This window comes from Carcharodon carcharias, chromosome 8 (assembly GCF_017639515.1).
Source record: "Carcharodon carcharias isolate sCarCar2 chromosome 8, sCarCar2.pri, whole genome shotgun sequence".
Lineage (NCBI taxonomy): Eukaryota > Metazoa > Chordata > Chondrichthyes > Lamniformes > Lamnidae > Carcharodon > Carcharodon carcharias.
The window spans coordinates 18,821,079-18,965,257 of NC_054474.1; the positions used below are offsets into that span (position 1 = coordinate 18,821,079).

General features: G+C 43.0%; 1 protein-coding gene and 1 long non-coding RNA gene across 2 annotated transcripts in view; both read left to right on the top strand.

Annotated features, from left to right (window-relative positions):
- The window catches only part of LOC121280753, a 16,232-nt gene extending 1,585 nt beyond the window's left edge, over positions 1-14,647 (top strand). Inside the window, exons 2-4 of the long non-coding RNA XR_005943700.1 lie at positions 3,462-3,503; positions 14,261-14,370; positions 14,515-14,647. This is a non-coding gene — a long non-coding RNA (uncharacterized LOC121280753). The remainder of the gene's footprint in view (positions 1-3,461; positions 3,504-14,260; positions 14,371-14,514) is intronic.
- A 24,935-nt stretch (positions 14,648-39,582) lies between these two features.
- Positions 39,583-84,639, top strand: LOC121281409. The gene is made up of 15 exons (XM_041194353.1): positions 39,583-39,742; positions 39,955-40,296; positions 44,718-44,987; positions 46,900-47,244; positions 47,323-47,592; positions 64,464-64,808; positions 67,686-67,958; positions 70,154-70,492; positions 70,571-70,840; positions 73,973-74,077; positions 78,729-78,827; positions 80,142-80,219; positions 81,629-81,685; positions 84,203-84,255; positions 84,388-84,639. The coding sequence occupies exons 1-15, from the start codon at positions 39,583-39,585 to the stop codon at positions 84,457-84,459; spliced, it is 3,078 nt and encodes a 1,025-aa protein (XP_041050287.1). The 3' UTR covers positions 84,460-84,639.
- The last annotated feature ends 59,540 nt before the right edge of the window (positions 84,640-144,179 follow it).

A 144,179-nucleotide genomic window follows, 5' to 3' on the forward strand; every position in this document is an offset into this window, starting at 1 on the left:
CAGGCCATGGTCACAGACAGTAGTGAACCTTGGAAGTTACAGGCAACAGTGAGCATCTAACATGGAGGCTATACCTTTAATTCTGCAGCCTTACACATGGTGATGTCAAAATGCACCTTCTTAAAGGTACATGTCATTGTCTGCATTGGCATGCATACAATATCAAAACATCCCCCTTTTCCTGCTTGACATGCCAGGTGGGAGAGCAATGCAGGTGTGCACTCTGCCCCCCAGCTTCTCGGGCGAGTAAACACCTTCCAGGCAACACTCCCTTATAGATGTTTAGCTATAATAAAGTCCAGTAATATTATCCATGGCAAATTGCTGTAGCTTTAATAGAGGCATACCACATGTCCTCTCAGCTTTCTCCCACTCTGCTGTGAAATCCAAACTTCAGAATAAAGCTGCTTATTGCAGCCAAAGGCTTTTCTGGCTTGACTGGATGGCTGGTTCAAACAGCACCTCCTCCCAGCTCAGAGCTGACAGCTCCCAACTTAGATTCAGCTGCTACTAACTGTTCAAACAGCTACATCTCTAACTGCAGCTCAACAGCTATCCTAAGCTCCCTGCAGTAACTCTAAAATACATTTCCCCTTTCATCTCAGGTTCCATTGTGTTCATACCTCTTTGAAACTCAAATCCTTCCAAATATAAGATCTTTCATGTTTCCATCTTGTCTTTGCTTTTGGGTCAATAAAATGTAATATCCCCCCCACCTTATATTTACCTATGGAACTCCTGAAAGATGCAAACATGTTCCTTTCTAACATCTGTGTCCCCTTTGATATTCACACAAACTCTCAACTAATCTAAAAATGTGAATATTAGGTCTAATGTAACACCTTTATCCTGTTCATGTTTTACGCCCCCCTTGACAACCTGCCTCATATTAATCCCTGCCCAGCTTAATTAAATCATAACACACACATTGGCACATGGAGCCTTTTCCACAGAATAACACAACATTCCCCCAAAAGATTGTTTTAAAAATCCATATCTCACACCTCCCTCCTTGACAAAAAATGAACCATCACAATTCCAGAAAGATAGCTTCTTTTTTCAACCCATTTCTTATTCCTTACTACATTTAACAATGCAACCAAAGCTATTATGCTATAGCGTGCATGCATTAAACAGTAAAATATATACAACTCTTTTGGAAAAATAGAGTTCATTCCAGACCATTCTCTATGTGCCAATATCCAAGTTCTATTGAATTTTAAATTCTTGACAATGCACCTGCTGCAATCAAATTTTCCCATCCAGTCACATGTATAATTTGAATATTGAATTATTGCAATAATAAACTCCACTGAAGCAGTCTTGCATTTTTGGCTTGAAACTTTTCCAGAAACCTCAAAGGATAGTACATATAGTATAGTCTCTGAAGAATAGTTTGCAACATATACTTCAGAACGCTGTAAAGCTAAGACCAACCTTCAAGTCTCTTTCTCTATAGTTGCATATTTCTTCTGGTGTACATTCAAATTTCATGGGAAATATCCTACCGGCTTCTCATTTCCCATTCACCTTCTTGTAGCAACACAGCAACAACACCCACAACACTGGTAAAATCAGGTGCTGATAGAACAAGTGTACTTGTAGTACAACTTCCAAGCTGTCAAATGCATTCGGACACTTCAGTGTCCACTGGAATTTTCTGTTCTTTTTTCAGAATCCAGTCAGTGGAGTAACTGCACCGCTGAGGCTTGGCACTAATTTCCAATAAAATCCACTGATGCCTGGAAATCTCAAAACTTGCTGTAGGCACTGAGAATTCTATAATAGCTTTTACTGTTGCATCAGGTGGGGCCTCTTGACCATGTCCAACAGTATGGCTGAAAGATGTGACTTGCAGTTTTGCAAATTCACTTTTAGCCAAATGTACAACCAAATTGGCTTCCTGCAGTCGATCAAACTGTTCCTTTAAATGTTGTAAATGTTCCTCCCACATTTGATTGAATACTATTAAGTCATCAATATACATAGCACAATTGCTTCACCCTTAGCCACTTTGTTAGTCCCTGAAATGTTGCTGTTGCAATATTCATACCAAGCGACATAACTTTGCTTTGATATAGATTATCCGGTGTCACAAAAGCTGATATCTCTTATGCCTATTCCGATGTGTGCTTGCCAATATCCACACACCAATTCAACCTTTTGTGATAAATGTTGACTGTCCCAATTTCTCATTAAAATCCTCCAATCATGGAATAGGATATGAATTTGCTTTTGTTACTGCATTCACTTTTCAGCAATCAATACATAGTCTTTGTGGTCCACCCAGTTTCGACACCATTACAATGGGTGAACTCTATTTACTGTGACTGGGCCCTATGATGTCATTTTGTAGCATGAATTGAACTTCTTTCGCACTTGAGCTAAATTTCCTGGATATAATGTGTATGGGTATCGCCTTATTAACTCTGACTCTGGCACATCAACATCATGTATAGCTAAATCTGTTTTCCCCGTTTATTTCTACAAATTGCTTTGTGTGACGGCAATAGCTCTTTTAAATCACTCCAACACTTTGCTGGAAGGTAACCCAATGTCACATTTAAATTTTTAAGTATCTTCCCATTGTCCAATTTAATCAGAGGAAGGTCATTTCCACAATCCTTCCTTTCTATCTCTGTTTTCTTACATACAATTATCAGTACCTCCTCCTGTTTATTCTGTCTGTCAAAGTATTTCTTTAAGCATATTTAAAAGGCGTACTTGCTGAGTCTTTCTTCTATCTGGAGTATTTACTACATAGTTTTCCCTCACTCAAACTCTTTTTAATGAGGTCAGGTCTGCTAAACCCCACCTTCAACAGTTCGCCTGACACTGGCACCAATACTAACACTTTTTCCGCAGCCACAAAATGACAAGCCATTGCCCTCTAATCTGCCTTTACCTTCATTACTTGTTGAGGTATCTTTAAATATTTCCTAGCAAGCTCACACCTATTACTGAATCTCTCTCTGAATTTCATCACAAAATCCAGGAGAGTTCTTTCAGAGCTTAGACCCACTAATTTCTCCTGAATCCGTTTGGGAGGTCCCCTTAATTCATGACAATAAATTAACTCAAAAGGACTGAAATAAAAGCAAAATACTGCGGATGCTGGAAATCTGGAACAAAAAGGATTGAACGCTGCTGACTCATTAGGGGCGTCTCTAATAGTAAACAACAAGAATGGAATCCCTCGATCCCAATTATGTGGTAGTCTTGATTATGTGATCTAATGATAGTCTTTAAAGTCTGATGCCACCTTTCTAAGGCACATTGTGATTCAGGGTGATAGGCTGACAACCTACATTTCTTTATTCCTGGGCTGTTCATTACTTCTTTAAAAAGCTGTGACATGAAATTCAAACCCTGATCCGGCTGTATTCCTTTTGGTAATCTATATCTAGTAAAGAATTGGGCTAACTCCTCCACAATCACCTTTGTTGTTATTTTCTTTAAAGGTTTTGCTTCTGGAAATTTCATGGACACATTCATGATTGTCAGTAAGTACTGATTCCTGCTTTTAGTCTAAGGGATATAATCAATGAGGACCTTGTTAAATGTTCCTCAAATGCTAAAATTGGACTTATAATTGCAGGCTTAATGACTGCTTGTGGTTTTCCTATCTGCTAACATGTTTGACAGAATTTGACCACACCTTTGTGTAGTCCAGGTCAATAGAAATGCTTCTGTATCTAAGTTTGAGTTTTCCTAATTCACAAATGTCCAGCCATTGGAATTTCATGAGGCAGCCTCAAAATTTCATTCTGGTACCCACATGTTATCGTTACTTGTTGCACTATCGCCCACTTTTCATCTGCTGGATTATGAGGTCATCTCCATTTCCTCATTAACACATTGTTCTCAATGTAATAACACTCTGGGACGTATTCTGCTCTTGTTTCTGGATAAGCTGTCTCATATAACTGCTTCAAGTCTGAATCCTCCTGCTGTAATTCCATGATCTTCACTAAACTAAACACCTCAACACCTCATTCTCATTAATCTTCTCCTCCTGAGTCATCTTTTCAATGATTGATCCAACCAACTGAATTTCAACATCCTCCCCTGGCTTTTAAATTCTTCCACATCCTGTTTAAACTCATGCATTTGTGATCTCGTCACCATACCATCGGGAAATGATCCAGGATGCTCTTTCTGTAAAATCTCGGATGATTGTGTCTCAACAGGCTGCTCCACTACAGTAGGCATAGTCAATATCCCCTGCAATGGGCAATTTCTCTACTACCCCAACAATCACTCCCTCCTGATTTCAAATCACTTTTTAAATTTACCTCACACATTAAAGTAAGTTTGACTTCACCTTGGATTCCCTTCATTCATATTTTTCCTGCTATAACTCTTCTGGACAACCAATTGCACTAACCTATATCATTAGATTAGTTATCATAGCTCGTCCCAGTATCCCTGAAAATTTTGACATCCTTTCCTGTTCTTCCCTGTATTTTCCCTTCACATATATAATCTTTAAGCAACTCTGCAACCTGCCCTTCAGATCTCCTTTGGCTAAGTTGTGAACACATTCCCACTTCTCTAGCTACCACTGAATCTTCCTGCTCCACGTATACAAGAACCAATTGTTTTTCTTGCCTCTGGATCTCAGAGACCACAGTACTCTTACTTCTAGAACATTTCTGAGTTCCTACCACCACAATAGTTCTCCTATTTAACCTCCAACAACTTGATCCTTTATGTCCAGCCTTATTACAATGGTAACATATCAGTTACCTTCCTTTAACTCTACTTTCCACCTTTCCATCTTTAATAGACTGGCACCCTTCAGCTTGATCCTTATTACTAACACTTAAACCATCACTAGGTTTTCTATATCTCCAATGTCCTTCCTGATTTCCACATGACCCTTTTCCTACACTCAAACGTTTGTGCAAAATATCATCTGTGTCAGCTAAAACAGCAGCTTCCCTGATCCTTTTGCTTTGTTTTTCACCGAAATATGCCTTAATGTTTAGCAGAATGCCATTTCTAAATTCTTCCATAATCATAACCACTCTCACATTTTCAAATGTCTTATCTAATTTTAATGCCCTGAACCATTGACCCCAGGTAATTTATTTTTCTCTTGCAAACTCGACATAAGTCTGATGAGTTATTTTCCTTAAAGTTCTAAACTTCCACTGATAAGCTTCAGGGACAAGCTCACACGCATTTACTGTTGTGTTCTTTACTATCTGGTAACCTGCAGACTGTTCCTCTGATAGGCTTGCATGCACATTCATTGCAGTACCTGACAAAACACTTTGTAACATGATAACCCAAGCACCTCTTGGCCAATTCAATTTCATAGCTATCTTTTCAAATGAGGTGAAATATATTTCAACTCCACCCTCTGTAAACTTAGGCACTAACCAGAGATTTCTGGTTCAATCAAATTCCTCAAAGTAATCAAAGTCACCATCTGAATCAATATCAATCCTTTCTTCCTTTATTCTAAGTTTCACTTTAGGCAATTCATACCGTCTGGCTTCTTTCCCTCTCTGAAGCTCTCTATTCCTTTCCCTCTCTCTTTCCTCAAATGCTAACTTCTCCCTGAAGTTCAAGTTGAAGTTTATTCATTTGCAACTGAAGCGTTAATACCTCTAGCTGTGTCACACTTGTTTCAGGTATCACTTCCTCCAACTTTAAAATATCAACCTTTTGAAATTCCACTTTTATCTCTACCTGCACTTTATCTGCTAATTCTTTCAACTGAGTTTTAGTCAGAGATTTCAAATACTCCACAGTAACATTTTCCATTCCCAGAAAGTTGTAGCAATTGGAAAAGCCATTTTGCAGTCCAACACTTTAAAACCCCTCAACACAAAACCCCTGAGTTCAGCACTCTTCTTGTACTTATATCCTTGGAATCACAAACTCCAACCCAATCAAGGAATTTTAATGATCCCGGACGAGCCCCCAAGTTTAATATGACTACAGCCAGTTAATTGCTGCACAAACAAAATCCCAGAGGGAAACTTGGCATACGGTCCATAGCCTTTTTTCTGTATTCTGAAAACAAGAAGAAGATGTTCTGATCTCAGCAATAAGATGTCCAGTAGCACTGTTGGGATTTTAAAGATTAAAATTAAAAGTTTTATTAACAATAATAGAAGAAAACTGAAACACACAAGATTACAGTTGCACAATTATGGTTAGTCTTACAAAACATTCCCCCAAAAAGACTCTACACTTGGTCAGACACAAATAAACCCTTCCAGGCAACACTCCCTTCAAAATGTTTAACTATAAAAAATCCAGTATTATTACTCAAGGCAAACTGCCGTAGGCTCAATAGAGGCATACCATGTGACCTCGCAACTCTCTCCCACTCTACTCTAGAATCCAAACTTCAGAATAAATTGCCTGCTGCGTTCCAAGACTTTTCTGGCTTGACTCGGCTGGTTGAAATGACACTCCTCCTAATCCAAAGCTAACGGCTTCCAACTCAGCTCCAACTGCTATCAACAACTCAAACAGCTACATCTTCAGCTGCAGCTCAACAGCTATCCCAAGCATTCCACAGTAACTCTAAAATACCTTCTTTCCTCGGTTCATCTCAGGTTGCATTGTGTTCACACCTCTTTAAAACTCAAATCCTTCCAAATATAAGATCTTTCATATTTCCATCTTGTCTTTAATTTTGGGTCAGCAAACTATAATATCCCCGCCCCCTTCTATTTACCCGTGGAACTCCTGCAAGATGTAAACATGTTTCTTTCTCACCTCTGACTCCGCTTTGATATTCAAACAAGCTCTCAACTTATCTAAAATTGCAAATGGGAGGTCTAACGCAACACCTCTATCCTGTCCATGTCTTAAACCCCCCAGACAACCGGTCTCATATTAATCTCTGCCCACACACAAACACACACACACACACACAAACAAACACACACACACTCTCTCGCACACACACACATACACACACACACACACACACACACACACACACACAAAACCTTTTCCACAGAATACACAATCTTTCTCAAAAATATTCTTAAAATATCATCAATTTCTCACGCCTGTATATTGGGAACCATTGTCTGAAATGATGGTTTCAGGCACACAAAACATGTTGAAAATTGCAGTGAGCGTGTCAACAATCATGCTTCTGGTCATGTCCTTGATCTGGTGAATGAAAGGGAATTTGGTAAAAATGATCCGTTATCAAAATGTAATCTTTGCCATTTAGGTGGAATAAACCAGTGGCAATTTTCAAGCATAGGACAGAGGGGATTTCATGTCTTTTTTATTCATTCATGGGATGTGGGCTTCGCTGGCTGGCACAACATTTATTGCCCATCCCTAATTGCCCTTGAGAAGGTGGTGGTGAGCTACCTTCTTGAACCGCTGCAATCCATGTGGTGTAGGTACATCCACATTTCCGCAGTGCTGTTAGGGAGGGAGTTCTGGGATTTTGAGCCAGCAATAGTGAAGGAATGGTGATATATTTCCATTTCAAGATTGTGAGTGACTTGGAGGGGAAATTCCAGTTGGTGGTATTCCCGTCTATTTGCTGCCCTTGTTCTTCTAGATGGTAGTGGTTGTGAGTTTGAAGGTGCTGTCAAAGGAGCCTTGGTGAATTCCTGCAGTGCATCTTGTAGATGGTACACACTGCTGCTACTGTGCGTCGGTGGTGGAGGGAGTGAACGTTTGTGGATGAGGTGCCAATCAAGTGGGCTGCTTTGTCCTGGATGGTGTCAAGCTTCTTGAGTGTTGTGGATGCTACACTCATGAAGGCAATTGGAGAGTATTATATCACACTCCTGTCTTGTGTCTTGTAGATGGTGGACAGGCTTTGGGGAGTCAGGAGGTGAGTTACTCGTCGCAGGATTCCTAGCCTCTGACTTGCTCTTGTAACCACATTATTTATATGGCTAGTCCAGTTCAGTTTCTGGTTAATGGTAACTCCTAGGATGTTGATAGTTGGAGATTCAGTGATGGTAATGCCATTAAACATCAGGGGGCAATGATTGGCTTCTCTCTTTTTGGAGATGGTCATTGCCTGACACTTGAGTGGCATGATCGTTACTTGTCACTTGTCAACCCAAGCCTAGATATTGTCCAGGTCTTGCTGCATTTGGACATGGACTGCTTCAGTATCTGAGGAGTCAGAAATGGTCCTGAACATCATCATTGAACATCCCCACTACTGACCTCATAGTGGAAGGTCATTGATGAAGCAGCTGAAGATGTTTGGGCCTAGGACACTACCCTGAGGAACTCCTGCAGTGATTCCCTGGAGTTGAGATGACTGACCTCCAACAACCACAACCATCTTCCTTTGTGCAGGGCATGACTCCAACCAGTGGAGAGTTTTCCTCCTGATCCCCATTGACTTCAGTTTTGCTAAGAATCCTTGATGCCACACTCAGTCAAATGTGGCCTTGATGTCAAAGGCAGTCACTCTCACCTCACCTTGGGAAATCAGCTCTTTTGTCCATGTTTGAACCCAGGCTGTAGTGATGTCAGGAGCTGAGTGGCCCTGGCGGAACCCAAACTTGGCATCAGTGAGTCGGTTATTGCTAAGCAAGTGCCGCTTGATAGCACTGTCGATGACCTCTTCCATTACTTTACTGATGGTCAAGAGTAGGTTGATGGGGCGGTAATTGGCCAGGTTGGATTTGTCCTGCATCTTGTGTACAGGACATACCTGGGCAATTTTCCACATAGCCAGGTAGATGCCAGTGATGGAACAGCTTGGCTAAGGGTGCAGCAAGCTCTGGAGCACAAGCCTTCAGTACGATTGCTGGAACAGTGGTAACATGTGGTGACAATAGTTCTCTGCCGTGCTGTGGTTGGTGCATATGACAAGTATGGTCTTTCTCTGTCAATTTGTCAATGTCCTTTTTAACACCTGGCTGACAAACTGATTCTCTGGCAAGGTGTGTTGTTCATTCTGCACCCATGTGTTCGATGATCAGGTGACTTACTATGGTTTGGCACATTGCCTGAGGTATGAGGACCAGCTTGAATTTGAATATGATGCTTCTGGAGATGCCCAGTTCATTTCCTGCAGTGCCAAAATTATCAGATACTTTCTTCGATATCCGTGATGTGATCAGGCCAACCTGCGAGAATAACTTTCTTCAGCTGCTGAAGCTGTTGGTCTTCTTGGGTGGCCTGTTGTATCATTTCAGTTTGACCTTGCTCAAAATGGCTCCATGAGCATGTGTAGATTGTTGTCATATTTCCCATTAGTCTTACCAAGGACTGTGATGTCATCAGTGATGCACAGGCACCTGGGCAAGTCTCTGTGATGTGGTCCATGTGTTTCTCGAACATGTCTTGACTCACCGAGAGCCCAAACTGCAAGCGCAAGAAGCAATACTGTCCAAATACAATATGAAAAATGGTGAGCTCTTGTGATGCTAATGCCAGATGGATGGATTCGTGGCATCCAATTTGGGGAAGCATTGGGCTCCCGCAGACTTGGGATTCAGACCCTCAAGTGTGGGGATTTTATATCACATTGAGTGTCTTGGGTCCCGTCATAAACATAGTGAACTCATCCCTCTTTAGACCATCGTGTCCAACTGTGCATTCAACTTGCCTTGGATATGGATGCTGCCCCAAGATGGGTCAATGCTGGTTTGAGCATCATCCTTTAGGTGCAGCACTGTGTCACCTCTGAAGTCTCCGATGATGTGGTAGCGATCTGGGTACATGGTTGTCAGGTCCATTATGCAATCGATTCATCATTTGGTGTTTTCCTGTACGGTGATAGTGTCCTCTGCCGCGATGTGGACAGTAAGCAAGTTCATGTCACTGTACACTGGCAGACCAAGATTTCCGGGCCACTGATTTCCACAACATAAAAAATCTCCGGTGTCCACCTGGGTCTTCGATATTGGCATTGGATTGTGATGGTGAAAAGCAGTGGATGTCAGACCCATTGTAGATGGTAAGTCTGTCAGATGTTGACTGGATTAAGCTGTGCCATTGTCCCACTTATGTGGTGTTGGGAACATGCAATGGTAAGATCTTGGCCTTAGCACCTGTTTTGATTTTTGCTCGAATAGTATACTGTCCACAGTGTTGTGAATATTTAACGTTTTCAGATGCAAATATTTCAACTCATCTGACCCCATTCACATGGTAAGTGAGGTTGACAATGTGTATAGTTTGGCCTGGATCTGTACACTGTGGTGTATTGGGGAAGTCTTGCACTTCATTGACATGTTTACATTTTACAGGACGAGCGCTGGAACTGTGATTGGTGTCGGATTTATGTGGAGTTTTTCTTTGATGTGAGTTTTGTACCTTGGCAAGTCTGTTTTATTGCATTTGTGACAGATTTTTGTCCAACGGCCTCTGGTGAAACAGAGTTTGCACATGTCAGAAAAAGCTGGACATTGCCTGGGTAAGTGTGTAAGACCACACTGCTGTCAGGCTTTGGGTGTCTTTGATGTTTTGGTTATCTTGGCAATGGTAGATTTGTGATTGAAGGCTTGAAGGTTCTGTCCGCCAGCCACTAATGCCTCAAATCTTCTACCTTCATCCAGAAGTGCACCTATTGAGTAACCTCTGGCTTTGTCTATTAGAGTTTTCCTGAAGTTCTTGATGGGTGTTGAAGCGATGACAAGCTCCATCACTCTCTCCACAAGTTCATCGGCATTGAAGTCACGTTCGACTCCTTTGCTCCGGCACCTATTTATGAATTGATTGATGCTTTCACTTGGTTGTTGTTGATACGACATGAACTCTAGCTGGTGAATTCTAAAGTTAACCTCTAGTTGACTTTCGATGATTTTGAAGATTTTATCGGCGTCTTCATCAGATAGACATGATGAGTTTACACACATTGGCCCCATTAACCCCTCGTTGCCAAGAGCAATTAGTAATTTGGCAACTTTTCTCTCTTGTTTCTGTACCTGCTGGTCCAGAAGGTGTAAGCGCATCTTCTGTCTGAAGAGTTGAAATTCTGCAAGAAGACCTCCTGGTTGCCAGTTCAAAATCAAATCTCTATTCACCATTGTGATGCTCTTGGTTATTGGCTGCACTGGATGCTACCCAAATGTAGTTGCTGAGCGCTGTATCTCTTTGGATGCTGCAACAATGTATTCCTGTGGGCTCATAACTGTGTGCTGCTAAGTGAAAAAGCTTGCTTCTTCTTTTGCTGTATGTTTTAAAAGTAGCACTTTAGATGATTGGCTTAGCCTGGCTTGAAATAAGGAGAAAGAATTTTAAGTTGCAGATCTTTAGATTACAAAGATTGTGCCTTGCTTCTTGTTTCTGGTGCAGGATTGAAACTGCCGTTTTATTCTACCCTCCCCGATTGTTGGGGCGGGAAAGCTGGTTTTGGTGCCGAAACAAAATGACGGAACCGACCGACAGTTGTGCTGAGCTCTGCCGAGAGCCATTGGAACCTGCCTCTCTGGCCCCCTCAGCCTGGGACACGTTTGTTTTTTGCTAACAATCCCGACACGCTAGCCTTCACGGTTAAGGTGAGTAACTTACAAATAGCTGATCCTGATGTTCATACAAAGCGAAGGCTGCTGCCCAAACCATTGAGATTGGAGTGAAGTCTTCACTCGCTTTTGAACCCTGGCGTTTGTTGGAACTAGTCTCTGTGCCTAATGTCGGATGCCATGTTCTTGTGGTTGAAGAACTGGACCTTGTTTTTATTTTTGAACCGAGGCACCTGGACTGAGGTTCCCTGTGAGTGACTTCACTGTGAATGCTGCGCTTCCAGACTGTCCTTCCCTCGAGGAGTCTGGATTGGAGCTGGGTAAGTGGAATCACTACCATTGGTGTTGCTGCTTGAGTTGTCTCTGGCCTTGTGTTCTGGTATCTTCAGAAATTATCTTCACTGCTGCAAGATCTTTAAGCGAACACCGCTACCAACCATGTCATGGTCTCTTATGTTCTGCTGCCACCATACATGTTGATAGTCTTGACTTAGACCTCAAGGGATCTGTTTCTATGCTATCAATGCTAAGCAAGATATTGAAACTGTAGAACTTCTAGTTTTGAGCAATGTAGGACAGTAGCTTTAATAATAATTCTGTGTTGTAAGATCACATCATCTGTGTAAACCAATGTGTTAGCAGAGCAGGGAACCTCCACAGGAGAGCTATTCTTTAGTTATGGAGTTTGATGCACATGTGTAGCTGCTGCTGCTGTCTTGTAAATAAAGTTAAATGTTTCCACGAAGAAAAGTTGTCTGAAGATCAACTTTATGACAGGAACTGACAAGGGTTCAGGTCAAACACAATGACATGAAGTTTATTGCTGCCAACAACTATGTACAGCTCTGCACAGGCCTTGATCTATCCTGGGTCCTAACAGTTACATAGGCTGATTATCTGAGTATATGCTTCACTCATGAGGTAAACATAATGCCTTACTGATAGAGAGTCATAGCCTGTATCAAACATCTGCCATAGAGATGACAGGCAATAATCAACATCTAACATGGAGGCTGTACCTTTTACCCTCCAGCCTTCAACAGGTTGATGCCATAGTGATGTCACTATGCAGATCTTAAAGGCACATGTCATTGTCTACATTGGCATGCGCACAATATCACAAAGCCATGGACCGCATCAGAAGGCGGCCTAACTGCGTGAAAATAGGGGATGTCTGAAATGCCCATCCCTGCAACGGAGCTCACAAAGTGGGGAGTGCTGTGTGTGGGCTTGACACCCGCCCCATTTCCCGTGTTGATCAAAGTAGCTGATGATGGGAATGGGACGGGTACGGAGACGTCCCCATGTGGGTCCCACAAGCCTCCATTTCTGCCCACCCATGCAGGGTTTGCCCCATGTCAGTAAGCCAAGCCATTCCTGGCCTTTTCCTGGGATATTTAGTCCCGATTCCATTGGGCAGGAGGTTCAAGATTCAAACACTCACTTCCTGAACAGTGACATTATAGATCACTGAACACAGGAATAAATTGTGGATTGCAAACCAGACATTAGAGAAGAAAAATACATTGACATGGACAGTAAAATAGACAGAAACGGTTAGGGCGTTTCATGGCAGACACATTCATCGTTCTGTTTAATGGATTAAAATATTGACCATGACCAATGTTATGGCAGATAATCTAATTGAGCAGAATTCCACTGGGGGCAGAATTTTGCCATCGGTGAGCAGGGGACCGACCTGTATAATGATGTGGGATAATGTCGGGCAGAACCCCCGATGTCACCCCGCCCCATTTAAATTTTCAGGAAGGCAGGAGCACAGCAAAATCAGCTGATTTGAGGCCATTGACAGGATCGATTAAGCAATTAAAGGACCTGCCCATCCAACATTAAGGTCGGCGCGCAGGCCAGGAGCCCTGGCGGGGAGTAGAGAAAACATGAAACCTCATCCACCGGCGGGATGAGATTTCATGCAGGGTTTTAAAAATTGTAATAAAGTTGTTCTGTAAATTATGAACATGTCCCAACTCAGGTGACATTGTCACATGAGGGGGACATGTTAGGGATTTTTCTTTTCTTTATCTTTAATAAATTTAAAAGTCAAAGCGATCTCCCTGAGGCACATAGCGGGGCCCACTTCGCTGGTGGGGATTGGCTCCATGCCTGCTGGAGATCGGGTTGGGCCCGCCCACCTGACAGGCAGAACATTCTGCCCTGGGAGTCTGCCTGTGCAGGAAATTGTCAAGTTACATCATGCAGTGTAATAATATTTTAGTATCTAAAATTTTGAAATAAAATAATAAATTAAATGTGCCATAGTTAAGTGTTATTTTTAAAATGGAACCTTCAAAAGCATGTATGGTAGCAAAGTTGGATATGAATAATTTCAGTAAAATGGCACTTATCAAAATAGGTGTTTTTTTGAAATAATGAATTGTTTCAGACCTGTGGCTGTTTTGCACCTTGATAGTTAATGTCTTCCTGGGCAGCACAGCCAAGATTGGGAATTTGCCACCCAAGGAATCTCAGGTGTGAATCTGTACTCTAACAGTCTGGTCAAGACAAAAATTTTACATCCGGTTTATTCTAACGTAGATAATGAAAATCTCCCTTTTCATTCACTCAGAGCTGCTCACTTTAGTTCAAAACCATTCCACCCACAACAATCTGTGAAAATATGTGCAGATATATAAACTGTGACTCAAAAAAGAAACACCAGGATAATTTTTCACAAAGATCCGGTGCTCTGGCTCTAATGTTTAAAGCAGAATACTTTCACTTTCCACATCTTTCATAGAATAAAAGGCTGGAGTTTTTAAATTTTAATTGCAATGGAGAGTCAGACTAAATAATAACTTTGTCATTCACAGTGAGAGCGAGAACCCTTCCAGACATTTGGATCATCACAGTTTCCGGTTTCTTGTTGGTTAAACTGGGCTTTGCTGTTGGACTAATTTGCTGCTTGAAGAGGATGAACAGCGTAAGAATTATTTAAAGCTTTCCAATAAGTCAGGAATTAGTGTTGAACTGTCACTTGACATTGAGAAAAGTGATGCCATTGAACAGATATTATGTGGTCACAAACTGAATTTTAAAATACTATTTAAATGTTGTACATTTCCAGGATTTAAAAGAATCATCAAGTGGTACAGATAAACAGAACAATTGCTCCAAATTGGGTGAAATCTTAGAGCTTTGGCATGTTTCCTGATTTAAATGCCAGAAAGTTCCTTGTTTCCACTTTCCACAAGACTCAAGGAAGAAATTGGGAACAACCTAGATCACCATCCCTGTTTATCAATGAATGGACAATGCTCAAACTCGGAGTCAATCTTTTAACATTATTCATTGACTATCACCAATGTTCCTCTTTGGAAGTTATTATTTTGGAAACTGTTAGGAAGCAATACTTTAACAGTTAAAGCATGAGCTGTAAAAATGACGATGAACTGAAAATACTACTATATTTTGTGACAATTTGAGTATATTTTTTGTGTGTGCTGTTATTCTTGTTATTGTAGGTTGGTGTCACTAGAGAGCTTCAGTAGGGTTGGGTTTCAAGATCAATTTGTCACTTTGCAAAACTCTTCCTCTGTGCCAGGTTTGGCTTACCTATTTCCTCATGGTGAAATCTCAATCAATTCAAAATGAAAGATTTTATTTCAGAGAGCCCTGACCAGTTTGTGTTCCAGGGAGGAATGTTTCAAGGCTAAAATAAAAACAAAAAAACTGCGGATGCTGGAAATCCAAAACAAAAACAGAATTACCTGGAAAAACTCAGCAGGTCTGGCAGCATCAGCGGAGAAGAAAAGAGTTGACGTTTCGAGTCCTCATGACCCTTCGACAGAACTATGTTTCAAGGCTGTTTGCTTTTCAGTGAAGCGAGATTTGTAGACAAGAAACCAGTTGGGTAAAAGATTCAACAATGTTGTAACCACTGGGAAGATTGAATTTACATCAAAGGTGTGAGGTAACCTGTATTGTTTAAGATGTTTACATAGAATTATATGGTAGCTACAGCACAGAAGCAGGCCATTCAGCCCAGCTGGCCTACATTGGGAATCATGCACCATATGAGCTCTTCCCACTCTTCTGACATATCCTTTTTCATGTCTCTTTCATGTAAACTCTCGCTTCCCCTGAAATGAATCATCAATGTAATGCTTGCCTCAGCTACACCAGCTGTTTATGAGTTCCAGCAAAGAAAGGATCAGGGAAATCCCTGATGCTCAGAACTGATTATAAATGAATGAAATAAAAACAGAAAATGAACATTGCTCACATTACAGAATCACAGAATCACACAGTGCAGAAGAGGCCCTTCGGTCCATCGAGTCGGCACTGACATGTGAGAAACACCTGACCTACCTATCTTATCCCATTTACCAGAACTTGGCCCATAGCCTTGAATGTTATGACATGCCAAGTGCTCATCCAGGTACTTTTTAAAGGATGTGAGGCAACCCGCCTCCACCACACTCCCAGCAGCGCATTCCAGACAGTCACCACCCTTTGGGTAAAAATGTTTTTCTGCACATCCCCCCTAAACCTTCTGCCCTTCATCTTGAACTTGTGGCCCTCGTGACTGACCCTTCAACTAAGGGGGGCAGCGGCTCCTCACTATCCACCCTGTCCATGCCCCTCATAATCTTAGAAGTCAAAAAATAGGAACCTATTATTCTAGTGTTAACATTTTCAAATAGTTTACAATCACATCTATTCCTCTTGGAAATTAGTAATGTCAAATTGCCAGAAATTAATCTATTTGAACAGTTGTTGGTTAAAATGTGACAAATAAAAATGACAACAGGTTGAATAATGATACTGAATATTGTGAAAATGAATGATTCTGCTAAACCTCACAGCAAATCACAGATCAGGGAGGTAAAGAAAGAGATTTGACCAGCAGCTCTGGGTGGAGAACATTGTTCAGACAGAGGCAGAGTGGTAAGTTCAAGGTTGAAGGAAGTAACTTTACTGGTGAGGTTGGTCAGCCACAAGGAAATCCTGTTGAAATATGGTTACATTGTGGCCAAGAGCTTTGGCTTCAGTGGCGTGAATCTACTTTACATTCAGATTTTCACAGCTGTAAAAACCTTCCACAAAACATTCTGTCAGTAACTGGAGCGAGTTTATAATTCCAGGTTTGTTCCTTCCATTTGCTTCCATTGAAGCCTTTGAGTGGAATTTTGCAATAGCCTGCCATTCCCAATGTTGGGGTGAACTCCAGGTCAGGAATTTGGATGTGGTTGTGGTGGGACATCGGAAGTGATTTTCTTGGAAGTGGCCAATTTAGCAGCTGCCTGCAGGTACCTTGTCCAATTAGGAACAGCAGCCAGGTTCCTGTGTTCCAATCAGTGTGGGCTGTGGATAGGGAATTCAGCCATTCTGATAATGTGGGCAGTGCCAGGGCAAGAAGAGGAGTGGCAGTAGCGCCCTCCAACGGGATAAAATAGTCATTGCAGCAAGGTAAGGATTATTGGAGACATCGGTCCCTATTCAGTGAATGTGAGGGCATGCCCCTGCTATCCTGGGTCAGCCCCACTTTGTGAATTACTGCTGACAAATAATCTGAAACCCTCAACTGAGTCACAGGTCGGGGCTCCAGCTGCGATGCCAACTCCGATCCATTGTCAGACCCCTGACCCAGTGAGAGGCCCATCCATTCCAGGGACAATCTCTTTCCCCATGCAGATAACTGGTTCATGGCCACACTTCATTGGCACCATACTGCTGCCTGGCAGGTTACCATCAAACCAATTAGCCCACCTCCTGGAAAAACTCATGGAGGCAGGAATGCATTGAGGACCCAATCCAATCTAGACCTTTCCTAATTTCCTCCCCACCATGTTCCAAAGCTGCATCTGTAGGTCTGGGAAAACTCAGCCCTTTACCTGTTGCAGTGATCCCATTAACAATGTTTCGGTTTTGTGTGGGTCAAGTTCTGTTCAGTTGCCCATTCTGTAAAAATGTCTTTACTTGATTTGCACTTCATCCATCACTTAAGCCCAGTGTTTGTTCCTTAAGGATTTATTTAAATACATTTTTGCCTTTTGTTAGATATCAAACAATAGGAATCCACCCAAGGCGACTGGAAATAAAGAAACTGTCCAATTACAGACCCTGAACTCTGACACTGATTTGAGATCATGGAATGAATGACACAGCACAGAAGGAGACCATTCAGCCCATCATGTCTGTGACCAGTGATCAATCCAAGCTCAGAAACTGAAGAGTTGATTTTATTTTGGATATCTCCTGTTGTGATATTTTTATATAGCTAGATTAGTTTACATTGCAAATTGTCATTTCATTGGTTCCCAATCTCATTATCTCTTAGTTTACTTCACAAGCACTAACTTTCCAGGTTATTGTATGAAATTGCAATGGGTGGAAATTCATTTGGAAGTTGTTCTGAATTCCTGATCTCCATTCCTGTCTGGTGAGGCTCCACACTGTCATCATGTTTTTATGACCGTAGGGACTGATGTTGACCCTGTCATGCAGCTGTGTGTAATCCTTGAAGAGTTGCAATAAGGGTTTATGACTGTGGGTCCCCAATGCATGATCAGCTGGACTCTCTGCACAGGAGCTGAATGGAGCTGATTTGCTGCAAATGAGAAGGAATGAACCTCGGTTCAGTAAATATGGGTGTCTCTCATTCATTTCCCAACACCTGAGCACACAATGAGGCAGCAGAACCTCAGGAGTAGGTTGTACCATGCTCTCAAACAAGGGATTGTTTATAACCAACCATAGCTAAAAGATTAACAACAAAATACTCATGATAATATGACCATGAATAAATGATGTGGAAAAGCAAATTAGCACTTTCAAGTTGGAGTGAGTAATGTTTTGGGGAAAATGTATTTGTTTATCATCAACAATCATTTAAAAACTCCAATAATCAACTGATTATATTGATAGATTGTGATGATGAGATTGGTTCAGAATGGAATGGGAAATTCCCTGCCGTCTGCCCAATCACAGGCCTTCCCCTTTGACCTTTCCCTATCAGGGAATGTTTGATCTGTTTGTAAAGAGAGCTCCCAACTTTCTTTGCAAGGACTTAAAATTGTAAACTTTGAAAGGAAATTAGCAAAATCATTAACCTGGATTTTCAATTCTTTTAGCTCATAATTTTTGAATTTTGTCATTGAAAATTTGTGACTGTTCATTTACGATATATACAAAGGTTTGTGTGTATCTATTGAGTGTAAATTCAAATAGAGACTGAAAAATTATTAGCAAGTTTGTAAACCTATTATTAAAAGAACCCTTTAAGGATGATATATTTGGACAATTTTTGAAGCTTAATTGATTACTATATGTCATGGTTGACACATTGAACTTTAATTTCTGAAGCTAATAAATGATAAAGGACAAAGTGTACACAGTAAGAGAACAATAATAACGTTTTTAAGAATCTTTAACGATGAATTTAACTTCTGTAGTAAAAAACTTTCAAAGGAATGATTGTACTGAACAAAGGAATGATTCCAATGGTGTAGATATGTTTAATGATGCTTAAATATAATATAAAATTAATACACTCACTTCTTATTGAGGCATTGGGGGCTCGAGTCCCAGTCCAGATACTTGATCACCACATCCAGGCTGCTTCGATGCAACACTGAGTGAATGCCACATTGGCAAAAATGCTGCCTTTGGAATGTGAAGATAAACTGAGGCCCCGCCCAGCCTCTCAGCTTTCTAAGCTTACTATTTTGAAGAAGAACAAGGGAATTCTCCCTGATGGCCTGGCCAGCATTTACACCTCAACTGCCTTCTATAAAAACAGATTGTCTGATCGTTATTCCATTGTTGTTGGTTGGATCTTGCTTTGTGTGAAATGCCTGCTGTGTTTTGCACATCAAAACAGTGACTCCATTTCACTACTAAAGGCACTTTGCTGTAAATCACTTTGGGACATCCAGAGGTCAAGAATGGTATTATATAAATACAAATCTTTATAATCTGAAATTCTTCTGAGACAGGAGTTTGGTGCTCTGATTTTTAATGTGCGCTGTTATTCGTGTTGCTGTGAATTGGTGTGATAGAGAGCTGAAGTAGTGTTGGGGCTAAGAAATGAAGAGGCTGGATTTTATGATCAGCTGTAAGGCAATGCTCTCACTGCTGCCTGAGAAGAAAACTGCCTGGAAAGATCCGGAAATATCTGTGGCACAGACTTCCCCTTTCCTGAAAGCAGTTTCAAGCTGTAGCTGTGCCAAAGGGATTCTCGTGCATCCAGTGGCAGAGATACCCTGGAGTAGCACCGAATCACTGATAACAATGTCTGAAATTCCATGTTCTTTTGCACACGTGCAAACTCCTGATTCAGAGGCTCAGATTCAGTGAAGTACTGGTGGCCAATGCTGACAGTTTTGCTAATGTCACTGCCAAGCTGGGATAATTTGCTACTCTGAGTGGAATCTAATGCTGCTCCTGTGACTTTGGAGGCAGAAACCATATATTCTATGGGGGTGGTGATGTATTGTGGGAACCCTGCTACCTTACTTTAATTCTGGGGTGGGAAGGTTCGTGGACAGATGGCAACTGATGCAATTAATTCCCACTTAAGGACCTCACCCCACTGCCAATGGTATTTAATCAGCAGCGGGTGGTGGAGTTGCCCCATGGGGAGCCTGTTCCTGTTCATCTCAGGTTTCATATTTTTACCCAGCTCCTCTAGTTTTATATCCATAACTCAACTTAAACAACTTGCTCACACGTAAATTTTCAGTCACTCCCATCAGTGTAAACACTTGGATCAAGCCACATGTCCGCCTCAATCATCTAATGTAAAATTATCTCCATCTGTCACTCATAAGTTTGATCTAACCAGAAGTGAACATTCACTACATTGTTCCTTCCTGTTTTAATGCAATTGTTGCCGTTTTTAAACAGCTTCCATTTTCACTGTTAAATTGACTATTTTAAAAGAAAAGCTGCAAAAATCTGACATGTCAAGATGTCTGAGGAGAAGACAGAGATGGCACAAATAGAGATAAATGTTTTTCTAGATATAAAGGCAGAAAATGCTGGAAAATCTCAGCAGCTCTGGCAGCATCTGTGGAGAGAGAGAGAGAGAGACAGAGTTAATGTTCTGAACCCAATTGGACTCGAAACGATAAGCTAAAGGCCCGACCATGATCATATGAATGTGGCTGTGCCTGAACTTTCTCAGCTGCAGAGGAATGGTCAATTTATACAAGGTGTCCCTCATGTGTGGCTGCTTCCCTCGCCCACCACCCCACCCTCCGGCACCCTAAATGTGCTTGTACGCTACCTCCAACTGCAGGGCAGCCATTCCCACCACCCCCTCACCCCCACACCATAAAGTTGCCTCAACCACTGGGCAGCCTTTGCCTCTCCCCACCGCCCGCCAATGCACTTCAACCTTGAAGGCCAACAGGCATCCCTTGCGAGCCCTTTGCAACGTTACTGTGCACTCACCTCCGAGTTCCTGAAAGAGACACCTGCAGAGATAATGGATGCACTGGCTATAATTTTCCCAAAATTCCCGAGATTCTGAAGAGGCCCCAGGTGATTGGAAGCTATGACAGTGCTATTCAAGAAAGGAGGGAGAGAAAAACAGGGATACAGAAGTTAGTTATTTTGACATCAGTTATCTTGAAAATCCTGGAATGTATTGTTTAGAAAGTTTTAAAAATGCCCTTAGAAAAACAGCATAATTAGAAGAAGTCAACATGGTTTTGTGAAAGGGAAATTCTGTTTGACAAATTTATTGGAGTTTATTTTATTCTTTCACAGAATGTGGGCATCATTGGCTAGGCCAGCATTTGTTGCTCATCCCTTATTGACTTTGAGAAGATGATGGTGAGCCTGCTTCTTAAACCACAGCAGTCCATGTGGTGTAGGTGCAGCCAGAGGACTGTCAGGAAGGGAATTTCAGGATTTAGATCTAGTAACACTGAAGGAACTGCGATACAGTTCCAATTCAGGATGGGGTGTGGTTTGGAAGGGATCAGTGATACCATTGAGGCTGATAAACCGCTGAAACTCAGCAGTCGTAAATGCCATGCTGTTCTCAGAAACCATTATCTGATAGTCCGTGAATGGCAAAACTCTGACCTAGTTTCTCAATTGTAGCACCTGACGCTGTTCACTTCACCTTTTAAACGTCCAACCATTTTGAATGGGCATCGACAAGGAACGGAAATATTATTCCCAGGAAAGGCCCAATGTAGTCAATGTGTAAACGCCCCCGGGGTCTACCTAGCCACTCCCATGGGTGTAATGGAGCTTTCACTGGCAAAATTTGCAGGGGCTGACATTGAACACAGTGCTTTACTAAACTCTCTACTTCACAATCCATCCCAGGCCACCAGAAAACGTTGTGTGCTATGGTCTTCATTCGGGAAATTCCTGGGTCTGAACTGTATAGTTCAATTAAAAATGTCTCCCCACCCTTTGGAGGAACTATCTCTCACGCACCCCACAATAGGATGTCAAACTGATTGACTATTTCATGTCTTCTGTTGAAGCATGGCTCCTTTGACCAACCATGTTGCACTTGTTCTCTTATTTGAGATAGGACTAGGTCCCGACTTGTCCAGTCTCTGAGCTGTTGAGCTCATACCAGCAAGAAATCTCAGATATTTAACAGTAAAACAAGTTCCTGTGGAACTGGGAATTGCTCCTCATTTTCTTGTAAAGGTAAAAGACTAAGGGTATGGACCCTTGCGATTTGATTGCCAGGCCTATGTAGGAAAGTATATTCGTACGCTGCCAGAATTAAGGTCCATCAATGTATTCTTGCTGAGGCTGTGGGTGGCATCCCTTTGGCCTCACTAAACAAACCTAACAATTGTTTGCGGTTTGAAATGACTAAAATGCCAGCCATGTATGTACTGGTGAAGTTTCTTGATACCAAAGTTGATGGTCTATCTGTAAGTATCCCTTTTCCACTGTGATGAGGGTGCTTGATACATAACCTGTTGGATGTTTCTTGCCATCATCCATCCAAAGTGATACCACTGCTCCCACTCCATAGGGAGATGCATCACATGTCAGCACAAATTCTTTCTCCTGGTCATAATGCACTCATAGTTTGCACGAGTGCAACAATTGCTTCAACTTTCTGAAAGATTCTTTCTTGGGCATCTCACAAGAGCAATGTTAGTTCTTTATGAGTGGGGATTGCAGTGGGCCAGCACAGTAGATAAATTGGATAAGAACCATCCTTAATAGTCAATCATTCATGGGAATAATTTGAATTCTGAGGCGTTCTTTGGCGCAGGTGCCTGTCATAGGGCTCTCACTTTCACCTCAACCGGGTGGAGACCCTGTGAATCTACCCGGTGACCCAAATAGATTACCCACTTTGGTTGCAACGTGCAATTTTCTTTCAAGCGCACACTTTAATCTCGCCCTTTTTTTGACTTCATTATTGGCCGGACTTATCTCAGACACAAGTTTAACTTGCCTAAACTCAATGCTGAGTCTCCCAAAATTTCATTATCAGTCTGCTTTTTGGAAAATTCTGCGACTTTCTCTTCCAAAGCCTCTTTGGCTTCATTTAGCTGATTCTTCAACTCTTCCATCTCCTTTTTGTATTTGTTTGCTGCCTCCCGGAAAATTGAACATTGTTGTGTCTTCTCTGCCAACTCATTCTTCAGGTTGTTGAGAGAGGTGCTGAATTCTTTCTGTTTCTCTTCATACTTTCCCAGAGGTACAAACTTTGACCTGAGGGAAGATTGTAGTCTGTGAAGGTCTTTTAAAAGCTTTTAATTTCCCCTTCAAAGGTTGCTCACCTCATTTCGAACTCTGTCATCAAACAGGGTCTGTTTGAATTACTTCAGCTGTTCTTCCAGGTTTTGGATTTAGACAGTCTGCATTTCTTCAGGTTGTTGAGTCCTTACACACTCCTTCGTCAAAACAGGAACACTTCCAGCTTCCTTTTGGAATCTCAGTGGCCAATCATGGTTGATTTCCCTTCGCCAATTTCACCGTAGAGGGCTTGGCCCTCTGCCTCTCAATACCAACACTGGTCGCTTTGCCGATTGGCTTCCATAATTGACAGTTACACTGCTTGTGCCTTTTACTTGCCTGTCTTGACCTGTACAAGTTCTTAGTTTGGTGGCTGCTCACTCCAAACTTAACTGATGTTCACTATTATTCAAATATCTGAAAGTATGTTCCCCGATTTTTCATGTCCACTTCCATTTTAATAGATTTGCCATTTACTTTCACTGTGACAAATATTGCCTCTCTCTTTCCAACTTAAAGATTAAACAATGAGGAATTGTCAGAATTTGTTGTTTCAGGCTCTTCCACATTGTAGATTTCATTGGGCCTCTTCTTCTGTTTCCAAGCCGCTTGAATCTTTCCTTGCACTAGCTCATGATATGTCTATTTCTCTGACATTAGTAGCATTTGAATTTTTTAAACTGCCAATTGCTAAAATACTTATTGTTTCCACCTCTATTAAAATTATTCTTCAATTTCGCTGCTCAGTTATTTTTCTTTATTCTTCAGGGGACTGTTTCTGGCTTCCTAGCAGAGCCTTGCCTTTTTGCGCCACATTCAGTTGAGGTTTCCCATCCAATGAGGAGGACATTGCCATTTTGCATACCCTTTGTTGCTTGTGAATCTCTTAAAGTGCTTTCCATGGCCAATGCTTTCTCTAGCAACTTCTTGAAATCTGGATTCACTTCGGACAAAACTCTTTTCTGAATAGCAGCTTCTTTCACACCTCACACTAAATGGTCTCTGAGCATATTGTTCAGAGTCGTAGTGAACTCACAATGTTCTGTTAGCAGCTTCAAATTTCCCAGATAGCATGCAATTGTCTCACCTGGGGCTGTATTTCGCAAATTCAACCTAAACCTCTACATCGTGACTGCGAGCTTGTGTTAAAAATGCTCCTTCACAAGGTTCACCAATTCATCAAAATTCTTCTAATCTGGGGCACTGGATGTCTTCAAACTGTGAATGAAACCATAGGTTTTGTTCCCACAAATACTCAAGAGGATTACTCGCTTCTTCTCTTCCCCTGTAATCTTGTTCACTTGATAAAAGAATGTAAGGCGTTCTATATATTGAGACCAATCATCTCTGGCTGGTTCAAAAGGATCAATTCTCCCAAACTGTGGCATTTTGAGGGAGGATAAGTTCTTAAATTCTAACAGAGATTGCTAATTATAATCACTGGGTGAGGTGCAGTGCCAATTTCTTTCTAACTTGATTTTTCTGTTTAATCCTGTTTTATCCTTGTCACCAGTTTGTTGTAGGGTGGCCGAGTTGTATCATTGGTAATAGAGTTGATCTGCAGACACTTCTTGGGTGGACATATGAAGTTTATTTACAATAAACTCCGTCGCAACTACACGGGTGCTTGCAGCTCCAACTCTATCTCTACACTGAATGCTGAGGTACCTGCACTACTCTCCTATTGGTTACTACAGATCATGTGATCTTCCTTACAATTATTATTCTTAAAGGTACATTGCACACTAGATAAAAGCATAATTACTATATTCCTCCCCTTCAACTCAGCTATGCATATAATATTTACAAGTACATATTTTTCAAGACAAAATAATATTTACCCTAGGTAAGGAACTTACAATTTCAGACTTTCAGGTGGCTTCCTGGTACGTGTGGAACATCGCAGCTCCACAACTTCAGATTCTTTGTCAGGTTATCTCCCTTCTGGAGTTGTATATGTTAAATATATATATAATATAAGTTTATATAAAATAACATCCCAGATGTGACCCCTTTTATCCCCATCACCAAATATTTTGTAATTATAAGTTCCCATTTTGAGCTACAATGTGTTTTCTGTTATGTGCCAATTTTCAGTCTCAGCTTCAATGTGAACAGCTCTGATCATATCAGAATCCAGAGCTGCAAAGAAAGCGGAAGTGCCTGTTCTGTGGTTTCACAAGAGAAAACGTCAATGATTTAATTCTGCAGGGTAAGGACTGAGAGTCTCAGTTTGTTGTCTATCTCTGTACTGGGAGCTTTGCTCAGTGTTTCTGCAAGTCTCTTCCCACAAGGTAAGCAATCTAAATGTGGTCCTAATTCGTTTTAATGGATTGATTTAGATGTGCTTTGAGTAATTGAACACATTGCTCAAAGATCTGCTACATTCTGAATGTTTACTCTTTCAAATCAGCTCTTCTGCTGCACCCTGTTCCTCATGAGACTAAACAAGGACATCAAGTGCCTGTTTAAATGGTTTCATCTTTTTCCATAAAACTCCAAGGAGGTTTCTTACAAATGAATGAATGAATGAATGCCATATGCCGTTTTACACATTTTAATGTCTCCTGCTTGTTGCCTGGCCAATGTAATTTTTTGGCTATAACTCGTCTTGGTTTCTCTCATTTGCCGTGTGATGTTCTGGTTCTGCTTGAGGTTTTGATTGACATTCAAACTTCTGTTGCCAATTCAATTCTTTAACTAATCTATGATGTGCAATTGAATTGAAAAGGTCTCGTAGAAAAAAGAGAAGCTAAAGTCACAAATGCAACCTAACAGAACAGATGAATCATTATGGACAAACTTGATTGGTTGTCTTTAACATGGGTGTGGCAGCTACCCCTAATTTTAAGTCAGTTCCTCCAGTGAATATGATAGAGGAAAAAGCAGAAACTCTAAATGACGTTAGGATCTGTCAACCTGTTACCTTCTAGTTCAGCTTGGAAAGCACGGCAATGACATCTTGCAGCTTCATATTGTCAAAGTTTCGCTTTCTCAGCACAGTGCTTGTGATGTGGTACAATGCTCCTATTCTTACAAACCGCCCTCCGACCTACTGTTAGTAGCACCATATCAGATACATTATCCTTCAAGTATGTAGTATGGAAATATATAATCAGGAGGATTTGTCTCTTTAAAATGTTGGAAAATAATGTAATTGATGGTCTTGTCTCACGTTTCCTGACTCTGGCCTCGTGACTCTTCCGAAGCAGGAGATAATTATCTTGCTGTCACAGTTTTATATGAACCACATTGGGGACTTAGGCAGATTGTTGAAGGAAGTGGCTGTGGTTCATCTAAAACTTTGATACCAAGAAAACCATTTACTTCATTGTGCTGCTCACATGATCAAAGCCAGGGCAATTAGATAAACAAATGACAATTATGCCCAACATTTACAGACTTGGAAATAAATAATCTAACTTGTGTTCCAGAGTTGGTATGATATCATGTATATGTAATTCCACATTTAAAAATCACTTTGCCAAACATTACAGTTGAATTATTCAAAATATGAAGTGTTGGTCTCGACTCATTTTTGGCCCTTTCCGATCAGTCAGAAGAATGTGAATCCCACTCCAGGGGTCTGGATATCTAATCTCGGCTGATTCTTCAGTCCATTCTGATGAAAGGTCATCTCAAACTGAAACGTAAACTCTCTTTCTCTCCACAGATGCTGCCTGACCTGCTGAGTGTGTCCAGAATCTTTTGTTTTTATTTCAGATTTTCAGCATCCTCAGTATTTTACTTTTGTATATTTAATATTCCATTTTATTTGGAGGTGCCATCATTCGAATGAGATGTTAATCTGATGCACTTTAGCTGCATGCTTCACAGGAGGCCCAGGTTAGTGTGAGGCTAGTCCCACTCAAAGTTATTTGGCTCTTCTTAAAGCCAACATTTATGTCTTAAAGGGGAGGTGTATTCTGACTGCTGCAGGTGATGGATTTGGATGGGAGAGCAGAATGAAACCAGAGGATTTAGGCAACAAGGTGGAGAGAGGACTCCAGGGTTCTCAGATACCGCGCTGGATACTTTAATGCAGGAGGTGACACTGAAGGAAGAATCCATCTTTCCACAGGAGGTTAAGAAGCCTTCCTGATCAGCATTTAGAAGGCAATTGGAGCAGATAGCTACAGAGGTCAATGCCGGATTTCTGGCCCTGAGGATCTGGACACAGTGGCAGAAAAGGTTCAATGATCTCAGACAAGTGGGGGAGGTCAGTGAATGCATTTTTCAATGCTGTTGCCTCAATCTGCATCACCATCCTCACACATTAATCAATGAACCACACCCCTACCAATAGCTTCTAGTAATCAGGGATCATGCCGAACATTCAAATGCTCGGCATATCCACTTAACTACATGCTGCCAGCTATTCAGTTATGGAAGTCAAACACATGGCAACACACTTACTGACCCTCTTCTGTCTCATTTGCAGTACATAATGTAACACATAACAGAAGCGATCGGTGGAGAACCAATGGGGACAGGCTCGATTGCATCCCCTAACCACCTAGTGCTCAATACTATTGGCATGATCATCATTAAGGCTGTGCCAATTGGCATTGCTGAAACCATTGAGGATAACAGACTGTTCCTACCTAAGGTACCTTCTGAAAGACCACCTTCTCCTCTTCTCACAATCTGTAAAGATGTCATCCTCAGAAGTCATTGGAAGCAGAAACAGCGCCATTTTATTCTTCTGCAGCTCCTGTAGTGCTGAAACCATCAAACTACAGAGCCAGACCGCGTGGCTCGAGATCTGAAGAATGAACAGTGTTTCCCTGTGCATAGGCATAAGCACCATAATTTTCCCTCTATACGCACCTAGGTGCAGAGGTCACAGATTTTGGAAGTGCTGCCATAAAGCCTTGGTTTGCTGTGCAGCGCATCCTGTAGATTGAACACACTGCAGCAATGGTATCCTCATGCTGGAAAGGATGAATGTTTAAGGTATTGGATGGGTTTCCAATCAAGCAGACTAATTTGCCAAGGATAGTCAAGCTTCTTGTGTTTATTTGCAGATGTACTCACCTTGGCAGGTGAAGAATATTCCATCACACTCCTGACTTTGGCCTTGTAGAAGGTTGGGAGGTTATTGGGGAAGCAGTTGCCACAATGTACCCTGCCTTTCACCTTCTCCATCAGCCACAACATTTACATGGTTGGTACAATGGAGTTTCTGTTCAATGGTGATCCCCAGGGTGGTGGACGATTCAGCGATGATAATGTCATTGCAAGTTTATTATTATTATGTATTATCAATAAGCTTTGCATGAATGCATAAATGTTAATTGCTGTCAATTAGTACTCTCATTTATATAAAATTCATATGTCTTTTAATCAGTATCAGTTAACTATGTTAGTGAAAGTTTTGCTGGAGACATCGTTTGTAAATGTATTTTTTGTCTATTCTCCCCATAATCAGTAATTACATTTCTCTTTTTAATTCCTAATTCAATTCTTTTATTTTCAGTTTAAAAGTCTATGGGCTGGATGTTACAGGGCCTCATGGACCCCAGATCCCCATCTGAAAAGTCACTGAGGTTTCTGCCCATCACACAGCCGGCTGCACCACAGCAATTTAACACTGGCAGCAGCGTTCATTTCCTTAAGGCAAAGCTTTTGTCCCTATCGCAGGAGGAAATTCTGTCTTAGAGAGCTGTCAGCCAATCAGATGGCCAGCAGTCTCTTGCACAGCAGTGCCAGATGGAAGCAGCAGTCTCTAGGCACTCCCAAAAAAGAGGAGCCGAGAATTAAGCCAAGTCAAGAGTATCACCAAGACCAGGTTGACAGACCCAGAAGAGAACGTTGAGAGGAGTGGGGCCAAGTTGGAGTAGCTAGTAGGGGGAAGCTAAGGAGCGCTGTAGGACTGTTGTGGTTGAGGGGTCTGACACTGACGAGCCCAGGAGACATGCCAATGAGGTGACTCCCTTGTCCGACAGCAGTCCACACAGCTAAAGCAGCTGGGCTTCCCACATGGCTTTGGCCTCCCCATGCCACAGGTAAAATAGCGATGTGTACATGATGAGGCCCTTATGAGTTGGCCACTTATGGGCCTAATTGGCTCTTATGGACCTGATCATTCATACAAGTTTCTCATCAGAACCATCAAACTTTATTTACAGGCTATAGCAGCAGTTACATGCTTCCATCAAGCTCCACAACTAGAAGGTGAACTCTCACTGTAAGGTTCCCCATGCTTACAGCTGATTCGTTCACATATCATATGATACAATTCAGCACAATAAGTCTTCAAGCTACAGTCTCCACATTTCTTAATGCTACAATTACTCTCCTCCCCCCTTAAAATTTTTGTACAATTTGTATTTACAAGGTCATCTACCTTCATGACATTACAAATATATACAGGGGTCATGGAGTTATAAGTTCAGTCTCTCAGCTGGTTTCCTGATCCGGGTGGAACGTCGCAGCTCCACGACTTTTGAATCTCTTACAGGATCCATATAACCTGGAACTGCAGCAATGTCAGGTACCTCTTTAGGCAAAGGCAGTTCAGTGTTACCTACTCTGACACAGACATCTGGTATGTCTATCCTTGGTTTAACAAGTTGAACAGGGAGCACGATTTCTACAATGGTTACAGCTGGAACATGATTTATGTTGGGGTTTCTCCCTTCTTCTCAAATGACCCACGTTTTGTGGGTGATACGACCCTCCACTTCTACATGGTACGAGCGAAACTATTACCCCAGGTAACCACTTGCATCTTGGAAAGTTATGCCATTTTTCCTTTCAATGCCTCTTTAGCTTCATTTAGCTGATTCCTAAGTTCTTTGTTGGACAGCTAGCTTCACTGAGCTGGCATTGCCTTGGATTTTCCCTGAACTCCTATCTCCTGGCTGCAAGACTCCCAGGGCTTCCTGTGAGCTCTCTCCAATTACCAGGGCTTCCCCTGGACTTCTCCAATTACCAGGGCTTCCTGTGAGCCCTCTCCAATTACCAGGGCTTCCCCTGGACCTCTCCAATTACCAGGGCTTCCCCTGAGCCCTCTCCAATTACCAGGGCTTCCCCTGGACCTCTCCAATTACCAGGGCTTCCCCTGAACCTCTTCAATTACCAGGGCTTCCCCTGGACCTCGCCAATTACCAGCTCTTCCCCTGGACCTCTCCAATTACCAGGACTTCCCCTGAGCCCTCTCCAATTACCAGGGCTTCCTGTGAGCCCTCTCCAATTACCAGGGCTTCACTGAGACCTCTCCAATTACCAAGGCTTCCCCTGGACCTGTCCAATTACCAGGGCTTCCCCTGAGCCCTCTTCAATTACCAGGGCTTCCCCTGAACCTCTTCAATTACCAGGTCTTCCCCTGGACCTCTCCAATTACCAGGACTTCCCCTGAGCCCTCTCCAATTACCAGGGCTTCCTGTGAGCCATCTCCAATTACCAGGGCTTCACTGATCCCTCTCCAATTACCAGGGCTTCCCCTGGACCTCTTCAATTACCAGGGCTTCCTGTGAGCCCTCTCCAATTACCAGGGCTTCCCCTGGACCTCTTCAATTACCAGGGCTTACCTGAGCCCTTTTCAAGTTTCTTCTGCTGTTTCCATTCTACTGTTTAAGGCAGTCTTCATGTTGCTGAATGGTTACTCATTCCTTTTGCCTTTGATCTTGAAGGAAAATCATCTGTTCTTTCCATTGTTTATTTTCTGCTTACTTCCCTTGGCGGATTTGCCCTCTCTCTGGGTTCTCTGGTTCTCTTTGGCTGATTTGCCCTCTCTCTGGGTTCTCTTGTTCCCTTTTGCACAGTTGCCCCCTCTCGGGGGTCTCTTGTTGCCTTCCACAGAGTTGCCTCCTCTCCCATGGTGTATCGTGTTGCCAATGGACCTGGATTGAGAGTTGCCTTCTCTCTGGGGTCTTTTCTAATTTCCTGTCCATGGCCATTTTTCTTGTATTTATTGCTTTAAATGTATTGCTGCTTTAAGAGCAGTCACAGTTTTTTTCAAACTCTGGCCATCCCTGCTTTTCTGTGTTGTTATTGAGATTCCTGCGTTTTGTGTGTTTTGGCAGGCTCACCGGAAAACGTGGTTTCTTTTATTTAATACCTCTGCAGGTGCTTTTGATGTTGGATGTCCCCCAGTTCAGGAGGCCCAGCGGTCTTGTGGTCCATTCAAGGCCTTTTAAAAAAAAAATTAAAACAGCAGCACTGCTTTCTATTCTGATAGATCTTTCTTTAAAATTGTGGCAAGCATTTTTTTAATTTTAAATGCTGCAGTCTATTTTTTAACTGTGCTCTGCAGGTTGTTTTTAAACCTTTCTTTACTTGCAGCAGTGTGCCAGCTTCTCTAATCTACTGGGTCTGCAGGACTGCCACGTGTTTTAGAATTTAAGTACAGTTTCACTTTTATTTCTTTTTCTCTTTGTCTCTGCTGGTCCTGTTTTTATTTAAGTCTTGGGAGTGCTCTGAGAGTTTTCTCAGCCATTTAGCTTAGGGCCCATTGTTTTCATTAACTTAAGACGACAGAGCTTCTGTTTCTTCTGTTTGAACTATGCAGCACTCTAGGTAAGTATATATTCTTTTTCTTCTGTTTACACAAGATACGCACAGTTGTTGGGCGAGGGGCAACCCCAGACCCGATGCCAGCCTCGTCACCAATTTGTTATGCAATTAATTTTCCAGAGAGGTTTCTCATTAGAAATACCAAACTTTATTTGCAGGCTGCAGCAGCAGATACACACTTGCATCAATCTCCACAAGTATAAGAATACTTTGCCCTCTAAGATTCGCCATGCTTAAAGCTGATTTGTTTACACTGTCATGTGATACTATCTAGCACAAAAAGCCTTAAAGCTACAGTCACTACATTCCTTGAAGCTAAAATCACTCCATTGGCCCAATGTCTCCACTCTTCCCCCCATAAAATTTGAGACAGATTGGCAATGCGTGGGTAGGCAGTAGGTGGGACACCCATTGGATTTTACGAGCCCTCCTGCCTTCAAACCTGCCGACAGAGGAGAGTATGTTGCTGTGGGATAAATGTGGATAATACATGGTCCATCGCATGTTAGTATGTATAACTTTTATTTCACTTATCAATGGGAGAGGTAGTATCATGACTGAAGAATGTGATTGCACGTTTTATATTTCCCAATGAGAATGAGGAAATAATTTGTTAAGATGTTTTACCTCATTTCTTTATATACACAGTCTGAGTGATAAACATATTGAAGAAATGTGTCTCAGCTACACTTCATGTTTCTTTAGGTGCTATATATCAATAACTGTATCTAAATGTATATTTCTCACAGGGAAAGAGACTGAATCTGTGAAATGAGTCTACGATTTTTCTGCAGCAATTTGCCAGCTGGCTCGATGTTCAGTTTCTTTGTGTTTCTACTTCCTCCTGTTTTCACACAAAGTAAGTGCCTTATTTCCATCAGTCACACTTATCTCAGGTCCGTCAGAACTGATTATAAGTCATTGACCTGAAAAGTTAAAACGGGTGAGATTTTAACTCATTTCAAACTCATTCACTAAAACAGAGTTAAATTTGGGACCATTACCTCTGTTCCTCTCTCCACAGGTACCACCGGAGTGGCTGAGCTTTTCCAGCAGATTGTATTTTTATCTCAGATTTCCAGCATCCCCAACCATATTCGCTCTTTTTTTAATACATTACACTTCTACTAAAACTTAATTTGAAAAAGTTTAATAGTTCTTCATAATTTGGTTTTCAATCAGAGCCATTGTGATTCGAGTATTTGTAATGTGAAAATGTAGCCAAAATATTGGTTCTAGTGAGGATTTTATTACTTCACATTTACCCTTTATAATAAAGGCTGTTGATGATTTGAAGGTGGAAATATATTCCAGTGAATGATGAACTATTGACTGAAAGATGGGACCAATGTCACCAGGGGCCATTTGAAATATTCAGAAGTGTTAAATACATTTTTCACCATCACAGCCATGGATGTCATCTGCACTCATAAGGCACAGCACCTGAAATACACTGCCAGTCAGATTCCTAGAACTGGTTTATCCCCGTCACAATTCAGACACAGTGAAGAGTGGACGCAGGAAATATCTGAACTCATCCCAACTTGGGAAACCCTGTTACAGGATAAACAGGATATAGATCCACTTAACTGTATCCTTCCCCAGTTTCTCTCCCACTCGCTCCTATCCATTCTGATAATGTCCTCTGTAGACCAGGAGGCACACAGAGATTTGGAACCTTTGTTTTCTGTCTAAGGATTTAACCACATCCCCTCTTTTTATCTTGATTGTTATTTGTATTCATGTTGTATATTCATCTGGCTCTCGTAATCAATACACTGAATATAATAGGATTGTTCTGTTTTTCTCTGTAATAGTGACAGAAATGAAGACAATATTATTTGCTGATTATAAAAATATAACTCTTAAATTAACAGTGTAATTAATTATTATGTCTGCCGCCATATGGACACACTTGACCTCTCCCTTCAACAGTACACACTCACCCTATCTCAAAGCTGTCCTTGCCCCCAGTTCATTCTTTGTCTCATCCAACAGCTGAACAAGGTATATTTTCTCTTCCTTTCAGGTTTTGAGGAATGCACGTTCCAACTATTCCCTTTATTCTGCCATTAACACCGGCTTTAGTCTTTAATGCTATTACTACCATGGTTTTTGCCTTGTGTTCTGTGATATATTTGTCATTTAATCTCTCCAGACCTCTAACCCATCCCTGATCTCCTATTTTGCTCCACCTGCAACCCCCGACCTTGTCAACAGCATAAACCCCACCACATTTCTATCTGATCACAGTCCTGAAGAAGAACCATATTCGACTCAAAGGGCAGAATCATCCCAAATTTGCACTAAGTGTGGTACCGGGTGGAAGAAAGGATGTTTTGCCCATCAGCCACAATGATAAATTTTCAAACTGTATCGTAACACTCCCAGCATGTCCAGCCTCATTAATAATTCAATCCCGGCAAACACGCTGGGTTGGTGGTGGGGTGGCCTCTGATTCACCTCCCCCACCATCACCTGAGGCCTTCAGTAATCCGGGCAACATATTTAAAGGCCACCCTGGCAAAGAGCAAGTGTTCTTCAAGGGATAGCAGCTGCTGGGCCCTGGTGGCTGCCAAAGGGAGGAAATATGCTGCTCCCAAATTTAGCAATGCTCCCCTCAAGCACCTACTGGAGGCAGTGGAGGCCCCACTGTGACGTCCTCTACCTTCGCTCTGGGCAAAGAGCACCAAGAACGGTCATCAATCCAGCATGGGAGGCGTGGCAGTGGTGTTCAGCGCCAATACCCTGCTAAAGAGGACAGCAATCCAATGCCAAAAGAGGATGAATGATCTCCTCTCTTCAGCTGGGGTGAGTCACTCTTCTCATCTTTCTCAACTCACAAACCCATCAGACATCCACAGGGATCTCATTCACTGCCAGATCAAGGGACATCACCATTCACCCTCTCACACACGCATTCATTTACCCTGTGGATCGCGTCCTTAGCCCACCCATGACACCAATCACCGCACACTCACACTCACACTCACACACACACACACACACTCACATGCCAAGCATGCTTGTTATCTGGCCTGGCAGGCATCCTGCTTACATGCATTCATTAGGACAAACCGGCAAACAACAAATGGGAGAGGTTGCAGTCTGGGGGAGGAGTGCCTGAAATCATGGTCCTCACGGGTTTTGAAAATACAGTCATCCAGCTGACCGGCCATGATCTTGAAGAAATACATCGCCAGGGCTCACCATCTCGGAGGGGTCCTGATGTCAATGTATTGCTGCAGGGCCAGAAGCCGGAAAGTCACCATCTTGGTGCGTAGTCACACCAGCGCCGGAACGCCCTCCCTTAGTGGGAGACTCAGAACCTCAGCAGTGGCCCAGTGCAGCCTTTTGTCGAGAGGACCACTTCCATACCTGTCCTGAACAGAACCAATGTTATCAAAGATGGTGTGTCCCGGGTCTTTGTAGGACAGGTCAGGGTGGGATCATGTGGTCCAGCACAGTGCCAAGGTGAAAAGACATTGCCCTGGCAAAGATTTTGTAATCCGTGCTGAGAAGGGAGACTGGGCACCAGCTCTTGTGGTAGTGAAGCCCTGCACCACGAGAGGGGCATCTCCCCGGTTGCGTCTCCCCAGGACTCTCGCATAGCTAGCACTGCCCAGGCACTGTTCAGGAACAATGGTAAATGTCTGTAGATGCAGCTGGCTTTGGGCACTGCTAGCTAACCCAAGTGTGGCAAGGGCTGGCAGTGTAGGGTTCAGTTCTCATTCTCCTCAAAGTTCAGTTCTTACGGCCCTTCCTGCTCAGATGTGGTATACCTCCCCCTGCAGACAACCAGACAGACAAGAGTTATTTTCTCCTCTAGGCACCCATCTCTTGCAGTAAAAGCCCTCCCCTTCCTGCTGGAATTGGGTCCAATCCACACCGGTTCCCCCCAAAATCCCAATCCCAAGCTCCTCAGGCCTCGTGAGGCCTTACAAGGTCCTGCCCTATAGTAGCAGGTTTTAATAGAACAGCAGCAGCAGCTTTTTTGGCAGCAGCCTTCTATATCCAGCTGAGAACTGGAGGAAAATCATACAGCAGTAGGAAAAGCCACAGGAATACTGCAGCAGCAGGAACAGCCACAGGAAATCCCACAGCAGCAGGAACAAACACTGGAATACTGCAGCAGGTACAACCTCAGGAAATCCCACAGCAGCAGGCACAGCCAGAGGAAAACAGCAGTAGGAACAGCCACAGGAAATCCCACAGCAGCAGGAACAACCACAGGAAAACAGCAGCAGGAACAGCCACAGGAAATCCCACAGCAGCAGGAACAGCCATAGGAAAACAGCAGCAGGAACAGCCACAGGAAAACAGCAGCAGGAACAGCCATAGGAAAACAGCAGCAGGAACAGCCAGAGGAAAACAGCAGCAGGAACAGCCACAGGAAATCCCACAGCAGCAGGAACAGCCACAGGAAAACAGCAGCAGGAACAGCCAGAAGAAAACAGCAGCAGGAACAGCCACAGGAAATCCCACAGCAGCAGGAACAGCCACAGGAAAACAGCAGCAGGAACAGCCACAGGAAATCCCACAGCAGCAGGAACAGCCACAGGAAATCCCACAGCAGCAGGAACAGCCACAGGAAATCCCACAGCAGCAGGAACAGCCACAGGAAATCCCACAGCAGCAGGAACAGCCACAGGAAATCCCACAGCAGCAGGAACAACCACAGGAAAACAGCAGCAGGAACAGCCACAGGAAATCCCACAGCAGCAGGAACAGCCACAGGAAAACAGCAGCAGGAACAGCCACAGGCAGCACCAAGCTCAACCACAGCAACAGCCACGGCTCAGCAGTAACGAGCTACAGCTGAGACCAAACAGGAAGCAAAGGCTGGGCACGGGTGTGAATCACTTGTGCATAATGTTCATGAATGTAAATAAACTCCCAAGGATGTCTCCTTGCCTATGGCTCCTTGTTCTGATGAGCAGTGTCCGTGTCTCTCTGATGTGAAACCTTGGTTCCTGCACAAGATAAAGGCAGGTGTCTCAGTCCAAGGCCTCTTCCCTGTGCTTATGCAACCTTCCCAGCACACTGATGGTGCCTTCACTGTCACTGGACACATCAGTCATGCCTGCACCTCAAAGGGGCTTATCATTGCTTCCAGAATGTCCTGGGCTGGTGGCACAGAGTACCATCATTTTCCCTGTGTGCTCTCAGCACCTTTGAGGTGTGGCTGGCCCACCATCTCATCAGCATCTGTGTCCGGTGACAGTGTGGTCCTGGAGGCTTCTGCTGATGAAGGATGTCATAGGAACAGGAGAAGTTAAAGTTTCCCCAGAACATCCCCATGATATAATTCTGTTCACAGAGAGCAAGAGGGTTGCCATAAGCCAGACAGGAGCCAGACATTCACATAAGCTATGTGAGGATCTACGGAGTGTCTCCACCGCGTGTCATCATCATCCTTCTGGAATGTAGGGACTATGGGCATCCGCTGCCTCTCCATGACAGGAGCCTTATCACAGAGGGTATGTGCACTGTCATCAGCCAGGCAGGAGTCAAATGTTCACAGATGCCAGGTGAGGATCTATGGAGCCCTTTCACGGCAAGTCGACAACATTCTCCATGAATCTAGCAGCTATGAAGGCCTCCTGAACATGCCTGCCTCACCTGGACAACACGATAGACTCATCGCTGTCATCCTCTCCTTCGAGCCCCTCATCAAACTCATCCCTGTTGACGTCCTCTTCAATAGAAGAGACAATCAACTCCTCCATCTTCTCCTCAGGCAGCTCCTCCCCAGGTTGCAGCGCCACGTTGTGAAGGGCGCAGCAGTGACGACGATGCGTGACATCCTCTGGAGAGTATATATTGCAAAGTCCAGGCACCACAACCTCACTTTCAACATCCTGATGGTCTGCTCCACCAAGGTGCAAGATGCAGCATGAGCCTCATTATACCGTCGCTCTGCTGTATGCTGAGGCTGCCTCACAGGCGTCATCAGCCATGTCCTCTGTGGGTAACCCTTGTCCCCGAGGAGCCAACCCTGCAGCCTGTGGACCCTGGAAGATGTCAGGGGCTTGAAACCTGCTGAGAATATAGGTGTTGTGGACACTCCCTGGCAATTGCCTGCAGACCTGTAGGATGCATTTGTGGTGGTTGCACACCAGCTGAACATTCAGCAAGTGGAAGTCCTTGCAGTTGACAAAGATGTCCGCTTGTTTCCATGGAGACCTGAGTACCCATCAGTGCAGTCAATGGCACCCTGCACCTTAGGTAAACCTGAGACCTGTACAAATCCCAGTGCTCTTTCATCCTGGCTTTCCTGATCTGGAGCTCGTTGCACAAAGCTGTGTGCCTTGATGAATATAGCATCCATGGCATGTTGCATCTTTTGTGTTACGAGAGTTTCTGACTCAACCACCCATACAGACACTGAGTTCCAGGCTCCCACCACCCTCTCGCGGGAAAATGTTTCTCTTCAACTCCCCTCTCATCCTTCTACCTCTTACGTTAAATCCCTGCCCCCAATCAATGCCTCCGGGATGTCATTGTATGTGGAGGCTTGTGAGATCCCACAGAGATCACCTGTGGACCCCAGAAAGGAGCCACTGGCTTAAAAATTGAGTGCTTCAGTCACTTTCTAGGCCACTGGCAGTGGATGTCCTCCATGTCTCCATGGCAACAAATCCTGCAGTCACTGGCAGATGTGACTTATCAGTTCCCTGGTCACGCGCAGTCTTCAGCGACACTGTTTCTCGCTCATCTACAGGAATGACAAGTGCGGCCTCTAGACCCTGGGTCTCGTTGGGTGCCAATCATCGAGGCTCTCTGTGGCTCTTCAGCACCATGCACAGGACCCCCAGCTGCCTCTTCCTGAGGGTAATCCCCCCCCACTCCCCACCCAGGTGCCTCCATCGCTCTCTTTTCTCCTTCGTCCCTGCTCTCTGTACATCACGAGGTATACAGGTAGTTCACCAGACTCCATGCTCCTGCCAAATGAAAGAGAGAGAGACACATGGGTTAGCATGGGTGTACTAAGAACCTCTCTTGGTTAAGTCTAAAGGCCCCTTAACACATATCAGAGACTGCTGGCTACCACTTGGACGGCCACAGTTCAGTGCACTGCATGGCTGCCCAAAACCCCACCTATGTCCACCCTACTCCACATGACCAATTGGAGGCAGCTTTGCCCACGGGACTGCATGGTGTGCTCTCAGCTCAGGCGCAGGCATTCTCCAACCTGCACTGTAAGGCTGCACTGTTAACTTGAACCATGGGGGAGGCTGGTCCAAAACTGAATGAAGACATTGCAAGGGGCTGTGAGCACCTCCACTAGTTACTGCTCCATGACCAGCTTTTGCAAGGAGATTGTATGACTTTTCCAGTCATCCAGTTGTTCTGTAGTCCACTAAATTGTCATTTGTTTGCAGTGGTGAAAATATCAGGAGCATTTGGTGGCCCTTTCATGCCTCTGCATTACTTCACTGAGAAGAGAAGCTAGAGGCCCGACTCCAAGCATGTCAATGTGGCTGCATCTGAACTGTCTCAGCTGTGGAGGAATGGTCACTTCATACAATGTTTCCCTAATGTGTGGCCATCACTCTCTGCCTCTGCCCCGCTCCCTGCATGTACTTCTGCACCACCATCAGACTGTGCTGCTTTCCCACCCTCCACCAACGGCAGCACAGCCCTTGCTCCAGAACCGCACAGTCAGCCTGTCGGGAAATAGCGAAATGCCTGTGCCCTCGCCTGAATGTGTGGCGGCTGTTTCTTCAAGTCAAGTGGGCGACCCTGGCAAGCGCTGTGTAACGTTAGTGCACACTCGCCCCCGAGTTCCTCTGGAAATTCAGCTCACCAGGGCACCGTCTTTTACATGTTGCTGTGAAACACGTCAGCGTAAAATCTCGCTGACATTCCCGGATGATCCAGCACGGGGGGATGATTCTAGTGGGCCGGGCTTATAATAATATACAGATGTATGAAAATGACATTCCTGATGTGCGGCAGCAGTAACCGTGGTCACCCATTGACAGGTGGAGGGGACGTTCGCAAAGCTGGTTTCACAACGGAGCGGAACCGAATTTTGGCCATCTCACCATATTGTTCACTCACGCCCACCATGACGCCCGACACCAACGGGGACGGCAAATTCCAGCCAAAGTATTAAGTATTTTTCTCTCTTCACAGATGCTGCCAGACCTGCTGAATAATCCCAGCATTTTCTGTTTTAATTTCAAATTTTCATCATCTGCAGTATTCTGCCTTTATTATGAATTATTACAGACATTGGATTAAGAACTTGGATTAAGAATTTGAGATTTACCATTAAAATAATTACATTTCTTCTTTCTAACAGGTAACACAAATCATATTTATTTTTTGGATGAGGGAGAAGACATCTCACTAAAAGGATCAGACAATCCTGGAGATGGTCCTGTTGTCTGGAAATGGAAACCACACTCAGGGCAAGAAATCCAACAGCTGGTTACTTTTTGGAGAGACAGATCGGGCTGGTGGAGTGCAGAATGGAGCCAACAATTTAAAACCAGCAAGTTGTTCCGGTGGATAATAAATGATCGGAATACCATTAACCTGAGAATTCGCAATCCCATAATTCAATTTGCTGGATTGTTCACCTTGACTCGGACACAGCCAAGAAATGAAATCCTGAAACATTATGAAATATTTGGGATCAAAGGTGAGTGGAACATGATACAGACAAAAACAATGATTTCAATAAATAATATCAGGTGTAATGATGAGAGATTGCCGAGATCACATGGTTCAGGATTTTGGATTTTGGGTCAGGACGCCGACGTTTGGGTCATATGGGGTTTACAATCCTGCCCTGTATGGGCACAGTCACCCAGCAGTGATCTTCCTTCAATTGGTCAATTAGAGGGCAGGCTGGCCTGATATTTGAGGATGGTGGCTGGACTGTCAAAGCTGAGGGCTAATGGGAGGCTCAGATATGACAGCAGTCTGCAGCTCTGGTAAGAGAGAGGGGTTGCATCCATCTTGAGATGTCCCTTCTCCAAACTTCCTAATCTTTTAAATTAAAATTTTGTCCCAGCAATCGGATCACAATTGTGGAAGTGGAACCCTCTACAGTGTGGCCTATGGCTGCAGTTGTGGCCGTGCAAGTGGGGAGGACCTGAAAGCCAGTCTTGAGTATTTATCCCCCTGCTCAGACACCGGGTGGTAGCCGGCAGGTAGCTGGCCTAGTTCCCCCATGCATCAGGAGGCCCACAGACTGACTGGAAAATTTCAGTCTGAGTTAGCTGATTGGCCTTGATAGGCCTTTAACTCCTCCCACTTTGGGTAGCCTTCCTGACTCCCAAGATGCCTCCAGGAAAATGGCCCAGGGATGGGATGGTTCTGGGAAACAGGGCTGGGGGTGGGGGTGTGGCATGAAAATTAGCCCAGGAGCTTTATATCAGCCAGTGTGATGCACATCCCTCATTATAATTATCAGGGGAAACATTCTGTTCATTGTTTCTATTGAAATGGTCAACATGAGTAAAAGAATATTGACAATTTAACCAGGAACAACAAACTGAGGAATCTACCCCATAGACAATATTATGGTCTATAGACTGACAGACTCTCTGTAAGATGTACTGAATTCTGTTACCAAATAGCTCCCTTGTGCTAATAACTCTCATCATTGTGAGCTAGAGGGCCAAATCTGAGAATCAAAGGGCAGAATTTTGCCTGTCCCCAGGAGGCAGGAATGGAAGTGGTGTACCCAGAATTTGACAGAGATAGGTGGTAGATTATCTCCCTGACCATGGGGGAGTTGTATTGATGATGGGACCAGAATCAGGCAAGCTGCCCATCACAAGGATGTGGGAACCCAATTGGAATATGTAAATTCCTATTAAGCTCCATTTTACCAGGCCATCAGCATTTTGCCATCAGCGGATCGACTCCCCGCTGTGTGGAGAAACCACCAGCTAACTGAAGACGGCTTCTCAGTGACAGCCTGGGGAGGAGGGGTTTTAGTATTAGAAAGGGGGTCACGGCCCAGTTGGCACTGCTGACACTGCTGGGCTACCAGTCCTCTGACTGGAGGATTCATGCACATTGATCTTTGAAGTTGGTGGAACATATTGAGAGCAGTTCACAAAGCATATCCGACACTGGATTTCATTTATAAAGTTACTGGCCGGAATTTACATTCCCCAGTGGTTCATAACCTGGAGGTAACCCAGAAGATGTGCTCGGCAACCCGCTACCCACTCCCCCGTCCCCCCTCTTCCCCCCCAACCACCTCCAGCTGTCCCCAGACAAGGACTACACAGGAGTTGCCCAGGAAGATTAAGCTTCTATTGGACAACAACCCTGTACCTAGAACCATCCAAAACTCGATTTATATCGGAGAATTTGATTGGTTTCAAATATTTAAGCAGAATTAAAGCCAGGATTAAAGCCAAGTCTAATTTCTGGGTAAACATGGTACTGAACCCCCGAACACCCCACCTTCTGACTCCCCCACCTCCCCTGCAATTGTAAGATCCCCCTCTCTGGTTGAGAAGTCCTTGTCTCTAGTCTTGGTACCAATGGCACACAACAACTGGGGATACTGTTTCACTCAATGTGAAACACCTTTATTAAATCTCTAAGCTATAGTATGCACTCACAATAATACTGGTTGCTTAGGAATCCCACGTGCTCGGATCCATCTCATGTGGCCAGTCCTTCAACAGATCTTGCAGTGTGACTTTGGAATGTCTGACCAGGCCTCTCTACCGACTGCAGTAACAAGGTCCTTGAGGACTGTGTCTTTATACAACTTCCTGCCCTGGGCTTTGGCATATAATACCTTAAGACAAATTGTCCGATTGGATTATTAATCTCACCCTGGCCATCCAGGACCACCTCCATGTGATCATATCCCACCCTCAACAGGGGCAGGGGGTATCTCCATACCTGCAACGGATGTGATTACTGTAACCTGGAGCAGGAAGAAGGCCATTCACACTTTCTGAATGGTCTCGTCTAGTTCAGTTTCTAGAGGTGAAGTGTTTGTTACAAACCATCGCCTCAGGGAACTGCCCTGATATGTCTGTGTCTGTTTAGTTGAAACTGTTTTTATTTTTAACGTTCAATATGAGCATCAGCGATGTCTTCTGTCAGAATTCTCCCTCCGTAGCTCCACCTTCTCCCACCATGAAACAAACTCTGCCCACAGGTCTCCACCATAACCAGTTTGCATTCACTAATATGAAAGAAATGAAAGCAGTCACATGATTAAAAATGATTAATAAAATACAATTAAATGATTAATTGACATACACAACTCCCTCTCAACATCTCGACCACCCCTCCTGAACAGCCTCTCTCAATCAGCCGAACACCCAACCACTGGGTGGTCCTTCTGTAATGGCCTGGGCATGTTGAGTACAGGGTAGGACTGAAGCCTTCTCTGTGACAGATATTATGGGTAATACATTTCCAGCACATCTAATGAGTTGCCAGCACCTGTTGATTTTGTTGGTCTTCCATAAATACCATTCCAAACTATGCAAGCTTAGCTTGATGGGCCGAATAGCCTCCTTCTGTGTTACAACCCACATAGAGACAAACAAAGTGAAAGAATCAAACTTCCCAAATGATCTTAAATGCAAGACACCAATGGACACGTTTTCACTTTTTAAAAAATTTGACTGTAAAATCAAACCAAAATCTGCATACATTAGTCATGAACGAAGAGACGAGTTGTATTCATTAGCCATTTTAAATTGCACTGTAAATAGCCGATAAAACAAGGATAGATTGCAAAAATATTCTGGCAGTTCCCCACAAATGTTCAGCACCATGTGCAGAATCCAATGTCCCTCATAATTCTGGTTTCCTCAAGTAGAGTTTAACTCCTTTCCCTCATGCAGGGTTTAATCACGTAGCCTCTGACAACAGCCTTATTACGCCATCCGAGTTCCATGGATACGGTTATCACCAAAAAGGCACATTTCAGCTCATGACAGTCCTGATGGCTTAAATTCTCCAGAGACACCTTCACCCGGCCACTCCAACACTCCAAGAAATGATACAGCCAGCGCTGGTAACACTTGTAACAATGGGAGTATCTTTCATTCACTACACTTGCTTCCAAAATCTAGACTTCAGTTTTTCTTTCTATTTTAGCTACAGTTATTCCTCACTAAATTTAGGCAGGAAGCAAAATGTACTGCCAAATCAAAATTGAGGGAAGTTCGTTCTGAGACAGCCTCACTTCTCCTCAGCAACTCAAGTTTGTGTAATCAGAATTCATGCTCTATTTGAAGCTTTTTTCTCTTGCTTCCTCTTTCCCTTCATGTATGTCACCTCTTTTTGTATCTCTTTGACCATCTTTTTCCTCCCTTGCTGATTACTCCCTCTCTCAGTCAATCTTTCTTAGTTCTATTCCTTTTTCAATTCTGGTCAGCTGTACTCAATCTTTAAAGGAAACAATCCTTCCTTGGACCTCAAGTGCCAAACCAATTCTTCAAGGATTCTGCCCCTGTTAGCTCCTGATCTTATGTTCATTCCCATGTGCTCTGCTACAGCCTTGAAATGGTCTTTTCTCAAGTGTTTTCAGTCTCTGACAGTTAGATCCACCCATTTTACAAAGGCTTGAAATGGTGAATTTTCCAATAGAATATAGAAAAATCAAATGTGAAGTCTTGTTTGTTTAAATGCTGGAAAGTTCCAGTGAATCCCTTTTACAGTCACTGGGTTTAATTGCCGACTTGAGCCCAATTTTCTTACGATCCTGGTGGGGAACCAAAACAAACAAATGTGTGAAATGCCTTCTAAAGAAGAAACTACCAACAAGATTTCACTTTTTATAACTTTAACACAAATCAGAATCAACAGGAATTAAACATGAATGTGTATCATAATAATCACTCTATGACTCCAGGAATGGTAATTGTGCTGGTGGATGGGGACCGAGAATTGTCATCCCCACTGTGTTGTTCTACTGGTAAGATGCACTTGTGTTTAATCTGGCCAGACACTTTAATGCAGGAAGGTACATGTGCTGATGATGAGCACATCCAAAGATCAGTTAGAACCTAATCACTGGATTGTAAATGCCACTAATTACAATAAATCTTATTGATCTGTCTTTCACAGCTGAAGCAAGTCCACAGTGGGCTCTGGTGGGCAGTGACATCACTCTCAGTTGTACCATCTCCAGTCTCTCAGATACAGTCAGTCTTCACTGGAAACAGAGAGACTCTTCTCAGCAGAACAGGAGGAAAACTGATCAGATCCGACTAAATAACACAGCCTATCTGATGGTCAAACATGTTACAGTAGAGGATGGGAACTTGTATGCGTGTGAAGTGAAGGAAAATGGATCCAATGTTATCACAGGAAATGTAGATATTTCTTTGGACGAATGTAAGTGTAATTTCCTCACAGTGGATATTCGGAGTTACTAACATAAAACTGGGAAAGAGAAGTGTAGTCATACATGTGAATCTTGAGCACTTCATACTAACAGTCACAATATGGGGTTCTGATATACATATCAACATTGAACAAAAAGCTGACCCCTCTCCCCTCAATGCCACTTCTAGTCAAGTGCTGCTGCTACTTGGTGATTCCAGTTGGTGCAGACTGTAGGTTTCAAATAAGCATTGAGTTGGGAACAGGACTAAGGGAAGAGGGAAGAATAGGGAATCAATGACAATGAACGGGAGAGGGAAAGATGGAAGTGATAGGAATGTAGAGTAGTAATGGTGGACAGAGGGCATGGCAGGGACTGGGATTGCAGCTCTGGGAGTGGACAAGGGGAAAAGATGCGAGTGACAGTGAAAAGAGGATCAGAGCTTGTATTTACACAATGTACAGAAACAATCCAGGTAACTGAATGGGGAACCAGTGGCCAGCTATAGACAGAAAAGTGGAGTTTGGGGAACAAGGATACAACTGATATTTGCTTTTCTTGTCTCTCACCTTACTGAGACTGGAATTGTCAAAGTAAGTGAGGCAGTTCAACAGCGGAAGGTAGAAAATCTGAATTGCAGCATGTATTTTATAAATGGTGATGCGCTGTTTAATAAAACCAGCAAATTCTTTCAGTGACAGAGCGACTTGAAGAGAGAAAAGATATTCTTCACTAAAGAGGGAGGAAGTGGATCTCAGAATTAGTGAGAATGTTCAGAAAGGCGAGTGAAAGCTTAGAGAAAGAGAAAGGTTTCAATCCGTGCGTAGACAAAGGAAGAGGTAGAGAGGTTCAAGAAGGGAGCACCGGAAGTTAGACTGAAGGAAACAGAAGATTTTGATACCACTTGTGGAATAGAGGGAAGGGACTTGAGAGAACAACAGGGAATGTGAAGGAGATCATCCTGCAGGAAATTGCAGAGTTAAATTGGGATGAGGCTGAGGAGTGATTTGTTGATGATGTTGAGGATTTCAGATTTAATGCATTGAGGGACAGGGAGCTAGTGTCTGTTAGTGAGGATGGTCGAGGAGGATTTAGTGTGGGTTAGAATATGGACAGATAGCATGTGCAAAGTTATCATTTTGAGATTCTGAAGGTGCTGCTAATTTATTATTCCCCATCCACGATTGCTCCCTGGACAATAAGTAAAGGATTCCCAACCTTCCAATTTTGCCAGCTGGCACGTGTATTGCTGGAGCAAATAAATTGACTTTGGGTTAGTCTGGCTGAGGAAATTTGAAAAATGTGATAATAGAGAAATAAAAAATCATGCAGGAATTGCACAGGTATACATCCTGTACAAGATATTAAGTGTAACAGGAGACAAATGTTCACTCAAGCAGCTGCAATTGGATTGTTTTTATGTGGGTCAGGGGCATGGAGCAGGTGTCTGTCCTTTTCATATTAGTGAGCGGAGAACTAGAGGCAGAATTTTGTCATGATATTCTGCAACATGCTATTTCTGAATAATTATTACATACAAATGTGGTCTGCACTTGCCTGAAGGGAACCATCTTTGGGACATTGCAAAATTCTATGCAAACTGTAGCCCCATCAGCAGAACTCGATGTTGTTGGCAGAACCTCATAATATTTGGGCATGTGTTGTCATAGCCAAAAAAAAATGTTAAAACTCAGAAATATTTTATTTTATTTTCAGAACAATCTATTGATTTTTCATTTTGAATTCAGCCAATTTACAATGTTTAAACAACTCTTATCTTTGACATTAGTTTGATGAAACAAAGTTAAGATGATCAAAGCACAAAATATTTTTGCAAAGTTATGATTATTCATTATTTTTACTGATTTCTGTACCTACACATCCAAAAATTCTAACACATTTTTCTCTGTCGCTCTATTACAGATTTACATGGGAAGAGTTACATTCTTTATCGCTCAGGCACAGATCACAGTGAACTCTACCTGATTTGTTATCGTTATTATAAGAGTAATTTTCACACTGCCGCATGGAGTTGGATGTCACATCATCTTCCAATTTTGGAGGAAACAATAGCATCTGTATCCAATTCCCAGGTCATCAATGCAAACAGTGTCCACTTTGAGAATCGACTGGTCCCCACAGTGGCAAATTTTAATGGTGCGAACTTCAGTGTGAGGATTGTCCCTGTTCTGTTTGAAGATGCTGGAGTTTACAAATGTTCTCTGGGATCAAGTAAAATGGTGACCATTAAATTAATCACAGTTAAAGGTAGGAGACAGAATGTTGCTGTTGTTTTCAGTGATCAGGTCGATGTTTAAACTCTAAATGATTTTCTTGTTTACACAGTGACATCTGAACCATCTGATGCAGTGACTGAGGGAGACACCATTACCCTGACCTGCTCTGTTTCTGATGTCACTGAATCAATGAGACTTGTTTGGATCGATAGTGATGGCAAAACTGTTGTAGAGAAAACATTGAATGGATGGAACAGGGAAGAGAAATCATTGAAACTGACTATTCTGAAAGCTGAGAGAGGCAGAGGGAAGTGGATTTGTGTTTTGTTTCATCAAAACAAGCCCCAGGTTTCTGCCCCATATTATCTGGAACCCAGCGGTAAGTGACTCAGGGTTTGCTCTATATATTTTTGCACTTGATAGAAAATTCTTGTAATTTATTGCTCTTATTGCCAGTAAAAAGTGAGCCTTTATATCCTGTGGATGAGGCTCTACAGTGGTTCTGAGCATCAGAAAATTTACCCTGAGGTCACTCAGCACAGACTGGGATCAAACTTGGAAAATTCCTGCTTTGTGCACCTCAAATCCATTCTTGGTAAACTCACTGAGACAGAGGAAGTTATTTTTAACAGCAAAGTGGAGCCATTTTCAATAGTTTTCTGACCCACAGTCAATCAGAATTCTGAGGCTGACTGCCCAACATGATCACACCAGATGTTATTCACAGCTGCACACATTGAAATTGAAACTCTCCATTCCTTAGACACAGAGAATCTCTTCTTCTCTCTCTGCCTCAGCTGATCCTGGAAACATCTGAACCTCATCACTCTCGTTCTAACTGAGGGGGGAGTTCTTTGTGAATGTAACTCACTCCTACTCTTGAACACAAATATCATGCTTGACATGAGGGCTACAACCAGTGGATCAGATCTAAGCTGTGCTTCCTGCAACATCCATTTGTGAATGGTGATGGACAATTAAACAACTCACTGGAGGAGGAGGCTCCACAAATATCCCCATCTTCAATGATGGAGGCATCCAGCACAGCAGTGCAAAAGATAAAACTGAAGCATTCGAAATGATCTTCAGCCACAAGTGCCAAGTGGTGATGCATCTCAGCCTCCTCCAGAGGTTCCCAGCATTGCAAATGCCAGTCTTCAGCCAATTTGATTCACTCCACGTGATATCAAGAAACAGCTGATGGCACTGGATATTTCAAAGGCTATGGGCACTGACAATATTCCTGCTATAGTACTGAAGACTTGTGCTCCAGAACTTGCCGCACCCCTAACCAAGCTGTTCCAGTACAGCTACAACACTGGCATCTACCAGGCTATCTGGAAAATTGCCCCGGTATTTCCTGTACACAAAAAGCAGGATAAATCCAACCCGGCCAATTACCGACCCATAACTCTACTCTCGATCGTCAGTAAGGTAATGAAAGGAGTCATTAACAGTGCTATCAAGCGGCACTTGCTTAGCAATAACCTGCTCACTGACACCCAGTTTGGGTTCTGCCAGGGCCACTTAGCTCCTGACCGCACTGTAACCTTGGTTCAAACATGGACAAAAGAGCTGATCTCCCAAGGGGAGCTGAGTCTGAATGTCCTTGACATCAAAGCGGCATTTGACTGAGCGTGGCATCAAGGAGCCCCCATAAAATTGGAGTCAATGGGAATCGGGGGGGAAACGCTCCACTGTTAGAGTCATATCTAGCGCAAAGGAAGATGATTGAGGTTGCTGGAGGTCAATTATCTCAGTTCCAGGACATCACAGCATGAGTTCCTCAGGGTAGTGTCCTGGGCTGAAACATCTTCAGCTGCTTCATCAATGACCTTGCTTCCATCATAAGGTCAGAAGTGGGGATGTTCGCTGATGATTGCACAATGCTCAACACTATTTGTGACTCCTCAGATACGGAAGCAGTCCATGTCCAAAAGCAGCAAGTCCTGGGCAATACCGAGGTTTGGGCTGACAACAGGCAAGTAACATTTGCAACACACAAGTGTCAGGCAATGACCATCTCCAACAATAGAGAATCCAACCATCGCCCATTGATTTTCAATGGTAATACTATCACTGAATTCACTGCTGTCAATATCCTTGGGGGTTACCATTGACCACAAACTGTACTGGATTAGCCATATAAATACTGTGGCTACAAAAGCAGGTCAGAGGCTAGGAATCGTGCTATGAGTAACTAATCTCCTAACTTCCCAAAACCTGTCCACCATCTACAAGGCACAAGTCAGGAGTGTGACAGAATACAACCCACTTGCCTGGATGAGTGCAGCTCCCACAACACTGAAGGAACTGGACACCATCCAGCACAAAGCAGCCCGCTTGATTGGCACCACATTCACAAACATTCACTCCCTCCACCACCTACGCACAGTAGCAGCAGTGTGTACCATCTACAAAATGCACTGCAGAAATTCACCAAGACTCCTCTGACAGCACCTTACAAACACATGACCACTAACTCCTAGGAGGACAAGGGCAGCACATAGATGGGAACACCACAACCTGGAGGTTCCCCTCCAAGTCACTCACCATCCTGACTTGGAAATATATCGCCGTTCCTTCACTATCACTGGGTCAATATTCTGGAACTCCCTTCCTAACAGCACTGTGAGTGTACCTACACCACATGATTGCAGCAGTTCAAGAAGGCAGCTCACCACCACCTTCTCAAGGGCAACTAGGGTTTGGGCAATAATTGCTGGCCCAGCTAGCGATGCCCATATTCCATGACTGAATTTAAAAAAAAGGAAGGTCATTTAAGAAGCAGCTGAAGATGGTGGGGCTGAGGACATTACCCTGAGGAATTCCTGCAGTGATGTTCAGGAACTGAGGTGATGAACGTCCAACAACCACAACCATCTTCCTTTGTGCGAGTTATGACTCCAATGAGCAGAGTTTTCCCCCCCGATTACCATTGACTCAAGTTTTGCTGGGGCTCCCTGATGCCACAATTGGTCAAATGCTGCCTTGGTGTCAAGGGCAATCACTCTCACCTCACCTCTGAAGCTCAGCTCTTTTGTCCAGGTTTGAACCAAGTCTGTAATGATGTCAGGATCTGAGCAGCACTGGCGGAACCTAAAATGAGCGTTAATGAGTAGGTTATTGGTAAGCAAGTACCGCTTAATAGCACTCTTGTTGACCCCTTCCATCACTTTGCTGATGTTGAAGAGTAGGCTGATGGTGTGGAAATTGGCCATTGGATCTGTCCTGCTTTTTGTGTACAGGACATACTTGGCCAATTTTCCACATTGCCAGGTAGATGTCAGAGTTGTAGCTATACTGAAACAGCTTGGCTAGGGGCGCAGCAAATTCTGGAGCACAAGTCTTCAGTACTATTGCCTGAATACTGTCAGGGCCCAATGACTTTGCACTATCCTGTGCTTTCAGCTGTTTCTTAATATCACATGGAGTGAACTGAATTGGCTGACGACTTGCTCTGTGATGCTGGGGATCTCTGGCAGAGGCCAAAATGGATCATCCACTCTGCACTTCGGGTTGAAGGTGTTTGCAAATACTTCAGCGTTATCTTTTGCACTGATGTGCTGGGCTCCTCCATCGTTGAGGATGGGGATAATTGTGGAGGCTCCTCCTCCTCCAGTGAGTTGTTAATCCACCATTCATGACTGGATGTGGCAGGACTGCAGAGATTAGATCTGATCCATTGGTTGTAGAATTCCTTAGCTGTCCATCATTTGCTGCTTATGTTCTTTGACACGTAAGTATTCCTTGTTGTAGCTTCACCAGGTTGACACCTCATTTTTTGGTATGTCTTCTGCTGCTCCTAGGATGTCCTCCTGCACTCTTCGTTGAACCAGGGTTGATCCCCTGGCTTGGCGGTAATGGCAGATTGGGGATGTGCCGGGCTATGAGGTTACAGATTGTGGTTGTGTATAATTCTGCTGCTGCTAATAGCTCACAGTACCTCATTGATGCTCAGTCTTGAGCTGCTAGATCTGTTTGAAATCTATCCCATTTAGCACAGTAGCAGTGACGCACAACCCAATGTAATGCACCCTCAAAATGAAGACAGGACCTCCTCTCCACAAGGACTGTGCAGTGTTCACTCAAACTGATACTTTCATGGACAGATGCAACTGTGGTTGGTGAAGATGATGTCAAATATATTTTTCCCTCGTTGGTTCACTCACCATCTGCAGCAGCCCCAGTCTAGTAGCTATATCCTTCCAGACTCAGCCAGCTCGGTCTGTATGTGGCTGCCGAGCCACTCAGAGATTGCATTTTGTGCCCTTGCCACTCTCAGTGCTTCCTCCAAGTGGTGTTCAACATGGACAAGTACTGATTCATTAGTTGAGGGAGGGATGGTACATGGTATGCAACAGGAGGTTCCTTGCCCTCATGCAATAAGACTTCATGGAAGTCCGGAGTCAATGCTGAGGACTCCCAGGGCAACACCCTCTGACTGTTGCCACCACCTCTGCTGGATTTGTCCTGCCGGTGGGACAAGACATATCAAGGGATGGTGATGGTGGTGTTTGTTACCTTAACTCTAAGGTATGATTGCATGAGTATGAATGGGGCCTAACCAGCATTTTATATAGTTTCAGCATTACATTCCTGCTTTTGTATTCCATACCTCGTCTAGAAAAGAAAGCATTCCACATGGCTTCTGTTATCATGCAGCAGATGATATGTGCCAGGTGGATCAAATCCATGAATGAAACTTGATTGCGCTCTCGCAACCATTTTGCAATTTGTATTTATTTTGCGACACGTGCATTGAGTTCAGAAGTAATAAGTCCACCAAGATTTGAGAGATTTTTTTTTAAAACTAAAATTAAAATATTTATTAACAAAAGAGAAGATTTGAAGCACGTACATGGAACTACAAATTACTGCTATAACAACTCCTGCTTAGCTACAAAATATAACTAAGTCACACACAGAGACAGAAGAACACAAACTCTCATAAATCCACTTTACAATGAACTAGAAAAGTTATGAAAATTATTAGACTCTCATGGCAAATCTTTACTGTCATGAAACCTTCAGGGACCTGTGAACATGCACTCCAAGGTCTCTCACTTCCTCAACCCCTCTCAATAACTTCCCATTTATTGTGTATTCACTTGCTTTGTTTGTCCTCCCAAAATGCATAACCTCACACTTCTCTGGATTGAATTCCATTTGCCACTATTCCACCCACTCAATCAAACCATGAATATCATTTTGAACTCCACAGCTATCCTCTACAGTGTCAAATATGCAACTGATTTTTGTGTCATCTGCAAATTTCCCAAATATGCCTCCTACATTTAGATCCAAACCACTAATATATAACACAAACAGCAACGGTCCCAACATTGAGTCCTGTGGAATGTCACTGGAGACCTGTTTCCATTCACAAAAACACCTGTCTATCGTTTCCCTTTGATTCTTGTCATTGAGCCAATTTTGGATCCAACTTGCCACATCCCCCTGTATCCCATGGGCTTTTACTTTTCTGACTAGTTTGATTCAATGAAAGAAAGAACTTGCATTTATATAGCACCGTTTACATCCACAAGGCATCCCAATGAACTTCACAGCCAATGAACTGCTTTTGAAGTACAGTTACTAGTGTTGCGTAAGGAAATGTAGCAGTCAATTTGTACAGTCAGGTCTCACAAACATTAGTATGACAAATGGCCAGTTAGTCTATTTTGAAGTTATGAGTAAAATATTGGCCTGGCCAGCAGGGAGAACTCCCCTGTTCTTCTTCAAATAGTGCCATGAGATCTCTTACGTCCACCTCTGACAGTGCAGCACTCCCCCCTGTACTGCACTGGAGTGTCGGCCTTGATTATGTGCTCAAGTCCCTGGAGTAGGTCCTGAACCCACACGTTCTGAGAGAGTGTATCACTCAGCAACTTGCCACAATGATCACACTGCTGCTTCCAGTTTAACTTGTAACATCCTCATCACGTGTAAGGTTATTTCTTAAAATTTATGAAGCACATGTTGTTGGCACTTAAATATTTGGAAAAAGTTGTGCAAAAATCAACATTGGTTTAGTTCAGTTAAGAGCATTGAATAAAATACAGTATGACCCAATCTTCTGAAGCCAGCACAGTGGAAACCAGAACATATCTAATTGGTCACTACCCATAATCCAAGCAACAGCAATCTCTATAATGTGAAATAATACTTGTGTTTATACAATATTTTATCATTCAATAGTTCACTAAGTGAATGAGAAACTGGTAAGGTGCAGTTAAGAGGGTGTTTCAGTACCAGTGGACAAGGGCTGAATATTGGTCACTAGGTTGACCCTTTTCAAATACCACCTTGGAATCTTTCACATTCACTTCTATTGGCAGACCGGGGTCTCAGTTTAGCAATTGAAACGAAGGATAATACCTCCAACATTGGAGTCAGCCTAGATCTTGAGCTTGAACACTGATGAGAGACTCAAACCCCGCGACCTTTCCATTGTGAAGCAAGAGTTACCAGCTTAGCCAAGCCTATGCAGCGCCACACAGGCGGTCTGCCAGAGTTTAAAGCAGTTACAAGGGGTGAAGAAAAAGCTCATGCAAGAAAAGGAATTTGTGGAATGTCTACGAGATGGCTTTCTGGAGCAGCTTGTGATGGAGCCCACTAGGGAACAGGCAATTCTAGATTTAGTGATGTGTAATGAGGCAGATTTGATAAGGGAGCTTAAGGTGAAGGAACCCTTAGGAGGAAGTGACCATAATATGATAGAACTTATCCTGCAATTTGAGAGGAAAAAGCTGGAATCAGATGTAATGGTATTAAAGTTGAATAAAGGCAACTGAAGAGGCATGAGGGAGAAGCTAGCCAGAATTGACTGGGAGATGAGCCTAGCAGGAAAGACAGTGGAACAGCAATGGCAGGAGTTTCTGGGAGTAATTTGGGAGACACAGCAAAAATTCATCCGTAGGAAGAAGAAGCATACTAAAGGGAGGACGAGGCAACCATGGCTGACAAGGGAAGTCAGGGACAGCCTGTCAGTTCATCAGACTTTGGATCGTTAGACCATCCCTGTAAGACTTGTTCCCTTACATGAGACAAAACTGGATCACGGTCTGTCCACTCTCTTATTTATTTGGCATGTACTGGTGACGAATCCAGAAAGTTTAATAAGAAGACAATCTCTTGAGGAATTGGGACATTCACATTGCTGTCTTTTAGAGGTAATCAGCTCAGTGAGTTGGCATTTGCAATCTGGCTTCCCGGCCGGTGGATAAAAGTATATTTGTAAGCAGCTAGGATCAGTGCCCACCTTTGGATGTGTGCAGAAGCAATTGAGGGTACTGCCTTATCTTCCCCGAACAAGCCTAGTAATGGCTTGTGATCAGATACAATGGTGAAGTGACAACCGAGGATGCATTGGTGGAACATCTTAATGCCAAATATGATGGATAAGCCCTTTTTCTCAAATTGTGAGTATCTTCATTCTCCAATGCTGAGCCAAATTTGAGACATAACCAATGGGCCGTTCGGAGCCATCCACCATCTGGTGGGAGAGTGATGTCCCTATTCTGCAAGAGGATGTGTTTTAGGTGAAAATTATTTCTTTTCTTTGGTTGAAATGTACCATCAGGGCCGATGAATGTAGTCACTACTTTACTGTCGTAAATGCCTGTCGTTGTTGAGCTTGCCAAGTCCACCTGTGGTTTTTCTTGAGTAAACTATATAGTGGAGCCAGAACTGTTGACAAATCCGGGAGAAAACGGCCACAATAGATAATCATTTCCAAGCAGAACTCGAGTTCTATGGTGTTTTTTGGTGCTGGCGCCTCCCGAGTAGCTCTCACCTGGTCTCCTACTGGGCGAAGGCCCTGCCCAGGGAAAGCACTTTTTTTGCTTGGAAAATACATCTTTCTCTTTTCAAATGTACCCCGGCTTGTGAGAAACACTTCAATACCTCTGCCATGTTAGCCAGGTGTTCCTCATCAGTTAATCCTGGTACTAGGACATCATCGAGATAAAGCACAACATGGGGCAAACCTTGTAGTAAATTTTCCATTGTCCGTTGGAAAATGGCACAAGCCGACGAGACTCCGGCTGTTGGTATAACCACCTGTGTGTTGATAGTCACAAAATCCCAAGAGGCTTTTCTAGCTCGACTTGCTGGCGAGCGAGGCTCATGTTGAGTTTGTACATGCGGCTTCCCCCGTCAGCTTGGAATAAAATTTATCAGTTTTCAGTATAGGATGCCTGTCAAGTCTGGTCATTTTTGTTAATGGTCAACTTATCGTCCCCGCATATTCACACACTCTGGTCAGGCTTCAGTACTGGAACTATGGGAGCTGCCCATTCGGAAAATTGTACAGGTTGTTGGACTCCCATCCTTTCCAGCCTGTCTAATTCGACATCACCTTTTTCTCGTAATGTATAGGGGACTGGCCTCGCCTTCAAGAATCTGGGAGTGGCCCCAGGATCCTTGTCGATTTAGCTTCCAGCCCCAGAATCTTCCCAATCTCTTCCATGAAAACAGAAGCATGTTGCTGGAACAATTCTTGCAAGTCTTCCATTCTGAGTTGAAAAATCTTGGTCGGGTCCAACTTTATTTTCTTAAGCCAGTTCCAATCAACTGGACTTGGACCGTCCCTGCTATTGCTATTAGTGGTAAATTAACAGACTAACTTCCATACTGTAATGGAAACTCACATATACCTCTTACTCATATGTCTTCACCAGTATACGTCTTTAATTTAGCATCTGAATGTTCCAGATTTAGTGGAGTGGTCTCCTCCATTCAGATATTTGGGTGTATGTTCCCCTATAACTGTTGTGGATGCCCCTGTATCCACCTCCATTCGGATAGGTTACCCGTTGACTTCCACTTTTATGTAGATTGACCCTGTTTTACCCATTTTTAAGTTGTGTAGTGATTAAATACCTGACTCTGTTTCTTCTGGTCCCTCTATTAACAGGATTTCACGATTAGTACCTTTCTGCTTAAAGTTTTGTCTTAATCTATCTTTATAATATCACATAATGTGTCCATTATGATGGCAGTAGACACACTCGATTCTTTTAAATTGTCATTTGCTTGCAGGCTGTCTGGTTCCATTTCTGCCTGTTACTATTGTAGGTTGTCTCTGTTAAAGTATTGCTTTTTGCTAGTCTGTTAATGGTGGCTGTTTCCCACCTTTCTACACAGCCCAGCGCATCCCCACCTTTTCTGACTGGTGCTTTCCTCCCGGTGTGAATGACAGCCCATTTTCTGTGCCCTTGATTGCTTCTGAATCCCTGACTATGCTCTCAATTACAAACTCCAACTCCAGAGCCTTGCTGAAGTCTCAATTTGTTTGTGACACCAACAACCTTTTTTGAATGGTGATTTCAATAATGTCACATACTAATCAGTCTCTTAACATGTTGTTAATCAACATCCTCAATTCACAGTGCTCTGTCAGTTGTTTTAAGGCTGCTATATAGCAAGCGACTGTCTCTCCAGGGGTGCGACACCTTGAATTAAATTTAAAACACTGCGTTATTACCAAGGGTTTCAGTTGAAAGTGGCTTTTCACAAGATTTACCAACTCATCAAAGCTCTTGGAATCTGAGGCATTGAGGGCCGTTAGACTATGAATTAGGTCATTTGTTTTACTGCCACATGTCAACTAGAGGGTCGCCCGCCTCTTCTCCTCCCCCAATATATCATTGGCAAAAAAGAAGAATGCAGGGCATTCAATATAATGTGGCCTGTCATTGGTGGTCTAATCAAACGGTTCAAAATGGCCAAACTGTGGCATACTTGACGGAGATAACTTTTACAAATATGGTGAAGTCTGTATATACAATCACCTTGCAAGGTAAGGCTGATTCACTTCTGTTTAATTTTCGTGGCTTTCTTTGGTATAATTGACCGGTCATGTTTTGCCTCATCACTAGTTGTTATGTTCCTTCTCAGCGAGCATGGTAGCATGACAATCGACTGGTGTGTGAGTTGGTGAACAAGATACTACAGACGCAGGGACCAATGTAAGATGAAGCACATGCTGTTTATTAACACAAGTAACAGAGCACTAACATAATGTGTGGTTCTCCAACCAAACCCTATTCTAAACTACTGATTAACATTGTAGCCCGCGCTACACAGCAATGAGGTAATCCAGTCATGTTGTTAATTTGATCACATTCTCTTAAAGGTATATTGCACCTCAGATTACCACAAATGTCTCCCACTGGTCTGTCACTGATTTGCCCTCAAGTAGCTATATCCAGTCCACTTTCGCCAGATCACCTCTTAGCTTCATAAAATTTGTTTTTCCTCAAATTAGAACTTTCACTCCTGTTCTATCTTTACTCTTTTCCATAATTATGCTAAATCTAGCTGTATTATGGTCACTATCTCCAAAATGGTCATTCACCGCTACTTCATCCACTCAGCTCCATTTCCTAAGACTAAATCTGGAATTGTACTACCTCTTGTTGGGCTTGTTACGTGCTGGCTAAAAATGTTCTCTTGAGTACAGTTCAAGAATTTTGTGCCCTCTGTGCCCATTACCCTTTTCATATCTCAGTTGATGTTAGGGTAGTTGAAGTTCCCAACTTTTCTTGCCCTATTGTTTTTGCACTCAGAGATTTGTCTACATAAAAGCTCTTCCATCTCCCTCTCACGTTTTGGGGCTCCATAGTACACTCCTAGCAGTGTGGCTGATTTCAACCCATGTGGCCTCAAATGATGATTTATTTCGAACAGGCTTGTCCAATCTTTTCGTGTGGGCGGATACATTTCAAATTTTTCTCACTCAAGGGACTGATGAGCAAATTTCAGAAAGATAATGTTCGGCACAACATTAAACATCAATTAAAACAAAATGCTGAAGTATGAAAAGAAACAACTCGCTGAGCAAAAGGCAATGATTAATAAATAAATGAGTATTACCAACATGAGTAATAAATAAATGAGTGTAATAGCATGAGAGTGTGTGTGTCCAGCTCACTCCCAGTCTCTGGGTGCTCACTGACTCACACTCACCCACTGTGAGAGCCGATGAGAGTGCATGATGTTGTGTGTGGGTGAACGTGGATGGGAACCTTGATACTGGCAGTAGACCAACCTATGGACGCACTCTGCCGTCGCACACACATTCCGTCACGCTATCTCCCTCACATACGCCCTCCCTGCCCTCTCTCACATTCTCTCTCTGCGCTCTCTCTCACTCTCTCTCACCTGCCTCACACACTATTTGCCCCTTACACATTGTCTCTCCCCCTTCAACTACGCACTCCACAGCTCCCCGATTGCCCGGTCCTTCCTGCCCCCGCTTAATAGCTGCATGGGTCTCACCTTCCCGCTCCTGGGCTGCCCAGACCTCACGGCCCCGTGCCTCAGATACCTGGACCTCGTTGTCCCACTACCCGGCTCCCTGGCCCTTGCTTTCCTGCTCCTCAGCTTCCCCAGGCTCCTGTTATGATCCACCCCAAGGTGAGGTTCCCCAAAGTTGTTGATCCAGGCGAGACCCCTCAATTTGTCAACTTCTGGTTGGGACACCCCCAAATTGTTATGCTCCAGGTGACGTCACTGTCTATATTCAGCACCCCCCTTTCTGTTGGTTGCCACAAGATTTAATCTAAAAAGGATCTCTTCTGTGGATACTTTCTCCCCAGACCCCATCATGCTGGTTTTGAAGGAGCCAATTTGATCAAACTTTCCTGAGTTAAAGTTAAGTGTAAGTTCATTAACTACTAAAGGCAAGAAAGGATAAAATACGGTCATACAAATTAAAAGTAAAAATTTAGCTTGAAGTAAGTGAAGATATAAAGATTTATGGAACAGTTCTTGACTTGTGGGGAGTAGGTGATTTAGCGTTGTGGCTGTTGCGGTTTGAGATTCCAGCAGAATTAACTCTGGTAGACAAATAGTCGGATTTGAGGCTCCAGTAGCGTTGACACCAGTAGGTGAATAGCAAGGCTTCAGTGGAGTTGACTCCAGTAGGTGAATAGCGAGGCTTCAGTGGAGTTGACTCCAGTAGGTGAATAGCAAGACTTCAGTAGAGTTGACTCCAGTAGGTGAATAGTGAGGCTTCAGTAGAGTTGACTCCATTAGCTGAATACCGAGGCTTCAGTGGAGTTGACTCCAGTAGGTGAATAGCGAGACTTCAGTAGAATTGACTCCATTAGGTGAATAGTGAGGCTTCAGTAGAGTTGACTCCAGTAGGTGACTAGCGAGACTTCAGTAGAGTTGACTCCAGTAGGTGAATAGTGAGGCTTCAGTGGAGTTGACTCCACTAGGTGAATAGTGAGGCTTCAGTAGTGATGACTCCAGTAGGTGAATAGTGAGGCTTCAGTAGAGTTGACTCCATTAGCTGAATAGTGAGGCTTCAGTGGAGTTGACTCCAGTAGGTGAATTGCAAGACTTCAGTAGAGTTGACTCTGGTAGGTGAATAGCGAAACTTCAGTGGAGTTGACTCCAGTAGGTGAATAGTGAGGCTTCAGTAGAGTTGACTCCATTAGCTGAATACCGAGGCTTCAGTGGAGTTGACTCCAATAGGTGAATAGCGAGACTTCAGTAGAATTGACTCCATTAGGTGAATAGTAGGGCTTCAGTAGAGTTGACTCCAGTAGGTGAATAGCGAGACTTCAGTAGAGTTGACTCCAGTAGGTGAATAGTGAGGCTTCAGTGGAGTTGACTCCACTAGGTGAATAGTGAGGCTTCAGTAGTGTTGACTCCAGTAGGTGAATAGCGAAGCTTCAGTGGAGTTGACTCCAGTAGGTGAATAGCGAGGCTTCAGTGGAGTTGACTCCAGTAGGTGAATAGCGAGACTTCAGTAGAATTGACTCCATTAGGTGAATAGTGAGGCTTCAGTAGAGTTGACTCCAGTAGGTGAATAGCGAGACTTCAGTAGAGTTGACTCCACTAGGTGAATAGTGAGGCTTCAGTGGAGTTGACTCCACTAGGTGAATAGTGAGGCTTCAGTAGTGTTGACTCCAGTAGGTGAATAGTGAGGCTTCAGTAGAGTTGACTCCAGTAGGTGAATAGCGAAGCTTCAGTGGAGTTGACTCCAGTAGGTGAATAGCGAGGCTTCAGTGGAGTTGACTCCAGTAGGTGAATAGAGAGGCTTCAGTAGAGTTGACTCCAGTAGGTGAATAGCGAGACTTCAATAGAGTTGACTCCAGTAGATGAATAGCGAAGCTTCAGTGGAGTTGACTCCGGTAGGTGAATAGCGAGGCTTCAGTAGAATTGACTCCATTAGGTGAATAGTGAGGCTTCAGTAGAGTTGACTCCAGTAGGTGAATATCGAGGCTTCAGTAGAGTTGACTCCAGTAGGTGAATAGCGAGGTTTCAGCAGAGTTGACTCCAGTCGGTGAATAGTGAGGCTTCAGTGGAGTTGACTCCAGTAGGTGAATAGCAAGACTTCAGTAGAGTTGACTCCAGTAGGTGAATAGTGAGGCTCCAGTAGAGTTGACTCCAGTAGGTGAATATCGAGGCTTCAGTAGAGTTGACTCCAGTAGGTGAATAGTGAGGCTTCAGTGGAGTTGACTTTGGTCGATGAATAAATGTTTTCGATTTTCCAGTTGTGTCGGATTCGGTAGACAGAGGGATTGGGATAACTGCAAAATAGCGATTTGCAGGGGTACTGTGTGTGGCTGTTACTCCTGAGTCAAACTTCCAGCACTTGCTCTCTCTCAGAGCACCCACCAACAGACACCGAAGCAGCTTTTCGGTTCACTTTTAACCTCTTCTTTGCATATTCCAAGTGGGAAGTGAATTCACAAATCTGTTTGGGCTTGTGTGCATTTTAAGAACTCAGGTCTTATATTTAAAGTCCAATATTTCCTGACACAATTCTGTTTCTTTCCTTCACTATCATGACACCCGAACTCACCGATGCTGCTTTTTGCGGGAGAAAAAAACAGCCTATGATTGGAGGACAGCTCCATGCAGAAACCTTCATTCAATCTTGCCTGTTTGACAGGCATTTTGAAAGCTGGCTCCAGGGCCCACATAGAGGGGCTTCACGGGCCACATGTGGTCTGTGGAGCGTATGTTGGAAAAGACTGATTTAGTATATCATCCCTCTCACAGCTGATTCTTTAACCAATAATGCTGTGTGGCCTTTTTTTGGTCCATTTCTATCCTGCCTGAAAACCCTATATCCAGCGATGTTGAGCTGCCATTTTTGCTCCTTGTAAAACCAAGTTTCCATTATAGCAATGATATCACGTGGCCATGTATCTATTTGTCCCCTCAGCTCATCCGCTTTTTTAAAATTCATTTGCGGGATGTGGGTGTCACTGGCTGAGCCAGCATTTAATGCCCATCCCTAAATGCCCTTGAGAAGGTGGTGGCCAGCTGCCTTCTTGAACCACTGTAGTCCCTCTGGTGTAGGTACAACCACAGTGCTATTAGGGAGGGAGTTCCAGGATTTTGACTCAGCGATAGTGTAGGAACGGCAACATATTTCCAAGTCAGGATGGTAAGTGGCTTGGAGGAGAACTTCCAGATGTTGGCGTTCCTACATATCTGCTGCCCTTATCCTTCTAGATGGTAGTGGTCATGGGTTTGGAAGGTGCTGCCGAAGGAGCCTTGGTGAGTTCCTGGAGTGCATCTTCCAGATGATACCCACTGCGGCCACTGTTCGTTGGTGGTGGAGTGAATGCTTGTGGAAGGGGTGTCAATCAAGCGGACTGCTTTTTCCTGGATGGTGTCAAGCTTCTTGCATGTTGGAGCTGCACTCATCCAGGCAAGTGGGGAGTATTCCATCACACTCCTGACTTGTGCTTTGTAGGTGGTAGACAGGCTTTGGGTGTCATGAGGTGAGTTACTCACCACAGGATTCCTAGCCTCCGACCTGCTCTTGTAGCCACAGTATTTATATGGCCATTCCAGTTCAATTTTTGGTCAATGGTAACCGTCAGGATGTTGATAGTGGGGAATTCAGCAATGGTAATTCCATTGAATGTCAAGGGATGATGGTTGGATTCTCTCTTGTTTGAGATGGTCACTGCCTGCCACGTGTGTGGCGTGAATGTTACTTGCCACTTGTCCAGATTATTATCCAGATATTATCCAGATCTTGCTGCATTTCGACATGGACTTCTTCAGTGTCTAAGGAATCGTGAATGGTGCTGCACATTGTTCGCTGATGATTGCACATTGTTCGGAAATATACATAAATTAAGTAAGTTATGCTTGTAATTAAGTGTATTAAGAATAACGTCTACCTTTAACTTTGAGTTTTAGCTTTAATGTTCAAGCTATACCTCTATTTGTGGGTTAAAAGGCAAAACCTGGGATCAAGTTTCATTTTTCAGTGGAGACAGCAGGTCTAAAGCTCTGTTTATATACCTAAATTTCTAGTGAGATTTTTATGACTTGTGAAGGAGAGTAAAATGCAACAAGAGTGGAGAAAAAAACTGTGCCGTTGCCTAGCAACAGTTGTCCAGAGATGGAGGCCCTCCCACACAGACAGAGAAAGGAAAAGTTTAATTTCAATTGGTCATTATGCTGTAAGTTGAATGGAGAACTTTAAGTGTCTCTCTGGCTGATATACCAGCAGACGGCTGAGGGAAATAAGTCTAAGAATCTGAGATGCGTTTCTCTAAAGTTAAAGTAACAATGAATGTCAACTCATTAACTGAATCCTGGAAACTGGGTGTCACAAGGAAGTCACCACTGTCTGCAATTCTCCGCATCCTTTTTGATTGAAGGATGTTGATGAAATACAAAGGATGCTGTCCAGAATGAGTGCTCAACGTGCTTCCTGTTGGTTTAGTTCTTTTATGGTATAAATATTGGAACAACGCTGAAGAATTTAAAATTTATTGGATGCACCCCAGCTTCTCTCAAGGTAAAGGTAGCTGTTGCAATGTAGTGATGATAGATCTCCCCTTAATTGGGATAGAGGCATCTTGCTAGACTCAATAGCTTTCTACTCAGGGATTTAAGTTAAATACTACTTCAAATATGGATGGATATCTTAAATATCTCTCTGAAGCATTAACAAGTCTTGGATTCTCTATATTAGGAATGGGATTATATTAGCTGTCCTAGAACGAGTAATGTTGTGATTGAATAGCCATTCAACATGAATTGCATGTTCTGTTCTTTTATTAACTTTTATATCATTTAGAAAATATACTGTCTCACAAAGTCTTCTGTGTCCAAACTCAGAAAGCTTTCTCCATATACACTTCAGTGGAGAGATTGAGGGGGGATGCCCAGATCCTTATAATACCTGAGTTATTATATTCTAGCTAAAACTTGTTTAAATGGTTATATGGAGGATGGTAATATTCTCTGGTGTTTCCATTCCATCAGGGAGAGTTAAATCCGTTTTACAGACCTATTTAAGCCTCTGTTTGGCCTGTCTTACCCTACTTTGAGTGAGAGTGTTTATCTAGGGAGTACACCTGATCTGAAATGGTTACATAAAGGGCTAGAATTATAATTCACTTCAGCGGCTCCCCCATCCCTTGCCACCCCACCACACCCATCTAATTAATCCCCTCGAGCCCCACAACTGCCTGAGTGCTCATCTGATTCTGGCTTCTTGAGCATCCCCGATTTTAAATGAGATAAAAACAGAAAGAGCTGTAAAATCCCAGCACTTCTAGCAGCTTCTGTGGAGAGAGAAACAGAGTTAACATTTTGAGACTGATATGAGGCTTCTTCAGAAATGGAGAGACCAATTTTAACTGCTTCATCATTGGTGGACGTTTCTTCAGCTTCTGAGGACCCATGTTCTGGAACCCTCTCCCAACACCACTGCCTCTTTACCCACTTCCTTCTTTTAAGACGCTCTATAAAATCTCTCTCTTTGTCTAAGTTTTTGGCCATCTGCCCTGATATCTCTTCATGTCACTCAGTTTCAAATATTGTTTGATACCACTCCTGTGAAGCACTTTAGGGCATGTTGACATGTTTATGGTCCTGCATAAGTGCAAGGTGTTGCTGAGATTTTTCTCTTTTAATCCTGTTATATCTTTTTCCACTCTTTGTAAGTGTCTTGGAATTTTTTTCATTCAAATTGCTATGGAAATGTGAGTGTTTCTTTTGTTTAAAGGGTTGATGACTGGGAGCAAGTCTGAGAAACCACAATCCATTATAATAACTGTTTCTTTGGAACAACAACCTTCATGCTTTCAGCTACACAGCACATTATCCTGGTGTGTATGTGTTATATCACATCTGAGCTGAATCATAAATAACAACTTATTGAAAACAAATTGTCTACAGGATTAACAGTTACACAAATTGGAAGTAAAATTTGCTTTCTGATTTTGAAATATTTATTCCCTTTCCTTGCAGGAAGTCAGAATGATATTTATTTTTTCCATGAGGAAGGTTTCTTTGTATTGAAAGGACCAGACAATCCTGGAAATGGCTCCATTGTCTGGGAATGGGGACCACATTCTGGGAACCAAACTACAAAACAATTGGGAACTTTTCACAAAGATGATCAGCGGTGGGCTGTACAATGGAGTGATGAGTACATTAATAAACCAGACATTTCTCAGGGCATCCATGAGGTCTGGGGAACTCTTAATCTGGGAATCAGAAACCCCACGTTTAACCTTGCGGGAATGTTCACCTGGAGCCAGTCACAGCCCAGGAAGAAAATCCTGAAACAGTATGAAGTATTTGGGATCAAAGGTAAGTTGAACAAGGACTAGAATGGGTTCAAATTGTGTTTTTCTGTGAGTAATTCCAATAATATTCTGAACACAATGTTGGGATCATGTCATTTTGTTCCAGTTCTATCACAAGAACAACAACCTATAATTACATAGCACCTTTAATGTCATAAACCATCACAGCGTGCTTCACAGGAGCACTGAGCCACATAAGGTGATATTTGGCCAGACAATCAAAACCTTGCTCAAAGAGACAGGTTTTAAGGAGTGTCTTAAAGGAAGAAAGCAAGAGGTTTAGAGTTGAGAGTCATAGGCCAGGACTTTGTTCTTGTGAATGGTTCTGCCCTGCAGGTGGAGGACCAGTGGGAGTCCCGTGTCACTCCTGTGGGGGAGGACTGATGCAAGTAGGTGCCCATTTGGCACTTAATTGGTAATCATTGGGCCTTCCACTGGATTTAGGAGCGCAGGGATGCAAATACCACCCCCAACCTAACTGCACTCTGGAGGGTAATGCCTCCTGGGACTTCTCAAGATTAGTACTGGATCCCTGGACACGTGAGTGGAGGAGGGATGGGGGTCGTGTGGTGAAGGTTGTCTGAAGGCAGGGGTGATAAGAGGCAAAAGCAGAAGGTGTGGCATTTGGCACACCCCACCCCCGCTTCCCCCACCCTGCTTCATGATGCCAGGTCCCTCGATCAGGCATAGAGTGTCTGACAATGAGATCACACGCAAACCCGACATTATTAGTTTTAACATGAGCATTTGTTCACCAATTAGAGAGCTGCCATTGATTTCTAGTGGGTTTAGGATCATTGGTATCAAGAGCCTCATTAATGTTTCTACTTGACAAACTGCAGTCAGGGAGTGGGAATCCCACATCGTACCCTTCGCACCTCCAACTTTACGTGGGACAGATTTCCTGAAACTGGGAATCCTATGCAGGTATTTCAGCCTGACTCCCTACCACTCGCAATCGTATCCGCTCCGGTAGGCAAAACTAAATTACATCCATAGAGTTATTTATGGCACAGAATGTGGCCATTCCATTCATCAACTCTCTGCCGGCTCTCCATGGAGGAATCCAATTTAGTCCCATTCCCTTGCTCTATCCCCATAATGCTGGCAGTTCATTTCCAGAACGTGGGAGCCCAGGAAACTGAAGATACGGCTATCAATGCTGGAGAGATTAAAATTGGGAATGTTCGAGAAACCAGAATTCATGAAGTGTAGATATCTTGGAAGATTGTGGAACAACAGAAGATTCCATAGGTTGGGAGAGGTGAGTCAGTGGAGGATGTTGGAGATAAGGGTGAGAATTTTGAAATACGCTCGAGTGGGAGCCAATGTAAATCAGTGAGCACAGGGATGAAAGGGAATGGGACTTAGTACAAGTTAAGATACGAACATGAATGACCTCTACAAAGGGTAGAATGTGTGAGACTGGGCAGGACTGCGTTAGAATCATTGAGTCTAGAGATAACAAATGCATGGATAAGGTTTTCAGAAGTTGTTGAACTGAGACCTGAGCAAAGTTGGGCAGCGAAATAGAAGTGGAAGTGGGCAGTGTTAGTGACGGCATGAATTTTGGTCTCCTTATTTAAGAAAGGACATAATTCCATTAGCAGAAGTTCAGAGGATTGTTCACTAGATTGATTCCTGGGATGAGGGTGTTACCTTATGAGGAGAGACTGGACAGATTGGGCCTGGAGATCTTGGAATGTGGAAGAATCAGAGACGAGCTTTTTGAAAGATCTTGAGACAGTTTGACAGAGTGGGTGCTGAAGGGATGTTTCCACTTGTGGGAGGGACCAGAACCAGGCGACACAGTTTAAAAACAAGGTGTTTCCCATTTAAGACGAAGATGAGGAGAAACATTTTCTCTCAGAGGATCATGAGTCTGTGGGACTCTGTTCCCAGGAGAGTGTTGGAGTCAGGGTCATTGAAAACTTGAAGGCAGAGGTAGATAGATTCTTGACTAACAGGGGAATCAAAGGATATTGGGGATAGGCAGGATAATGGTGCTGACGCCACAATCAGTTCAGCAATGATAGTGTTGAATGGTGGAGCAGGCTCAAGAGGCCGAATGAGCTACTCCTGCTCCTAATTCATATGTTCATCTGTGCATATGGATGTTGGTTTGAAGCTCATCCAGGGGTCAAATGTGACACCAATTTGTGAACAGAAAGGCTTAATCGCAGACCACTGCCATGGAGAGTACTGGAGTCAGTAGCTGGAGAACACAGTTTGGAGTGGGGATTGGAAACTACGGCTTCAGTTTTCCCAGTAATTAATCACCCAGCCCAAAGTGAATCTCTGACTAAACATGTCAAGTGGCTGAAAATACTTTGTGCTTTTCAACTAGTGAACGTACTAAGGGTTAGTAGTGCTGATTATTAACATTAGTATTTGTCTAGAATCATAAAATTATTTAGACAAGGACCATGGAGGGGGATGAAACTGGTGACAACCTTATAGAGTTTGTGGTGAGGGCCGAATATGATGACATCGATTTTTCAAATATTTACCTTTTTCTTTCATTATTTCATGGGATGTGGGCTAGCCCAGCCTTTTTATTGGCCATCCCTAATTACTTTGAGAAGGTGGTGGTCATCATCCGACTTCTACTGAATTCAAATTTCACCATCTGCCATGGTGGGATTCAAACCTGGGTCCCCAGAACATTACCCTGGGTCTCTGGAGAAGCATAAAGAGGAGAGGAGGGAGGAGGGTGCCAAAGGAAACAAGTGGACATTATCCAGGAAATGCTAATTGTCAGCAATAAGCACTACTTGTTGGCATTTGTCTGATTAAATGTGTTCATAGTGAAAGAAAACTTCTAATGCATTGGTTCCAAAGCTTTTTGGGAAATATCAGCTTCATATATCTGCTTTTGCAGTTGAGATCAATTCCCAGAGGCCTGTAATGGGCAGTGACATCACCCTCAGTTGTACCATCTCCAGACTCTCAGATACAGTCAGTCTTCACTGGAAACAGAGAGACTCATCTCAGCAGAACGGGAGGAAGAACACTGATGAGATCCATCTGAATAACACTGTCTATCTGATAGTCAGACATGTTGGAGCAGGAAATCAGAATCTGTATACATGGGAAGTGCAGGAAAATAACTCCACTGTTCTCACTGGAAACACAAGTGTTGATGTGGATTGGGGTAAGTCCAGAGCTACCTTGCAGTAGGTATTAAATAGTTACTGATATAAAACTATTACACACAAAGTACAGTGATCACTGACGCCACTGTGGGATTTTGCTGCAGAATGTGCTCCTATTTTTTGCTCTTGACATGGTTGTAAATAGAAAATGGCGACATGAAGAATTGATGTAACCAACCAGGTGGGTTTATTTTAATTCACATCAGTGAAACAAAAATAATCAAATACTTCAATTGAAAAAGCAAATGTGATTCCAGTTGATACTGGAATAGAGAAATACAAACAAATTAAAGACACCCAACACACTGGTAAAAGATTAGAGTCTTTCCTGAGGCATTTTCTCAGTGAAGCTGGGAACTTACAAATATGATCAGAGTGTTTTACATTTATGGTTATTCACATACTGGTAATACCTGAATAAATGATCACATAACCCAGGGATGTAAGAATAAGGCCACTTTAATCTAATTGGTAATTTGTGTCCGTGTTGCTGCTGCCCACAACGTTTGACCAGCCCTGTGGGGAGGTGGTGGCATAGTGGTATTGTCAGTTGACTGGTGTGCCAGAGACTGAGGATAATGTCCTGACACCCAGGTTTGACTCTCACCATGGCAGATGTTGAAATTTGAATTCAGTGAAGTTTGATGATAACCACAAGACCATTGCCAATTGTCATAAAAAGCCATCTGGTTCACTAATGTCCCTTCGGGGCAAGGAAATCTGCTGTCCTTACCTGGTCTGGCTTACATGTGACTCCATACCCACAGCAATGTGGTTGATTTTTAAATGCTTTCTGACTAAGGGCAATAATTACTGGCCTAGCTAGTGACACCCACATCACAGGAACCAATAAAAAAAACACTTCTGGCCACTTATTCTGGGATCACAGAATTGTAACAGCACAGAAGGAGGTCATTCAGCTCATTGTGTCTGTACTGGCTCTCCAAATGAGCATTATGACCCTGCCTTTTCCCTACAGCCCTGCACATTGTTTCTATTCAAATAATCATCCAATGCCCTCTTGAATGCTTCCATTGAACCTGCGTCCACAAAGTTCCAGGTGGTGTATTCCAGACCCAAACAACTCGTTGTGTGAAATAGATTTTTCTCACACAGGGGACATGCCCCCTTCCTCTGACAGTAGCTGCCGTATTCAGGTAATTTCTTAACGGTCCAAGTCCTTTAATGAATGAGTGTGGGACAATGAATGGGTGAGAAAATGAATGAATGAGTTGGGGAGTGGGTGATGTGGATAATAGGGTCAGGGAGCTAGTCAAGCTGCTAGTCAGGTCTGTTCGGGGGGGAGGGTGTGAACTAGGGTAGGGTCAGGAGATATTTGGGCGTTTGGAAGAATGGTTGGGTGGAGGTGTTGTCTTGGTTGTGGTGCTCAGCTGAGTTACCCAGCTGTTAGATCAAGTATTAAATTGACTAACATTTTCTGGGTAAGCATCCAGGTAAGTCTCGCGTATCTGACACAAGTTCAGGTCGGAGACATTTGCAGAGTGTCCCAGCAGCAGGGAATCAGCCCCATCGGAAGTTTAAAGTTCCTGGGCAACTCTTATGTATCTCTGTGCATCAGGACTTCCACAGGGTCTTGCCGCCCATCTCCTGATGTACGTCCCATCTCCAACGATCCAAAGAAAGGCAGATTTGGGCCAATGGGCTCAAAACCAACATGTCCACTACTTAAACAAATTAACTCCTAACTGCCCTGCAAAATGCTAAACCTCTGAGCTTAGAACAAACTTGCCCTTTCAACTTTCTCTATCAATCTAGACTGACGTTGCAGTGGTTGATGGACTTGTCTTTGCTCTGTCTTTGTCTGACCGCCTGACAACATCCCAAGGGGATCAGAATTGTCTAATACAATATGTATGAAGCACGTATAGGTGCTTCATTAATGAGACTGATTAACAAGTTGGTTATTACCTGCAGACCTTGGGGAAACAGCATCACATTGAGAGGGGTCATGTTTGGGGCAGATGGATTTTGTGCCACGACCCAGTATTTAAACAACAGTCAGCCTGGGTCAGTAGCCAGTGTATCCAGTTTCTAGCCAATTTCACTGTCCCAATGCTGCACTCCCAGCTGACTTATGCCAGGAGGGTGATGTTTGTCCCTGTGGAAATTCAGAAGATCTGTATCTCTGCAGCTATAATAATCTAACACCTTGTCTCCTGTCTTTCTGTTACAGATTTACACAATAAGACATACACACTTTATCGGTCAAGCACAGATCACAGTGAGCTCGACCTGATTTGTGAAGCTCATTCTGAGTCCAGTAAAACTAAATGGACCTGGTCATCATGTTATTTGCAGATTCAAGACAAAGAAATATCTTCTACTTACAAATCTCAGTCCATTGATCTAAACAGGACCTACTTTGGAAATCGTCTGGCCCCCACAAAGACAAATTTTAATGGCAAGAATTTCAGTGTGAGGATTGTCCCTGTTCTGTTTGAAGATGCTGGAGTTTACACATGTCTTTTGGGGAAATATAAAATGGTGACCATTAAACTAATCACAGTTAAAGGTAGGAGACAGAATGTTGCTGCTGTTTTCAATGATCAAGACAATGTTTAAAATCTGAATGATTTTCTTGTTTACACAGTGACATCTGAACCATCTGATGCAGTGACTGAGGGAGACGCTATTACCCTGACCTGCTCTGTCTCTGCTGTCACTGAATCAATGAGACTCGTTTGGATCAATAGTGATGGCAAAAATGTTGTAGAGAAAACATTGAAGAAACAGAAACAGGAACGGGGTTTGTTACAGCTGATTATTCAGAATGCCGTCCGAGACAGAAGGAACTGGACATGTGTCTTGTTTCATCAAAACATTCCCAAGCTTTTAATTCCACATTATCTGAAAGTTAACAGTAAGTGTCTCAGATGATAATCTTTTTAACCCACATCAAGGGTTCTTGTCACTTGCTGATCTTTTGTTATGAAAACCTTTTATTTTTTATATTCTATTGCACTCCATTTCAGTGAAAGTTCACGACATACCTGCAGAAATAAAACTCAAACCACACAACGGAGAGAAACTGAAGGAGACTATTTTTTACAGCTTTGATGTCCATGACACTTCTATGAGGAATCTATTCAATGTTAAGCCCCCACTGTCACTAGTTGACAGTAATTTAGCTGATTTCCTTGCATCCAGTGTTGCTGGCATTGGAGGCAGTCCAGAGAAGGTTCATTCAATTGATCCCAGGTAAGGAGGGATTTTCTTATGAGAGGTTGAGCAGGTAGGGCCAGTACTGATAGGAGATTAGAAGAATGAGAGGTGAATTTATTGAAACAAATGGTTCTTAGGGGGCTTGACAGGGTAGATGCTGGGAGGTTACTTCCCCTTGTGGAAGAGTTGAGGACCAGAAGGCATAATCTCAGAGTAAGGGGGTGCCCATTAAAAACAGGGATGAGGAGGAATTTCTTCACTCAAAAGGTAGTCAACCTGTGGAATTCATTACCACAGAGGGCTGTAGAGGCTGGGTCATTAAGTATATTCAAGGCTGAGATAGACAGATTTTTAATCAGTAAGGGAATCAAGGGTTATGGGTACAAGTCAGGAAAGTGGAGTTGAGGAATATCAGATCAGCCATGACCTCATTGAAAGATGGAGCAGACTCGATGGGCCGCATGGCCTACTTCTGTTCCTACGTCTTATGGTTTATGTCGGACAATGATAGAAAATGTGGCACTTGACTCTAGCACTCATTTGAATCTGACTTCGAATTGACCAATGTCACTTCCAGAAGTGGAGGCAATTGGCAGGGATTGGTTGAGTTGAATGTTTGCTGAATGCCAGGAAGATTGGTCGAGAACTGATTGGCAGGTTGATGCTTGACTGGTTGGCTAAGCATTGATTAATGAGGGAAATGCTTGGATAATTGTCCAAGGAGTGATTTACTTCCAAACGATTGGTCCTGAATGATTAGATAATTAGATGATTGGATGATTGAGGAATGAGTGGTCAAGAAATAAGTGGATGGTTGGCTAGGTGAGATTGGTCAGGATCAATTGGTCTGGTGTCAATAGGAATCAGGGGGAAAATCCTGCACTGATTGGAGTCATACCTAGTAGAAAGGAAGATGGTTTTAGTTGTTGGAGGGCAATCATCTCAGCTCCAGGACATCACTGCAGCAGTTCCTCAGGGTAGTGTCCTTGGCTCAACCATCTTCACCTGCTTCATCAATGACATTCCTTCCACCATAAGGTTAGAAGTGGGGATGTTCACTGAGGATTGCACGATGTTCAGCACCATTTGTGATTACTCAGATACTGAAGCAGTTCATATCCAAATGCAGCAAGACCTGGACAAAATGCAGGTTTTGGCAGACAAGTAGCAAGTAACATTCATGCCACACAAGTGCCAGGCAATGACCATCTCCAACAAGAGAGAATCTAACCATCACTCCTTGGGGTTCAATGGCATCACAATCACTGAATCCCCCACTATCAACATCCTGGGGGTTACAATGACCAAAAACTGAACTGGACTAACCATATAAATACTGTGGCTACAAAAGCAGGTCAGAGGCTTTGAATTATGCGTTGAGTAACTCACCTCCTGACTCCCCAAAGCCTGTTCACAATCAACAAGGCACAAGTCAGGAGTGTGATGGAGTACTCCCCACTTGCCTGGATGAGCGCAGCTCCCACAACACTCAAGAAGCTTGAAACCACCCAGGACAAAGCAGCCCGCTTGATTGGTACCATATCCACAAACATTCACTCCCTCCACCACCGACGCACAGTGGCAGCAGTGTGTACCATCTATAAGATGCGCAGCAGGAATTCACCAAGGCTCCTTCGACAGGACTTCCCAAACCCACGACCACTACCATTGAGAAGGACAAGAGCAGCAGATAGATGGGAACACCACCATCTGGGCTTTTCCTTCCAAGTCTCTCATCATCCTGACTTGGAAATATATCGCTGTTCCTTCACTGTTGCAGTGTCAATATCCTGGAACTCCCTGGAATAAAAAATTATCAAAACATGCATTGTATGGCCATGTTTATTTAAACAAGTAATCTTGATCAAGAGGATTACTTTGATAATTTTTTCCAAACCACAATCTGTTCCTTTTCTTTTGCTATCCCGCCTTTTACATCATTTCCCACCTGACACAATGTGGACAATTGACTATTTCCAGGTCTGTACTGAAGGTCGCCTCCAACCTGCCCAGATGGCGGTGCATGGGTGAGTTGTTGCTGCTGTATCTCTTCACCATCTCAGGGTAATGTTCATCCACACTTGCCCCAGCTCCCTCTGAAAAATTAACCTGGATCGTATATTATGTTAGAGGTGCATCATGGTCTCAAACACATAACAGCGTCTTCCTGCTCTAATATGTATTGTAGAGCAATTACTGAGGAAGCATTATCAAGGACCGTTGAGTCTTGCTTAATATTATGGTCAGGAAGATATGGTACAAATTTTTTGTCCTAATTGTCTCTAAGTTTTTGCCGCTTTCATCTCTCCCTCACATGTTCGTTCTAGTGGATATTGAAACTGTGATAGTGTGAACAGTTGATAGTGAGTCACCAGCCCATTTTAAACTCTCTGCATTTTTATTTTGATCCATTTCTTTCTGTCGCACAAAGTCAAAATCTACCCCATTGAATGCAGCTCTCATTCAAATAGTCATTATTCAAGTATAACCTTGTAAAGGAGCATTATTCACCTATTGTACCGCATGAGGTTTCACAGCTGAATCAAATCCTGAGCTTAGCAGTCATCTGCACAAAACTCAAAGTAGACCAGGAAGTAGAACCCTGTGTGATTTCTAATTTCTGTTCAATAACTGATGGGGACTGAGGACAGTTGTGACACTCCAACATTCCTGAGTGAGGTCAGGTAACTTGTATCAGGGATTAAACTATGATCTACTGGTTTGTATGTTTGGGTGCAAATCAGGCAGAAGGTCATGAGGGGAGCTTAATGTGTTTCTTCTGAGTTAAACTATAAACTAAATGTGGAATCTGTGCTTATTGTTCTGACAGATGCTCACACTTTTCAGCACACCAGTGTTGTTATTTTTGCGAGCCTGGCTTTTCTCCTTCTCATTATCCTGGCAGTGGTGCTGAGGTTAAAGTGCAAAGCTGCAGGTAAGATATGAAAATTGTTGCAACCAATTTCAGCTTTCATACATTCAAGTGAATGTGAATGTGGCACATGTTTCAAGAAATTAAGAATTATAATTACACCTTGTTTATAATTTGTTATAACTAATTATAGCTGTACTTATAATTATCATTTATAATAAGATGCAATTCACTCGGATTACTCGCAGCAAGTCCCGTCCCCCTATCATCCCTCTGCTTGCTGACCTACATTGGCTCCTGGTCAAACAATGTGTTGATTTTAAACAATTCTCGCCCTTGTTTTCAAATCACCATGGCCTTCCTCTCTCTATAATCTCCCCCTTACACAAGACCACTGAGGTCTCTGTGCTCCTCCAATTCTGGCCTCTTGTGCATTCCCAATTCTAATTGCTTCACCATTGGTTGCCGTGCCTTCAGTTGTTCTGAGTTCTGGAATTCCCTCCCTACATCTCACTGTCTCTCTACGTCCCTTTCCTCTTTTAAGACACTTCTTAAGACCGACCTCTTTGACCAAGCATTTGGTCATCTGACTAATTGGACAGAACTTAATACTTTCCCCTGAGGTAAGTTTGATAGCAGTGGGGGGCATTTAGTAGGGCAGGAAGTGGACCCCACCACCTTCCTGCCTCTGCCCCCCCCAAAGATTTTGTGATATGAAAGCTCGAGGACGGCCCTGTTGGTATTTGAGGTCCTTAAGTGGGCAATTAATGGTATTCACCCAGATGCAGGTGGGGGAAGTTCAAAAACCAAACCCTTTAGGGGTTGCTTGGAGGTTTTACGTTATTGGGCACTGAGTGCCTGCTCGAGGAACCTGTGGTATCCGGAAATTGGGGACTCACTAAGAGCCAACCCCTACCCTTCCCTTGCTGCTGAACATCCTCCACTGCAAACCCCCACCCCAGGACACCCCCCTCCCACCCCGATTCCCTCTGTGCCTGGGTCCCTGTGCAATCCTGGGCTTCGATGGTGCATTACCAGCAGCAGCCACCCCTCCCAGAGTGTCACTGCAGAGCAATGCAAAGCCTCCAGTCTCTAATTAACTGACAGGCAGGATTTCCACTTCAGGTCCTTGATCCAGGGGAAGGCCCACCGCTGCACAGTTATGTGCCTGGCTGGCACTTAATTCACCAGGCCTTCCCAAAAGTAGGCAATGTGGGTCTCTCACCGGCTCACCAGCTGGAGGGTGAGATCCCTGTTGCCTATAATAAAAACTGCCTAATATCTTCTTCTGTAGCTTGGTGTCATACTTTATTTTATAATGCTCCTGTGAAGCATCGTGGAGTATTTTATTAATATTCAAGGTGCGAAATTAATATAAACTGTTGTTGATGTGGGATTAAATAAACAGATGTGTTTGTGTCTCTGTTCTTATTCACTCATTGGATGTGGGCATCACTGGCAAGGCCAGCATTTATTGCCCATCCATAATGGCACTTGAGAAGATGGTGGTGAGCTGCCATCTTCAAACTTTGATGCCCACTGGTGCAAGTACATGACTACTGCTGTTAGCAAGGGAGGTGCAAGATTTTGACCCAGCAACAGGGAAGAAATGATGACATATTTCCAAGTCAGGATGGTGTGTGCCTTGGAAGAGAACTTGCAGGTGTTGGTGTTTCCATTCACCTGCTGCTGACTTCTTTGGCAGAGGTCCCAGGTTTAGTTAGGCACTGCCAAAGAAACTTTGGCCATTTGCTGCAGTGCAACTTGTACATGGTAGACTCTGTTGTCATGGTGCACCAATAGCAGAGGGAGTATATATTTAGGTGGCAGATGGGGCACCAACCTGATGAGCTGCTTTGTCTTGGATAGTGTTAAACTTCTTGAATGTTGTCTGAGCTGAAATCATCCAGGCAAGTGGGGAGAATCCCATCACAGTCCTGGCTTGTGCCTTGTAGATGGTGGACAGGTTAGGAGAGTCAAGAAATGAGTTACTCTCCACAGAATTCCCAGCCTCTGACCTGTTCTAGTTGCCACAGCATTTACATGGATGGTCCAATTAAGCTTCTATACTGAGGTCTGGAGCCCAGTTTCTGATAGCACTGTCAATAAAACCTTCCATCGCTTTGCAGATGATTGAAAGTAAACTAATGAGTGGTAATTTTCTGGATTAGGTTTGTACTGCTTTTGTGGCCAATGCACAGCTGGGCAATTTTCTACATTGTTGGTTAGATGCAGGGTATTGTAGCTGTACTGCAAAAGCTTGGGTTGGGGTGTGACTAGTTCTAGAGAACAGATCTTCAGTACTGCACCTGAATGTTGTCAGGACCCATAAACTTTGTTGTATCCAGTGCGTTCAGTTATTGCTTGATATCACTTGAAGTCAATTGAGTTGTCTGAAGACTGGCATCTGTAATGTTGGGGGTATCAGGAGGAGGCTAAGATGGATCATCCACTTGGCACTTCTGGTTAAGATGGTGGCAAATTCTTCAGCCTTGTCCTTTGCATTGATGTGCTTGTCTTCGCTATTATTGAGGATGGGGATGTTTGATGAGCCTTCTCCTTTAGTTAATTGTCTGATTGTCAGTCACCATTCATGTGGCAGGACTGGGGAGATTAGAACTGATCCATTGCTTATGATAGAGCTTATCTCAGTGTACTGCATGCTATTTCCGCTGTTTGACATGCACGTAGCCAGCTTGATCAGTAGTGTTGTAGCTTCACCAGGTTGGCAACACATTGTCAGGTATGCCTGGTGCTGCTTCAGGCATGCTCTCCTGCACTCTTCAATGAACTGCGGTTGGTCCCCTGGTTTGATGGTAATGGGAGAGTGAGGGATCTGCCGGGCCATGAGGTTACAGACTGAGGTTGGATATAGTTCTCTTGCTGCTGATGGCCCACAGTGCCTCACAGACGTCCTGTTTCCAGCTGCTGGATCTACTCTGAATATATCGCATTCATCATAACACAATGGAGGGTATCTTCAATGTGAAGATGGGATTTCATCTTCACAAGGACTGCGTGCTGGTCACTCCTACCAACATGGTCATGGACAGATGAATCTGCAATAGGTTTTTCCATCCTGTTGGGTCTCTCGCTCCCTGTCACAGATCGAGTCTGGCAGATATTTCCTTCAGGAGACAGCCAATTTGATCAGTCGTGGAGCTTCCAAACCATTTTTGGTGACGGACATTGAAGTGCCCATCCAGAGTACAGTCCATGTTCTTGCCACCCACGGTGATTCTTACAAGTGGCATTCAATAGGGAGGTATACTGATTCATCAGATGAACGAATGTGGTAACCAGTAAGAGATTTCCTTGTCTATGTTTAACTTGATACCATGAAACTTCATGGGTCTGATGTCAAAGTTGAGGTATCTAGGCCACACCCTCCTGACTGAATGCCACTGTGCTACCACCTCTGGTGGGTCTGTCCTTTTGGTGATGGAAAAATCTGGAATGTTGGCTGGAAGACATGATTCAGCGAGTATGACTATGTCAGGCTATTACTTGACTGGTCCTTGGTAGAGATCCCCATATGCTAGTGAGGTGAAGTTTGCAGGGACAATTGGACAGGATATGCTTTTCGTTTCTGGTGCCTAGATCAATGCTGGGTGGCCTGACTGGTTTGATCTTTATTTGATTTTCCTGCAACTGTTTGATACAAATGAGTGGTTTGCTCGGCCATGGGACAGATGAGAGTCACCCACATTGCTGTGTGCCTGGAGATTGAATAAGGACAGAAGATTTCCTCTCCTGAAAGACATTCATGAACATGTAGGGGTTTTACAACAATTGCTAGTTCCATGATCACTATGACAGAATCTAGGTTTTTACTCCAGATTTGTTCAATAAATTTAAATTCCTCTTGCTGCCATGGACAGATTTGAACACAAGTTTCCAGACCATTAGCCAACACTTCTAGATTACTCACCCCACATGTCACCACTATGCTACCATTCTCATAGTCTATAACTCCATTAAAGCTGTATCACACTACATCCAGGGTGGTAGAAGGTGAACTGGATGGACTATTTGGATTTTTTTATCCATTAGCTTCATAGTCATTTTTATTGATGACAGCTCCTTATGTCAGATTTATTTGGTCAACTGTATTCAAATACTGAAGCTGACCTGGTGGGATTTCAACTTGATATTTATGGATTATTAGTCTGAGATTCTGGGTTACGGTTCATAATGACTGTATTATATCCTCAAGATGTCCTATCGTACTTGACAACCAATCAATTACTTTTGAAATGTTGTTACCCTTGCTATCAAGGCACATAGAGAGTTCATTGACTGAATGAAGATGCAGAACAGTAAATGTGCTGAATGATCAACGGGTCAGTTTGTTGTTACTGTGTTCGATGGAGAAACCTTCTCTCAGACACTGTAAGAAACCAGTGAGAAACCCAAGTGAACGAGCAGTGTCATAGTTTAATATTGTATCCACTTCTGAAATTGCAGTACCTGCTCAGAAAAGCACTGACATGTTAGCCTGGATTATGTGCTCACGTCCTGGAGTGGGGCTTGTGTCAAGTCAAGTATCACCAGGTCTGGATCTGGTATTTGCAGAGATATCTATTATATCCTGTCACAATGTTTGTCATATCTGGTCTCGTGGTCCATTTTGAAACCGAGTTTATTGATTAGAATGTGTGACATTTATAAGGAAAGCTGACTGTGGGTTAATAGGTGACCTCTATATGAACAGGTTTGGAAAGTCCAAGAACAAAAGCTCTGCAACCAGGAGAAAATACAGAAGATGCATCTCAGCTTTATTCAAGTCTTCATGAAATTCAGCAAAAGCAAGGTGACATTTAAACCCTTAAAGTAAGAATTTTACAAGTGCTGTGCTCTGTTTGTGCATGGCAATCATGTATCCCTGTTTGTATTTTTCAGTTGCACTTAAAAAACACAGAAATTTCACTTTTATTCTGTCACATCCAAATATCGTGTTGAATGCAAATGTAATTAATTTTAACCATCCTAATCAGTTCCCAATTTTACTGTTTGGTCTTCACTGCAGACTCTTGTAATCCAGGTACTTTCTAAACCTTAGTTTGTAGGCTACTGTGTTATATAGACTACTCAAATATTCCAATTAATAGCTTTTCCGAAACAATAGCTGTATTTTGAGTCCTTAATCCTTCCCCTCGATATGTGGCTGTACATTTCCTGAGATATCACCCGACAGCCATTAAAAGCCTCCAACACTTGCCACACTTACTCTAGTGTTTCTAAAACCACTTGTGACAACTAGCACCAGTGATTCAGTGCAGCATACAATCCTTTTTAAACAATATTGTTTCTTTTTCTGAGGGACTGATTCCACTTTCCAAATGATTTAAGTATGTCTCATTAGCCATCTAGCAGTTTTGTAGAAGTACCTGGCACAACTTAATCAAGGCCAGAATTTTCACGTTGGCGTGTGGGGTCAGGCCTTGCATGCCGATACTTAAAATGACGTACGGTGATGTCGGGTATGTGTCCCGACGTCACCGTGCATCATTCCGATCTCTCGTTCGGTGGGTGCACGCCAGATTGTCAAAGGCCTGTTCAGGCCATTAGGAGACTAATTGAGACAATTGACAGGGATGCCCATCCAACCTTAAGGCTGTGAGCAGGCAAAGAGCCCAAACAGCCTTTGTGTTTTTCATCCACAGGCGGGATGAAGGTTCCTGAGGGTTTTATTAAATAAATAAATATTTTTTACGCATTTCATAAACATGTCCCAGCTCATGTGACACTGTCACATCAGGGAACATGTCTAAATAATTTTAATGTTTCTTTATTTTAAACTTTCAATTTGAACTTAATCTGCCTGAAAGAGCTCTGTGCCTCAGGGAGATCGCTGCGCTCTTTCACGTGCGTGTGGGAAAGAGCGCAGGCCCCGACTCTCCCTCCTCCTCCCGCCCGCAAAGGTAGCACTGAGCGCTACCAGTTATGCGTCACGCTTGGCGGGCTTTACTTGGCCCGCCCACGTAAAATGGCGGCGCACAGCTGATCACAGGTGGCAATCGGCTCTGTGCCCACCTGCACCCACTCCCGACTGCCCCCCTCGACAGGCAGAAGATGATGCCCTAGGTCATTCTCATGTTCTAATCAGAAAAATCTTATTTCCCAGGTGATAATGAGACTGAGGTGCCTGAGACGAGTGGATTCGATGAATATGCAGTTATCAGTAGAAAGGCAGAAAAAGACAGTAAGTAGCTGAATCATATGATGGCTCCATCTGTGTAGTTATTGTTAAAATAGAGACTGACAGGTTTTATTGTGTTAAATTTTGCTTCTAGTTTAATACTTTTGAGTGGGAAGCACTTCAGATCTGCAATGGTAAATACTGAGATATTTTAAGATTATTTAATAATATAATACTGATCCGCTCAATACTGGCAGGGCTCAAACACAATACAGAAACATATTTATTCAGCCATCCTGGTCATTGTACCACAGGTTTACAATAGGAATGGCTGTTTGAAATTAAATATAATATAAAGCACAGAAAGCGACCATTCGGCCCAGCCAGGACATGTCGGCATGGTTGGTTAAAGCAGCAGTTAATGACCCACTGGGATATTTTAATTACCTACTCGACAGCTCCAAGGAGGGTGGAAAGCTAGTTCAGTGCTTGGACCGTTGCTGTTCACAACTTATTATTAATGATTTAGACTTTGCAAACACAAACAATTTCTAAATTTGTGGAATATACCAAATTAGTCAGGGGAGGGAGGGATATTCCATACAGAGGAGGACTGCAGTAAATGACGAGAAGACATTAATAAACTTAAAGAATGGGCATATAATTGGCAAATAAGTTTCAACTTAGATAATTAGAGGTTTTATATTTTGGTAAGAATAATTAGGCTACAAATTACTTGGAAAATAATGGTATAGAAGAGCAAACTCTGCCCCTGCCCCCACCCCCCAGCCATTCCCGGGTGAAGCCCAGAAATGGGCTGGATGTTGTCAGGATCCCAACTCAACATCACTTGTTAGGATTTAACCCACACCCGTCTCTCTTTTCCCGTTAAAACGCACCCCCCACCCACCTACCCACCCAGCCCCCCCCTCAACATGTATCTAATCTGTCAAAACCGTTTACCATTTTAAACAAATCTCCATTCCTCCCATGCTGGACACCAGCCCACATCCCCAACCCACACCAGCTGCACCTCAACCTTCTTATTTCAAGATGCCTGCTGCCTTCCTGCCAACCATTGAATTTTCACAAGTTATAAGCCTCTTCCTTTGATCTAATACTAACTTTAACATCTTTGGTTAGCCAAAATTATACCAGTCTTTTCTGTGCTGTTTTGTGTGTTAAAGTAGTGCATATTTGAAAATTATTTATTAATTCTTTAAATTGATTGCCATCATATAGTTTGATGCACTTTCCCAATCTACATTAGCCAACATGCTAATCATATCTACGTATTTTGCTTTTTAAGATTTAAGACCCTAGTTGTGAGCTTAACTAAATCATTTTCAAACTCAATATGAAATGTTACCATTCTAAGTTCACTTTGAAAGAAATTCACAACTTGTTTTGGGATGTGTTCATACACCACATATATAGATGCAAATTCTATATTTCTGTCTTATTCTGTGCAGATACAGAGAGAGAAGATATCCATTATGGATCTATTGATTTTCAGAAAAAAGCAACAGGTAGTAAAACTTAACGTTGCAATTTTTTCTCATGTTTTCAGTTTTGTGTTCTTCAAGGTGAGGAACGTTGCTGCTGGGTAATAAACTTTATTTAGCCTGAATTGCTTTTAGGCACCTGATGTCAACACCAAGCAGTCCTAGGGTAAAGCTCCTCATACTCAGCCATGTCAAAGTGCTGAGTAGCTGTGGTTCAGTGGGGAGCAGTCTTTTCTCTGCGTCAGAGGGTTGTGGGTTTGAATACCACTCTAGAGACTTGGGCACAAAATCTAGGCTGACACATCAATGCAGTTCTGAGGCAGTGCTGTATTATTGAAAGTACCGTCTTTCAGAAGAGATTTTAAACCGAGACCCTGAATGCTCTCCCTGGTGGACATTAAAAAAAACGCCATAGCACTATTTATTGAATAAAGGGGTGATTTCCTGACTATCTTGGGCAATATTTATCACTCAACCAACATCACTTAGAAACAGATGATCTGGTCATTATCACATTGCTGCTTGTGGAAGTCTGTTGCACACAAATTGGCTGCAGTGTTTCCTGCATTACAACATGGAGTACACTTCAAAAGTAGCCCAATACAGCAAGACCTGGACAACATTCGGGCTTGGGCTGAGAAGTTGCAAGTAACATTTGGACCACACAAGTGCCAGGTAATAACCATCTCCAGCAAGAGAGAACCCAACCATCTTCCCTTGACAATCAATGGCCTTACCATTGCTGAATCCCCCGGTATCAACATCCTGAATGTTACCATTGAACAGAAACTGAGCTGGACCTGCAATATGAATACTATGCTTACAAGAACAGGTCAGAGGGTGGGATTTCTATGGTGAGTAACTCACTTCCTGACTCCCCAAAGCCTGCCCACAATCTAAAAGGCACATGTCAGAAGTATGATGGAGTACTCTCCATTTGCCTGGATGAGTGCAGCTCCAATAACACTCAAAAAGCTTGACGCCATTCAGGACAAAGCAGCCTGCTAGACTGGCACCCCAATTACCTCAGTAAACATTCACTCCCTCCACGACCGACATACAGTGGCAGCACTGTGTACCATCTACAAAATGCACTGAAGCAACTCACCAACACTTTTTTGACAGCAGCTTCCAAACCCACAACCTCTTGCAGTGCTTGAAGAAGGCTGTTCACCACCATCTTCTCAAAGATATTTAGGCTTGGGCAAAAATGCTGGCCTAGCCAGTGATGCCCATATCATGTGAAAGAATAAATAAGAAAAAAACATTCAAGTGCCTCAATAACAAAGTAAAGTGACTAAGCTGCTGGGCTACCAACCTGGAAGTCATGAATTCCAATCCAATCATGTTATGTTGAGAAATTGAATCGAATAAATCTCCCCATTTGTAGGCCAGCACCAGAGAACTTGTGGTAATGTCCCTTAGAGAAAGGCACCTACTTTGTGGCTTCAATGGGATGCTAACCTAAACCATGTGGTTAACCTTTAGCCCTCTCTGAAGTATATTCTTGCTTCAATATAGAATTCTTAAGGCAGGTGGAGATGAGCAATAAATGTGGCTCTGACCAGGGTTAGTAACCACCTGAGAACAAATACATTGAACATAGGGACCATATGACCTCCTTCACTGACAATAAAGCATGCTAACTATTAGCATTGTTGCTAATTTTATTCATAACATTGATAATGCCTTTGCAATTGGAAATATTTCCAGAAAGAAGCTTTTTAATGGACAACCATTTTATTGTAACTATTTTTGAACTAACTATTGAAGTTGTTGACAATGTGGAACCAGAGTCAAAGGAAAATATTTGACATCCTTGAATAATATCATGTCAAATATTGAACATGTGGATATAGAAGGAAACTTGTTTCAGCCCTCTGTGTACCAGCTTGTCTCAGGGTCAGCACACTTGTGTCTGAGAAGCAAGGTCACAGTTTTGAGCCTTGCTACTTGCAGTCTTAGCTGAGAGAGTGCTAACTGTTGGTGCGCTGCCGAGCACGGTGATTAAACTCTGAAAGTATGCAAGAGGCTTTCACATGTCCTGAAGATGTGAAAGACACTGAAAATTCATCCCAAGTTGATCTAAGTAAAGCTAATTTTATTTGGGTATGTTGCTGACACGTGTTTCCTGGGCATTAATGATAGGAAATGGGGTGGTGATCATTGACACTTGACTTCCAATCCTTTTATCATGCCCATATTGCTTCAGTGGAAATAAGACTGACGGAGCATTTCCCACTATCTCGGGCTCCATTTTCTTCCAATAATCCATCCAAAGGGCACCGAGTTCCAACAGCAGCTGAATGAGCCAGCAATGGGTCATGCAATCTCCCAGCAATGATGGACTGAGCGTTGTGATGTTCCCTGTAGCACATTGTGTAAAAGCCACTTAGTGTGCATGTGAGTAAAACAGATCAAACCTGGCTATTGGCTGTATGAGTGAATGCGGTAAGTCGAGGACATTTGTATGCCAATTGCCATTTTTCAGCTTGATCTGTCAATATTATTCCTTAATTGTGATGATTTTGAATATCACAGGGAGCAGCCAGGGAGAAGGGAATACACAGTGGAACACACAATCTTCAGATACTGTAAGTACATTGATTCCTAGTCATGAAATTGTACCCTAAAATATCAATATCTATAACATTTGTAAAATTATTGATGAGAAGAGATGCAATAATCGATCACATTATTATAAATGGTTAATTTCTGTCTTGCAGGAACTGGCTCCTTCAGAGGAAGATGTTTCATCTGTCATCTATGCACAAGTAGCACAAGCAGGATATAAATAATCTTCACAGGAGAGGCAGGAATAGCTTGGAGTCAGATATATAAAATATAACGTTTCTGTGAATTAATATTTTTAACCACAGAAAAATCTGGAGCTTTCTTCCTATGTACCTACTCTGATTTAATACAATCATTGCATCATACTTCTGAAACATGAAAGCAACTTGCAATAGAAATTGAATTACCTGGAAAAACTCAGCAGGTTTGGCAGCATCGGCGGAGAAGAAAAGAGTTGACGTTTCGAGTCCTCATGACCCTTCAACAGAACTAGGTGAATCCTAGGATTCACCTGGGATTCACCTAGTTCTGTTGAAGGGTCATGAGGACTCGAAACGTCAACTCTTTTCTTCTCCGCCGATGCTACCAGACCTGCTGAGTTTTTCCAGGTAATTCTGTTTTTGTTTTGGATTTCCAGCATCCGCACTTTTTTGTTTTTATTATTATTATTATTATTATTGCAATAGAAATCGTTCTCTTGATATGGTTTCAACAATCATTTCATAGCTTCTGCAGATACTGTGTAAAAAAGCTTTCATTATGAAAAATAAATTGAATGTTCCATGGTTCTCTGCCCACTCAATTAACCTCTCAATTGTAATAACCAACAATGAGGATTCAACTATGCAATGTGTCACTAAACCTTGCGTTTCTCTTTGTCTGATTGGGTCACTGTGGAACATTCATCCTTTTAACAGCAACCAATATTTAATCAATTCACTCAGTGATCTTTAGTTACGATTGTGAGTTTCACAAATCAACCTCATGAATGCTTTTGTTATGCAAATATTTGGGAATACGACAATCTTTTCTCAGAAGACACAAATAACCCGATGAATACAGATACTTAAATATTGTTTGTTGGTTTCAGATTCATATTCTTAGGTGGAAATGACAGTACACGCATTAATGCTGTCAATCATATGTAATGGATTCTGAGTGACTGCGCTATTTCCTCATGCCATACTGAAGTGAACAGAATTTAACTCCACCACTAGACCATCCCCCAAATCTACATTAGCTGATGGTGTGATGATGGAGTTGAAATTTATAGATCGATGTTGATGCAGTGGTAATGTCACTGGACTAATAATCCAGGGGTCCAGGCTAGTGCTTTGGGACATAGGTTCGAATCCCACCATAGTAGCTGGTGGAATTTGAATTCAGTTAATAAATCTGTTATATAAACTAGTCTTAGCAGTAGTGATGGTGAAAAAACCCATCTGCTTCACTAATCCCCTTTAGGGAAGGAAATTTGCAGGAGGTCCAGCAATCTCATCACTCCAGCTTAGGAGGTGGTGGTCAGTACCAATGCTGCACAGAAGAGGTTGGCCATCCAGTGCAGAAAGAGGATGAATGATCTCATCTGTGCTGCCAGGGTATGGCAACAATCTCATCACTCTAAATTCAGGCACTCACAAGGCCATCACACATTCACTGGCATTTTACTCACTGCCAGCTCAAGGGGTATCACAACTCACTCTCTCACACACACCCTCATATTTCCATCTGGCCTCACCTCCTCTGGAGGCTGCCTCTTCAGCCCTCAACATCTTGCGGCCACTTGCATAGATCAACATGTGACCCCCCCACATACTGGGAAACACACTTTCCCCAGTCCAGCCCTCGCCCTGCAGCCTCTTCCCTTACCTGAGGTCTCTTCTCCCCCTCCCCAAAACAAGCCCGCAGTCGGTAGTTTTTTTTGGTTTGTTCATGGCATGTGGGCGTCACTGGCTGGGCCAGCATTTATTATCCATCCCTAGCTGCCCTTGTTCAGAGGGCATTGCTGTGAGTCTGGAGTCACGTGTAAGCCAGACCAGGTAAGGATGGCAGATTTCCTTCCCTAGAGGACATTGAAAAGTCATTCCCGTAGAGACCTGCCCGTGAACCCTCCTAAAAATGATGTGGTGCATCCTGGGAACCCTGGCGCTGATGACCGTGAGTGCTGCCTGAAGCGCGGTAGGCAAACAAACTTCAAAGTCCTGAGTGAAACAAGTCAGCGTGCAATCACATCGACATGCCCAGATGATCCAGCATGGGGGATGATTCCGGCTGGCAGGGATTATAATTACATACAGATGTATTAAAATAACATCCCTGATGTCTGGCAGCAGGAAACGTGGTCTGCCATTGACAGGTGGAGTGGATGATCGCAAACTGGTTTCACGACGTCATGAAGCTGATTTTTGGCCTTCCTGCCATATTTTTTACTCACCTCCGCCATGACGCACGACGCCAACCTGGACAGGAAATTCCAGCCTATGCCTTTAATTTTGAGTAAAATGAAGGAGGGTCGTGCGAGGTGTTATGAATTTTGCTGACAAAAAACTTGGGCAGTGTGGCCATTAAAGATTAGCGAGGGGTCCCTTTACTGGGCAGATGATGTAAAATGTTCGTAGTTGCAGACAATGGCAGAAGCGCCTGTGCCTACAGTGAATAGACTGCTAGTCTCCAAAGTTCCAGGAAGGTGTTAAGAATGTCAGGTTTTATAAAAGGTTATGCTTTAACTCTATTTAATTTTATGATAGAATGGCGTTGGGTTCTAAGTGCGGCTAATTAGCGTTTCTAGCTGGATGCAAAGATTCACGTTGCCATGGTGATGGGCTTTGAGAGGGGAAGTGTGCATTGGAAGGAATTGTGGGGTTGAATTACAAGATTCTCCTGAAAGATATCCCTGAATTTCACAGAAATATCAGTCTACAGGGTCCAAGAGAGAGAGAGAGAAGGAGCAGATAGGGGCACGAGTCCCCTGTGGTTCACTCTGCAGGAATGTTGGGTAGGAGCTTGCACTCAAATTGAAAAGATCAAATTCATGAAGATTTAAAAATGAGGCTGGAAGATGCGCCTTGTTCAAACTAAAGGGAGAATTTCCAGGAAAGTTCTGATCGAGTAAGACTGTTCTAGGGTTAAAAGTTACTGGGCTGGGAAAAGGAAAGAATGAAAGTAAAACCTCTGGGGCTAAGAATGACTTTGGAATGTCTGGCAGAATTCAAATTCCTACTTAAGGAACAGTGGACAGTGTAACCATGGAGTGGGAATTTCAGTTGTGTTAAAAGTGAAAAGAGAAGCTAAAAGTGAGAAGTCCTGTTCTGTAGTTTACAGCATAAGTTGCCTACTGAAAAAATGGTTTGTCAATGTTATTTCTAGTTAGTTTGTTACAGTAAAAGTCTTCAAAGATGAAATTTGTCAGGTCATCCTTTCAGCTACTGACTGAAAGCTCACATTTCTTTTTAAAAGTTATCACCTTCTACTGAGATTGTAAAACAGGAAAGGAGAGATAGGGGAAAAGAACATAACAGAAATTCTGTGATAGGATGAAAAGCAGGAGAGAGTAAATGAAAACAGGGGTGATGGTGGAAGACAAAAGGATATGGAAATGGGACAAGTAAAGAAACGAAAGACAGGTCAAGATGAATTGTAAATGGGAATAGCAAAGTTAACACCAACATCCATCAATGAAGCAGCAGTGAATATGAAAATGCTACTTGCTGTTAATCCATAATCCTATATAAAATTCATCAGTTTTCTGATCAGTTTAATTTAACTACGTATAAGTGAAAATTATGGTGAAGTATTTTGTAACTGTATTTTGCCCATTCTTCCTATAATAGGTAAATTGCATATATTTTCATTCTTCATTTAAATTATTTTATTTTTAAGCAGAAATCTTTGTGGATCATGGATACAGGATGGATTCAAGATGCATCACATCTTACTTCAAATAGATTACTTGCACAGTATAAAATTTTATGAAATGACTTCTGCTAGAATCATCACAGGAAGTGGTGGAGTACTTTACTGAAAATGTTTATTGTACATTTTAAAGTTCCCAATTCCCAGTGAGGCAATAATTTCACATATTGAAAAAAATGTTGTGCAGTTTTACTTCAGGTGGTTCTATGTTATATATAATATATTTTATATCTCTGTATCTATATCAAAATGTATATTTCTTACAGGGAAAGAGACTGAATCTGTGAAATTTGTCTACAATTTGCCTGCAGCAGAACATCAGGTGTTTTGATCTTAAGTTTTTATTCATTCACAGGATGTGGGCTTCGCTGGCTGGGCCAGTATTTATTGCCCATACCTAATTGCCCTTGAGATGGTGGTGGTGTGCTGCCTTCTTGAACCGCTGCAGTCCATGTGGTGCAGGTACATCCACATTGCTCTTAGAAAGGGAGTTCCAGGATTTTGACCCAACAACAGTGAAGCAATGGTGATATATTTCCAAGTCAAGATGGTGAGTAACTTGGAGGGGAACTTCCAGTTGGTGGTGCTGCCCTTGTCCATCTAGATGGTAGTGGTCATGGCTTTGGAAGGTACTGTCAAAGGAGTCTTGGTGAATTCCTGGATATCATAAGTGTTTCATATTGCTGCAACTGTGTGTCAGTGGTGGAGGGAGTAAATGTTTGTGGATGTGGTGCCAATCTAGTGGGCTGCTTTGTTCTGGATGCTGTCAAGCTTCTTGAGTGTTATGGGAGCTGCACTCATCCAGGCAAGTTGTGAGTATTCGAACACACTCCTCACTTGTGCCTTGTAGATAGTGGGCAGGCACTGGGGAGTCAGGGGGTGAATTACTTGTCACAGGATTCCTAGCCTCTGACCTGCTTTTATAGCCACAGTATTTATATAACTAGTCCAGTTTAGTTTCTGGCCAATGGTAACACACAGGATGTTGATAGTTTGGGTAAAGTCATTGAACATCAGGGGGCAATGGTTAGATTCTCTTTTGTTGGAGATGGTCATTGCCTGACACTTGTGTGGTGCAAATGTTACTTGCCACTTGTCAGCTGAAGCCTGGATATTGTCCAAATCTTGCTGCACTTGGACATGGACTGCTTCAGTGTCTAAGGAATCATGAATGGTGCTGAACATTGTGCAATCATCAGCGAACATCCCCATAGGTCACTACCCAAGAAGTGTCTGCAGATCAACTCCATTACTAATAGCACAACTTGGCCACCCTCAAGGATCTCAAATAGCAGAACTCACAGTTAATCAGACAAACTCCAGATAACAGAAGATGAGAGGCAGTAAATCAGGAACATTATAGCGACATTCAGAAGAACCTAAATCTCAAGGGCAAAAATTTGTAAAACAATTGCCTAAACAATCATTTTTCGTTAATTCCATAAGCTTTTAATTTGGTTCACAGGCTCCTATGGAGATGTTGATGCTTTCCAGATGTTGATATAAATTACTGCCACAGGAATATAGAGTTTTGCTGTAAGCTGAGCAAACTTAACAAATGACCCAATTTTATCTGCAATGCAAGGCCAAACAACTTTTATAAAGGAAAATAAAACCTGCTGAATGTTCCAAGATGCTTCTCACAGATAAGAAAGTCTTTGGGTAGGAGTTAACAACTGAGAGTGTACTTGGTGCAAGACATTCCTAAGCCTGATAAGGTGCATGAGAGTAAATGCAGAGACTGCAGATGCTGGAAATCTGAAATAAAAACAGGAAATGCTGGAAAAACCCAGCAAGTCTGACAGCATCTTTGGAGAGAGAGAAACAGAGTTAATATTTTGAGGCCAATATGGCATCTTCAGGTAGATGAGAGAATCTGTGAAACAACTCATATTGCTTGGGAATTACGTGTGAGGGTGGGCATTTACTCCATGGTTTTAGACAAAGAACTCAACATGCTATTGTACATTTTGTATTAAGCAGAACTTTACAGGGCCTAAGGTCCTGTCAGTTTAACATGCAAGCCCAGTCCAAGGGAAAAGTATAAGAGGTGAAGTGTAAAGCTACTCACTGCTCTGGTCAAAGAAGTAACTTGGTCAGTTGCTAGTTTAACAGCTATGTCAAATCACTGCTGAACTCACTACTCACTGGTATTCATATGTGTGGGATTTTTGGTAAAAGTCAGCATGATCTTTGAATAAAGATTTAGATCTCTATAGGGTTATGTGCAATCTCTTGCTGATGTTTAAATAAAAGTATTTTTATTTATATATTCCAGAAATCTTTATTTAGTGTTATTTGTTCCATGGTTCAAAACTCTGTAAACTGTTTTATAGAAAGAAAAAATTACAACCCATAGATATTCCTGAATCACAATTTAGTTACTTACTCAAAAAACACAGTTTTGTTGGAAACGACTGACTTTTCACAAATCCTTGTGGATTCTCTTTAATCAGGACAACTTTCTCTAAATATCCAATCAACCTCTCCTTCATTATAGATTTCTATAACTTCTCCATAACTTAAGTTAATCACATCTACAATTTCATGGCTTTTCTCTCTCTCCACATTCAAAAATAACAGAGTTACATTTAGGATTTCCAACTAAAGCGAAATTCTTGAAACGAGAGATCTTTGGAAGATCATGGCTGAAGCTTTTGCAAAATCCCCACATCTTTCCTCTAAAACCCAAGTGCAGAAATCATCAGGTCCTGGGGATTTGTCAGTCTTTAGTGCCATTGTTATTTCTAATACTGCATTCTTGCTTCTGTTAATGTTATTCAGTTCCAATCCTTGATTTATTATTAGTTTCCATTGAATGTCAGGTTTGTTACTCTATTTTTCTACTGTGAAGACTTGATGCAGCAATTCTACCATTTCCTTATTTCATTTACACTATTGCCCACATCCATTTGTAAGGACCCAAATTACCCTTGACTAACCGTTATATTCAAATATAGGCCCAGATTGTCCAATTTCCAGATGGGCAGAGACTGGATGTAACCCGGAAGCTGCGCTATGCAATCCAATGAAGTTGCAAAGCAAGGACACTTTATGTATTGTCCAAGAAGTGTGATGTTCTGATGGGCAATTCCCCTGCTCCCAGGGAACCTCTGAAAATGTCTCCAACACTGAGTTAGAGTAGGAGACTTTGGACAGTTCCGACTTACTTATCCGGATAGTTACTCAGGAAACGTTAGAAGGGAAAAAATGAAGCCTAGCCGCTGGCTAACTATACAACTGATCCTGCCCCACCTGTCTGCCCCTGACACATAGCCCACAGCTCCCGCCCACTGTGACTACCCCATTTACCCTGCTGAATGCCCCCGATCCCTCTGTCGCCCTCCGAATCCCCCAACACCCTCCAACTCCAGGAGTGCCCCTCGATCCCTTCCAATTACTTAAACCTGCCCCGAGTAGCCCCCACCACCAGATGACCACCCCCAACTCTACCTGAACACAACCCATGAGCTGATTACCCCCAACTCCTTGACTACCTCGCAGGCCTACCTGACTAGCCCCTAACCTGGCAATACTTCGCTACCCACCGACCTGCTGCTGGACTCACCTGGCCCAACTAACCACCACGTGCACCTGCCACCCTACCGAGCTGACACCATACGCACATCACTCACCTGCCACCCAACCACCTCACCACCCTGCCACCTTGCAACCCTCCCTACCTACCACCCTAACCACCCATCACCCTGCCACCTCATCCACCAGTCACCTTACCCACCTACCATCCTCCTCAGCTGCCACCCTGACACGAGACTCAGCTGATATCCTGCCACCCTACCCCTTACCCACTTATCCCATACACCCTTCCCCCACCCCACCCTAACGCAATAACATTCTAACCTCAACAACTTTACCCCCTTACCCACATTCCTTACCACCTAAGCTCCATAACCAGCTACTTTCCCACACTACCAGCTCAACCCTTACTGGGGAGTTGGTGACATAGTGCTAATGGCACTAATCAGTAATCCAGAGACCCAGACCAATGATCTGGGGACAGGGATTCAAATCCCACCATGGCAGCTCATGGGATTTAAATGCAATTAAGAAATCTGGATTTTTTTTTTTAAAAAAAAGCTAGCCTCAGTGATGGTGACCATGACAACCAGCATAGAATGCTATTATTTTTAAAAATCATTTACAGGTTGTGGGAGTCGCTGGCTAGGCCGGCATTAATTGGCCATCCCTAATTATCCCTGGGAAGGTGGTGGTGAGCTGCCTTCTTGAACCGCTGCTGTCCATGTGGTGGAGGTACACCCACAGTGCTATTAGGGAGCGAGTTCCAGGATTTTGATATTCTTGTAAAAGCCCATCAGGTTCACTAAAGACCAGCAGCAGGTCTTCCAAGTGCGTGAATGGAACAAGAAGAGACGGGCTTTCCTGAAATGTGGTGATGCCGGTATCTCGCTGGCTCTCCAGCTAGCGGGTGAGACCCCTGTCAGCTCTACAAGATTCCGGAAAAAAGTCTCAGCATCTACCCCGTAAAGTCTCTTCATCATTTTACATATTTCAATAAGATTATTGCTCATTCTGCCTAAACTCCAGAGTGTGTAGACCTAATTTACTGAGCTTCTCAACACAGAACAACACTCTCCTCCCCCGGTCCAATCTCCCTTCACTGTATTGCCTCAAATGCAAGGATATCTATCCTTCCTTATGTATGGAGGCCAAAATTCCAAACACTATTCCAGATGTGGTCTCACCAAAACCGTGTACAATTGTCGCAAGACTTCTTTATTCCTGCAGTCCAATCCCCTTACAATAAAGTTCCTATTAGAGAGGTGCTGGACTTAATTTTAGGAAATGAAGCTGGGTAAGTGGTGGAGGTATCAGTGGGGGAGCATTTAGCAGATAGTGATCATAACTCTACTGGATTCAACGTTGTTATGAAAAAGGATAAGTATGGGCCAGAAATCAGAGTTCTAAATTGGGAGAAGGCCAATTTTAATAAGATCAGATATTATTTGGCCAGATTGGACTGGGAGCAGCTACTTTTAGGTAAATATTCATCAGAGCAGAGGGACTCATTCAAGAAGGAAACAGGGCCAACATATTCCAGTACAGACAAAGGGTGGGGCCAGCAAATCCAGGGAACCCTGGATGTTCAAGGATATGCAGAATTGGATAAAGAGAAAAAGGGAGCCTTATGGTAGATACCGAGGGCTCAAAACAGTGGAAGCCCTCAAGGAGTATATAATGTGTAGGGGGGATCTTGAAAAGGAAATTAGGAGAGCAAAAAGGGGACATGAACAAACACTGGCAGGTAACATAAAGGAAAATCCAAAGTTATTTTACAAGTACATTAAGAGAAAGAGGATAACTAGGGTAAGAGTAGGGCCTATTAAGGACCATAGTGGTAATTTGTGTGTGGATCCCGAAGACGTAGGTAGGGTTCGGAATGAATACGTTATGTCAGTGTTCACAAGTGAGAGGGACAGCATGGGTATGCAAATCAAGCATTAGGATTGTGATATAATTAAAGAAATTAGCATAGAAATGGAAGAGGTTCCAAGGGTCAGGCAGGCTTAAAAGTAGATAAATCTCCAAGCCTGGATGAAATGTATCCCAGGCTGTTGAGTGAGGCAAGGGAGGAGATAGCAGGGGCGCTGGCAATAATATTCAATACCTCTGTGGCCACAGGAGAGGTGCCACAGAAAAGGAGGACAGCTAATGTGGTACCGTTATTCAAGAAGGGAAAAAGGGATAAACCAGGGAACTACAGGCCAGTCAGTCTAACCTCAGTGGTGGGGAATCTATTGGAAGCAATTCTGAGGGACAGAATTAATCTACACATGGAGAGGCAGGGATTAATCAAAGACAGTCAGCGTGGTTTCGTTAAGTGGAGGTCATGTCTGATCAATTTGATTGAATTTTTCGAAGAGGAGGTGTAGGTGAGGGCAATGCATTTGATGTAGTCTACTTAGACTTCAGAAAGGTTTTTGATAAGGTCCCGCATGGGAGACTGATAATGAAGGTAAGAGCCCATGGGATCGAAGGCAGTTTGGCAAATTGGATCCAGAATTGGCTGAGTGGCAGGAAGCAGACGGTTATGGTCGAGGGGTGTTTTTATGACTGGATGCCTGTGTTCAGCTGGGTTCCACAGGGATTAGTGTTGGGTCCCCTGCTGTGTGTGGTATATATAAACGATTTAGACTTGAATGTAGGAGGGTTGATCAGAAAGTTCACGGATGATACAAAAATTGGAGGGGGGTAAATAGTGAGGAGGATAGCCTTAGATTACAGGAGGATATGGACGGGCTGGCCATATGGGCTGATCAGTGGCAAATGGAATTTAATCCAGATAAGTGTGAGGTAATGCACTTGGGCAGGACAAACAAGGCACAGGAATACAGGGTGAATGGTAGGACCCTGGGAAGTACAGAGAATCAGAGGGACCTTGATTTGCATGTCCACTGATCCCCTAAGGTAGCGGGACAGGTAGCTAAGGCGATGAAGGTGGCATATGGGATACTCGCTTTTATTAGCCAAGGCATAGAATATAAGAGCAGAGAGATTATGCTGGAACTGTATAAAACGCTGGTTAGACCACAGCTAGAGTATTGCACGCAGTTCTCTAATCCGCATTTTGGGAAACGTGTGCTTGCACCAGAGAGAGTGCAGAGGAGATTTACCAGGATGTTGCCTGGGCTGGAGGATTTTAGTTATGAGGAGAGATTGGATAGCCTGGGGTTATTTTCCCTGCAGAGGAGATTGAGAGGGGACATGATTGAGGTGTACAAAATTATCAGCGGCATAGATAGGGAACTCTCTGCCTGAAAGGGTGGTAGAGGCAGATACCCTCAGAACATTTAAGGAGTATTTGGATATGCGCTTACGATGAAATGGCAAAAAAGGCCATTTTCCAGCACTAGTGCTGGAAAATGGGATTAGAATGGTTATGTACTTTTTTGACTGGTGCAGACTCGTTGGGCCTCAGGGCCATCTGTAGACCTCTATGCCTCTATGACTCTATGACACTTGTGTGGGGTCATTGAACCTTTTTTGCCACTGTGTCCGGATCCACAGGGCCAGAAACCTGGCATTGATCTCTGAAGCTATCTGCTCCAATTGCATGCTAAGTGCTGATTGGGAAGGCTTCTTAACCCCCGTGGAAAGATGACCTCTTTTCCTTGCCACCTCCTGCATTAAGACATCTAGCGCTGTATCTGAGAACCCAGGAGTCCGCTCCCCACCTTGCTGCCCCAATCCTTTGGTTTCTTCTTGCTGAAAAATGTCTCTCCCATCCAAGTCCAGCACTTGCAGCAGTTAGAATACACCTCCCCTTTAAGAAGTGCCAAATAACTTTGAATGGGACTAGCCTCACACTAACCTGGCCTTCTGTAAAACATGCAGCCACAGTGCATCAGATTAACATCTCATTCAAATGAGGACACCTCCAAAAAACATGATAAATCAAATACACAAAAGCAAAATACAGTGGCTGCTGGAAATCTGAAATGAAAGCAAGAACTACTGGTCATTCTCAGCAGGTCAGGCAGCATTTGTGGAGAGAAAGAGAGTTTATGTTTGAGATCAAGATGACCTTTCATCAGAATGGACTGAAGAATCAGTTGAGATTAGATATCCAGACCCCTGGAGTCAGATTCACAATCTTCTGACTGATTGGAAAGGGCCACAAATGAGTCTAGACCAACAATTCATATTTTGAACATTTGAACTGAAATGTGTGACAAGTGATTTTAAATGTGAAATTACAAATGAAATATATCACACCAACTCTGGAATACTAGTTAGATTATTTATTTCCAGATCTGCAAATGTTGGACAAAATTGTCATTTGTTTGTCTAATTGCCCTGGCTTTGATCATGTGAGCAGCACAATGAAGTAAATGGTTTTCTTGGTATCACAGTTTTAGATGAACCACAGCCACTTCCTTCAACAATCTGCCTAAGTCCCCAATGTGGTTCATTTAAAGCTGTGACAGGAAAAAAAATCATCTACTGCTTCGGAAGAGTCACGTGACCAGAGTCAGGAACTGAGAGACAAGCCCATCAATTACATTATTTTCCAATATTTTAACGAGACAAACCCTCCTGATTATATATTTCCATACTGCATACTTGAAGGATAATGTATCTGATATGGTACTACTCACAGTAGGTCTGAGGGTGGTTTGTAAGATTGGGAGGATTGTACCACATCACAAGCACTGTGCTGAGAAAGGGAAACCTTAACAATATGAAGCTGCAAGATACTATTGCCGTGCTTTCCAAGCTGAATTAGAAGGTAACAGATCTTTAGGTCAATTAGAGTTTCTGCTTTATCCTGTATCATATTCATTGGAGGAACTGACTTAAAATTAGGGGTAGCTGCCACACCCATGTTAAAGACAACCAATCAAGTTTGTCCATAATGATTCATCTGTTCTGTTACATTGCATTTGTGTCTTTAGCTTCTCTTTTTTCTACGAGACATTTTCAATTCAATTGGACATCATGGATTAGTTAAAGAATTGAATTGGCAACAGAAGTTTGAAGGCCAATCAAAACCTCAAGCAGCACCAATACATCACATGGCAAACTAGAGAAACCAAGACTAGTTATAGCCAAAAACTTACATTGGCCAGGCAACAAGTAGGAGAGATTAAAATGTGTAAAATGGCAGATCGCATTCATTCAGTTGTAAGAAACCTCCTTGGAGTTTTATGAAAAAGATGAAACCATATAAACAGGCACTTGATGTCCTTGTTTAGTCTCATGAGGAACAGGGTGCAGCAGAAGTGCTGATTTGAAAGAGTAAACATTCAGAAAGTAGCAGATCTTTGAGCAATGTGTTCAATTACTCAAACCACATCTAAATCAATCCATTAAAAAGAATTATGACCACATTTAGATTGCTTACCTTGTGGGAAGAGACTTGCAGAAACACTGAGACTGAGCAGCAAAGCTCCCAGGACAGAGATAGACAACAAACTGAGACTCTCAGTCCTTACCCTGCACAATTAATTCATTGACGTTTTCTATTGTGAAACCACAGAACAGGCACTTCCACTTTCTTTGCAGCTCTGGATTGTGACATGATCAGAGCTGTTCACATTGGCTCAAAATAGGAAACACATTGTAGCTCAAAATGGGAACTTATCAATATCAAAATATTTGGTGATAGGGAGAAAAGGGATCACATTTGGGATGTAATTTTATATATACTTATATTATACATATATTTTATATATACAACTCCAGAAGGGAGATAACCTGACAAAGAATCTGAAATTGTGGAGCTGCGATGTTCCACACGTACCAGGAAGCCACCTGAAAGTCTGAAATTGTAAGTTCCTTACCCAGTGTAAATATTATTTTGTCTTGAAAAATATATACTTGTAAATATTACATGCATAGCTGAGCTGAAGGGGAGGAATATAGTAATTATGCTTTTATCTAGTGTGCAATGTACCGTTAAGAATAATACTAGTAAGGAAGATCACATGATCTGTAGTAACCAATAGGAGAGTAGTGCAGGTACCTCAGCATTCAGTGTTGAGATAGAGTTGGAGCTGCAAGCACCCGTGTAGTTGAGACGGAGTTTATTGTAAATAAACTTCATATGTCCACCCAAGAAGTGTCTGCAGATCAACTCTATTACCAAGGATACAACTCGGCCACCCTACAACAAACTGGTGACAAGGATAACACAGGATTAAACAGAAGAAATCAAGTTAGAAAGAAATTGGCACTGTACCTCACCCAGTGATTATAATTAGCAATCTCTGTTAGAATTTAAGAACTTATCCTCCCTCAAAATGCCACAGTTTGGGAGAATTGATCCTTTTGAACCAGCCAGAGATGATTGGTCTCAATATATAGAACGCCTTACATTCTTTTATCAAGTGAATGAGATTACAGGGGAAGAGACGAAGCGAGTGATCCTCTTGAGTATTTGTGGGAACAAAACCTATGGTTATATTCACAGTTTGAAGTCATCCAGTGCCCCAGAATAGAAGAATTTTGATGAATTGGTGAACCTTGTGAAGGGGCTTTCTCAACCCAAGCCCACAGTCACGATGTAGAGGTTTAGGTTGAATTTGTGAAATACAGCCCCAGGTGAGCCAATTGCATGCTATCTGGGAAATTTGAAGCTGCTAACAGAACATTGTGAGTTCACTACGACTCTGAACAATATGCTCAGAGAACGTGTAGTGTGAGGTGTGAAAGAAGCTGCTATTCAGAAAAGATTTTTGTCCAAAGTGAATCTAGATTTCAAGAAGGTGCTAGAGAAAGCATTGGCCATGGAAAGCACTTGAAGAGATTCACAAGCAACAAAGGGTATGCAAAATGGCATCATCCACCACATTGGATGGGAAACCTGAGCTGAATGTGGCGCAAAAAGGCAAGGCTCTGCTAGGAAGCCAGAAACAGTCCCCGCTAGCTGAAGAATAAAGAAAAATAACTGAGCAGCAATATTGAAGAATAATTTTAATAGAAGTGGAAACAATAAGTATTTTAGCAATTGGCAGTTTAAAAAATTCAAATGCTACAAATGTCAGAGAAATGGACATATCATGAGTTAGTGCAAGGAAAGATTCAAGCTGCTTGGAAACAAAAGAAGAGGCCCAGTGAAATCTACAATGTGGAAGAGCCTGAAAGAACAATTTCTGACAATTCCTCGTTGTTTAATCTTTAAGTTGGAAAGAGAGAGCCAATATTTGTCACAGTGAAAGTAAATGGCAAATCTGTTAAAATGGAAGTGGACATGAAAAATCGGGGAACATACTTTCAGATATTTGAATAATAGTGAACATCAGTTAAGTTTGGAGTGAGCAGCCACCAAACTAAGAACTTGCACAGGTCAAGACAGGCAAGTAAAAGGCACAAGCAGTGTAACTGTCAATTACAGAAGCCAATCAGTAAAGCGACCAGTGTTGGTATTGAGAGGCAGAGGGCCAAGCCCTCTACGGTGAAATTGGCGAAGGGAAATCAACCGTGATTGGCCACTGAGATTCCAAATGGAAGCTGGAATTGTTCCTGTTTTGACGAAGGAGTGTGTAAGGACTCAACAACCTGAAAAAATGCAGGCTGTCTAAATCCAAAACCTGGAAGAACAGCTGAAGACACTCAAAGCGGCCCTGTTTGATGACAGAGTTCGAAATGAGGTGAGCAACCTTTGAAGGGAAAATGAAAAGCTGTTAAAAGACCTTCACAGACTACAAGATTCCCTCAGGTCAAAGTTTGTACCTCTGGGAAAGTATGAAGAGAAACAGAAAGAATTGAGCACCTCTCTGAACAATCTGAAGAATGAGTTGGCAGAGAAGACACAACAATGTTCAATTTTCCAGGAGGCAGCAAACAAATACAAAAAGGAGATGGAAGAGTTGAAGAATCAGCTAAATGAAGCCAAAGAGGCTTTGGAAGAGAAAGTCACAGAATTTTCCAAAAAGCAGACAGATAATGACATTTTGGGAGACTCAGCCATTGAGTTTCGGCAAGTTAAACTTGCATCTGAGTGAAGTCCGGCCAATAGTGAAGTCAGAAAAAGGGCGAGATTAAAGTGTGCGCTTGAAAGAAAAGTGCACATTGCAACCAAGGTGGGTAATCTATTTGGGTCACCGAGTACATTCACAGGGTCTCCACCCAGTTGAGGTGAAAGTGAGAGTCCTATGACAGGCACCTGCGCCAAAAAATGCCTCAGAATTCAAATCATTCCCATGAATGATTGACTATTAAGGATGGTTCTTACCCAATTTATCTACTGTGCTGGCCTACTGCAATCCCCACTCATAAAGAACTAACATTGCTCTTCAGAGGAGCCCCAGAAAGAATCTTTCAGAAAGGTGAAGCAATTGTTGCACTCGTGCAATCTACGAGTGCATTATGACCAGGAGAAAGAATTTGTGCTGAAATGTGATGCATCTCCCTATGGAGTGGGAGCAGTGGTATCACATTGGATGGATGACGGCAAAAAACACCCAACAGGTTATGTATCAAGCACCCTCACCACAGTGGAAAAGGGATACTTACAGATAGAGAAAGGGCTGTCCATCAATTTTGGTATCAAGAAACTTCACCAGTACGTACATGGCTGACATTTTACAGTCATTTCAAACCGCAAACCATTGTTAGGTTTGTTTAGTGAGGCCAAAGGGATGCCACCCACAGCCTCAGCAAGAATAAAATGATGGACCTTAATTCTGGCAGCGTATGAATACAGTTTCCTACATAGGCCTTGCAATCAAGTCGCAAGGGCCGATTCCCTTAGTCTTTTTCCTTTACAAGAAAATGAGGAGCAATTCCCAGTTCCACAGGAACTTGTTTTACTGTTAAATATCTGAGATTTCTTGCTGGTATGAGCTCGACAGATCAGACTGGACAAGTCGGGACGTAGCCCTATCTCAAATACGAGAACAAGTGCAACATGGTTGGTCAAAGAAGCCTGTATCTGATTAAACGAAGCCATGTTTCAACAGAATACATGAAACAGTCAATCGGGATGACATCCTATTGTGGGGTGCATGAGAGATAGTTCCTCCAAAGGGTGGGGAGACACTTTTAATTGAACTATACAGACCCAGGAATTTCTCGAATGAAGACCAAAGCATGCAGCTTTTTCTGGTGGCCTGGGATGGATTGTGAAGTAGAGAGTTTAGTAAAGCACTGTGTTCAATGACAGCACCTGCAAATGTTGCCAGTGAAAGCTCTATTACACCCATGGGAGTGGCTAGGTAGACCCTGGGGGTGGTTACACATTGACTACATTGGGCCTTTCCTGGGAACAATATTTCTGTTCCTTGTCGATGCCCATTCAAAATGGTTGGACGTTTAAGAGGTGAAGTGAACAGCGTCAGGTGCTACAATTGAGAAACTAGGTCAGAGTTTTGCCATTCACGGACTACCAGATAATGGTTTCTGAGAACGGCACAGCATTTACGACTGCTGAGTTTCAGCGGTTTATCAGCCTCAACGGTATCACTGATCCCTTCCAAACCACACCCCATCCTGACTTGGAACTGTATCGCAGTTCCTTCAGTGTTACTAGATCTAAATCCTGAAATTCCCTTCCTGACAGTCCTCTGGCTGCACCTACACCACATGGACTGCTGTGGTTTAAGAAGCAGGCTCACCACCATCTTCTCAAAGTCAATAAGGGATGAGCAACAAATGCTGGACTAGCCAGTGATGCCCACATTCTGTGAAAGAATAAAATAAACTCCAATAAATTTGTCAAACAGAATTTCCCTTTCACAAAACTGTGTTGACTTCTGATTATGCTGTTTTTCTAATGGCATTTTTAAAACTTTCTAAACAATAGATTCCAGGACTTTCAAGATGACTGATGTCAGAATAACTAACTTCTATATCCCTGTTTTTCTCTCCCTCCTTTCTTGAATAGCAGTGTCATAGCTTCCAATCAGCTGGGGCCTTTTCAGAATCTCGGGAATTTTGGGGAAAATTATAGCCAGTGCATCCATTATCTCTGCAGGTGTCTCTTTCAGGAACTCGGAGGTGAGTGCACAGTAACGTTGCAAAGGGCTCGCAAGGGATGCCTGTTGGCCTTCAAGGTTGAAGTGCATTGGCAGGCGGTGGGGAGAGGCAAAGGCTGCCCAGTGGTTGAGGCAACTTTGTGGTGTGGGGGTGAAGGGGTGGTGGGAATGGCTGCCCTGCAGTTGGAGGTAGCGTACAAGCACATTTAGGGTGCCGGAGGGTGGGGGTGGTGGGTGAGGGAAGCAGCCACACATGAGGGACACCTTGTATAAATTGACCATTCCTCTGCAGCTGAGAGAGTTCAGGCACAGCCACATTCATATGATCAAGGTCGGGCCTTTAGCTTATCGTTTCGAGTCCAATTGGGTTCAGAACATTAACTCTGTCTCTCTCTCTCTCTCTCTACAGATGCTGCTGGAGTTGCTGAGATTTTCCAGCATTTTCTGCCTTTATATCTAGAAAAACATTTATCTCTATTTGTGCCATCTCTGTCTTTTGCTCAAACATCTTGACATGTCAGATTTTTGCAGCTTTTCTTTTAAAATAGTCAATTTAACAGTGAAAATGGAAGCTGTTTAAAAACAGCAACAATTGCATTAAAACAGGAAGGAACAATGTAGTGAATGTTCACTTCTGGTTAGATCAAATTTATGAGTGACAGATGGAGATAACCTTACATTAGATGATTGAGGCGGACATGTGGCTTGATCCAAGTGTTTACATTGATGGGAGTGATTGAAAATTTAAGTGTGAGCAAGTTGTTTAAGTTGAATTATGGATATAAAACTAGAGGAGCTGGGTAAAAATATGAAACCTGAGATGAACAGGAACAGGTTCCCCATGGGGCAACTCCACCACCCGCTGCTGATTAAATACCATTGGCAGTGGGGTGAGGTCCTTAAGTGGGAATTAATTGCATCAGTTGCCATCTGTCCACGAACCTTCCCACCCCAGAATTAAAGTAAGGTAGCAGGGTTCCCACAATATATCACCACCCCCATAGATTATATGGTTTCTGCCTCCAAAGTCACAGGAGCAGCATTAAATTCCACTCAGAGTAGCAAATTATCCCAGCTTGGCAGTGACATTAGCAAAACTGTCAGCATTGGCCACCAGTACTTCACTGAATCTGAGCCTCTGAATCAGGAGTTTGCACGTGTGCAAAAGAACATGGAATTTCAGACATTGTTATCAGTGATTCGGTGCTACTCCAGGGTATCTCTGCCACTGCATGCATGAGAATCCCTTTGGCGCAGCTGCAGCTTGAAACTGTTTTCAGGAAAGGGGAAGTCTGTGCCACAGATATTTCCGGATCTTTCCAGGCAGTGTTCTTCTCAGGCAGCAGCGAGAGCATTGCCTTACAGCTGATCATAAAATCCAGCCTCTTCATTTCTTAGCCCCATCACTACTTCAGCTCTCTATCACAGCAATTCACAGCAACACGAATAACAGCGCACATTAAAAATCAGAGCACCAAACTCCTGTCTCAGAAGAATTTCAGATTATAAAGATTTGTATTTATATAATACCATTCTTGACCTCTGGATGTCCCAGAGTGGTTTACAGCAAAGTGACTTTAGTGGTGAAATGGAGTCACTGTTTTGATGTGCAAAACACAGCAGGCATTTCACACAAAGCAAGATCCAACCAACAACAATGGAATAACGATCAGACAATCTGTTTTTATAAAAAGTGGTTGAGGTGTAAAAGCTGGCCAGGCCATCAGGGAGAATTCCCTTGTTCTTCTTCGAAATAGTAAATTTAGAAAGCTGAGAGGGTGGGCGGGGCCTCAGATTATCTTCACATTCCAAAGGCAGCATTTTTGCCAATGTGGCATTCACTCAGTGTTGCATTGAAGTAGCCTGGATATGGTGATCAAGTATCTGGACTGGGACTCGAGCCCCCAATGCCTCAATAAGAAGTGAATGTATTAATTTTATATAATATTTAAGCAACATTAAACATATCTACACCATTGGAATCATTCCTTTATTCAGTACAATCATTCCTTTGAAAGTTTTTTACTACAGAAGTTAAATTCATCGTTAAAGATTCTTAAAAACATTATTATTGTTCTCTTACTGTGTACACTTTGTCCTTTATCATTTATTAGCTTCAGAAATTAAAGTTCAATGTGTCAACCATGACATATAGTAATCAATTAAGCTTCAAAAATTGTCCAAATATGTCATCCTTAAAGGTCCTTTAATAATAGGTTTACAAACTGGCTAATGACTTTTCAGTCTCTATTTGAATTTACACTCAATAGATACACACAAACCTTTGTATATATCGTAAATGAACAGTCACAAATTTTTAATGTCAAAATCCAAAAATTATGAGCTAAAAGAATTGAAAATCCAGGTTAATGATTTTGCTAATTTCCTTTCAAAGTTTACAATTTTAAGTCCTTGCAAAGAAAGTTGGGAGCTCTCTTTACAAACAGATCAAACATTCCCTGATAGGGAAAGGTCAAAGGGGAAGGCCTGTGATTGGGCAGACGGCAGGGAATTTCCCATTCCATTCTGAACCAATCTCATCATCACAATCTATCAATATAATCAGTTGATTATTGGAGTTTTTAAATGATTGTTGATGATAAACAAATAAATCTTCCCCAAAACATTACTCATTCCAACTTGAAAGTGCTAATTTGCTTTTCCACATCATTTATTCATGGTCATATTATCATGATTATTTTGTTGTTAATCTTTTAGCTATGGTTGGTTATAAACAATCCCTTGTTTGAGAGCATGGTACAACCTACTCCTGAGGTTCTGCTGCCTCATTGTGTGCTCAGGTGTTGGGAGATGAGTGAGAGACACCCATATTTACTGAACCGAGGTTCATTCCTTCTCATTTGCAGCAAATCAGCTCCATTCAGCTCCTGTGCAGAGAGAGTCCAGCTGATCAAGCACTGGGGACCCAAAGTCATAAACCCTTATTGCAACTCTTCAAGGATTACACACAGCCGCATGACAGGGTCAACATCAGTCCCGACGGTCATAAAAACATGATGACAGTGTGGAGTCTCACCAGACCGGCAGACAGGAATGGAGATCAGCAATTCAGAACAACATCCAAATGAATTTCCACCCATTGCAATTTCATACAATAACCTGGAAAGTTAGTGCTTCTGAAGTAAAATAAGAGATACTGAGATTGGGAACCACTGAAATGACAATTTGCAATGTAAACTAATCTAACTATATAAAAATATCACCACAGGATATTTCCAAAATAAAACCAAATCTTCAGTTTCCGATCTTGGATTGATCATTGGCCACAGACATGATGGGCTGAATGGTCTCCTTCTGTGCTGTGTCATTCATTCCTTGATCTCAAATCAGTGTCAGAGTTCAGGGTCTGTAATTGGACAGTTTCTTTATTTCCTGTCGCCTTGGGTGGATTCCTATTGTTTGATATCTAACAAAAGGCAAAAAATGTATTGAAATAAATCCTTCAGGAACAAACACTGAGCTTAAGTGATGGATGAAGTGCAAATCAAATAAAGACATTTTTACAGAATGGGCAACTGAACAGAACTTGACCCACACAAAACTGACTCATTATTAATGGGATCACTGCAACAGGTAAAGGGCTGAGTTTTCCCTACCTACAGAGGCAGCTTTGGAACATGGTGGGGAAGAAATTAGGAAAGGTCTAGATTGGGTTGGCTCCTCAACGCATTCCTGCCTCCATGAGCTTTTCCAGGAAGTGGGCTAATAGGTTTGATGGTAACCTGCCAGGCAGCAGTATGGTGCCAATGAAGTGTGGCCATGAACCAGTTATCTGCATGGGGAAAGAGATTGTCCCTGGAATGGATGGGCCTCTTACTGGGTCAGGGGTCTGACAATGCATCAGATTTGGCATCGCAGCTGGAGCCCCGACCTGTGACTCAGTTGAGGGTTTCAGATTATTTGTCAGCAGTAATTCACAAAGTGGGGCTGACCCAGGATAGCAGGGGCATGCTCTCACATTCACTGAATAGGGACCGATGTCTCCAATAATCCTTACCTTGCTGCAATGACTCTTTTATTCCATTGAAGAGCGCTACTACCACTCCTCTTCTTGCCCTGGCACTGCCCACATTATCAGAATGGCTGAATTCCCTATCCACAGCCCACACTGATTGGAACACTGGAACCTGGCTGCTGTTCCTAATTGGACAAGGTACCTGCAGGCAGCTGCTAAATTGGCCGCTTCCAAGAAAATCGCTTCCGATGTCCCACCACAACCACATCCAAATTCCTGACCTGGAGTTCACCCCAACATTGGGAATGGCAGGCTATTGCAAAATTCCACTCAAAGTCTTCAATGGAAGCAATTGGAAGGAACAAACCTGGAATTATAAACTCGCTCCAGTTACTGATAGAATGTTTTGTGGAAGGTTTTTACAGCTGTGAAAATCTGAATGTAAAGTAGATTCACACCACTGAAGCCAAAGCTCTTGGCCACAATGTGACCATATTTCAACAGGATCTCCTTGTGGCTGACCAACCTCACCAGTAAAGTTACTTCTTTCAACCTTGAACTTACGACTCTGCCTCTGTCTGAACAATGTTCTCCAACCAGAGCTGCTGGTCAAATCTCTTTCTTTACCTCCCTGATCTGTGATTTGCTGTGAGGTTTAATGGAATCATTCATTTTCACAATACTCAGTATCATTGTTCAACCTGTTGTCATTTATATTTGTCACATTTTAACCAACAACTGTTCAAATAGATTAATTTCTGGCAATTTGAAGTTACTTATTTCCAAGAGGAATAGATGTGATCATAAACTATTTGAAAATGTTAACATTAGAATAATTGGTTCCTATTTTTAGACTTCTAAGATTATGAGGGGCATGGACAGGGTGGATAGTGGGGAGTAGCTGCCCCCCTTAGTTGAAGGGTCAGTCATGAGGGCCACAAGTTCAAGATGAAGAGCAGGAGGTTTAGGGGGGATGTGCAGAAAAACATTTTTACCCAGAGGGTGGTGATGGTCTGGAATGCGCTGCCTCGGAGAGTGGTGGAGGCGGGTTGCCTCACATCCTTTAAAAAGTACCTGGATGAGCACTTGGCATGTCATAACATTCAAGGCTATGGGCCAAGTTCTGGTAAATGGGATAAGATAGGTAGGTCAGGTGTTTCTCACATGTCAGTGCCGACTCGATGGACCGAAGGGCCTCTTCTGCACTGTGTGATTCTGTGATTCTGTAATGTGAGCAATGTTCATTTTCTGTTTTTATTTCATTCATTTATAATCAGTTCTGAGCATCAGGGATTTCCCTGATCCTTTCTTTGCTGGAACTCATAAACAGCTGGTGTAGCTGAGGCAAGCATTACATTGATGATTCATTTCAGGGGAAGCGAGAGTTTACATGAAAGAGACATGAAAAGAAGGATGTGTCAGAAGAGTGGGAAGAGCTCATATGGTGCATGATTCCCAACGTAGGCCAGCTGGGCTGAATGGCCTGCTTCTGTGCTGTAGCTACCATATAATTCTATGTAAACATCTTAAACAATACAGGTTACCTCACACCTTTGATGTAAATTCAATCTTCCCAGTGGTTACAACATTGTTGAATCTTTTACCCAACTGGTTCCTATTCTACAAATCTCGCTTCACTGAAAAGCAAACAGCACTGAAACATTCCTCCCTGGAACACAAACTGGTCAGGGCTCTCCGAAATAGAATCTTTCATTTTGAATTGATTAAGATTTCACCATGAGGAAATAGGTTAGCCAAACCTGGCAAAGAGGAAGAGTTTTGCAAAGTGACAAATTGATCTTGAAACCCAACCCTACTGAAGCTCTCTAGAGACACCAGCCCACGATAACAAGAATAACAGCGCACACAAAAAATATACTCAAATTGTCACAAAATATAGTAGTATTTTCAGTTTTCGTCATTTTTACAGCTTATGCTTTAACTATTAAAGTATTGCTTCCAACAGTTTCCAAAATAGTAATTTCCAAAGAGGAACATTGGTGATAGTCAATGAATAATGCTAAAAGATTGACTCCGAGTTTGAGCATTGTCCATTCATTGATAAACAGGGATGGTGATCTAGGTTGTTCCCAATTTCTTCCTTGAGTCTTGTGGAAAGTGGGAACAAGGATCTTTCTGGCATTTAAATCAGGAAACATGCCAAAGCTCTAAGATTTCACCCAATTTGGAGCAATTGTTCTGTTTATCTGTACCAATTGATGATTCCTTTAAATCCTGGAAAAGTACAACATTTAAATAGTATTTTAAAATTCAGTTTGTGACCACATAATATCTGTTCAATGGCATCACTTTTCTCAATGTCAAGTGACAGTTCAACACTAATTCCTGACTTATTGGAAAGCTTTAAATAATTCTTACTCTGTTCATCCTCTTCAAGCAGCAAATTAGTCCAACAGCAAAGCCCAGTTTAACCAACAAGTAACCGGAAACTGTGATGATCCAAACGTCTGGAAGGGTTCTCGCTCTCACTGTGAATGACAAAGTTATTATTTAGTCTGACTCTCCATTGCAATTAAAATTTAAAAATTCCAGCCTTTTATTCTATGAAAGATGTGCAAAGTGAAAATATTCCACTTTAAACATTAGAGCCAGAGCACCGGATCTTTGTGAAAAATTATCCTGGTGTTTCTTTTTTTAGTCACAGTTTATATATCTGTACATATTTTCACATATTGTTGTGGGTGGAATGGTTCTGAACTAAAGTGAGCAGCTCTGAGTGAATGACAAGGGAAATATTCATTATCTACGTTAGAATAAACCGGATGTAAAAGTTTTGTCTTGACCAGACTGGTAGAGTACAGATTCACACCTGAGATTCCTTGGGTGGCAAATTCCCAATCTTGGCTGTGCTGCCCAGGAAGACATTAACTGTCAAGGTGCAAAACAGCCACAGGTCTGAAACAAGTCATTATTTCAAAAAAACACCTATTCTGATAAGTGCCATTTTATTGAAATTATTCATATCCAACTTTGCTACCATACATGCTTTTGAAAGTTCCATTTTAAAAATAACACTTAACTATGGCACATTTAATTTATTATTTTATTTCAAAATTTTAGATACTAAAATATTATTACACTGCATGATGTAACTTGACAATTTCCTGCACAGGCAGAGTCCCAGGGCAGAATGTTCTGCCTGTCAGACAGGCGGGCACAACCCGATCTCCAGCAGGCACAGAGCCAATCCCCACCAGCGAAGTGGGCCCCGCTATGTGCCTCAGGGAACTCGCTTTGACTTTTAAATTTATTAAAAATACTGAAAAGAAAAATCCCTAACATGTCCCCTCATGTGATAATGTCATCTCAGTTGGGACATGTTCATAATTTACAGAACAACTTTATTACAAATTTTAAAACCCTGCATGAAATCTCATCCCGCCGGTGGATGAGGTTTCATGTTTTCTCTACTCCCCGCCAGGGCTCCTGGCCTGCGCTCCGACCTTAATGTTGGATGGGCAGGTCCTTTAATTGCTTAATCGATCCTGTCAATGGCCTCAAGTGGCCACTGACAGGTCGGGGGCCCGCAGCTGATTTTGCTGTGCTCCTGCCTTCCTGAAAATTTAAATGGGGCAGGGTGACATCGGGGGTTCTGCCCAATGTCATCCCGCATCATTATACAGGTCGGTCCCCTGCTCACCGATGGCAAAATTCTGCCGCCAGTGTAATTCTGCTCAATTAGATTATCTGCCATACCATTGGTCATGGTCAATATTTTAATCCATTAAACAGAACGATGAATGTGTCTGCCATGAAATGCCCTAACCGTTTCTGTCTATTTTACTCTCCATGTCAATGTATTTTTCTTCTCTAATGTCTGGTTTGCAATCCACAATTTATTCCTGTGTTCAGTGATCTATAATGTCACTGTTCAGGAAGTGAGTGTTTGAATCTTGAACCTCCTGCCCAGTGGAATCGGGACTAAATGTCCCAGGAAAAGGTCAGGAATGGCTTGGCTTACTGACATGGGGCAACCCCTGCATGGGTGGGCAGAAATGGAGGCTTGTGGGACCCACATGCGGAGGTCTCCGCCCCCGTCCCATTCCCATCATCAGCTACTTTGATCAACATGGGAAATGGGGCGGGTGTCAAGCACAAACACAGCTCTCCCCACTTTGTGAGCTCCGTTGCAGGGATGGGCATTTCAGACATCCCGCTATTTTCACGCAGTTAGGCCGGCTTCTGATGCGGTCCATGGCTGTTGTGATATTGTGCGCATGCCTATGTAGACATTGACATGTGCCTTTAAGAAGCTGCATAGTGACATCTCTATGGCATCAATGTGTTGAAGGCTAGAGGGTAAAAGGTACAGCCTCCATGTTAGATGTTGACTATTGCCTGTTTCTCTATGGCAGATGTTCGATACAGGCTATGACTCTGTAACAGTAAGGCATTATGTTTACCTTATGAGTGAGGCATATACTCAGATAATCATTCTGTGTAACTGTTAGGACCCGTGATAGATCAAGGCCTGTCCAGAGCTGTACATAGTTGTTGGCAGCAATAAACTTCATGTAGTTGTGTTTGACCTGAACCCTTGTCAGTTCCTGTCTTAAAGTTGATCTTCAGACAACTTTTCTTGGTGGAAACATTTAACTTTATTTACAAGACAGCAGCAGCAGCTACACATGTGCATCAAACTCCATAACTAAAGAATAGCTCTCCTGTGGAGGTTCCCTGCACTGCTAACACATTGGTTTACACAGATGATGTGATCTTACAACACAGAATTATTCTTAAAGCTACAGACCTACATAGCCCAAAACTATAAATTCTACAGTTTCAATATCTTTCTTAGCATTGATAGCATAGAAACAGATCCCTTGAGGTCTACGTCGAGACTCTCAACATGTATGGTGACAGCAGAACATAAGAGACCATGACATGGTTGGCAGTGGTGTTCGATTAAAGATCTTGCAGCAGTGAAGATAATTTCTGAAGATACCAGAACACAAGGCCGGAGACTACTCAAGCAGCAACACCAATGGTAGTGATTCCACTTACCCAGCTCCAATCCAGTCTCCTCGAGGGAAGGACAGTCTGGAAGCAACGCACTCACAGTGAAGTCGCTCACAGGGAACCTCAGTCCAGGTGCCTCAGTTTAAAAATAAAAACAAGGTCCAGTTCTTCATCCACAAGAACATGGCATCCGACATTAGGCACAGAGACTAGTTCTAACAAACACCAGGTTTCAAAAGCGAGTGAAGACTTCACGCCAATCTCAATGGTTTGGGCAGCAGCCTTCGCTTTGTATGAACATCAGGATCAGCTATTTGTAAGTTACTCACCTTAACCGTGAAGGCTAGCGTGTCGGGATTGTTAGCAAAAAACAAACGTGTCCCAGGCTGAGGGGGCCAGAGAGGCAGGTTCCAATGGCTCTCGGCAGAGCTCAGCACAACTGTCGGTCGGTTCCGTCATTTTGTTTCGGCACCAAAACCAGCTTTCCCGCCCCAACAATCGGGGAGGGTAGAATAAAACGGCAGTTTCAATCCTGCACCAGAAACAAGAAGCAAGGCACAATCTTTGTAATCTAAAGATCTGCAACTTAAAATTCTTTCTCCTTATTTCAAGCCAGGCTAAGCCAATCATCTAAAGTGCTACTTTTAAAACATACAGCAAAAGAAGAAGCAAGCTTTTTCACTTAGCAGCACACTGTTATGAGCCCAAAGGAATACATTGTTGCAGCATCCAAAGAGACACAGCACTCAGCAACTACATTTGGGTAGCACCTAGTGCAGCTAATAACCAAGAGCATCACAATGGTGAATAGAGATTTGATTTTGAACTGGCAACCAGGAGGTCTTCTTGCAGAATTTCAACTCTTCAGACAGAAGATGCACTTACACCTTCTGGACCAGCAGGTACAGAAACAAGAGAGAAAAGCTGCCAAATTACTAATTGCTCTTGGCAATGAGGGGTTAATGGGGCTAATGTGTGTAAACTCATCAGGTCTATCTGATGAAGACCCCGATAAAATCTTCAAAATCATCGAAAATCAACTGGAGGTTAACTTTAGAATTCACCAGCTAGAGTTCATGTTGTACCAACAACAACCAAGTGAAAGCATCGATCAATTCATAAACAGGTGCCGGAGCAAAGGAGTCGAATGTGACTTCAATGCCGATGAGCTTGTGGAGAGAGTGATGGAGCTTGTCATCGCTTCAACACCCATCAAGAACTTCAGGAAAACTCTAATAGACAACGCCAGAGGTTACTCAATAGGTGCACTTCTGGATGAAGGTAGAAAATTTGAGGCATTAGTGGCTGGCGGACAGAACCTTCAAGCCCTCAATCACAAATCTACCATTGCCAAGATAACCAAAACATCAAAGACACCCAAAGCCTGACAGCGGTGTGGTCTTACACACTTACCCAGGCAATGTCCAGTATTTTCTGACATGTGCAAACTCTGTTTCACCAGAGGGCGTTGGACAAAAATCTGTCACAAATGCAATAAACCAGACTTGCCAAGGTACAAAACTCACAACAAAGAAAAATTCCACATAAATCCAACACCAATCACAGTTCCAGCGCTTGTCCTGTAAAATATAAACATGTCAATGAAGTGCAAGACTTCCCCAATACACCACAGTGTACAGATCCAGGCCAAACTCTACACATTGTCAACCTCACTTACCATGTGAATGGGGTCAGATGAGTTGAAGTATTTGCATCTGAAAACGCTAAATATTCACAACACTGTGGGCAGTATACTATTCGAGCAAAAATCAAAACAGGTGCTAAGGCCAAGATCTTACCTTTGCATGTTCCCAACACCACATAAATGGGACAATGGCACAGCTCAATCCAGTCAACATCTGACAGACTTACTATCTACAATGGGTCTGACATCCACTGCTTTTCACCATCACAATTGAATGCCAATATCGAAGACCCAGGTGGACACCGGAGATTTTTTATGTTGTGGAAACCAGTGGCCTGGAAATCATTGGTCTGCCAGTGTACAGTGACATGAACATGCTTACTGTCCACATCATGGCAGAGGACACTATCACCGTACAGGAAAACACCAAATGATGAATCAATTGCATAAAGGACCTTATAACCACGTACCCAGACTGCTGCCACATCATCGGAGACTTCAGAGGTGACACAGTGCTGCACCTAAAGGATGATGCTCAAGCCAGCATTGACCCATCTCGGAGCAGCATCCATATCCAAGGCAAGTGGAAAGCATTGGACACGAAGGTCTAAAGAGGGATGCTTCACTATGTTTATGCCTGGACCCAAGACACTCAATGTGATATAAAATCCCCACACTTGAGGGACTGAATCCCAAGTCTGCGGGAGCCCAATGCTTCCCCAATTTGGATGCCACGAATCCATCCATTTGGCATGAGCATCACAGGAGCTCACCATTTTTCATATTGTATTTGGACGGTATTGCTTCTTGCGCTTACGGTTTGGGCTCTCGGTGAGTCAAGACATGTTCGAAAAACACATGGACCTCATCACAGAGACTTGCCCAAGTGCCTGTGCATCACTGATGACATCAAAGTCCTTGGTAAGACTAATGGGAATTATGACAACAATCTACACAAAATGGAGCCATTTTGAGCAAGGTCAAACTGAAATGATACAACAGGCCACCCAAGAAGACCAACAGTTTCAGCAGCTGAAGAAAGTTATTCTCGCAGGTTGGCCTGATCACATCACGGATATCCAAAAAAGTATCTGATAACTTTGGCACTGCAGGAAATGAACTGGGCACCTCCAGAAGCATCATATTCAAATTCAAGCTGGTCCTCATACCTCAGGCAATGTGCCAAACCATGGTACGTCACCTAAACATCGGACACATGGGTGCAGCATGAACAACATGCTTTGCCAGGGAATCAGTTTGTCGGCCAGGTGTTAAAAAGGACATTGACAAATTGACAGAGAAAGACCATACTTGTCATACGCACCAACCACAGCACAGCAGAGAACCATTGTCACCACATGTTACCACTATTCCAGCAATCGTACTGAAGTCTTGTGCTCCAGAACGTGCTGTGCCCCTGGCCAAGCTGTTCCATCACTGGCATCTACCCGGCTATGTGGAAAATTGCCCATGTATGTCCTGTACACAAGAAGCAGGACAAATCCAACCTGGCCAATTACTGCCCCATCAACCTACTCTTGACCATCAGTAAAGTAATGGAAGAGGTCATCAAAAGTGCTGTCAAGCGGCACTTGATTCGCAATAACCGACTCACTGACGCCGAATTTGGGTTCCGCCAGGGCCACTCAGCTCCTGACATCACTACAGCCTTGGTTCAAACATGGACAAAAGAGCTGATTTCCTGAGGTGAGGTGAGAACGACTGCCCTTGACATCAAGGCCACATTTGACTGAGTGTGGTATCAAGGATTCTTAGCAAAACTGAAGTCAATGGGGATCGGCGGGAAAACTCTCCACTGATTGGAGTCAATCTTAGCACAAAGGGAGATGGTTATGGTTGTTGGAGGTCAGTCATCTCAACTCCAGGGAATCACTTTTGGAGTTCCTCAGGGTAGTGTCCTAGGCCCAAACATCTTCAGCTGCTTCATCAATGACCTTCCACTATGAGGTCAGTAGTGGGGTTGTTCACTGATCATTGCACAATGTTCAGGACCATTTCTGACTCCTCAGATACTGAAGCAGTCCATGTCCAAATGCAGCAAGACCTGGACAATATCCAGGCTTGGGTTGACAAGTAACACTCGCGGCACACAATTGTCAGGCAATGACCATCTCCAACAAGAGAGAACCCAATCATTGCCCCCTGATGTTTAATGGCATTACCATCACTGAATCTCCAACTATCAACATCCTGGGGGTTACCATTAACCAGAAACTGAACTGGACTAGCCATATAAATAATGTGGTTACAAGAGCAGGTCAGAGGCTAAGAGTCCTGCGACAAATAACTCACCTCCTGACTCCCCAAAGCCTGTCCACCATCTACAAGGCACAAGTCAGGAATGTGATGTAATACTCTCTACTTTCCTGGATGAGTGCAGCACCCACAACACTCAAGAAGCTTGACACCATCCAGGGCAAAGCAGCCTGCTTGATTGGCACCTCACCCACAAATATTCACTTCCTCCACCACCCCAATGCACAATAGCAGCAGTGTGTACCATCTACAAGATGCACTGCAGGAATTCACCAAGACTCCTTCGACAGCACCTTCCAAACCCACAACCATGACTATCTAGAAGGACAGGGGCAGCAGATAGTTGGGAATACGACCAACTGGAAGATCCCCTCATTGTCACTCAATCCTGACTTGGAACTATATCGCCATTCCTTCACTATCATTGGGTCAAAGTCCTGGAACCTCCTTCCTAACAGCACTGTGGGTGTACCTACACCACATGGATTGCAGCGGTTCAGGAAGGTAGCTCACCCACACCTTCTCAAAGGCAATTAGGGATAGGCAATAAATGCTGTCCCAGCCAACAAAGCCCACATCCCGTCAATGAATAAAAAAGACATGAAATCCTTTCTGTCCCATGCTTGAAAATTGCCACTGATTTATTCCACCTAGATGGCAAAGATTACATTTTGATAACAGACCATTTTTACCAAATTCCCTTTCATTCACCAGATCAAGGACATGACCAGAAGCATGATTGTTGACACACTCACTGCAATTTTCAACGTATTTTGTGTGCCTGAAACCATCATTTCAGACAATGGTTCCCAATATACAGGCGTGAGAAATGGATGATATTTTAAGAATATTTTTGGGAAAGATTGTGTATTCTGTGGAAAAGGTTTTGTGTGTGTGTGTGTGGGCAGAGATTAATATGAGACAGGTTGTCTGGGGAGTTTAAGACATGGACAGGATAGAGGTGTTGCGTTAGACCTAACATTTGCAATTTTAGATAAGTTGAGAGCTTGTTTGAATATCAAAGCAGAGTCAGAGATGAGAAAGAAACATGTTTACATCTTGCAGGGGTTAAAAAGGTAAATAGAAGGGTGGGGGAATATTACACTTTGCTGACGCAAAATTAAAGACAAGATGGAAACATGAAAGATCTTATATTTGGAAGGATTTGAGTTTTAAAGAGGTGTGAACACAATGAGATGAACCGAGGATAAAAGGTATTTTAGAGTTACTGTGGAATGCTTGGGATAGCTGCTAAGCTGCAGCTGGAGATGTAGCTGTTTGAGTTGTTGATAGCAGTTGGAGCTGAGTTGGAAGCCGTTTGCTTTGGGTTAGGAGGAGTGTCATTTTAACCAGCCATCAAGTCAAGCCAGAAAAGTCTTGGAATGCAGCAGGCAATTTATTCTTAAGTTTGGATTCTACAGTAGAGTGGGAGAGAGTTGCAATGTCACATGGTATGCCTCTATTGAGCCTACGGCAGTTTGCCTTGAGTAATAATACTGGATTTTTTATTGTTAAACATTTTGAAGGGAATGTTGCCTGGAAGGTTTAATTTTTGTCTGACCAAGTGGAGAGTCTTTTTGGGGGAATGTTTTGTAAGACTAACCATAATTGTGCAACTGTAATCTTGTGTGTTTCAGTTTTCTTCTATTATTGTTAATAAAACTTTTGATTTTAATCTTTAAAATCCCAACAGGGCTACTGGACATCTTATTGCTGAGATCAGAACATCTTCTTCTCATTTTCAGAATACAGTAAAAAGGCTATGGACCGTATGCCAAGTTTCCCTCTGGGATTTTGTTTGTGCAGCAATTAACTGGCTGTAACTCTTTCAAGTACAAACCCATTTCCATCTGTTTCAGATGAAGTTACATTGTTTCATAGTTTGCCATTATGAGATTTGAACTCTTGATCTTGGGGTTACAAACCCAATACCATAAACACTTGGCTATTTAGGCCAAGCTAATTAACTGGCTGTAGTCATATTAAATTTGGGGGCTCGTCCGGGATCATAAAAATTCCTTGATTGGGTTGGAGTTTGTGATTCCGAGGATATAAGTACAAGAAGAGTGCTGAACTCAGGTGTTTTGTGTTGAGGGGTTTTAAAGTGTTGGACTGCAAAATGGCTTTTCCAATTGCTACAACTTTCTGGGAATGGAAAATGTTACTGTGGAGTATTTGAAATCTCTGACTAAAACTCAGATGAAAGAATTAGCAGATAAAATGCAGGTAGAGATAAAAGTGGAATTTCATAATATTGATATTTTAAAGTTGGAGGAAGTGATACCTGAAACTAGTGTGACACAGCTAGAGGTATTAAGACTTCAGTTGCAAATGAATAAGCTTCAACTTGAACTTCAGGGAGAAGTTAGCATTTGAGGAAAGAGAGAGGGAAAGGAATAGAGAGCTTCAGAAGTGAAAGAAGCCAGACAGTATGAATTGCTGCAAGTGAAACTTAGAATAAAGGAAGAAAGGATTGATATTGATTCAGATGGTGACTTTGATTACTTTGAGGAATTTGATTGAACTAGAAATCTCTGGTTTGTGCCTAAGTTTACAGAGGGTGGAGTTGAATTATATTTCACCTCATTTGAAAAGATAGCTATGAAATTGAATTGGCCAAGAGGTGCTTGGGTTATCATGTTACAAAGTGTTTTGTCAGGTACTGCAATGAATGTGCATGCAAGCCTATCAGAGGAACAGTCTGCAGATTACCAGATAGTAAAGAACACAACAGTAAATGCGTGTGAGCTTGTCCCTGAAGCTTATCAGTGGAAGTTTAGAACTTTAAGGAAAATAACTCATCAGACTTATGTCGAGTTTGCAAGAGAAAAATAAATTATCTAGGATCGATGTTTTGGGGCATTACAATTGGATAAGACTTTTGAAAATCTAAGAGCAGTTGTGATTACGGAAGAATTTAGAAGTGGCATTCTGGTAAACATTAAGACATATTTCGATGAAAAACAAAGAAAAAAGATCAGGGAAGCTGCTGTTTTAGCTGATACGGATGATATTTTGCAAAAACGTTTGAGTGTAGGAAAAGGGTCATGTGGAAATCAGGAAGGACGTTGGAGAAATAGAAACCTAGTGATGGTTTAAGTGTTAGTACTAAGGGTCAAGCTGAAGGGTGCCAATCTATTAAAGATGGAAATGTGGAAAGTAGAGTTGAAGGAAGGTAGCTGATATGTTACCATTGTAATAAGGCTGGACATAAAGGATCAAGTTGTTGGAGGTTAAATGGGAGAACTATTGTGGTGGTAGGAACTCAGAAATGTTCTAGAAGTAAGAGTACTGTGTCCTCTGAGATCCAGAGGCAAGAAAAACAATTGGTTCTTGTATATGTGGAGCAGGAAGAGTCAGTGGTAGCTAGAGAAGTGGGAATGTGTTCACAACTTAGCCAAAGGAGATTTGAAGGGCAGGTTGCAGAGATGTTTAAAGATTAAATATGTGAAGGGAAAATACAGGGAAGAACAGGAAAGGATGTCAAAATTTTCAGGGATACTGGGACAAGCCATGATAACTAACCCAATGATATAGGTTAGTGCAATTGGTTTGTCCAGAAGAGTTATAGCAGGAAAAATATGAATTAAGGGAATCCATGGGGAAGTCAAACTTATTTTATTGTGTAAGGTAAATTTAAAAAGTGATTTGAAATCAGGAGGGGTGATTGTTGGGGTAGTAGAGAAATTACCCATTGCAGGGGATATTGACTATGTCTACTGTAGTAGAGCACCCTGTTGAGACACAATCAAACAGGATTTTACAGAAAGAGCATCCTGGATCATTTCCCGATGGTGTGGAGATGAGATCACAAATGCATGAGTTTAAACAGGATGAGGAAGAATTTAAAAGCTGGGGAGGGTGTTGAAATTCAGTTGGATGGATCAATCATTGAAAAGATGACTCAGGAGGAGAAGATTAACGAGAATGAGGTGTTGAGGTGTTTAGTTTAGTGAAGATCGTGGAATTACAGCAGGAGGATTCAGACTTGAAGCAGTTATATGAGACAGCTTATCCAGAAACAAGAGCAGAATACATCCCAGAGTGTTATTACATTGAGAACAATGTGTTAATGAGGAAATGGAGACGGCCTCATAATCCAGCAGATGAACGGTGGGCGATAGTGCAACAAGTAACAATAACATGTGGGTACCGGAATGAAATTTTGAGGATGCCTCATGAAATTCCAATGGCTGGACATTTGTGAATTAGGAAAACTCAAACTTAGATACAGAAGCATTTCTATTGGCCTGGACTACACAAAGGTGTGGTCAAATTCTGTCAAACATGTTAGCAGATAGGAAAACCACAAGCAGTCATTAAGCCTACACTTTTTAAGTCCAATTTTAGCTTTTGAGGCACCTTTTAACAAGGTCCTGATTGATTAGACTAAAAGGGGGAATCAGTACTTACTGACAATCATGAATGTGTCCATGAAATTTCCAGAAGCAATACCTTGAAAGAAAATAACAACAAAGGTGATTGTGGAGGATGTAGCCCAATTCTTTACTAGATATAGATTACCAAGAGGAATACAGCCGGATCAGGGTTTGAATTTCATGTCACAGCTTTTTAAAGAAGTAATGAACAGCGCAGGATTAAAGCAATGTAGGTTGTCAGCCTATCACCCTGAACACAAGGTGCCTTAGAAAAGTGTTATCAGATTTTAAAGACTATCATTAGAGCACATAATCAAGACTATCCACGTAATTGGGATCGAGGGATTCCATTCTTGTTGTTTACTATTAGAGACACCCCTAATGAGTCAGCAGCGTTCAGTCCTTTTTGTTTCAGATTTCCAGCATCCGCGGTATTTTGCTTTTATTTCAGTCCTTTTGAGTTAATTTATTGTCATGAATTAAGGGGACCTCTCAAACGGATTCAGGAGAAATTAGTGGGTCTAAGCTCTGAAAGAACTCTCCTGGATTTTGTGATGAAATTCAGAGAGAGATTCAGTAATAGGTGTGAGCTTGCTAGGAAATATTTAAAGATACCTCAACAAGTATTGAAGGTAAAGGCAGATTAGAGGGCAATGGCTCGTCGTTTTGTGGCTGGGGAAAAAGTGTTAGTATTGGTGCCAGTGTCAGGCGAACTGTTGAAGGTGAGGTTTAGCAGACCTGACCAGATTAAAAAGAGTTTGAATGAGGGAACCTATGTAGTAAATACTGAAGATAGAAGGAAGAGTCAGCAAGTGTGCCTTTTAAATATGCTTAAAGAAATATTTTGACAGGGAGAATAAACAGGAGGAGGTACTGATAGTTGTATGTAAGGAAACAGAGAGAGAAAGGAAGGATTGTGGAATTGACCTTCCTCTGATTAAATTGGACAATGAGAAAATACTTAAAAATTTAAAAGTGATATTGGGTTTTTCCAGCAAAGTGTTGGAGTGATTTAAAACAGCTATTGCCATCACACAAAGCAATTTGTGGAAATAAACGGGGGAAAACAGATTTAGCTATATATGATGTTGATATGGGGGAGTCAGAGTTAATAAGGCAATACCCATACAAATTAAATCCAGGAAAATTAGCTCAAGTGCAAAAGATGTTCAATTCATGCTACAAAATGACATCATAGGGCCCAGTCACAGTAAATGGAGTTCATCCATTGTAATGGTGTCGAAACTGGGTGGACCACAAAGACTATGTATTGATTGCTGAAAAGTGAATGCAGTAACAAAAGCAGATTCATATCCTAGTCCATGATTGGAGGATTGTAATGAGAAATTGGGACAGTCAACGTTTATCACAAATAGTTGAATTGGTGTGTGGATATTGGCAACACCCTTATTGGAATAGGTATAAGAGATATCAGCTTTTGTGACACTGGATAGTCTATATCAAAGCAAAGTTATGCCGTTTGGTATGAATATTGCAACAACAACATTTCAGGGACTAACAAAGTGGCTGAGGGCGGAACAATTGTGCTGTGTATATTGATGACTTAATAGTATTCAGTCAAATGTGGGAGGAACATTTACAACATTTAAAGGAATTGTTTGATCGACTGCAGGAAGCCAATTTGGTTGTAAATTTGGCTAAAAAGTGAATTTGCAAAACCACAAGTAACATATTTCGGCCATACTGTTGGACATGGTCAAGTGGCCCCACAAGATGCAAAAGTAAAAGCTATTGTAGAATTCTCAGTGCCTACAGCAAAACAGGAATTTTTGAGATTTCCAGGCTTCAGTGAATTTTATTGGGAATTAGTGCCAATCCTCAGCGGTGCAGTTACTCCACTGGATTCTTAAAAAAGAACAGAAAATTCTAAATCGGACACTGGAGTGTCCGAATGCATTTGACAGCTTGGAAGTTGTACTACAAGTACACCTGTTCTATCAGCACCTGATTTTACCAGTGATGCGGGTGTTGTTGCTGTGTTGCTACAAGAAGGTGAACGGGAAATGAGAAGCCGGTAGGACATTCCGCATGAAAGTTGAATGTACACCAGAAGAAATATGCCACTATAGAGAAAGAGACTTGAAGGTTGGTGTTAGTTTTGCAGCATTTTGAAGTATATGTTGTAAACAATTCTTCAGAGACTATACTATATGTACTATCCTTTGAGGTTTCTGGAAAAGTTTCAGGCCAAGAACGTAAGACTGCTTCAGTGAAGTTTATTATTGTAATAATTCAATATTCAAATTATACATGTGGCTGGATGGGAAAATTTTATTGCAGCAGGTGCATTGTCAAGAATTTAAAATTCAGTAGAACTTGGATATTGGCACATAGAGAACGGTCTGGAATGAACTCTATTTTTACAAAAGGTTTCTATATATTTTAATATTTAACACATGTATGCAATAGCATAATAGTTTTGCTTGCATACTTAAATGTAGTAAGGAATAAGAAATGGGTTGAAAAATGAAACCATCTTTTTGGAATTATGATGGTTCATTTTTTGTCAAGGAGGGAAGTGTGAGATATGGACTTTTTAAGCAAAAGTTTTGGGGAATATTGTGTTATTCTGTGGAAAAGGCTCTGTGTGACTGTGTGTATGTGTTGTGATTTAATTAAGCTGGACAGAGATTAATATGAGACATGTTGTCAAGGGGGCATAAAACATGAACAGGATAGAGGTGTTACCTTAGATCCAATATTTGCATTTTTAGATAAGTTGAGAGTTTGTTTGAATATCAAAGGGGACTCAGAGGTTAGAAAGAAACATGTTTGCATCTTTCAGGAGTTCCATAGATAAATAGAAGGTGGGGGGGGGGGGTGTTATTATATTATATGGACCCAAAAGCAAAGATAAAATGGAATCATGAAAGATCTTATATTTGGAAGGATTTGAGTTTCAAAGAGGTGTGAACATTATGGAACTGAGATGAAAGGGGAAAGCTTAGGAGCTTAGGATAGCTGTTGAGCTGCAGTTGGAGATGTAGCTGTTTGAACTGTTGGTAGCAGCTGAAGCTGAGTTGGGAGCTGTCAGCTCTGGGCTGAGAGGAGGTGCTGTTTGAACCAGCCATCCAGTCAAGCCAGAAAAGCCTTTGGCTGCAATAAGCAGTTTTATTCTAAGTTTGGATTCCACAGCAAAGTGGAAGAAAATTGAGACGGCATGTGGTATGCCTCTATTAAAACTACAGCAATTTTTCATGGGTAATATTACTGGGCATTTTTTATAGTTAATCATCTATAAGGGAGTGTTGCCTGGAAGGGGTTTACATAGGGGTCTGACCAAGTGGAGAGTCTTTCTGGGGAATGTTTTATAAGACTAACCTTAATTGTGCAACTGTAATATTGTGTGCTTATTTTTCGTTTATTCTTGTTAATAAAACTTTTACTTTTAATCTTTAAAATCCCAAAAGTGTGAAGGGCTTTTTACTGCTGAGATCAGAATGTCTTTTCATTTTCAGAATACCAAAAAAGGGTATGGCCCATAAGTTACCTTTCTCTCTGGGATTTGGTTTGCGCAGCAATTAGTACCGGCTGTGGTCATACACAGGACATCCCCTCCAGGTTGTGTGCACAAAATGCGGTGTGAAAAACGTCACATAATTTCCACACCACCCTCAGTCCAGCGGGTTTGCAGAATGGACCATCAAGGCAGTCAAAGCATCACTTATAAAGTGCAATGCAACCAAGTAAGATTTTCGAATTGCCATGCTCAATTCTCGTGCCACCCCACAGGGAGATGGTCTACCCTCACTCACCAATTGTGATGTTTGGGAGGCAGTCCATACATCTCTCCTGTCCGTTCTATTCCCAATCCAGATGGAAGCTCATGATATTCTACTGCAATGGAGAGACAAAGTTGAACGTAGATTAAAGTGTGTGCATACTGGATCACCACACAAAAATGGTACAAGAAAAGGGACTGCGAAAGTGCACACAGCCACAGTTATTCATGGTTGAGATGCCAACCAGACAGATCCTCAGAAGGAACTGTTGGCACATTCTCATCGTGCATGCTGAACCACAAACAGGTCAGACTGTTGATGATTCAAGCACAGAGGCCCGAATTTTATGCACCAGTACCAGGAGCACGCCCAACTGGAACAGATTTAAATCTCGCAAGAAGACATTGGGCACACGTCCCGACATCATCGCGCACTCGTGCAATATTTCAGTCGGCAGGCACACACGGGACAAGGAAGCACGCCCACCAACAATTAAAGGGCCACTTTAGATAATTAAGGGTGCAATTGAAGTGAATTTTACGTTGTCCATTCAATTTTGAGTTCATTGCATGGATAACAAGGGCAGGCAGCAACTCTTTTTTTTCATCCAAGTATGGGATAAAATGCGAGCAGAGCATTGCCTGTGTGAGTTATCAGGAGTCCAGCTGAGAGTTTGCTAATGCTTTATTGCTGAGATTTCAGACCTTTTATTATGGTTTCTTCTGAAGTTTTTGCTTTGTTAGCTTTGTTTTGAGGGCTCTTTTTTTTTGGCAGCTCTCTTGGACCATTTTTGCCGAGTCCAGCCTTCAGTGCAAGGGACAGACACAAATAAATACCTTCCAAGCAACAATCCATTCTAGATGTTTAACTATAAAGAATCCAGTAATATTACTCAAGGCAACACACTGTGGCTTCGATTGAAGCATACCATGTGATCTCACAACTCTCTCCCACTCTACTGTGGAATCCAAACTTCAGAATAAACTGCCTGCTGCATTCCACAACTTTTCTGGCTTGACTGGATGGCTATTTCAAACAGCATTCGTCCTAGCCCAGAGCTAACAGCTCCCAATTCAGCTCCAGCTGTTATCAACAACTCAAACTGTTACATCTCCAGCTGCAGCTCAACAGCTATCCTAAGCATTCCACAGTAACTCTAAAATAACTTTCTTCCCGCTTTCCTCTCAAGTTACATTGTGTTCACACATCTTTAAAACTCAGATCATTCCAAATATATGAGCTTTCATGTTTCCAACTTGTCTTTGCTTTTGGGTTACCTGTGGAAATCCTACAAGATGCAGACATGTTTCTTTCTCACCTCTGACTCCGCTTTGACATTCAAACAAGCTCTCAACTTATCTAAAATTGCAAATGTTAGGTCTAATGCAACACTTCTATCCTGTCCATGTTGTAAAGTCCCCAGACAACCTGTCTCATATTAATCTCTGCCCACACATACACACACATAAGCAAACACACACACGCACAACCTTTTTCACAGAATACACAATATTTCCCAAAAATATTCTAAAAATATCATCCATTTCTCACACCTGTATATTGGGGACTGTTGTCTGAGATGATGGTTTCAGGCACACAAAACACACTGAAAATCACAGTGACTGCATCAACAGCCATGCATCTGGTCATGTCCTTGATCTGGCGAATGCAAGGGAATTTGGTAAAAATAGTCTATTATCAAGATGTAATCTTTGCCATCTAGGTGGAATAAATCAGTGGCAATTTTCAAGCATGGGACAGAGGGGATTTCATGTTTTTTTCATTCATTCACAGGACGTGGGCTTCGCTGTCTGGCTAATTGCCTTTGAGAAGGTGTTGGTGAGCTACCTTCTTGAACCGCTGCAATCCATGTGGTGTAGGTATCCCCACAGTGCTGTTAGGAAGGAGGTTCCAGGACTTTGACCCAACGATAGTGAAGGAATGGCGATATAGTTCCAAGTCAGGATTGTGAGTGACAAGGAGGGGATCTTCCAATTGGTGGTATTCCCAACTATCTACTGCCCCTGTCCTTCTAGATAGTCATGGTTGTGGGTTTGGAAGGTGCTGTCGAAGGAGCCTTGGTGAATTCCTGCAGTGCATCTTGTAGATGGTACACACTGCTGCTACTGTGCATTGGGCTGGTGGAGGGAGTGAATATTTGTGGGTGTGGTGCCAATCAAGCAGGCTGCTTTGCCCTGGATGGTGTCAAGCTTCTTGAGTGTTGTGGGTGCTGCACTCATCCAGGAAAGTAGAGATTATTACATCACATTCCTGACTTGTGCCTTGTAGATGGTGGACAGGCTTTGGGGAGTCAGGAGGTGAGTTACTCATCGCAGGATTCCTAGCCTCTGACCTGCTCTTGCAACCACATTATTTATATGGCTAATCCACTTCAGTTTCTGGTCAATGGTAACCCCCAAGATGTTGATAGTGGGGGATTCAGTGATGGTAATGCCATTAAACATCAGGGAGCAATGATTGAGTTCTCTCTTGTTGGAGTTGGTCATTGTCTGACAATTGTGTGGCATGGATGTTACTTGCCACCTGTCAGCCCTCGCCTGGATATTGTCCAGGTCTTGCTGCATTTGGACATGGACTACTTCAGTATCTGAGGAGATGCGAATGGTGCTGAACATTGTGCAATCATCAGCGAACATCACCACTTCTGACCTTATGATGGAAGGAAGGTCATTGATGAAGCAGCTGAAGATGTTTTGGCCGAGGACACTACCCTGAGGAACTCCTGCAGTAATGTCCTGGAGTTGAGATGACTGACCTCCAACAACCACGACCATCTTCCTTTGTGCTAAGTATGACTCCAAGCAGTGGAGCGTTTTCCCCCTGATTCCCATTGACTTCAGTTTTGCTGAGGCTCCTTGATACCACATTTGGTCAAATGCGGCCTTGATGTCAAGGGCAGTCACTCTCACCTCACCTCAGGAAATCAGCTCTTTTGTTCATGTTTGAACCAAGGCTGTAGTGATGTCAGGAGCTGAGTGGCCCTGGCGGAACCCAAACTGGGCATCAGTGAGCAGGTTATTGCTAAACAAGTGCCGCTTGATAGCTCTGTCGATGATCTCTTCGATTACTTTACTAATGGTCAAGATTAGGTTGACGGGGCAGTAATTGGCTGGGTTGGGTTTATCCTGCTTCTTGTGTACAGGACATACCTGGGCAATTTTCCACATTGCTAGGTAGATGCCAGTATTGTAGCTGTACTGGAATAGCTTGGTTAGGGGCACAGCAAGCTCTGGAGCACCAGCCTTCAGTACGATTGCTGGAATAATGGTAACATGTGGTAACGATGGTTCTCTGCCCTGTTTTGGTTGGTGCATCTGGCGAGTACTGTATGCCTCTGTCAATTTGTCTATGTCCTTTTTAATACCCGGCCAATAAACCGATTCTCTGGCAAGGCATTTTGTTCATTCTGCACCCATGTGTCCGATGTGTAGGTGACTTACCATGGTTTGGCACATTGCCTGAGGTATGAGGACTAGCTTGAATTTGAATATGATGCTTCTGAAGATGCCCAGTTCACTTCTTGTAGTGCCAAAATTATCAGATACTTTCTTGGATATCCGTGATGTGATCAGGCCAACCTGCGAGAACAACTTTCTTCAGCTGCTCAAGCTGTTGGTCTTCTTGGGTGGCCTGTTGTATCATTTCAGTTTGACCTTGTTCGAAATGGACCAAGTGGGTATGGAGATTATCTTCCACCTCATATTCAATATTGTCCATGTGGAAGCCTAGGGGCACACCTTTGTTGTTGGCTTGATTGGGTAACAGACCCAGAGTATTAGAGGTTACCATATTAGAGCCTGTCTTATAATGGACATCAAGGTCGTAGCCCTAAATCATCATGAGTAGACGCTGGAGCCGTAGTGGTGCAGTAGTGAAGGGTTTTCAGCAAATCATGTCCAGCAGCTTTTGGTCCGTGAAGCGTCTCCAAACAGATACGTGTGGAAGTGTTGGATCCCAATGCTAATGCAAGAGTTTCACACATTCAACGTTACAGCCGTGGGCTTGTGCAGAGCGAAAAGCCTTTGAGGCAAAAGCTACAGGCTTGTCATCCTGTAGTAGGCACGCATCAAGACCCTTCTGTGATGCATCCACCTTGAGTACAGTGTGTTTGGAGGGGGCATTGTATTGCAAGACACATGAGTTGAAGACAGGGCATCCTTCAGACTCTGAAAAAGGTGCCAGTGGTCCTCTTGCCATATGTACAGCGTGTCGTTCTTGAGGAGGTCCCCGAACAGGGCAACTTTGGCTGTAACACCCGTGATGTACGGGGGTAGAAAGTAAAAAAACCCAAGACATCTTTGCAGGTCGTCTTTGTTTTGTAAGGTGGGCATGTTGCATACATCGTCTATTTTTACTGGATCCAGCTGAATGCCTGACAGGAGTAGGTGGAGCTGAAAAATTGAACTGGCTGGCATTGATTTGGCATTTGGCACCATTTAAAACAAGACCATGCTTTCTGGCTGCCACCAAGAGCATGTGTAGATTGTTTTTAATGTTTTGCTTTAGTCTTACCAGAGACTGTGATGTCATCAGTGATGCACAGGCACCCGGGCAAGTCTCTGTGATGTGGTCCATGTGTTTCTGAAACATGTCTTGACTCACCGAGAGCCCAAACAACAAGTGCAAGAAGCAATACCATCCAAAAGCAGTATGAAAAATGGTGAGCTCTTGTGATACTAGTGCCAGATGGATGGATTCTTGGCATCCAATTGGGGGAAGTATTGGGCTCCCGCAGACTTGGGATTCAGTCCCTCAAGTGTGGGGATGTTATATCACATTGAGTGTCTTGGGTCCAGGCATAAACATAGTGAAGCATCCCTCTTTAGACCATCGTGTCCAACTGTGCTTTCAACTTGCCTTGGATATGGATGCTGCTCCAAGGTGGGTCGATTCTGGTTTGAGCATCATCCTTTAGGTGCAGCACTGTGTCACCTCTGAAGGCTCTGATGATGTGGTAGCAATCTGGGTACGTGGCTGTCAGGTCCATTATGCAATCGATTCATCATTTGGTGTTTTCCTGTACGGTGATAGTGTCCTCTGCCACGATGTGGACAGTAAGCATGTTCATGTCACTGTACACTGGCAGACCAATGATTTCCAGGCCACTTGTTTCCACAACATAAAAAAAAATCGGTGTCCACCTGGGTCTTCGATATTGGCATTGAATTGTGATGGTGAAAAGCAGTGGATGTCAGACCCATTGTAGACGGTAAATCTGTCAGATGTTGACTGGATTGAGCGGTGCCATTGTCCCATTTATGTGGTGTTGGGAACATGCAAAGGTAAGATCTTGGCCTTAGCACCTGTTTTGATTTTTGCCCAAATGATATACTGTCCACAGTGTTGTGATTATTTAACGTTTTCAGATGCAAATACTTCAACTCATCTGACCCCATTCACATGGTAAGTAAGGTTGACAATGTGTAGAGTTTGGTCTGGATCTATACACTGTGGTGTATTGGAGTGTCTTGCACTTCATTGACATGTTTACATTTTACAGGACGAGCGCTGGAACTGTGATTAGTGTTGGATTTATGTGGACTTTTTCTTTGTTGTGAGTTTTGTACCTTGGCAAGTCTGGTTTATTGCATTTGTCACAGATTTTTGTCCAACGCCCTCTGGTGAAACAAAGGTTGCACATGTCAGAAAAAGCTGGACATTGCCTGGGTAAGTGTGTAAGACCACCCCGCTATCATTGAACACAAGAATAAATTGTGCATTGCAAACCAGATATTAGGGAAGAAAAATACATTGACATGTAGAGGAAAATTAACAGAAATGGTTAGGGCATTTCATGGCAGATACATTCATTGTTCTGCTAATCGATTAAAATCTTGACCATGACCAATGCTATGGCGGGTAATAAAATTGAGCAGAATTTTACTGGGAGTCTGTCTGTGCAGGCAATTGTCCATTTGCATCTAATAGTGTGATAATATTTTAGTATCTATGATTTTGAAATAAAATAATAAATTAAATGTGCCATAGTTAAGTATTATTTTTCAAATGGAACTTTCAAAAGCATGTATGGTAGCACAGTTAGATATGGATAATTTCAACAAAATGGCACTTATCAAAATAGGTGCTTTTTTGAAATAATTACCTTTTTCAGACCTGTGGCTGTTTTGCACCTTGATAGTTAATGTCTTCCTGGGCAGCACAGCCAAGATTGGGAATTTGCCACCCAAGGAATCTCAGGTGTAAATCTGTACTCTACCAGTCTGGTCAAGACAAAACTTTTACATCTGGTTTATTCTAACGTAGATAATGAAAATCTCCCTTTTCATTCACTCAGAGCTGCTCACTTTAGTTCAAAACCATTCCACCCACAACAATCTGTGAAAATATGTGCAGATATATAAACTGTGACTTAAAAAGAAACACTAGGATAATTTTTCCCCAAAGATCCGGTGCTCTGGCTCTAATGTTTAAAGTGGAATATTTTCACTTTCCACATTTTTTATAGAGTAAATGGCTGGAGTTTTTAAATTTTAATTGCAATGGAGAGTAAAACTAAATAATAACTTTGTCCTTCACAGTGAGAGTGAGAACATCACAGTTTCCGGTTACTTGTTTGTTAAACTGGGCTTTGCTGTTGGACTAATTTGCTGCTTGTAGAGGATGAACAGAGTAAGAATTACTTAAAGCTTTCCAATAAGTCAGGAATTAATATTGAAGTGGCACTTGACATTGAGAAAAGTGATGCCTTTGAACAGATATTATGTGGTCACAAACTGACTTTCAAAATGCTATTTAAATGTTGTACATTACCAGGATTTAAAGGAATCATCCATTGGTACAGGTAAACAGAACAATTGCTCCAAATTGGGTGACATCTTAGAGCTTTGGCATTTTTCCTGAATTAAATGCCAGAAAGTTCCTTGTTTCCACTTTCCACAAGACTCAAGGAAGAAATTGGCAACAACTTAGATCACCATCCCTGTTTATCAATGAATGGACAATGCTCAAACTCGGAGTCCAGTCTTTTAACATTATTCATTGACTATCACCAATGTTCCTTTTTGCAAATGATTACTTTGAAGACTGTCAGAAAGCAACATTTTAACAGTTAAAGCATGAGCTGTAAAAATGACGATGAACTGAAAATACTACTATATTTTGTGACAATTTGAGTATATTTTTTGTGTGTGCTGTTATTCTTGTTATTGTGGGCTGGTGTCACTAGAGAGCTTCAGTAGGGTTGGGTTTCAGAATCAGTTTGTCATTTCGCAAACCACTTCCTCTGTGCCAGGTTTGGCTAACCTAATATCCTCATGTTGAAATCTCAGTCAATTCAAAATAAAAGATTCTCTTTTGGAAAGCACTGACCAGTTTGTGTTCAAGGAGAGAATGTTTCAAGGCTGTATGCTTCTCAGTGGAGTGAGATTTGTAGAATAGGAATCAGTTGGGTAAAGCCACAGAAATGTTGTAACCATTGGGAAGACTGAATTTACCTCAAGGATGTGAGGTAATTTGTATTGTTTAAGATGTTTACATAAAATTATATGTTAGGTACAGCACAGAAACAGGCCATTCAGCCCAACTGGTCTCTGTTGGGGTTCATGCACCACATGAGATCTTCCCACTCTTTTGACATATCCTTCCATTCATGTCCCTTTCATGTGAACTCTCGCTTCCCCTGAAATGAATCTTCAATATAATGCTTTCCTCAGCTACACCAGCTGTTTATGAGTTACAGCAATGAAAGATTCAGGGAAATCTCTGATGGTCAGAACTGATTATAAATGAATGAGGTTGGTCAGCCACAAGGAGATCCTGACAGAAATATGGTCACATTGTGGCCATGACCTTTGGCTTCAGTGGCGTGAATCTACTTCACATTCAGATTTTCACAGCTAGAAAAATCTTCCACAAAACATTCTATCAGTAACTGGAGCGAGTTTATAATTCCAGTCAGGTTTGTTCCTTCCAATTGCTTCCAGTGAAGCCTTTGGGTGAGATTTTGCAATAGCCTGCCAATCCCAACGTTGGGGTGAATTCCAGGTCAGGAATTCGGATGTGGTTGTGGTGGGACATTGGACGCAATTTTCCTGGAGGCGGCCAATTTACAAACTGCCTGCAGGTACCTTGTCCAATTGTGAACAGCAGCCAGGTTCCAGTGCTCCAATCAGTGTGGGCTGTGGATAGGGAATTCAGCCTTTCATATAATGTGGGAAGTGCCAGGGCAAGAAGAGGAGTGGCAGTGGCACCTTGGAGGCACTTTCAATGGGAGAAAAGAGTCTGTCATTGGAGCAAGACAAGGATTAGTGGAGACATCGGTCTCCATGAAGTGTATATGAGGGCATGCCTGCTATCTGGGGATAGCCCCAATTTGTGAATTACTGCTGACAAATAATCTGAAACCCTCAACTGAGTCCCAACTTGGAGCTCCTCCTACGATGCCAACTCTGATCTATTGACAGATCCCTGACCCAGTGAGAGGCCTATGCATTCCAGGGACAATCTTTTTCCCCATGCAGAACTGGTGCATGGCCACACTTCATTGGCACTGTGCTACTCAAACCCGTTAGTCCACCTCCTGGAAAATCTCATGGAGGCAGGAATGCATTGAGGACCCAATCCGATCTAGACCTTTCCAAGTTTCCTCACTGCCACGTTCCAAAGCCGCCTCGGGATGCCGGGGAAAATTCAACCCTTTACCTGTTGCAGTGATCCCATTAACAATGAGTCAGTTTTGTGTGGGTCAAGTTCTGTTCAGTTGCCCATTCTGTAAAAATGTCTTTATTCGATTTCCACTTCATCCATCACTTAAGCCCAGTGTTTGTTCCTGAAGGATTTATTTCAATGCATTGTTTCCCTTTTCTTCGATATCAGTCAACAGGAATCCACCCAAGGCGACAGGAAATAAAGAAACTGTCCCATTACAGACTCTGAATTCTGACACTGATTTGAGATCATGGAATGAATGACACAGCACAGAAGGAGACCATTCAGCCCATCATTTCTGTGACCAGTGATCAATCCAAACTCGGAAATTGAAGATTTGGTTTTATTTTGGATATCTCCTGTGGTGATATTTTTATATAGCTAGATAAGATTAAATTGCAAAGTGCCATTTCAGTAGTTCCCAGTCTCAGTATCTTTTATTTTACTTCACAAGCACTAACTTTCCAGGTTATTGTATGAAATTGCAATGGGTGGAAATTCGTTTGGAAGTTGTTCTGAATTCCTGATCTCCATTCCTGTCTGGTAAGACTCCACACTGTCGACATGTTTTTATGACTGTTGGGACTGATGTTGACCCTGTCATGCAACTGTGTGTAACCCTTGAAGAGTTGCAATAAGGGTTTATGACTGTGGGTCCCCAATGCATGATCAGCTGGACTCTCTCTGCACAGGAGCTGAATGGAGCTGATTTGCTGCAAATGAGAAGAAATGAACCTCGGTTCAGTAAATATGGGTGTCTCTCATTCATCTCCCAATACCTGAGTACACAATGAGGCAGCAGAACCTCAGGAGTAGGTTGTACCATGCTTTCAAACAAGGGATTGTTTATAACCAACCATAGCTAAAAGATTAACAACAAAATAATCATGATGATATCACCATGAATAAACAACGTGGAAAAGTACATTTGCAAATTCAAGTTGGAAGTAAAGTTTTAGGGAAGATTTATTTGTTTATCCTCAACAATCATTTAAAAACCCCAATTATCAACTGATTGTATTGATAGATTGTGGTGATGAGATTGGTTCAGAATGGAATGGGAAAGTATTTCCTACAGTCATTGAATGACTCCTGCTGTCTGCCCAATCACAGACCTTCCCCTTTGACCTTTACCTATGAGGAAACGTTTGACCTGTTTGTAAAGACAGCTCCCAACATTCTGTGCAAGGCCCTAAAGTTGTAAACTTTGAAAGGAAATTAGCAAAATTATTAGCCTGGATTTTCAATACTTTTAGCCCATAATATTTGAATTTTGACATTGAAAGTGCGTGACTGTTCATTTACAATATATAGAGATGTTTGTCTGTATCTATTGGGCATAAATTTATAGTCCAGGTGTCTGCCTTGGCTCAGTGCCAACACTTTCACCACTGTTCTGAGATGGGGATTGTAGGAGAGGCTGATGGAACGCCCATTAACTTAATGGGTAAGTGTGGTTAGATTTGTGATCAATGAAGGAATGTTCCATTTGATAAGGGAAGAAGTTAAAACTGAAAGAGAATTTCAAATAGAGACTGAAAAACCATTAGCAAGCTTTGTAAATCTATTATTAGAAAGAAGACTTTAAGGACGACATATTTGGACAATTTTTGAAGTTTAATTGATCACTATATGACATGGTCGACATATTGAACTTTAATTTCTGAAGCTAATAAATGGTAAAGGAAAAACTGTACACAATAAGAGAACAATAATAATGTTTTTAAATAAAAGCAAAAACTGCGGTTGCTGGAAATCTAGAACAAAAACAAAAATACCTGGAAAAACTCAGCAGGTCTGACAGTATCTGCAGAGAGGGATACAGTTGACGTTTCTAGTCCATATGACCCTTCATCAGAACTAAAAAATGTAGAAATGATTGAAATATAAGCTGGTAGAAGGGGGTGGACAGATAGAGATCGATATGGGGCCAGTCATAGGGAGGCCAAGAAGAGACTGCCAAAGAGTTAATGTTTTTAAAAATCCTTTAATGATGAATTTATCTTCTGTAGTAAAAAAACTGCCAAAAGAGTGATTGTACAGAACAAAGGAATAATTCCAGTGATGTAAATATGTTTAATGTTGAATAAATATAATATAAAATTAATACACTCACCTCTGATTGAGGCATTGTGGGTTCAAGTCCCAGTCCAGATACTTGATCACCACATCCAGGCTACTTCAATGCAACACTGAGTGAATGCCACATTGGCAAAAATGCTGCCTTTGGAATATGAAGATAAACTGAGGCCCCGCCCACCCTCTCAGCTTTCTAAGCTTACTATTTCGAAGAAGAACAAGGGAATTCTCCCTGATGGGCTGGCCAGCATTTACACCTCAATCACTTTCTATAAAAACAGATTGTCTGATCGTTATTCCATTGTTGGTGGTTGGACCTTGCTTTGTGTGAAATGCCTGCTGTGTTTTGCACATCAAGACAGTGACTCCATTTCACAAGTAAAGACACTTTGCTGTAAATCACTTTGGGACATCCAGAGGTCATGAATGGTACGATATAATTACAAATCTTTATGTTCAGAAATTCTTCTGAGACAGGAGTTTGGTGCTTTGATTTTTAATGTGCACTGTTATTCTTGTTGCTGTGAATTGCTGTGCGAGAGAGCTGAAGTAGTGTTGGGGCCAGGAAATGAATAAGCTGGATTTTATGATCAGCTGTAAGGCAATGCTCTCAGTGCTGCCTGAGAAGAAAACTGCCTGGAAAGATCCGGAAATATCTGTGGCACAGACTTCCCCTTTCCTGAAAGCAGTTTCAAGCTGCAGCTGCGCCAAAGGGATTCTCATGCATCCAGTGGCAGAGATACTCTGGAGTAGCACTGAAACATTGACAGCAACATCTGGATTTCCATCTATGGAGAGAGAAAAACAAAGTTAATGTTTTGTGTTTGTATGATTCTTCTTAAGAGCTGAAGAGAAGTAGAAATGTGATTAAATTTAAACAGCTTAAGGGGTTTGGGGCAGGTGGAGCTGGACAGAAGGGCAGCAACAGGTGGGGACCAAGGAGGTATTGACAAAGATGTCATGAACTAAAGGACAAAGGGGTTGTTAATGGTTTTTCATCACATTTCCACTTCTCTTCAGCTCTGAAGAAGGGTCATACGGACTCAAAACGTTTACGTGGTTTTTCTCTCTCCACAGATGCTGTCAGACCTGCGGAGGTTTTCCTGCGTTTTCTGTTTTTGCTTCAGATTTCCAGTACCCGCAGTATTTTGCTTTTATCTGAATCTCCATGTTATTCTGCACACGTGCAGACTCCTGAAATTGCTCAGTTTCAGTGAAGCACTGATGGCCAATGCTGACAGATTCGCTAATATTACCACTGCAAAACTGGGGTAATTTGCTACTCTGGGTGGAATTTAATTCTGCCCCCCTGACTTTGGAGGCAGAAACCATTTATTCCGGTGGGGGGGGTTGGTGGTGTATTGTGGGAACCCTGCTATCTTACTGCCGGTGCTCCTTTAATTCTGGGGTGGGAAGGTTCGTGGACAGATGGCAACTGATGCAATTAATTCCCACTTAAGGACCTCACCCCACTGCCAATGGTATTTAATCAGCAGTGGGTGGTGGAGTTGCCCCATGGGGAGCCTGTTCCTGTTCATCTCAGGTTTCATATTTTTACCCAGCTCCTCTAGTTTTATATTCATAATTCGACTCAAATAACCTGCTCACACCTAAATTTTCTGTCACTCCCATCAATGTAAACACTTGGTTCAAGTCACATGTTCACCTCAATCACTTCCTGTAAAATTATCTCCACCTGGCACTCATAAAACTTCGATATAACCAGAAGTGAACATTTACTACATTGTTCCTTCCTCTTTTTATATAATTGTTGCCGTTTTTAAACAGCTTCCAATTTTGTTATTAAATGGATTATTTTAAAATAAAAGCTGCAAAAATCTGACGATATGTCAAGATGTCTGAGCAAAAGCCAGAGATGGAACAAATAGAGATAAATGTTTTTCTAGATATAAAAGCAGAAAACCCTGGAAAGTCTCAGCAGCTCTGGCAGCATCTGTGGAGAGAGAGAGACAGAGTTAATGTTCTGAACACAATTGGACTTGAAACGATAAGCTAAAGGCCCGACCTTGATCATATGAATGTGGCTGTGCCTGAACTCTCTCAGCTGCCGAGGAATGGTCAATTTATACAGGGTGTCCCTCATGCGTGGCCGCTTCCCTCGCCCACCACTCCTACCCTTCCGGCACTTTGCTGTGCTTGTGCACTGCCTTCAACCGCAGGGCAGACTTTTCTTCACCCCCACCACACCACAAAGTCACCTCAGCCACAGGGCTGCATTTGCCTCTCCCCAACTCCCCTCAATACACCTCAACATTGAAGTCTAACAGGCATCCCTTAGGGACGCTCTGCAACATTACTGTGCACTCACCTCCGAGTTCCTGAAAGAGACCCCTGCAGAGATAATGGATGCACTGGCTATAATTTCCCAAAATTCCCGAGATTCCGAAAAGAAGATTGGAAGTTATGACACCGCTATTCAAGAAAGGAGGAAGAGAAAAACAGGGGCATAGAAACCGTGGTAAACCAGGTCAGCGCTCTGCAGTCTGTAATCTTTATCAGGCTAGCAGCTTTCCGGAGGCCTCCCTTTAGCCTGGGTTTGGGTTCTGACATGTCCACTGGAGGCAGCTCCTCTGAGGAGGGCTAGAATAAGGAGGAGGCCAGGAGTGCACATTCAGCCTCCAGGGGAGCCACCTCTGGGAGTACAAGCGCAGGCACAAGGGGCGCAGGGCTAAGGGGTAGTCCAAAGTGGAAGGGGCTGCAGAAGATGCCACTGTCCTGCTGCCAGGGTTTACAGGCGGCGAAGCAGCTACCTCAACCTGACTGAGGTGCAGTGCCGAAGGAGGCTCTGACAGTCAAGGGAGACAGTCAACTATACCTGTCAGATGATTGGCCCTGAGATCTCTCCTAACTGTGTGGGTGGGACATCCCAGTGTCTCTGAAGCTCACAGTTGCCCTCTACTTCAATGCCTCTGGCTCCTTCCAGGGCTCAGTGGGTAATCCTTGTGGTGTCTCCCAATCAACTGTCCACACTTGTGTCAAGCAGGTTACAGACGCTCTGTTCATATGTGTATTGACCACTTCCACTGTGACCAGGCAAGTCAGGCAGAGCGAGCCAGAGGCTTCGCGGCCATTGCTGGCTTCCCCCATGTCCAGGATGCTATAGGCTGTACACATGTAGCCATCAAGGTGCCAGCAGGTGAGCTCAGTGCCTTCGTCAACAGGAAGGGCTTCCACTCCATGAACGTGCAGATAGTGTGTGACCACAGGATGTTGATTCTACAAGTCTTTGCAAGGTACCCAGGCAGCTCCCACAACGCCTACATCCTCAGACACTCCCAGGTGCCGGGCCTCTTCAGTGCTCCAGCTTGGCTGGATGGATGGCTACTGGGTAACAAGGGCTATCCCCTCAGAAGGTGGCTCTTGATGCCTCTCCACCATCTAAGAACAGAAGCTGAGCAGCGGTACAGTAGGAGCTACGGCACCACAAGGGCTGTGGTGGAGAGAGCCATCAGTCTTCTCAAGATGCGCTTCCGATGCCTGGACCGCTCAGGGGGTGCACTCCAGTACCCCTCAGATCGAGTGTCGGTGTTAGTGGTTGCATGCTGCACTCTCCACAATCTTGCGCTGGAAAGGGAGGACGCAGTGGACGATGAAGACATCGATGCAGTGGATGCGGCTGCACATGATGAGTCCAGCACTGATTCTGAGGATGAGGAAGCACAGGGGAATGATGAGGGGCTAAACGCTGACCCGGGTCTGCACCAAGGAGACAGGGATACCCGAGAGACATTAATCTAACGAACCATCAGCTAGCTCCACACAAATGGATCAACAGGACCAGCCTTGCCTGGCACTTCCATACTCAGCACCTCAGTGCTAAATTTGCCAGGTCATCAGTTGCAACTAAGGGCTTTGGACATAAACTTCAATGTCCAAACAAACACTCATTACATTAATCTTAAACATACAAATGCAGAACAAAGAAGCCACCCTCAGCCGTGGTAACACATCTGGTTTTTACTTTAACCATCGGATGTTCTCACAAATCCAAAACAAAATGTTAAGCAAGAAGCTAAATATTGTAAGTACCTATTCTGGGGCAAACACAAAAGCACCAGTGAGAAACCCATGGTGTGCCTCAGGTCCCTTATGCTTATGTCTCTGGGCGCTACGTCTTGGGGCCGCCCCACCGCTTGGAGTGGCATCTGAGCCAGCCTGCTGACTCTGCTGTCCTGTTGGCCTCAATGACCTTGGCTGTCATCCTCTGGCCTGTGGAGCCTGTGCTGGGCCCTGCCTGGGAGGGATCTGCCAGGTCCACAGCTGGCATCTCCCCAGTCGTCGCAGCCTCACCCGATGAAGCAGTCACTGGGAGAGGAGGGGAGCAGCTGGTGCCCTCATCCAGAGTGCCGTGAGAGGAGCCCGTAGATACGACAGGCAGCTGATGTGTCAACGTGAGGTCGCCTCGGACCTCCCTACTCACCGTGGATGGGTGGGTAACGAGCTGGGAAGCTTGAAGCCTACACCATCTCCCACTTTGGCACTGACCAGCTGTGGCCACTGGCACTGTGAGGGCTTTCAGGTCTGAGCGTTATGCAAGGAGGACCTGATTGTTCTCCTGGAGGAGCCTCGCCACGAGAGTTGCCACTCTCTCCATGGAGGAAGCATGGCGTTCTGCCATGAGGCTCATTGTATCACTGATGCTCTGCCTGGACTCCTCCACCATGGACACCAAGCGAAGTCTAGCCTCTTGTATCACTCTCAGATGCTCCTGCACAACCCGTCCAGCAGCTGCTGCATTGCGGACGACTCCAGAGGCACATCATCACGCACCGACGGAGCATGTGCCTGGTCCCCTGCAGTCCGCCGACTGCTGGCGCCATCGGCACTCTGTCTCTGCCAGCTCCTCCATTGATTGTGAAGTGCCCTCTCCACTGTGCCCTGGGACACTAGCCAACGTTGCAATGCCCACCGAGTTGCTGGAATCTGCGCTGGTGCCTGCCTCGAGCAACGGTGTGACACAGGTGAGACTTGAGGGCCCTCAGGTGTGAGAGGGGGCATCTGCAGTTCCTCCTGGAGGCCATGCTCTGATGATTCTGAAATGAACAACGAGGACAGTGGATCAGTTAGTGTGTGCACACAGTGACACACTTCATCCCTTCCCCCTGGCTCATTTTGCGCTCAACCTTCCAGAACCAATGGGCACAAACATTGGTGGGGTGGCAACTAGTGAGGAGGATAATCTTACATTACAGGTGGATATACTCGCGCTGGTCAGATGGGCTAATGAATGTCAAATGGAAAGTTATGTGGATAAGTGTGAGGGGATGCACTTGGGCAGGACAACAATGCACAGGAATACACGATGAATAATAGAAACATGGAAAGTAAGGGGGATCAGAGGGATCTTGTTGTGCATGTCGACAGGTCCCTTAAGATAGCGGGACAGGTACATAAGGTGTTTAAGAAGGTAAATGCAATACTTGCCTTTATTAGCCATGGCATAGATTATAGGAGCAGGGAGGTAATGTTCCAAATGCAGAAAACGATGCCGAGGCCACAGCTATAGTTCTGCGTGCAGTTCTGAAAAGTGTTTCATGGGAGGGATGTGATTGGAGTGGAGAGAGTGCAGAGGTCGTTGACCAGGATGCTGGCTGGGCTGGCGAGGTTGACTTATGTGGAGACATAGCACAGACGGGGATTATTCCCCCTGCAGCAGAGGAGATTGAGGGATGACATGACTGAGGTTTTGAAACTTATGAGGGGCATTGATAGGGCTGACAGGATGGAACTTTTCCCCTTGGTGGAGGGATGAGTAACCATGAAACTGCTCGAGCTCACCACGTCCACCACCTCCTGCCAGGCATGTTTCATCATGTGGGGGGGCCTCCTCCTCCCATCCTGGGTGACCAATACCTCCCACCATGCTACCACCTCCTCAGTGAGGGCAGCAAGGCATTCATCTGAAAAGCAAAGGGCGCATTGCCCCCCACCCCCCACTGGCCTAAACTGCAGACCGCCCTGCTCCTGTGGCAGGCCCCACATCCTGGCCTGCTCCTGTGGCAGACCCTGCAGCCTGCCCTACTCCTGGGGCAGACCCTACAGCCTGGCTTGCTCTTGTGGCAGACCCTGAAGACTGCCCTACTCCTGGGGCAGGCCCTGCATCCTGGCCTGCTCCTGTGGCAGGCCCCACATCCTGGCCTGCTCCTGTGGCAGGCCCCACAGCCTGGCCTACTCCTGGGGCAGACCCTGCATCCTGGCCTGCTCCTGTGGCAGGCCCCACATCCTGGCCTTCTCCTGTGGCAGGCCCCACAGCCTGCCCTTCTCCTGTGGCAGGCCCCACAGCCTGGCCTGCTCCTGTGGCAGGCCCCACAGCCTGGCCTACTCCTCTGCCCTTCCCTCCAGCGTGCCCTTCTCAGCTGACACCCTGTGGTGTGACCTGGAAGTGGCCATTGTCAGCAGCCTACAGTAGGCTGCCAGGCTTTCCTTTAAACAGGCTGCCAGGTCGTTATTGGACCCAGCAGTCTGTGCACGCCCGCCGCTGCTCACACACTCCCGCTATTCATGGGAGTCGGCAAATACGCTGGGTGGACCTTAATTAGCCTGTCTGTGTAAAATGGCAGCATGGACCCGATCACGGGCATTGATCAAGTCTGTACCCCGCCCGACAGGCAGAAAATTCTGCCCTTGATTTCTTCTGTTCAATCCTGTTTTATCCTCATCACCAGTTTATTGTAGGTTGGCCGAGTTATATTATTAGTAATAGACTAGATCTTCAGACACTTCTTGTGTGGACATCTTAAGTTTATTTACAATATACTTAGCAATGACTACACGTGTGCTTTCAGGTCCAACTCTATCTCTACACTGAATGCTGAGGTACCTGCACTACTCTCCTATTGGATACTACAGATCATGTGACCTTCCTTACAGGTATTATTCTTAAAGGTACGTTACAAACTAAATAAAAGCATAATTACTATATTGCTCCCCCTTTAACTCTGCTATACAAATTATATTTACAAGTACATATTTTTCAAGACAAAATAATATTTACACTGGGTAAGGAACTTACAATTTCAGACTTTCAGGTGGCTTCCTGGTACATGTGGAACATCGCAGCCCCACAATTTCAGATTCTTTGTCAGGTTATCTCCCTTCTGGAGTTGTATATATAAAATATATGTATAATATAAGTATATACAAAATTACATCCCAAATGTGACCCCTTTTATCCCCATCACCAAATATTTTGTCATTGATAAGTTCCCATTTTGAGCTACAATGTGTTTTCTATTTTGAGCCAATTTTCAGTCTCAGCTTGAATGTGAACAGCTCTGATCATGTCAGAATCCAGAGCTGCAAAGAAAGTGGAAGTGCCCGTTCTGTGGTTTCACAAGAGAAAACATCAATGAATTAATTGTGCAGGGTAAGGACTGAGAGTCTCAGTTTGTTGTCTATCTCTGTCCTGGGAGCTTTGCTGCTCAGTCTCAGTGTTTCTGCAAGTCTCTTCCCACAAGGTAAGCAATCTAAATGTGGTCATAGTTCTTTTTAATGTATTGATTTAGATGTGGTTTGAGTAATTGAACACGTTGCTCAAAGATCTGCTGCATTCTGAATGTTCACTCTTTCAAATCAGCTCTTCTGCTGCACCCTGTTCCTCATGAGACTAAACAAGGACATCAAGTGCCTGTTTATATGGTTTCATCTTTTTCATAAAACTCCAAGGAGGTTTCTTACAACTGAATGAATGCGATCTGCCATTTTACACATTTTAATCTCTCCCACTTATTGCCTGTTCAATGTTTTTTTTTTGTCTATAACTAGTCTTGGTTTATCTAGTTTGCCAAGTGATGTTCTAGTTCCACTTGAGCTTTTCGTTGTCCTTCGAACTTCTGTTGCCTATTCAATTCTTTAACTAATCTGTGATGACCAATTGAATTGAAAATGCCTCATAGGAAAATAAGAAATTTAAGTCAGCAAACACAGTGCAACAGAACAGGTGAATCATGATGGACAAACTTGATTGGTTGTCTTTAACGTGGACTCAGCAGCTACCCCTAATTTTAAGTCAGTTCCTCCAGTGAATATGATACAGAATAAAGCAGAAACTCTAATTGACGTAAGGATCTGTCAACCTGTTACCTTCTAATTCAGCTTGGAAAACATGGCAATGGTATCTTGCAGCTTCATATTGTCAAAGTTTCCCTTTCTCAGCACAGTGCTTGTGATGTGGTACAATGCTCCTGTTCTTACAAACCGCCCTCAGACCTACTGTGAGTAGCACCATATCAGATACATTATCCTTCAAGTATGCAGTATGGAAATATATAAACAGGAGGATTTGTCTCTTTAAAATGTTGGAAAATAATGTAATTGATGGGCTTGTCTCATGGTTCCTGACTCTGGTCACGTGACTAACCCGAAGCAGTAGATGATTATCTTCCTGTCACAGCTTTGGATGAACCACATCGGGGTCTTAAGCAGACTGTTAAAGGATGTGGCTGCGGTTCATCTAAATCTGTGATACCAAGAAAACCATTTACTTCATTGTGCTGTTCACAGGATCAAAGCCAGGGCAATTAGACAAACAAATGACAATTTTGTCCAACATTTACAGACCTGGAAATAAATGATTTAACTTGTATTCCAGAGTTGGTGTGATATATTTCATTTGTAGTGCCACATTTAAAAATCACTTGTTACACATTTCAGTTGAAATGTTCAAAATATGAAGTGTTCGTCTTGACTCATTTGTGGCCCTTTCAGATCAGAGTCAGAAGATTGTGAATCCCACTGCAGGGGTCTGGATATCTAATCTCGACTAATTCTTCTGAAAGGTCATCTTGACCTCAAACGTAAACTCTCTTTCTCTCCACAGATGCTGTCTGACCTGCTGAGAATGTCCAGTATTATTTGTTTTTATATCAGATTTCCAGCATTCAGCATCGTCAGTGTTTTACTTTTGTATATTTGAAATTTTATTTTATTTGGAGGTGTCGACATTTGAATGAGGTGTTAATCTAATGCACTGTAGCTTTCACAAGTTAGTGTAAGGCTAGTCCCACTCAAAGCTATTTGGCACTTCGTAATGCCAACCTTTACCTCTTAAAGGGGAGGTGTATTCTGACTGCTGCAGGTACTGAACTTGGATGGGAGAGACTTTTTTCAGCAGGGTAAACCCAGAGAATTAGGGCAGCAAGAGCAGGGGAGCGGACTCCTGGGTTCTCAGGTACAGCGCTGGACGCTTTAATGCAGGAGGTGACAAGGAAGAGAGGTCATCTTTCCACAGGGGGTTAAGAAGCCTTCCTGATCAGCATTTAGAAGGCAATTGGAGCAGATAGCGACAGAGGTCAATGCCGGATTTCTGGCCCTGAGGATCTGGACACAGTGGCAGAAAATGTTCAATGACCTCAGACAAGTAGGAGAGGTCAGTGAATGCATTTTTCAATGCTGTTGCCTTCATCTGCATCACCATCCTCACACATTAATCAATGAACCACACCCCTACCAATAGCTTCTAGTAATCAGGGATCATGCCGAACATTCAAATGCTCTGCATCTCCTCTAAACTACATACTCCCAGCTATTTAGCTATGGAAGATAAACACATAGCAACACACTCACTGACCCTCTTCTGTTTCATTTTCAGTACATAAGGTAGCACATAACAGGAGCGAGCGGTAGAGAACTGATGGGTACAGGCTCAGTTGCATCCCCTAACCACCTAGTGCTCAATACTATTGGCATGACCATCATTAAGGCTGTGCCAACTAGGTTTGCTGAAACCATTGAGGATGACAGACTGTCCCTGCCTTATGTACCTTCTGAAGGACTACATTACCCTCATCTCACAATCTGGTATAATGTAGAAACTGGAGATGACAAAACCATGCATTTCTTGCTTTCTAACCACACCCTCTTCACTCACCTCAACTCTCCCCAAGTGAATTTATTCTTTCAGAGACATGAGAAAACTTGGCCAGCCAGTAGTGAACAAGGATGCTGGCTGAGAAAAATCTCCGATGAGAAAGGACCACCACTTGATCTGACACGCAAAGGCGCCGGCTCAGATACAGAATGAACACATACTTTATTGGGTGTTATAGAGGTGGGACCTCCAGGTGGCGAGTCAGGTCAGTGTCCCAGCTTCCTGGAGAGTGAAGTTACAAATGTGTGCTCCTGCAGAGGGCTCAGATGTGGACTGTGATGTGGTGGCACATAGAAAAAGGCTGCTGGGCATGCCGACCAAAATGTTTAGTGCATTGGGGTGCCTGCCACAGATCTATTGTCACTGTCAAGGACCATGGAGCAGGGATTTTTATGGAGCTTGGAAATGAGAGTGGGAAATGGTGGCCAACACCTTTAGAATATTTGTGAACCCAGCAATGATGCAGCGTTTGATGATCAATGTCTCAGCTTCCATTGTGGCACAACCTGAAGCCAATCATTGTCTCAGTGTTGACGTGGAAGCTCAGGCTGAGCTCATGAGATCTCTGTTTCCATGTAAGTCAGCTTTTTGACTTCCAGGCTCTGGCTTCTACCATCATGGCTGAGGATGCCAGTGTTCAATGGGATTCCCAGTTTCAGACAGCACTCCAGTAATCTGTCCTCAAACAGATGACTCGGATTGATGTGGCAGCTTGGAGATGGCGGAAATGACTGACTGGTGCCACCACACAGTACACAGACTTCCACGAAAACAGCAAAAGAAAATCAAAAACTCTCTCCCTGGATGTTCCATGGTGAACCATTTAAATAATGCTGATTGAGGGTCTCTCATTGCAGCTGAGCCCAAGTTCAGGTGCGTTGTTAAGAGCCGTGGTAAGAGGATGTGTGAGGTCCAAAAT

Coding starts and splice junctions, on each gene's coding strand:
- LOC121281409 (XM_041194353.1), top strand. CDS start 39,583: ATGACATTCCTGATGTGCGGCAGCAGTAACCGTGGTCACCCATTGACA. Junction 40,297..44,717: donor TGAAATATTTGGGATCAAAG/GTGAGTGGAACA, acceptor TGTCTTTCACAG/CTGAAGCAAGTCCACAGTGG. Junction 64,809..67,685: donor TGAAGTATTTGGGATCAAAG/GTAAGTTGAACA, acceptor CTGCTTTTGCAG/TTGAGATCAATTCCCAGAGG.